Source organism: Anomaloglossus baeobatrachus, chromosome 1 (assembly GCF_048569485.1).
Source record: "Anomaloglossus baeobatrachus isolate aAnoBae1 chromosome 1, aAnoBae1.hap1, whole genome shotgun sequence".
Lineage (NCBI taxonomy): Eukaryota > Metazoa > Chordata > Amphibia > Anura > Aromobatidae > Anomaloglossus > Anomaloglossus baeobatrachus.
Window position 1 is genome coordinate 899070869 of NC_134353.1, and position 144179 is coordinate 899215047.

At 48.7% G+C, this 144179-nt stretch overlaps 2 protein-coding genes across 10 annotated transcripts in view; both read left to right on the forward strand.

Annotated features, from left to right (window-relative positions):
* The first annotated feature begins 14444 nt into the window (after nucleotides 1-14444).
* DCAF12 (DDB1 and CUL4 associated factor 12) lies at nucleotides 14445-77050 on the forward strand. 2 transcript variants are annotated; one of them, XM_075327149.1, is made up of 9 exons: nucleotides 14445-14711; nucleotides 29010-29264; nucleotides 52049-52255; nucleotides 53391-53451; nucleotides 66638-66831; nucleotides 70553-70618; nucleotides 72187-72352; nucleotides 73580-73752; nucleotides 76043-77050. In XM_075327149.1, exons 1-9 carry the CDS (start codon nucleotides 14652-14654, stop codon nucleotides 76199-76201), a joined length of 1341 nt encoding a protein of 446 aa, XP_075183264.1. In that variant the 5' UTR covers nucleotides 14445-14651; the 3' UTR covers nucleotides 76202-77050. The 2 variants fall into 2 exon arrangements, with proteins under 2 accessions (XP_075183264.1, XP_075183272.1); XM_075327157.1 differs by having other exon boundaries at nucleotides 72190-72352.
* A 56503-nt stretch (nucleotides 77051-133553) lies between these two features.
* UBAP2 (ubiquitin associated protein 2) overlaps nucleotides 133554-144179 on the forward strand; it is a 230400-nt gene continuing 219774 nt past the window's right edge. For 6 of the 8 annotated variants that reach the window (XM_075327077.1, XM_075327108.1, XM_075327097.1 and 3 more), the window contains exon 1: nucleotides 133734-133811. The gene's annotated coding sequence lies outside the window, so the exon portion shown is untranslated. Of the gene's footprint in view, nucleotides 133641-133733; nucleotides 133812-144179 lie in introns of those variants that run through there. The other 2 variants (XM_075327133.1, XM_075327139.1) reach the window with 1 other exon arrangement.

The window sequence follows — 144179 nt, forward strand, 5'->3', positions numbered from 1 at the left end:
GGACCCCCAGTGTCAGTGTCATTATCCTGTACCCCCAGTGTCAGTGTCATTATCTTAGGCTATATGTAATTACTTTTCAGGGGGCCTCTATATGTGATGATAGTACAGGAGGAGCTTCAGTATAAATACTGTATATGTAAAAAAAAAAGCCTGATCTGTCTATAGAGCAGTATTATCAGAATACACAGGACTAGTGAAGGGTTTATCCAGTGTATTGGGTGGTAATGCTTCACACCTCCACATACTGACTCTTAGGCTATGTGCCCACGCTGCGGATTTTGCGCGGATTTTGCCGCGGATTTACCGCGGATTTTCCAAAAATCTGCAGCAGCGGCACTTCCAAGCCATTTGAATGGCATTTTGGAAATGCTGTGTCCATGCTGCGGATTTTTCCGCCGCGGATTTGCCGCGGATTTTGATCCGGAAAAATCTGCAGCATGTCAATTATTGGTGCGGATTTTGGTGCGGATTTTGGGTATAGAATGGGGGGAAAAAAAAAATCCGCATCAAAATCCGCGGCAAATTCGCGGTAATCCGCGGTAAATCCGCGGCAAAAATAAGGTGCGGATTTGCCGCGAAAGTCGCGGATTTTCATGCAGAAAAATCCGCAGGTACATTCTACCGTGGACACATAGTCTTAGGGTATGTGCCCACGATCAGGACTCACTGTGTTCTGCACGGAGCGGGTCCTGACCTGTGGTGACGCCCGTCTCCTCCGCGGAAGACCGCAGCTGTCAGTACCCACAATCAGGCTTCAGTGCGCTGCGGTCTTTCACTTGTGTTCTCCATATGGAGGAGCATGCGATTACGCAGTAAACAATTGACATGCTGCGGTCTAGAAAGAAGATCCGCAGGGCAGTGTTTGCTGCGGAAACAAGAATCACATTGGGCACGGGATTTCTAGAAATCCATCCACTGTGCTTGTACTTACAACGCAGCGTTTTGGATGCAGCTGAACCATGCTACAGCCAACATGCTGCAAACACTGATCGTGGACGGCTGGGCACGCACCCTTACAGGGGATTTCCCAGATAGATGGCGGCAGAGGGGGATTAATGTTAGTAGATGTTTCCATATGAAGATGCTGGATAACGTTCTGCTTCTCTTTGAATATTGTTTGGCTGATGGACTCGGTGGTTTTCCTAGCACAAGGAATGTCCGTGTGTAAGAAAAACTGCGACTGACTGTAAATAACAGATTCCATTATTAACTACAATAAATAAGAGGCTACAAGAAATCCTGTGCTATCTGCAGGCACAGGACAGGGCTCTATGCGCACTGTAGAAATGCTAAAAGGCGCACGTTATACTGAGAGAAGCCGAAAATGTACAAGTAATAAAAAAGGTTATGGTAGCCATAGTGTGGGCCCCTAGAGGCAATTTCCCTGGTAGGCCCCTCACACCCCAGTCCGACCCAGGTGGCATTGATGGGGGTTCCGGGCTAAGTCACTTATGTAATATACTTTTCCTGGTAGCCGAGGCCCATATAGTAAGAGCTGCTTTAGTATGTCATGGTATTTTTAGTTGGTCCTCCTCCAGAATGTTAAAGATAGCCCATTGTGCTGTCAATGGGAATTTGATGTTATGTGTGGTTTGTAGGGCTGAATGGACACTCTTCCAAACCCCCTGAATCCGTGCACACCCCCAGAGATGATGGAATAGGTCTGCCCTCTCCATGCCACACTTAGAGCATGTATGGTTTGTTGATAGGTTCCTTATTGACTAAATTTAGAGGGTAATGTAGGCCCTATGAAAAATCATTAACACTAGAACTATTGGACTCGTGACACCTATATAGAAATACATGGTGCAAAGTAGTCAAAATTACTACCTCAGTAGTTCTAGTGTTAATGCCATGTCAGTATAACTGCTAGCTGATATAAATTTCCTTTGGAACAGTATGGCTTTCAAGAAATCTCCGGTTTTGTAATCTGGCATGTCCTCCCCCCACTTCAAAGGACCTCCAACTCCTGCCCCCCACGATGAATGTGATTTTAATCTTGAGTAAATATGACTTGTTGAGAAGACCTGTGTTCTAGCTTGTCTCAAAAATGTATCAATGTCTCTGCCCCCCCCCCCCCTTCGAGCTTGGAGAAATAAAAATGGGTTTCCAGCAAAGTCTTGGAAACGTCGTGATACCACTTCATATGGAAGTATTGAGTACCCAGGGTCTAATAAGTTCGCTGCAAAGACACAGCCCTGCGCCGCCAATGTCATATTATAAAGGGGGTCCGCCTTTAAGGAACCTCGTGTTCCCTACAAAAGGCTGGAATGGTGGAGTTGGAAATTCCCTGTTCTCACTCGGAATCTCATCACCATTCAAATGCATCAAAGCTCTCAACGAAGTGCCAGGATGAATCTGTTGTCCCAACTGAACATTAGCAGAGAGAGATTTCCCCCTAATCCTCCAATCCAGAATGTAATGGAAATTTGCTGCCAGGTTGTACCTCCCTAGATCCGACATGTTGATGCCCCCCTCCTCTTTGGGTAGTTGTAGCTTTGCTAAGCTTATGTGTGACGCCCTGGCAAAAGCAGGTAGTCACAGATAGGCCCCTACACAACACCCTTCCCTCACTCAGGAAACACACAGCCGACCTGAAACCCTAGTCACCCCCCCTTAGGGACAGATAGACACACCAGTGGGCGTGACCAGGCGGTTGGACACGCCCACCCAGGGGTCTAGACAGCCCGGGGTGGGAAAACAAGCAGTCTGAGTCAGATCAGTTTGGAGTTCAAGTTGAGAGGAGTGTGGGCTGGAGCTAGGTGTAGCTCCAGCAGAGAAAGATCAAGTTGAACGGTGCCAGGGTAGGAGCCCTGGTGCTTTTGGCTAGGTGGCAGACGGTGATCTCCGTCAGCAGGAGACGGGAAGATGGCTCAGCAAAACCGAGGTGGACCGGGAGAGGGTTGTAGCCCGCCGGTACCGACATGGGGAACCGACCTGGAAACCGGAGCACAAAAGGGGGGTACTCGGACAGTGTAGCCAGCACCAGAAACCAGCGGCCTGGTTAATTAACTGATTGAGGCCAGGATTATAGGTCCTGTCCCACCCAAAGTCCCTCATAGAAGACAACAGCCCACCAAAAGGGATAAGAGGTCACCGCCAGGGCCCATAGATCCCACAGGCCAGCGTCTGCGGGCACGGCTCCTTAGGCCACATCCAGCTGGGAGCGGACTCCTGAGTTCCAGACCAGGAAGTCCATCTTACACAAAGTCAGTGCAGAGGAAAAGGATAGAGACCACCAGCCCGGGTGGGGGATCCGAATGCAACCGGCCGCGGCGCCGGCCACCAGCACCTTGGTTTACCAAAGACTCGTGTGATTTATTGACTGTGAGTAATCAAGCATCCCCTTGCCGTCGCTATACCCTGCACCAGACACTGGGTCCCAGGGCAACCATCCCTACCCACGGAGGGGTTAATATCTAGCTGCCACCTCTTTTTCCCCCCCTGTGCCCCATAACAGCAGCGGTGGTGTCCCAACTCACCACACACCGTGGGTGGCGTCACGAACTTAATACGGCCTAGCCCGTACATCTACGTCCCCCCATTTATTCGGCATGTCCGCGAGACCCCCGGGTCCGGAGACCCTCGAGCCACCACCCCAGAAGGCCTGGATCCGAGCAGCGCCGGCTCCTGGCACAGGGGCGGTACACCCTGAAACTTGGCGTCACGAACAGGATACTTACCCATCCACTTACCTTGTGGAAGTGCGCCTTATATTGAACAGTCAGCGGTGATCCGTTGAGAAATTTTCAGAAGTCACCATTTTTGCCGCCATTTTTAGGCGCGAAAACTTCAGCCCAGCGTCTTCTTCCCCGAGAAAAGGGCGCAAAAGCCAAAGCCCCGCCCCCTGGGAACACGGCCGGAAGGTGAACCCCGAGGTCGTAAAACGAAACTAACAAGCCGCATGAAGGAGTGGCGGGAAAAGACCGAGGGAGAGAAGTGAGATGTCTGGCCCTAACCCTGATGCTGGCGCCACGCCGACCGCCGGTGCGGCAGCGCCCCGAGGCGGAGCAGAGAACCCCGCCGAGGAACGCGAATCAAATCGCTTACCGATGGGGACCGCTGCCTGGCTGGAGTGGGAGCTGGCGAGATTCTGTGTCCGGGTGCGGTCACAATCACTGCAACAGGTGCTGGAGTGTAAAGCGGAGGTCCGGAGAATGGTGGCCGTGGTGTGGGCCCGTGAGAGCCGAGCTACCCGCACAGTGTTGCGACGGCAGAAAGGTGCCCAAACCGTTTTGTCCTCGCTGACCTGCCCGGAGCTGGAGCCTGTTTCCTATGTGATGGGAGAGTACCGGTCGGCACTGCTCCCAGGGGCAGCGGCATCACCTGCTATACCACCTCCGTTCCCGATGGAGGTTCAAAGCTCCGGGATGCATTGCAGCTGGTCCAGAATGCTGACCCCCGGGGGCCAAGTGAGCCATACGGCCCCATGCAGCAGTGGTAGTGGTTCCCGGCTACCCAAAGTTTAAAGTCCCCGATGGGACCGTCTGTTGTTCCCGTTTTTCAGTTAAAAGACAATGGCCGTGAACTTGCAGGCCAACCCATAAACTATTGGGTCTTGTAAATAGTCCCTGACCAACCTTCTCACACAGCCGCAGTCTCTGGAGAGGCTGATTGGAGGGTGGGCCTGCGGTAGAGTCGGCCGAGGCCCTGTCCCCACCGAAACTGGTGACTACCCTCCGGGTCAGGGGTCCCCTGGACGTGGGGCCCTTGAAAAAGGACTGCCGGGTAAGGAACTTTTTACCCGGCCCGTTTGGGCAACACCCGGACCTACCCTGGACTTGGGCAAGGGGTGCCAACCTGTGTTTTAGAGGTGGCTTCAGGGCTAGGTTGTTTTGGGTGGGTGAGGTGAGAAGGACTCGGTCCGTCCCATCCCGGTTTTAAATGTGCAACGTTTAAGAAAAATGCCTCCCGTAAGGGAAGAAACCAAATATGCTTGAATCTAAATATGTTAGTATACTTGTATTGTGTTTTACCCCTTTTTCATCTTTTCCAGTTCCTGTTCAATAAATGTTGGTGGTCGGACAGCCCACGGATGGTCTGTATTAAACCAAGGGGGAATGTGACGCCCTGGCAAAACCAGGTAGTCACAGATAGGCCCCTACACAACACCCTTCCCTCACTCAGGAAACACACAGCTGACCTGAAACCCTAGTCACCCCCCCTTAGGGACAGATAGACACACCAGTGGGCATGACCAGGCGGTTGGACACGCCCACCCAGGGGTCTAGACAGCACGGGTCTACGACCTCACAAATCTCAAACGACACAAAGCTAAATAGGCAAAAAATACTACCTCATACATCTCAAATGACACAAAGCTAAAAACGCAAAAAAAGACTCTACACATCTTAACACAAAGCTAAAAACGCAAAAAAATACGACCTCACAAATAAACGACACAAAGCTAAAAACAAAAAATACGTCTTCACACATCTCAAACGACACAAAACGAACAAAGTAAAAAAATATGACCTCATGCATTTCAAATGACGCAAAGCTAAAAACAAACAAAAAACTACTTCACACATCTCGAACAACACAAAGCTAAAAACACAAAAAATACGACTTCACACATCTCAAACGACACAAAACGAACAAAGTAAAAAAATCCGACTTAACACATCTCAAATGACACAAAGCTAAAAACACAAAAAAATCCGACCTCACACATTTCTAATGACACAAAGCTAAAAAGGCAAAAAAGTACGATCTCACACATTTCTAATGACACAAAGCTAAAAAGGCAAAAAAAGACATGACATATCTCAGCAACACAAAGCTAAAAAAGCAAAAAAACTACAACTTTACACAGGTCAAATGACACGAAGCAAAAAATGCAAAAAATACGACTTCACACATCTCAAGCGTCACGAAACTAAAAACGCAAAAAAATCTTACATATCTCAAAAATACAAAGCTAAAAACTCAAAAAATACGCCTTCACACAGCTTAAACAACACAAAGCTAAAACCACAAACAAATACGACCTCACACATCTCAAGCGACACAAAACGAAAAATGTTACTTTTTAAAACATTTTTTTCAACATTTAAGTAAAAAAAAACCAAAAACATAAAAGTTTGGTGTGAGGTAAATCCGGAGATATGACGATAAATCATGATATTCAAGTTATGTCAGGAAGCCCTCTCCTGGTGTCACCCCCCCTTTCCTTCACACAACTTGTTTAGCAACCCATCCCATGGCCATCTCCTGTGATATGGAAATTAGGTGATGTGGGAACAAAGGACACAGGATGACTCCCTGCCGTCACCCTGTAACAAGAGTTGTATCTCATTATAAGGCTCTGGAACTAGCCAGACAGAACGACTCCAGTAAAAAATGGTTCATATCTCGCAAGCCATATTTCCGATAAATACGGCAACCATAAAAATGGTGTTTTCGCATGCGGACGATGCTGGCACACCTTTTTTATGGGAGCGGGAGCTTGGGAAATACCCCAGGCGTGATATCAGCCAATGTGGAACTAGTAGACAAGTCATGAAACCTCTCATTCTGTAGCTAAATTCATAACTGTCACAATGAGAGCATTGGCGTCCGCCTACGACGCTCCCAGGCCAAGTTATGGCCATATTCCATGTTGTGGATTTTGTCCATAACTCCAGCCAGGGGTGGAGCAGTGCTCCCTCTGAGGTCACGAAGGTAGGAGGGGACCTGGATTTGCCCAGGTTGATAACCCTACTTCGGCCATTTTCCAGTGTTCTTTCGCTGGGGGTCACGTGCAGGAAACATCTGTGGGAGTTCCTGGAAACCTGGTCTACAGCGCCCCCCTGTGGCCAGACGCACAAGGTAACTGATTGAATTGCATACCTGTTTGTAAACCATGCTTTATCTGTAACTGTACTCTGACATATGTATATTCTGTAGATTCCCTATTGTATATATTGTAGTTTCTAGTGTGCTTTAGGCTGATTAAATTATATAATTAATCTTGGGCTGTTCTGTTATCTCGATCTTGAATCCCACGTCTGTGTGTTCGGCTAATAGTTACCGTGAAGCGGTTGGTGGCAGCGAGTTGTGCCAAGGATTATTGTGGGGAGGCCAGTGAGATCCGGGGAGGTTTTATATATTCCGCCCGCGGAGGTCGGGAATATATACCCTACTCTCACTGGGGACCCTTCAATAATCGGCATAAGTAGTATAGCGGCCTCCTTGCTTATTGTCGGGCAATTCCATAATTGGCCTGACTATAAGAGGGGCGCTAGAGAGCGCGTCACGTGCTCTGTCTGTCGGTCGGGAGGTATAAAGGAGGGGTGACCCCCACTTGTTACCCCCCGATTGTGACGTACTGGTAGCCAGCGCGGGGGATTTCTGAGTGACCCCCCCGGTGGTTTGTGACATATTGGTGGCATAGCGGTGGGATCGAGATAATAGTGTGTGTGAGTGTGAGACCCATACTCCCAGACACTAAAGACTGCCTGCAGCAGCTGTGGCTGCTGGGGTCTTCAGACTAGCTCAACACTAGAGTGTCAGAGTGCAGATACTGTAAGGTGTGTGGAGGCATCAGGTGTCAGTTCTGTGTCAGTGACCAAAGTCTGCAAGAATGGCTGAGAGCACCAGGAGCAAAGCCAAAGGAATGGCCGATGCTCAGGCCAGAGACGATGAGGAGGTTGTCCACGAGCCCTCCAAGAGCCCGACGCCAGAGAACAGCTCTGCAGAGGACATCGCACAACCTGGCACTGCTGGACAAAATGAGGAGGAGCTCGCCCAAGGGTCCTCAACGAGCCAGATGCCAGCCCTCCGCTCTGCAATGGACAGTGAATCACCAGGCTCCGCAGCGGGCCGCAGATCACCACGTGCCATTCCACCGAGCCTGGGAGGCTCGGATAGCCTTCTTCAAATGGCTATGGCCCTTCTCCAGGCTGGAGACCAGGAGGGCTACAAGGAACTCCTGGCAGAGCGCAGGGCAGAGCGGCAGGCGGCGCGTGACGCTGAGGCTGCGGAGCGGCAAGCAGCGCGTGAGGCTGCGGAGCGGCAAGCAGCACGTGAAGAGCGACGGCAACAGGCAGACCGTGACCACCAGCTGCAGCTAGCTCAGCTCCGGCCCTCATCAGCCACACGTGACCTTCAAGACACCAAACTTCCAAAGGTCCGTGTTGAGGACTTCCCAGTGCTGGAGAAGGATGGAGACTTGGACTCTTTCCTGACTGCTTTTGAACGGACTTGCTTGCAGCACCATCTGGACAAGGATCAGTGGGCCAAATACCTGACCCCCCGTCTAAGGGGTAAGGCCCTGGATATCCTTGGGGACTTGCCTGCTGAGGCAGATCAGGGCTACGACACCATCAAGCGGGCCCTGATCCAACAGTACAACCTCACTCCGGAGTCCTACCGCAAGAAGTTCCGGACCCTGCAAAAGGGACCAAAGGACTCCTGGGCTGACCACAGGCGGGCACTTGCCCGAGCTGCCGACCACTGGACCCAAGGCCTGCAGCTTTCCACCGGACCGGAGATCCTGGACTTGTTCATCACGGAGCAACTCTTGTGGAACTGCCCTGAGGATCTCCGCCAGTTCATCCGAGACCAGAAGCCAAAGGGGTCCACGGCTACAGCTGCCCTGGCCGATGACTACACCAACAATCGGGCTCCTGAAGCCAGGAGAGCAGCCACCAGCAGCACCTGGAGAGGGGGTAAGATGAATTCTGCGACTGCCCCACCTGCCCCTAGACTGCAGGGGGTGTCCCCCTCAACTCCCCTCTCCAGGCCCGTGGCAGAACCAAGACGGTGCCACCAGTGCAACCTACCTGGACACTTCAAGGCCATGTGCCCTCAGCGTCCCAAGGCCCCGGCTCCGTCCCCGTCCCAAGGGCCGCCCAAGGTGTATTGTGTGGGTGGGGGTGGTGGTAGGTCCCTGGACAGCTTCCAACCTGTCACCGTCGGCCGGTCTGTGACCATAGGACTGCGAGACAGCGCCTCGGAGGTGACTCTGGTGCGGCCTGAGATGGTGTCCCCCCAAGACTTGATCCCTGGAAAAACCCTCGCTGTCTCCGGGATTGGAGGCATTGACCCGGCGCTGCCTGTTGCTGACATTTATGTGGACTGGGGCGCAGGGCGAGGGGTGAGGGAGGTGGGGGTAACTGATCGGATCCCCGCAAACGTGCTACTTGGGACAGATTTGGGGCAGATAACCTCCCAGTTTGGGCCCCAACCAAGGGCTGAACCTTCAGCCAGTACTGACATGCCTCCGGACAATGTTAATGTGTTATCTATGAATGATGTAAGGGAGGAGGGAGTGAACTCTGATATTTCTGCTTGCATAGACACCATAGACACACACACAGCTGCAGCTGTGACAGGGGAGGGGGTCAGAGAAAGGTGTGACAATGCCTCTACAAGTAATCAGCCTGTGAGCTGGGATCTGTTGCCCTCTGCAGGGATAAGCAGAGAGCAGGGTGCTGCAGGGGGGGGACCAGTGTGTGGGGTGGGGGCTACCACAGCAAATGTGGGGTCCCCAGAGATTTCACAGCGGGGTTCTGTTGCTGCAGGAGGGGAACAGGCAGGTGAGATTGGGGCCGGTCCAGGAGCGGAAGTGCTCCCAGGTAAGATCTCGGTGCATGGTTCCCCCACAACCGGGGTGTCAGGAAGCCAGGTCGGTCTGCCTGAACCGGCGACTTGGTCAGGAACGGAGGAGGAGCAGGCACGACCCACGGTCGCAGCGGCTGTGGCCGCTGTCACCCGCAGTGGGAGTGCTGGAAGCCAAGGGGCCTCCCGGAGGTCCGATAGCTCTTCCCCTTCTGACCAAGTGGCAGCCGAGTCAGGTGGAGGCCAGGACACAGGTCCCGGGGTACTGACCGAAGATGTGACAGTCTCGTCGATTCTGGCCACATCTAGTCAGGGGTTTCAGGCAGCGTTAGAAGCTGACGACAGCCTGAAAGCTCTTAAGGAGCAGGCGGCCCAGCCTCCCTCGGACTCGGACCCGGAGCGAGTGGTCTGGGACCAAGGACGGCTGTACCGGGCCACGGTCCAGCAGGGTTCACCGGAGGCGTGGCCCAGGGACCGACAGTTGGTGGTACCCTATCCGTTCCGGACGGAGTTGTTGCGGATCGCACATGAGATTCCGATGGCCGGACACCTAGGGATCGCTAAGACCAAGGCCAGGTTAAACCAGCATTTCTACTGGCCAAAAATGGGGGCCGATGTGGCTGCCTACTGCCGTTCGTGTGAAACCTGTCAGAGAGTGGGGAAGGCGGGGCCACACCCCAAAACCCCACTAGTATCTCTGCCAATCATCGATGAGCCTTTCAGGAGGGTGGCTGTGGATCTGGTCGGCCCGCTGGCCATCCCCAGCAGCTCCGGGAAACGCTTCATACTGACGGTAGTGGACTATGCCACCCGGTACCCAGAAGCAGTGGCCTTGTCGTCCATTCGGGCTGACAAGGTGGCCACCGCATTGCTGGAGATTTTCTCCCGAGTGGGTTTTCCCCAGGAAATGCTCACTGACCGGGGGACCCAATTCATGTCCCAGCTGATGGAGGCCCTCTGTAAGCAGGTCCAGGTGCGACATCTGGTGGCCAGCCCGTACCATCCACAGACTAATGGCCTGTGCGAGCGGTTCAATGGCACCTTAAAGCAGATGCTTAAGATGTTGGTCGACTCCCATGGGCGTGACTGGGAGCGGTATCTCCCACACCTGTTATTTGCTTACCGGGAGGTTCCACAGGCCTCAACAGGATTCTCACCGTTTGAGCTCCTGTACGGGCGACGTGTGCGGGGCCCCCTGGCTCTAGTGAAAGAGGCTTGGGAAGGGGATTTGGCCACCCCTGGAGTGTCGGTTATCGAGTATGTCATGCGCTTCCGGGACAAAATGCAGGCCTTGACGCAACTGGTACACGACAATATGGCTCAAGCCCAGGCCGATCAGAAGCGTTGGTACGACCAGAACGCTTGTGAGAGGACCTACCAAGTGGGTCAAAAGGTGTGGGTACTGGTCCCCGTACCACAGGACAAGCTTCAGGCAGCCTGGGAAGGCCCATACCTCGTGTACCAGCAGCTCAACCCTGTGACGTACCTGGTCACCCTGGACCCTGCCCGTGGAAGGCGGAAGCCCTTCCATGTGAACATGATGAAGGCACATCATGAGCGGGAGGCATGTGCGCTCCCCGTGTGCAACCTGCCCGAGGAGGGAGAAGCGGAAACCCTCTTGGATATGCTAGCCCAGGTTAGGGCAGGCGGATCCATTGAGGATGTGGAGGTTGGCCACCAGCTCTTGGAGGACCAACGGTCCCAGCTGTGGGCCACCCTACACCCCTTCCGGGGGTTGTTTACCAACCAGCCCGGAAGGACTGACTTGGCTGTCCATCACGTGGACACTGGGGATCATCCCCCGATCCGGCGTTCAGCATATCGGGTCTCCCTGGAGGTGCAGCAACACATGCGCCAGGAGATTGACGAGATGCTGAAGCTGGGGGTGATCCAGGCATCCAACAGCGCTTGGGCCTCGCCTGTAGTCCTCGTCCCTAAGAAGGACCGAACCACTCGGTTCTGCGTGGACTACAGGGGGCTCAATGCTGTCACGGTCGCCGATGCGTACCCAATGCCACGCATCGATGACCTGCTCGATCAGTTGGCCGGGGCTCAGTACCTGACCATCATGGACCTGAGCCGGGGATATTGGCAGATCCCCCTGACTCGCAAGGCCAGGGAACGCTCTGCCTTTATTACCCCATTTGGACTATACGAGTCCACGGTGATGCCATTCGGGATGAGGAATGCCCCTGCCACTTTCCAGCGGATGGTCAACACCCTGCTCAAGGGACTTGAAGGGTACGCGGCTGCGTACCTAGATGACATTGCCGTCTTCAGTCCCACCTGGGAGGACCACCTAGAGCATCTAGCACAGGTGCTCAGGCGGATCCACCGGGCAGGTTTGACCATCAAGCCGGGAAAGTGTCAGCTGGCCATGAGCGAGGTCCAGTACCTCGGTCACCGGGTAGGCGGGGGAACACTGAAGCCCGAGCCTGAGAAAGTGGAGGCCATCGCATCCTGGCCCACCCCCAGGACCAAGAAGCAGGTGATGTCCTTCGTGGGGACCGCTGGGTACTATAGGAGGTTTGTTCCATGCTATAGTAGCCTGGCAAAGCCCCTGACGGACCTCACCAAGAAGAAGCTGCCCTCTGCAGTCGATTGGACAATGGACTGCGAGACAGCCTTCCGGGCCCTAAAGGACGCCCTGTCCAGCCCGCCCGTGCTACAGGCAGCCGACTTCACGCGGCCGTTTGTAGTACAGACCGACGCCAGTGACTTCGGCCTCGGTGCGGTGCTCAGCCAGGTGGACTCTGCGAGCCAAGAGCACCCAGTCTTGTACCTGAGCAGGAAGCTGTTACCGAGGGAAGTGGCCTATTCCACAATGGAGAAGGAGTGCCTGGCCATAGTGTGGGCCCTGCAGCGTCTGCAACCCTATCTATACGGGCGCCACTTCATCGTGGAGACGGACCACAACCCCCTCAGCTGGTTGCACACCGTCTCTGGGACGAATGGGCGACTGTTGCGATGGAGCCTTGCGCTCCAGCAATACAACTTCACCATTCGCCACAAAAGGGGCCGTGACCACGGTAACGCAGACGGGCTGTCCCGACAAGGAGAGGTCGCGGACGGGCGCACGGGGGAACACCGGAGTGTGCTGCCCCCTAGCGCCCTCAAAAGGGGGGAGGTGTGAGGTAAATCCGGAGATATGACGATAAATCATGATATTCAAGTTATGTCAGGAAGCCCTCTCCTGGTGTCACCCCCCCTTTCCTTCACACAACTTGTTTAGCAACCCATCCCATGGCCATCTCCTGTGATATGGAAATTAGGTGATGTGGGAACAAAGGACACAGGATGACTCCCTGCCGTCACCCTGTAACAAGAGTTGTATCTCATTATAAGGCTCTGGAACTAGCCAGACAGAACGACTCCAGTAAAAAATGGTTCATATCTCGCAAGCCATATTTCCGATAAATACGGCAACCATAAAAATGGTGTTTTCGCATGCGGACGATGCTGGCACACCTTTTTTATGGGAGCGGGAGCTTGGGAAATACCCCAGGCGTGATATCAGCCAATGTGGAACTAGTAGACAAGTCATGAAACCTCTCATTCTGTAGCTAAATTCATAACTGTCACAATGAGAGCATTGGCGTCCGCCTACGACGCTCCCAGGCCAAGTTATGGCCATATTCCATGTTGTGGATTTTGTCCATAACTCCAGCCAGGGGTGGAGCAGTGCTCCCTCTGAGGTCACGAAGGTAGGAGGGGACCTGGATTTGCCCAGGTTGATAACCCTACTTCGGCCATTTTCCAGTGTTCTTTCGCTGGGGGTCACGTGCAGGAAACATCTGTGGGAGTTCCTGGAAACCTGGTCTACAGCGCCCCCCTGTGGCCAGACGCACAAGGTAACTGATTGAATTGCATACCTGTTTGTAAACCATGCTTTATCTGTAACTGTACTCTGACATATGTATATTCTGTAGATTCCCTATTGTATATATTGTAGTTTCTAGTGTGCTTTAGGCTGATTAAATTATATAATTAATCTTGGGCTGTTCTGTTATCTCGATCTTGAATCCCACGTCTGTGTGTTCGGCTAATAGTTACCGTGAAGCGGTTGGTGGCAGCGAATTGTGCCAAGGATTATTGTGGGGAGGCCAGTGAGATCCGGGGAGGTTTTATATATTCCGCCCGCGGAGGTCGGGGGAATATATACCCTACTCTCACTGGGGACCCTTCAATAATCGGCATAAGTAGTATAGCGGCCTCCTTGCTTATTGTCGGGTAATTCCATAATTGGCCTGACTATAAGAGGGGCGCTAGAGAGCGCGTCACGTGCTCTGTCTGTCGGTCGGGAGGTATAAAGGAGGGGTGACCCCCACTTGTTACCCCCCGATTGTGACGTACTGGTAGCCAGCGCGGGGGATTTCTGAGTGACCCCCCCGGTGGTTTGTGACATTTGGTATTGTTGGAATCGTAGTGACGCGGAGAACACGCTTTAGGGTCATTTTTACAGCAAAATGAAAGTAGTAAAAATAAAGCTCAAAACACAATGGCAGAATTGCATTTTTCTCACCATTTCATTCTACTTAGAGGTTTTTTTAAAAAAAAAAATTCCGTAAAATGAACTGTTACTCAAAACCATATGTCCCACTAAAATAAGCCCGTGTACGGCTGTGTCGACGGGAAAAAAAAATTATCGCTCGTCGATGAAAAAATAGACATGAGTATTAAATGTAGCCACGTGACGTCTTTCAGGGGATAAATTCCTGGTTTTATCGCGATAACTGCTGAACACTCAAGTTTTCTCCTCATAACAACGGAGACGAGCACAGAAAAGCGCCGGTTACCTCAGAACAGCCCGCCCCCTACAGGAGGACACGCCCACCTATACAGGCACCAAACATTACCATAGCTCCCGCCTTCTCTACGTTGCTAGGAGACGCAGGCGTGGCCAGGTTGTTGCGTGTTATGACGTAAAGCGCGTCGCTCGGGGTGAGAGGTCACGTGGCCTCCGTCGTTGTGGTTGTTATTTTTTATTTTTTTTTATTTTATTTTTTCCGGCTGGTCGCTCTGCGTTCGGTTCCTCGCCCGTTATATGCGATCTCTTCCGGCGGCCCAGGCTTCCTCCATGCGGGCGCGGGAGCTGCGCGGGCGAGAGCATGACCCGAAGAGCAGCTAGCAGGAAGAGGAGAGCGCCGGGAGCAGGCCCCGGAGAACAGGTGGGTGAGAGGGCTCCGTGTGGAGGGGAACACCGGGGAGACGGAGGAGCGGAGACCAGGCGGACTGACCGGCCGGGGTATATTATACAGGAGAGGCGGGGGACTGCTCAGTACAGAGGAGACACCGCTGTCACCACTGTGCACTTAGCACTGACCCAGCCACAGCCGGCGGTGTACCCCAGAGCTGCACTCACTATTCTGCTGGTGCAGTCACTGTGCACATGCATTACATTACTTATCCTGTACTGATCCTGAGTTACCTCCTGTATTATACCCCAGAGCTGCACTCACTATTCTGCTGGTGCAGTCACTGTGCACATACATTACATTACTTATCCTGTACTGATCCTGAGCTACATCCTGTATTATACTCCAGAGCTGCACTCACTATTCTGCTGCTACAGTCACTGTGCACATACATTACATTACGTATCCTGTACTGATCCTGAGTTACCTCCTGTATTATACCCCAGAGCTGCACTCACTATTCTGCTGGTGCTGTCACTGTGTACATACATTACATTACTTATCCTGTACTGATCCTGAGTTACATCCTGTATTATACCCCAGAGTTGCACTCACTATTCTGCTGGTACAGTCACTGTGTACATACATTACATTACTTATCCTGTACTGATCCTGAGTTACATCCTGTATTATACCCCAGAGCTGCACTCACTATTCTGCTGGTACAGTCACTGTGTACATACATTACATTACTTATCCTGTACTGATCCTGAGTTACATCCTGTATTATACCCCAGAGCTGCACTCACTATTCTGCTGGTACAGTCACTGTGCACATACATTACATTACTTATCCTGTACTGATCCTGAGTTACATCCTGTATTATACCCCAGAGCTGCACTCACTATTCTGCTGGTACAGTCACTGTGCACATACATTACATTACTTATCCTGTACTGATCCTGAGTTACATCCTGTATTATACCCCAGAGCTGCACTCACTATTCTGCTGGTACAGTCACTGTGCACATACATTACATTACTTATCCTGTACTGATCCTGAGTTACATCCTGTATTATACCCCAGAGCTGCACTCACTATTCTGCTGGTACAGTCACTGTGCACATACATTACATTACTTATCCTGTACTGATCCTGAGTTACATCCTGTATTATACCCCAGAGCTGCACTCACTATTCTGCTGGTACAGTCACTGTGCACATATATTACATTACTGATCCTGTACTGATCCTGAGTTACATCCTGTATTATACCCCAGAGCTGCACTCACTATTCTGCTGGTACAGTCACTGTGTACATACATTACATTACTTATCCTGTACTGATCCTGAGTTACATCCTGTATTATACCCCAGAGCTGCACTCACTATTCTGCTGGTACAGTCACTGTGCACATACATTACATTACTTATCCTGTACTGATCCTGAGTTACATCCTGTATTATACCCCAGAGCTGCACTCACTATTCTGCTGGTACAGTCACTGTGTACATACATTACATTACTTATCCTGTACTGATCCTGAGTTACATCCTGTATTATACTCCAGAGCTGCACTCACTATTCTGCTGGTGCAGTCACTGTGTACATACATTACATTACTGATCCTGTACTGATCCTGAGTTACATCCTGTATTATACTCCAGAGCTGCACTCACTATTCTGCTGATGCAGTCACTGTGTACATACATTACATTACTTATCCTGTACTGATCCTGAGTTACATCCTGTATTATACTCCAGAGCTGTACTCACTATTCTGCTGGTACAGTCACTGTGTACATTACATTACTTATCCTGTACTGATCCTGAGCAACATCCTGTATTATACTCCAGAGCTGCACTCACTATTCTGCTGGTGCAGTCACTGTGTACATATATTACATTACTTATCCTTTCCTGATCCTGAGTTACATCCTGTATTGCACTCCAGAGCTGCACTCACTATTCTGTTGGTAGAGTCACTGTGTACATAATTACTTGTCGTGTACTGATCCTGAGTTCTATTCTGTATTATACTCCAGAGCTGCACTCACTATTCTGCTGGTGCAGTCACTGTGTACATACATTACTTTCCACTGCCCTCTTGCCGTCTTTGTTGATGCAGTGGAGGTGATACAGAGTTATGCTGCTTTCACACTACGTCTTTTTAACATGCGTCCTGAACGTTTTTTTTAACGCAGAAACGGATCCAGTGCAAATGCGTTTTCATTTCAATGCATTTGCAATGGACTCGCGTTAACATGCGTTCACATGCGTTTGCGTGCGTTATAGTGAGGATCCAGCGACTTGCAGTTTTTTAACATCTTTCAAAAACGCTACTTGTAGCGTTTTTGAGCTGTGTCCAACTTCTGCAAATTGCTGGATCCTGACTAAACAGCACGCAAACGCATGTGAACGCTGGCGTGCTGATAGACAGGATCCTGCTTGCTCTACTGAGCATGCACAGAAGCCAGCCTCCGTGATCAGTCTATCTCTCTCCTCCCTCTGTCTCTCTCCCCCTCTCTCTCTGTCTCTCCCTCTCTGTCTCGCCCCCTCCCTCTCCCCCACCTGAGAGCTGCGGACACTCGTAACCAAGGTAAATATCGGGTAACCACTTATCTTAGTTACCCGATGTTTACGTTGGTAACGTGTGCAGGGAGCCCGGCTCCTAGCAGCTGCAGACGCTTGTAACCAAAGTAAATATCGGGTATCCAAGCAAGTATACCCGATGTTTACCTTGGTTACGAGCCTCGCAGCTGTCAGATGCCGGCTCCCAGTCTGGCACGTTTAGTTCCCCTCACTCCCGATCACATGACTCCAATGCCCGCCCCTAAACATCCAGTGACAGGATCCTGCAAAGTAACACATGCGTAAGGCTGGTTTCACACTACGTTTATTTAACATCCGTCCTTAACGTTATTTTAGCGGAAATACGGATCCTGCTTTTACAGCAAAAAACGTATGCAAACGCATCTGTTATTTTGCAGGATCCTGTCACTGGATGTTTAGGGGCGGGCATTGGAGTCATGTGATCGGGAGTGAGGGGAACTAGACTGGGAGCCGGCTTCTGACAGCTGCAGACGCTGGTAACCAAGGTAAACATCGGGCTTGGATACCCGATATTTATCTTGGTTACGAGTGTCTGCAGCTGCTAGGAGCCGGCTGCCTGCACACGTTACCAACATAAACATCGGGTAACTAAGAGAAGTGGTTACCCGATATTTACCTTGGTTACGAGTGTCCGCAGCTCTCAGGTGGGAGAGAGGGAGGGGAGGAAGGGGGAAAGACAGAGATAGAGAGAGAGCGACAGATCACGCGAGACTGGTTCTGGGCATGCTCAGTACTTTCTGGGCATGCTCAGTACAAAAGCAGGATCCTGTCTATCAGCATGCCAGCGTTCACCTGCGTTTGCGTGCTGTTTAGTCAGGATCCGGTGACATGCAGTATTTGGACGCAGCTCAAAAACGCTACAAGTAGCGTTTTTGAAACATGTTAAAAAACTGCAAGTCGCTGGATCCTCACTATAACGCACGCAAACGCAGGTGAACGGATGTTAACGCGAGTCCATTGCAAATGCATTGAAATGAAAACGCATTTGCACTGGATCCGCTTTTCCGCTAAAAAAACGTTATGGACGGATGTTAAATAAACGTAGTGTGAAACCAGCCTTAGCATGCGTTTTTTGCTGTAAAAGCAGGATCCGCTTTTGCAGCAAAAAAACGTTCAGGACGCATGTTAAAAAGACGTAGTGTGAAAGCAGCCTTACTTAGTTACTAAGGTTGAAAAAATGCCCTCGCTCCATCTAGTTCATCCTTCCTCCACCAGTTCTACATTTAGTCACTAAGTCACTTATAACCAACAATGTTGTGTACTGAGGAAATCATCCAGCCCTGATATAAAAGCTGTTTTAGTATCTGTCATTACTACCTCTTGTGGTCGGCATTCCACAGTCTGACCGCTCTAACTGTAAAGAACCCTTTCCTATTTAGCTGGCAGAGTCACTTTTCTTCCACTCGCAGTGAGTGCCCCTGGTCCTTAGTATTGTCTTTGGAAGGAATAAGTCATGTGCCAGTCCTTTACATTGACCACACATGTATTTATACATATAAATGAGATCTCCTCTGAGACGTCTTTTTTCTAAGCTAAACATATCTAACTTTTCCAACCTCTCCTCATACGGGCGCCTCCATTCCTTGTAGTAGTCTTGTTGCTGCCTTTGAACTGACTCTAACTTCTGAATGTCCTTTTTAAAATGTGGAGCTCAAAACTGGATCCCGTATTCCAGATGTGGCCTTACAAGTGATTTATAGAGGGGTAACAATACGTTGGGATCACGGGATCTAATCTCTCTTTTTATACACCCTAGAATCTTGTTTGCTTTTGCAGCTGCTGCCTGACATTGAGTGCTGCTGCTCAGCTTATTTGTAATGAGAATACCCAAGTCCTTCTCCTGTTCTGTAGTCCCGAGTTTACTTCCATTTAATGTATACGCAGTTATAGGATTACTCTGTCCTAGGTGCATTACTTTACATTTATCAACATTAAATCTCATTTGCCAAGTATCTGCCCATTCTGACATCTTATCCAGATCTTTTTGTAATATTGTACTATCAAGGTCCGTTTTTAATATCCTCAATACAGTGATTGGATTGAAGTACTAATGACTGCACTGAGCGGTCTTGCACATGACTGCTGAGCCCAGTGATTGGCTGCAGTAGCCACGCTCTGTATTTGTGATGTTACAGCTGCAGGTGCATTACTAATATAAGTCATAGCAGTAGAAAGGCTCCTCTGCTCGGGCAGTGGGTGAGTAAAGATCGTTTGGTTGTTCTCCTTGGGTTTAAAGGGGGCTTTACATGCAGCGACATCGCTAGCGATATCACTGGTGAAATTACATGCCCCCGTCGGTTGTGCGTCACGGGCAAATCGCTGCCCGTGGCGCACAACATCGCTCAGATCTGTCACACTACTTACCTGCTGAGCAACGTCGCTGTGGCCGGCGAACCGCCTTCTTTCTAAGGGGGCGCGTGCGGCGTCACTAAGCAGCCGCCCAATAGAAGCGGAGGGGCGGAGATGAGCGGCCGTAACATCCCGTCCACCTCCTTCCTTCCTCATTGCCGGCGGCCGCAGGTAAGCTGTAGTTCATCGTTCCCGAGGTGTCACATGTAGCGATGTGTGCTGCCGCAGGAACGACGAACAACCTCCGTCCTGCAACAATCAACGATTTTCTGAAAATGAACGACGTATCAACGATAAGGTGAGTATTTTTGATCGTTAACGGCCGTTCGTTGCTGTCACACGCAACAACGTCGCTAACGATGCCGGATGTGCGTCACGGAATTCGTGACCCAGCGATATTTCGTGAGATACGTCGTTGCGTGTAACGGGGCCTTTAGCCTGTGTGATGGGTGAAAACAGAGCATTTCTTGGGGAATATGCAGTAAGCTTCGCCCGGCGCATTTACTGCCAAACTTGCAGCTTTATCAGAGATGACACTGCAGCGCAGATAACGCACTCCACCTTCGCACTATAAAAGCCCAATTGAAAAGCAGAACCTGATACTGAACCTGATGGATGATAACCCCCAGGTGCAGACTTTGGCCAGTAATTAGATACTTTAAAGGTCATCAATAAGTGATTCATTTTAATTTTAAGTCATTGGATGAACACTATGGTTCAGTTTTTAAAGGGATAGTCCACTCAAGTAATATGGTCTTTATTGTAGAGCGGGGGGGGGGGGGGGCTACCTTATCAACAGGGATCCCCTGTCCTGCAGTGTGGGAGCTGCTGCAAAGATCAGCCTCTGTTCTGTCACCGTCACTGTGTATAAGAGGCAATGGACACCACCGAATTTTATCTGATAAAAACAGTCCGATTATGCTTATTAGACTGATCAGAGTGGGATCCGTTGTTGTCAGAGGCAGACAAAGGGAAACAATTACCGTATTTTTCGCTTTATAAGACGCACCGGAATATAAGACGCACCCCAAACTTAGACATAAAAAAAGGTAAAAAAAAGAAAAATGGGGTCCGTCTTATACTCCGATGTTCTCTTACCGGAGGGGGGCAGCAGTGGTGGTGAAGCGGGGTCACAGGAGGCACAGGTTGTGCTGGCAGGCGCGGCAGGTCAGTGGCAGCGGGGTCCGTGGTTGCAGGTGCCGTGGCGTCCGTGGTTGCAGGCGCGGTGGTGTCCGCGGTGGCAGGATCCGTGGGGTCCGTGGTGGCGGCAGCAGCCGTGGCATGAGAGCCGTGCAGCAGGCCGGTGCAGTGAGTGTCCGCGGTCCCGGTTCAGTGGTGGCAGCGGCGGCGGCTCAGTGGTGGGAGCGGCGGCAACTGCTCAGTGGTGGCAGCGGCAGGGACTGCTCAGTGGTGGCGTGTGTCCGCGGTCCCGGTTCAGTGGTGGCAGCGGCGGCGGCTCAGTGGTGGGAGCGGCGGCGACGGCTCAGTGGTGGAGTGTGTCCGCGGTCCCGATTCAAGTAATGGCGCCCGGAGCGACGCATGCGCAGATGGAGCTCTCATCCAAGGGCTCCATCTGCGCACGCGCTGACTCCCGGAGCAGCGCGTGCGCAGATGGAGCTCTCATCCAAGAGCTCCACCGGCGCCATCATTTGAAAGTGGGACCGCGGACAACTGGTAAGCTGCACAGCCGCCCGCCCCGCATGCACAGAGTGGCAGCCAGCAGGCTGCCCGCCCACTCTGCGTACAAGCCGCCGGGTACCTGTGCTTGCGTGCGGTGGCAGCCGGGTACCCATGGCTGTGTGCGGGCGGCAGATGGGTGACTGTGTGAGGGCGGCAGCCGGGTACCTGCACGGTCACCCGACTGCCGCTCGCACACAGCACCCGGCTGCCGCCCGCACACAGCCATGGGTACCCGTCTGCCACCGCATGCAAGCACAGGTACCTGGCTGCCGACCCCACACAGCACCCGCTGCCGCCCGCACACAGCCACGGGTACCCGGCTGCCGCTGCATGCAAGTACAGGTACCCGGCCGCTTGCATGCAGCCACAGGCACCCGCCCGATCGCTTCAGACAGGACCCCCCCCCCCCCGCTACCGCTTTATAAGACGCACCCCCCATTTTCCTCCCAAAATTTGGGGAGGAAAAGTGCGTCTTATAAAGCGAAAAATACGGTATATTTTCCTCTCACTCATGATAGCACCACACTGATAGAAGGGTGCAGTCATGGGTTCTGGAAAAGGCAGAGCTGAATCTTTCTTGAATTCCTAATTGTGACCATGAGTGATGAGCGGGCACTACTATGCTCAGGTGCTCAGTACTCGTAACTAGTGATGAGCGGGCACTACCATGCTCGGGTGCTCGGTAATTGGAACTAGTGATTAGCGGGCACTACCATGCTCGGGTGCCTAGTACTCGTAACTAGTGATGAGCGAGCACTGCCATGCTCGGGTACTCAGTACTCGTAACTAGTGATGAGCGGGCACTACCATGCTCGGGTGCTTGGTAATTGGAACTAGTGATGAGCGGGCACTACCATGCTCGGGTGCTCAGTACTCGTAACTAATGATGAGCGAGCACTACCATGCTTGGGTGCTCAGTACTTGTAGCTAGTGATGAGCGGGCACTACCATGCTCGGGTGCTCCGTAATCGTAACTAGTGATGAGTGAGCACTACCATTCTCAGTTGATTGGTACTCGTAACTAGTGATGAGCGGACACTACAATGCTCAGGTGCTTGTAACTAGTGATGAGCGAGCAGTACCATGTCTGGGGGTTCCGTAGTCGTAACTAGTGATGAGCGGGCACTACCATGCTCTGGTGCTCGGTAATCGTAACTAGTGATGAGCGGGCACTACCATGCTGTGGTGCTCGGTACTTGTAACTAGTGATGAGCGGGCACTACCATGTCTGGGGGTTCCGTAGTTGTAACTAGTGATGAGTGAGCACTACCATGCTCGGGTGCTCAGTACTCGTAACTAGTGATGAGCGGGCACTACCATGCTCGGGTGCTCAGTACTCGTAACTAGTGATGAGCGGGCACTACCATGCTCTGGTGCTCAGTACTCGTAACTAGTGATGAGCGGGCACTACCATGCTCTGGTGCTCAGTACTCGTAACTATTGATGAGCGGGCACTACCATGCTCAGGTGCTCAGTACTCGTAACTAGTGATGAGTGAGCACTACCATGCTCGGGTGCTCAGTACTCGTAACTAGTGATGAGCGGGCACTACCATGCTCGGGTGCTCAGTACTCGTAACTAGTGATGAGCGGGCACTACCATGCTCGGGTGCTCTGTACTTATAACTAGTGATGAGCGGGCACTACCATGCTCGGGTGCTCTGTACTTATAACTAGTGATGAGCGGGCACTACCATGCTCGGGTGCTCTGTACTCGTAACTAGTGATGAGTGAACACTACCATGCTCTGGTGCTTGGAACTCGAAACGAGCAGGTTGGACACTCACATGGGCGTGATTCGAGTAACCAGTATAATGGAAGTCAATAGGATCTTCTGGAAAAGTGCTTGTGTTCCCCATTGACTTTCATTATACTCAGGTACTCGAGTTGCGTCCAACCTGCTCGTTTCGGGTACCGCGCACCCGAGCATGGTGGTGCTCGCTCATCAGTAGTGACTTCAGCTTCCCTTCATGATAACAGCTATTCTTTAGGGTTACTTTATGCAGTAATAACTTTGCAACCCTTCAACATTTCCCAGGGATGCTGACGTTATTTTTTCGCCACACTTCGTTAGTGTGTGGTGACTGTTTTACGTTTATTCGTGAAGATATAAAAAAATTGACAACGTGAAAATTTGGGAATTTTGAAAGTCGTATGTCCTTAACCCCTTCACGACCGGCTGATTTTTCGCTTTCCGTTTTTTTTTTTCGCCATTCTTTTTCTGAGAGACGTAACTTTTTTATTTTTCAGTCAACATGGTCATGTGAGGGCTCATTTTTTGCGGAACGAGCTGTACTTTTAAATGAAACCATCAGTTTTACCATATTGTGTACTAGAAAATGGCAAAAAAATTCCAAATGCTGAAAAATTGCAAAAAAAGTGCGATAGCACTATGGTTTTTGAGATATTTTATTCACTGTGTTCACTATATGGTAAAACTGATGTGTGGGTGTGATGCCTCAGGTCAGTGCGAGTTCGTAGACACCAAACATGTATAGGTTTACTTTTATATAAGGGGTTAAAAAAAAATCGGAAGTTTGTCCGAAAAAAGTGGCGCACGTTTTACGCCATATTCCGTGACCCGTAGCGTTCTCATTTTTCGGGATCTTAGGCTCAATGACGGCTTATTTTTTGCGTCTCGAGCTGACGTTTTTAACGGTACCATTTTTGCGCAGATGCTACGTTTTGATCGCCTCTTATTGCATTTTGCGCAAAAGTTGTGGCGACAAAAAAACGTCGTTTTGGCGTTTGGAATTTTTTTGCCGCTACGCCGTTTACTGATCAGATTAATTGATTTTATATTTTGATAGATCGGGCGTTTCTGAACGCGGCGATACCAAATGTGTGTATATTTTTTATTTTTTTAACCCTTTAATTTTCAATGGGGCGAATGGGGGGTGATTTGAACTTTTAGGTTTTTTTGTTTTTTTTTAATTTTTTAAAACTTATTTTTTAACTTTTTTTTTTTTTTATTTTACTAGTCCCCCTAGGGGGCTATTGCGATCAGCATTCCGATCGCTCTGCAGTATCTGCTGATCACAGCTGGAAGGCTGTAAACAGCAGATACGCTGTCTTTCTCTTTTGCTGTGCCCCGGGCACAGCGAAAGTGAAACCAAGTCAGGTGTAGTACAGGAGTCATCACATGACCCTGTGCTACCATGACAACTATCGGGAGTCACGTGATTGCGTCACGTGACTTCCGGTATCGGGCGGTAAGGTAAATATTACCGCAATCGCGCTTATAATGGCGCTGTCATGTATTGACAGTGCCATATAAGGGTTTAATCGGCACGAGCAGATAACGATTCTGCTCGTGCCTAGCAGGCACACATCTCAGCTGTGAAAATCAGCTGAGATGTGTGCCGATCGCGGCATGCTGCCGCCGGAGGACCGCGGGCAGTAACATTATGTCATTTAGGACGTAATTTTACGGCCCGCGGTCGTTAAGGGGTTAAACCAGGGAGTCATGTCACACACAATAGTTCATACATAACATTTCCCACATGTCTACTTTACATCAGTGCAATTTTTAAAACATTAATTTTTTTTTTTTTTTGTGAGGAACTTAGAGGGGTTAAAAATATCAACAATTTTCTCATTTGCCAACATAATTTACAGAACCAATTTTTTTTTTTTTTTTTTTAGCGACCACATCAAATTTGAAGTGAGTTTGAGAGGCCTATGTGTCAGAAAATACCCCATAGTGACCCCATTTTGGAAACTAGACACCTCTAGGAATTTATCTAGAGGTGTGGTGCTTATTTTGAACCCACAAGGGCTTAAATGGAGCCTGTCAGATCCAATATGCACCCAGAACCACGAGCAGTTCTGGGTGTATATTGCTAATCCCTGCCTAATAGCCCCTGTATACACTAGCATAGATAAAGAGATCTTTAGAGAAAGTATTTCTAAAGATCTTTTATCTTATGCTAATGAGTGAGGGGCCTAGTCCCCTGGGTGTTAGTTCCCTGACCAGTCTCCCCCATTAGCATGTGAGTACGGCCCTGTGGGTGTGCTATCATGCTAATGAATGGGCAGCGTCACAGGATGATCTCCCTCACCTCTCTGTTGCATCGCGTCTGACGGGGGATTGCGGATCAGTGCGCATGACCCCGGAGTTTGGGTCATGCGCATTATGAAGCCGGGTGTACACGTCCTGGCTTCAAACTGAAGTAGTGCGCATGACCGAAAGTCTGGGGTCATGTGCACTGAGCCGAAATCCAGTGTCGGACACGATGGCAGTGGAGAGGTGAGTGAGATCATCCTGTGATGCTGCATATTCATTAGCATGATAGCACACCCACAGGGGACCACAGGGGCGTACTAACATGCTAATGGGACTGACTAACCAGGGGAACTAATGCCCTTGGGTCTAGCCCACATGCTCATTAGCATACGATCAAAGATCCTTTATAAATACTTTTTCTAAATATGTTTATCTATGCTAGTGTATACAGGGACAGTTTATGCAGGGATTAGCAATATACACCCAGAACTGCTCATGGGTCTGGGTGCATATTGGACCTGACAGGGTCCCTTTAAGAGCTTTACAGAATTTTATAACATTGAGCTGTGAAAATGAATAAAAAAACAAAACTTTTTTTTTCCTTACAAAAATGTAACAGGAAAAAATAGACCAGGAGAAAATGGACCATGCAATTTTTGCCCAAAAGGGCAAGATACCCCATATGGGGTGAGAAACTACAGTTTGTGTGCACGGCAGGACTGTGTACCACCACATTGTAGTTCAGATTTTGCTTTAATTGTTTGAGGGTGTCATATCAAGTTGGCAGAGAGCCTGATATGCCAGAAAAGCAGACCCCCCCCCCCCTTCCTCCTTAGGATATGCCATTTTAGAAACTGCACCCCTCAATGAATTCATCTGGGGTGCAGTGAGCAAATTAAGGCTATGTGCGCACGTTGCGCACAGTCACTGCAGAAATTTCTGCAGCGATCTGAAGAGCACATGTGCGCTTTAAATCGCTGCAGAAATGTCCGTAGTGAAAGCCGATTCCATGCGCTCTGCCTGCAGCTCCTCCCATAGACAGAGCAGGAGCTGCCGGCAAAGCGCAGGAAAGAAGTGACATGTCACTTCTTAGAACGCAGCGCTTCGGCAGTAGCCGAAGCGCTGCGCTCTAAAACGCCACGTGCGCACGGCCCCTGCACAATCTCCATAGACTGTGCAGGGGACGCAGGACGCATGCAGTTACGCTGCGCTACAAAGCGCAGCGTAACTGCATGTATTTACGCAACGTGCGCACATAGCCTAACACCACATGTGCTTCACAGAATTTTACACTATTGGGCAGTGAAAAAAAAAATTACAGTAGTTTTCAGTTTATAAGATGCGCTGGATTATAAGACGCACCCCAAATTTAGAGCGGTGAAAAAACAATTTGGTCCATTTTATAATCTGGTGGTGTCCTACCGGGAGACGGGTGGAAGCGGTGGTGGAGCCGGATCACAGGAGGAAGGAGCGGTGGAAGAGCAGGGCGATGCTGCGGACAGTGCGGCGGGTGTCCCAGATGCTCGCCGCAGGTGCTGAGGCAAGCAACATCCACAAACTGTCGGGGGTGCAGCTTCAAAAAAATGGCGCCTGCAGGCGGCACGTGCGCAGGTGAGATCTTGAAGCAATAGCTCCATTTGTGCACGCGCCGACTGCGGGTACCATTATTCGAAGCCCGCATACACGACATTTTCAGGATGGCCCCTGCCGCAGCCCAGACGCCCACAGCCCTCAGCACAGGTGCTTTCAGCATCGCTCTGCCTCCTGCTACCCCTCTCCAACACCTCCCGGTAAGCTACGTTCGGATTGTAATGCACCCCTTATTTTTCTCCCAAATTTTTGTGTTAGGAAAAGTGTCTAATAATCCTACAAATACGGTACATTTTGGGTTTTTTTTCATTAAAATTTTGTTTTAGTCACTAGTTTTTAATTATTAAAATGGCTAATAGGAAAAAAAAAATTACCACAATACCACAATTTGTTGTGCAATTTCTTCTGAGTTTCTAGTACTCCAAAGTCATAAACTACATTTCAGGCACAGTATAACATATTATAGTGCAGATTAGCTGTTATGGTTTACCGGTACCATGTCACATTGCCAGAACCGCAGAAACTCCCCCATAACTGACCCTATTTTACAAACTACACCTCTCAATGATTTGATATAGGGGTGCTGGGAGCATACTGTCATCACAGGTACTTCACAACATTTTTTAACATTGGATGGTAGAGAAAACCTAAGTACATATTTACCACTAACATGTCGATTTAGTCTAGATTTTACATTTTCACAACAGGCAAAAGGTAAAAATGGCACCAAAATTTGTCGCAGAATTTATGCTAAACGTGGCAATACACCATACGTGGCTTTATAGTACTGCTTGGCTACATGACGCTATTGCAGACCGCTGTTCCCCGCTCTGGTGACGTCACGTTCCGCACAAGTCACATCCCTGCGGCCGGCTGCAGTCTTCCTGACTCACTGAGCTGTGAGCGGTGTTTCACCGCTCGTCACAGCCCATTTCCTCCCTCACAGCAGAACGCTGCAAGCAGGAGACACGCTGTGCTGTGACAGCGGTGAAACACAGCCCAGTGAGTCAGGAAGATTGCAGCCGGCCGCAGGGATGTGACGTTTGCGGCACTTGTCGTGACGTCACCGGAGCGGGGAACAGCGGTCTGCAATAGCGCCTCTCACAGGCACTATTGTCAACACGAGGTATTTGAAAGAAACATTGTTTCTCAATATAATATCAAACTAGACAATAAAAAATATGGGTGAACCACCCTTTTAAGTGATTTCGCCTTGCTACTTTACTTAGAAACGTGTTGACTCTAACTGCACTTTAGGCACACTGTGGGGCTCAGAAAGGTGGGGGCACTTTGTATTTTGTAGCACATATTAAGTTGTATTTCTTTTTGAGTTTGGCGAAAGAGGAGCCGTGGCGCTCATCTAGGGCCTTTGTGCTACCATTTCCAATGTACTTTTTGTTACCAGATGACTGAGTGGAGACTAGTTTTAGTTTTGTGCAATGAATTGAAGCTTTTATTGGGAATATTTTACATAACATAACATTTTGGATCATTTTTATGCTGCATTTTGTGCTGAGCACCTACATTGGCGTTTATCTAAATCTCCAAATTATGTAATTTAGATTAAATCCCCCAAGGAATCCATTCAGTATAATGAGGCAGCAGAGATACTTTGGACTCTGTCTGACCTCTGTTTGGCGATGTCCTTCTTTCCAAAGGTGCACAAGCGAACACTGAGCATCACCAAAAGAACACCATACCCACAGTGAAGCATGGTGGAGGCAGTATTATTGGGGCTTTTATTCAGCAGCTGGAACTGGGTGGAAGGAATTATGAATAGTTTCAAATATCAGTCAATTTTGCAACAAAACAGTCAGGCCTAGATTAAGGGTGTGCATATTTATGCAACCACATCATTTTTAGTTATGTTTATTTTTAATTTAGCACCTTTAAAAGATTTCAGTTTTTCAATTGAATTGTATATATTATGGTTGAAAGTGAAGGTGCAAAAAGTTCTGAAATTATTCTTCAATGTGTGTTTTTTTTCTTTTTTTTTTTCTGTATATCCATTGTAGAGACAGCTCAAACAATCTTATAGTTTTGACAAATGTCCCCCATATCTTAGATTCTTGTTCTTTAATTATTTTGCAGGCTGATTGGGATCATGTCGCTCAGAAGCGTAGGCGCCTTCCTCCAGAGAAGAAGTCTATGGTGTTTTATCTCAAATCTAGGGAGTTGAAAGCACAGGATGACCCCAGTTACCACCGCCTGTTACGTGGCTGCGCGGCTCAAGCACTACCTGGTATCCTGAAGGAGAGGGAGTTCCAGCTTGGAACCCTCAATAAAGTGTTTGCGTCACAGTGGCTGAACCATCGCCAAGTCGTTTGCGGTACCAAATGCAATACGGTAAGTTTTTGGGGTTTTTTTAAAAAATGTTTTCTTCTCATCGGTGTATGTGTTTAGCGGAGGCTGTGGAATAAGGCGCTTGTATGAAAATGCAATGGCGCATGTACCGTGTTTGCCAAAAAGTAAGTCAGGGTCTTATATTTCTTGGTCTGAAAGATGCGCCAGGGCTTATTTTCAGGGGATGTTTTATATTTTCCCGTAAACAATAATCCACGTTTATTCTTGAACAAAAAAATCAACATTTATTCAAATATAATTAGTCCTCACATTCTGGAACATCAACATTTTGTGTTCCTCCTATTACTGGCTCAGATGCACATTTTCTTATCTGATCTGCTATTCTCATGGTGCAGAACCCGTCCTATAGTGGTGGGTACAATCCATGTTTACAAAGGTTTAAATTACCCGCTTAAATGTATTATTCTCTATGTACTGCTAAGTTTACCCCCAAAAGAAAGTAGACACCCTCTAAAAGAATCGCATTTACCAGACCCCAAGCAATTAGTGTTGGAAAATGAATGGGCTCTCACATCCAAATCTGCATGTATGTCAGGTTCCCCTGCATTCTACAGCGGTTGGCTCCCTTGGTGCCTGGAAGCAGTATCACTCTTGCGGCAGTGATATTGGTACCTGATCTGTGCATGATAGCTGCAGTGCGATATAGCTGGAACGGCGAGGAACCTAACAGCGATGTAGATGTCTGTGTGAGAGCCCATCCATCATTGGCACTCGTGAGTGTGATTTTTTTTTTTTTTTTTTTTCTTTTTTTTTTTCTTTTTTATTTTAAGGGGTTGAGGGGCAGTGGGTGTCTGCTGTTAAGCATACTCAAAAAAAAGTCTCAGAAATCCTGCCAGGGATTATTTTTGGGGAAACGGGGTAAGGCTATGTGCCCACGTTGTGTATTTGCATGCAGTTACGCTGCGTATTGCACTGCAGCGTAACTGCATGCGTCCTGCGTCCCCTGCACAGTCTATGAAGATTGTGCATAATTCACGCCCACGTGGCGTTTTAGAGCGCGGCAATTTGCATGCTGCCAAATTACTGCGTTCTAAAAAGCAACATGTCACTTCTTTCGTGCGCTTTGGATGCTGTCTCCATCCTGTCTATAGGGAGAGGCAGCATCCAGAGCGCACGAATTCTGCCGTCACCAAAGTTTCAGAACGGAGCTTTTTAGCTGCGCTCTGAAGCGGACATGCAGTGACATTACGCTTCGTGCAGAGCGCACACACGTGGGCACATAGCCTAATAAGTAAATGGTCACTTTATTGGGGGAAGGGGGGTGCAAGATGGAGCAGTTCCAAGCATCACTTACCCAGACAGAGAAAAGATTTCTATTTAAGCCAAATAAAAGGTACTGCATAACACTAGCCCATTATCATCATACATAACTGTAATGGCCATCTATAGAAAAAACACCAATGATATAGTGAGTGCCTGACGTGTGCGCATGTGTATATGTATATATATAATATATACTAGAAGGTGGCCCGATTCTACGCATCGGGTATTCTAGAATTTACGTATTGTGTAGTTAATGTATGATTTTTGTTATATATATATATATATATATATATATATGTGTTGTTGTGTGTAGTTACCAAGTGTTTGTGTAGGGCGCTGTACATGTTCTGGGTGTTGTCTGGGTGTGGGGGGGGGGTGAGAGCGGTGTTGTTTGTGTGTTGCGTTGTTTGTAGAGCGCTGTGTGTCTGTAGCGTTGTGTGTTGCGCGGTTTGTGTGGGTGTGGGGTGCGTGTGTGTGTTTTGGGGGAGGTATGTTTTGTGCAATGTGTGTGTGTTGCGCGGTATGTGCGTATATTTGTGTATGCTGCGGTGTTTGTGTGTTGTGTGTGTGCGGCGTTGTCTGTGTTTGTGGGTGTCTGTGTAGGGCGGTGTTTGTGGTTCCCAGTGTGTGGTGTGTTGTGCGGTGCGCGTGTGGCGGTGTGTGTGTGTGTGTGTGTGTGTGTGTGTGTTTTGGTGGGAGGTGTGCACCCCCATCGTGCTCCATCCCCCATGCTGCGCACTCCCCATCGTGCTCCATCCCCCATGCTGCGCACTCCCCATCGTGCTCCATCCCCTATGCTGCTCATCCCCCATAGTGCTCTATCCCCTATGCTGCTCACCCCCCATCGTGCTCCATCCCCCATGCTGCGCACCCACCATCGTGCTCCATCTTCCATGCTGCGCACCCCCCATCGTGCTCCATCACCCATGCTGCGCGCACCCCAATCGTGCTCCATCCCCATGCTGCGCACTCCCCATCGTGCTCCATCCCCCATGCTGCGCACTCCCCATTGTGCTACATCCCCCATGCTGCGCACTCCCCATCGTGCTACATCCCCCATGCTGCGCACTCCCCATCGTGCTACATCCCCCATGCTGCGCACTCCCCATCGTGCTACATCCCCCATGCTGCGCACTCCCCATCGTGCTACATCCCCCATGCTGCGCACTCCCCATCGTGCTACATCCCCCATGCTGCGCACTCCCCATCGTGCTACATCCCCCATGCTGCGCACTCCCCATCGTGCTACATCCCCCATGCTGCGCACTCCCCATCGTGCTACATCCCCCATGCTGCGCACTCCCCATCGTGCTACATCCCCCATGCTGCGCACTCCCCATCGTGCTACATCCCCCATGCTGCGCACTCCCCATCGTGCTACATCCCCCCATGCTGCGCACTCCCCATCGTGCTACATCCCCCCATGCTGCGCACTCCCCATCGTGCTACATCCCCCATGCTGCGCACTCCCCATCGTGCTACATCCCCCATGCTGCGCACTCCCCATCGTGCTACATCCCCCATGCTGCGCACTCCCCATCGTGCTACATCCCCCATGCTGCGCACTCCCCATCGTGCTACATCCCCCATGCTGCGCACTCCCCATCGTGCTACATCCCCCATGCTGCGCACTCCCCATCGTGCTACATCCCCCATGCTGCGCACTCCCCATCGTGCTACATCCCCCATGCTGCGCACTCCCCATCGTGCTACATCCCCCATGCTGCGCACTCCCCATTGTGCTACATCCCCCATGCTGCGCACTCCCCATTGTGCTACATCCCCATGCTGCGCACTCCCCATTGTGCTACATCCCCCATGCTGCGCACTCCCCATCGTGCTACATCCCCCATGCTGCGCACTCCCCATCGTGCTACATCCCCCATGCTGCGCACCCCCCATAGTGCTACATCCCCCACCGTGCTACATCCCCCATCGTGCTCCATCCCCCATGCTATAATAGTTCTCCTATTATACTCAGAGAGGAGTATAATAGGAGGACTATAATAGGAGGAGTAGTCCTGGGGGGAGAGGAGTATAATGCCGCCTCCCTGCACATGTGTACCGGGAGCCGGTGTACGCTGGTAACTATGATACACATCGGGTAACTAAGGGACCTTAGTTTCCCGATGTGTATAATGGTTACCAGCGTTCACCGGCTCCGTCACGATCCCAGCAGCGCAAGGTTATGTCTGGCGATGCGTGCGGAGGGCCGGGGCGAGCAGCCAATCCATGCGGAGGGCGGGGCCAGGCCGAGGCGAGCGACCAATCCGTGGGGGGCGGAGCCGAGGCGAGCGGCCAATCCGTGCGGGGGGCGGGGCCATGGCGAGCCCAGCGGCCAATCAGCTTTGTGTCACCGTAAGGACACAATTTTGGAGCAAGACAGACAGACAGAGGCAATATTATATACTAGAAGGTGGCCCGATTCTACGCATCGGGTATTCTAGAATTTACGTATTGTGTAGTTCATGTATGATTTTTGTTATATATATATATATAGATGTTGTTGTGTGTAGTTACCAAGTGTTTGTGTAGGGCGCTGTACATGTTCTGGGTGTTGTCTGGGTGTGGCAGGGGGTGAGAGCGGTGTTGTTTGTGTGTTGCGTTGTTTGTGGAGCGCTGTGTGTCTGTAGCGTTGTGTGTGTGTGGTGTGTTTTGGGGGAGGTATATTTTGTGCAATGTGTGTGTTGTGCGGTATGTGCGTATATTTGTGTGTGCAGCGTCTGTGTGTGGGTGTCTGTGTAGGGCAGTTGTTTGTGCTTCCCAGTGTGTGTGTGTGGTGTGTTGTGCAGTGCGCGCGCGCGTGTGTGTGTGTTGGGGGGAGGTGTGCACTCCCCATCGTGCTCCATCCCCTATGCTGCGCACCCCCCATCGTGCTACATCTCCCATCCTGCGCACTCCCAAACGTGCTCCATCCGCCATGCTGCGCACTCCCAAACGTGCGCCATCCGCCATGCTGCGCACTCCCCATCGTGCTCCATCCCCCATGCTGCGCACTCCCAAACGTGCTCCATTCGCCACGCTGCGCACTTCCCATCGTGCTCCATCTCCCATGCTGCGCACTCCCAAACGTGCTCCATCCGCCATGCTGCGCACTCCCAAACGTGCTCCATCCGCCATGCTGCGCACTCCCCATCGTGCTCCATCCACCATGCTGCGCACTCCCCATCGTGCTCCATCCCCCATGCAGCGCACTCCCCATCGTGCTCTATCCCCTATGCTGCGCACCCCCCATCGTGCTCCATCTCCCATGCTGCGCACTCCCAAACGTGCTCCATCCGCCATGCTGCGCACTCCCAAACGTGGTCCATCCGCCATACTCCGCACTCCCCATCGTGCTGCATCCCCCATGCTGCGCACTCCCAAACGTGCTCCATCCGCCATGCTGCGCACTCCCAAACGTGCTGCATCCGCCATGCTGCGCACTCCCAAACGTGCTCCATCCTCCATGCTGCGCACTCCCAAACATGCTCCATCCGCCATGCTGCGCACTCCCCATCGTGCTCCATCCCCCATGCTGCGCACTCCCAAACGTGCTCCATCCGCCATGCTGCGCACTCCCCATCGTGCTCCATCTCCCATGCTGCGCACTCCCAAACGTGCTCCATCCGCCATGCTGCGCACTCCCAAACGTGCTCCATCCGCCATGCTGCGCACTCCCAAACGTGCTCCATCCGCCATACTTCGCACTCCCCATCGTGCTCCATCCCCCATGCAGCGCACTCCCCATCGTGCTCCATCCCCTATGCTGCGCACCCCCCATCGTGCTCCATCTCCCATGCTGCGCACTCCCAAACGTGCTCCATCCGCCATGCTGTGCACTCCCAAACGTGGTCCATCCGCCATGCTGCGCACTCCCAAACATGCTCCATCCGCCATACTCCGCACTCCCCATCGTGCTGCATCCGCCATGCTGCGCACTCCCAAACGTGCTCCATCCGCCATGCTGCGCACTCCCAAACGTGCTCCATCCAAACGTGCTCCATCCGCCATGCTGCGCACTCCCAAACGTGCTCCATCCGCCATGCTGCGCACTCCCAAACGTGCTCCATCCGCCATGCTGCGCACTCCCAAACGTGCTCCATCCGCCATGCTGCGCACTCCCAAACGTGCTCCATCCCCTATGCTGCTCATCCCCCATAGTGCTCTATCCCCTATGCTGCTCACCCCCCATCGTGCTCCATCCCCCATGCTGCGCACCCACCATCGTGCTCCATCTTCCATGCTGCGCACCCCCCATCGTGCTCCATCACCCATGCTGCGCGCACCCCAATCGTGCTCCATCCCCATGCTGCGCACTCCCCATCGTGCTCCATCCCCCATGCTGCGCACTCCCCATTGTGCTACATCCCCCATGCTGCGCACTCCCCATTGTGCTACATCCCCCATGCTGCGCACTCCCCATCGTGCTACATCCCCCATGCTGCGCACTCCCCATCGTGCTACATCCCCCATGCTGCGCACTCCCCATCGTGCTACATCCCCCATGCTGCGCACTCCCCATCGTGCTACATCCCCCATGCTGCGCACTCTCCATCGTGCTACATCCCCCATGCTGCGCACTCCCCATCGTGCTACATCCCCCATGCTGCGCACTCCCCATCGTGCTACATCCCCCATGCTGCGCACTCCCCATCGTGCTACATCCCCCATGCTGCGCACTCCCCATCGTGCTACATCCCCCCATGCTGCGCACTCCCCATCGTGCTACATCCCCCATGCTGCGCACTCCCCATCGTGCTACATCCCCCATGCTGCGCACTCCCCATCGTGCTACATCCCCCATGCTGCGCACTCCCCATCGTGCTACATCCCCCATGCTGCGCACTCCCCATCGTGCTACATCCCCCATGCTGCGCACTCCCCATCGTGCTACATCCCCCATGCTGCGCACTCCCCATCGTGCTACATCCCCCATGCTGCGCACTCCCCATCGTGCTACATCCCCCATGCTACGCACTCCCCATTGTGCTACATCCCCCATGCTGCGCACTCCCCATTGTGCTACATCCCCCATGCTGCGCACTCCCCATTGTGCTACATCCCCCATGCTGCGCACTCCCCATTGTGCTACATCCCCCATGCTGCGCACTCCCCATTGTGCTACATCCCCCATGCTGCGCACTCCCCATTGTGCTACATCCCCCATGCTGCGCACTCCCAATCGTGCTACATCCCCCATGCTGCGCACCCCCCATAGTGCTACATCCCCCACCGTGCTACATCCCCCATCGTGCTCCATCCCCCATGCTATAATAGTTCTCCTATTATACTCAGAGAGGAGTATAATAGGAGGACTATAATAGGAGGAGTAGTCCTGGGGGGAGAGGAGTATAATGCCGCCTCCCTGCACATGTGTACCGGGAGCCGGTGTACGCTGGTAACTATGATACACATCGGGTAACTAAGGGACCTTAGTTTCCCGATGTGTATAATGGTTACCAGCGTTCACCGGCTCCGTCACGATCCCAGCAGCGCAAGGTTATGTCTGGCGATGCGTGCGGAGGGCCGGGGCGAGCAGCCAATCCATGCGGAGGGCGGGGCCAGGCCGAGGCGAGCGACCAATACGTGGGGGGCGGAGCCGAGGCGAGCGGCCAATCCGTGCGGGGGGCGGGGCCATGGCGAGCCCAGCGGCCAATCAACTTTGTGTCACCGTAAGGACACAATTTTGGAGCAAGACAGACAGACAGAGGCAATATTATATACTAGAAGGTGGCCTGATTCTACGCATCGGGTATTCTAGAATTTACGTATTGTGTAGTTCATGTATGATTTTTGTTATATATATATATATAGATGTTGTTGTGTGTAGTTACCAAGTGTTTGTGTAGGGCGCTGTACATGTTCTGGGTGTTGTCTGGGTGTGGCAGGGGGTGAGAGCGGTGTTGTTTGTGTGTTGCGTTGTTTGTGGAGCGCTGTGTGTCTGTAGCGTTGTGTGTGTGTGTGTGTGTGGTGTGTTTTGGGGGAGGTATATTTTGTGCAATGTGTGTGTTGTGCGGTATGTGCGTATATTTGTGTGTGCAGCGTCTGTGTGTGGGTGTCTGTGTAGGGCAGTTGTTTGTGCTTCCCAGTGTGTGTGTGTGGTGTGTTGTGCAGTGCGCGCGCGCGTGTGTGTGTGTTGGGGGGAGGTGTGCACTCCCCATCGTGCTCCATCCCCTATGCTGCGCACCCCCCATCGTGCTACATCTCCCATCCTGCGCACTCCCAAACGTGCTCCATCCGCCATGCTGCGCACTCCCAAACGTGCGCCATCCGCCATGCTGCGCACTCCCCATCGTGCTCCATCCCCCATGCTGCGCACTCCCAAACGTGCTCCATTCGCCACGCTGCGCACTTCCCATCGTGCTCCATCTCCCATGCTGCGCACTCCCAAACGTGCTCCATCCGCCATGCTGCGCACTCCCAAACGTGCTCCATCCACCATGCTGCGCACTCCCAAACGTGCTCCATCCGCCATACTCCGCACTCCCCATCGTGCTCCATCCCCCATGCAGCGCACTCCCCATCGTGCTCCATCCCCTATGCTGCGCACCCCCCATCGTGCTCCATCTCCCATGCTGCGCACTCCCAAACGTGCTCCATCCGCCATGCTGCGCACTCCCAAACGTGGTCCATCCGCCATGCTGCGCACTCCCAAACATGCTCCATCCGCCATACTCCGCACTCCCCATCGTGCTGCATCCCCCATGCTGCGCACTCCCAAACGTGCTCCATCCGCCATGCTGCGCACTCCCAAACGTGCTCCATCCAAACGTGCTCCATCCGCCATGCTGCGCACTCCCAAACGTGCTCCATCCGCCATGCTGCGCACTCCCAAACGTGCTCCATCCGCCATGCTGCGCACTCCCAAACGTGCTCCATCCGCCATGCTGCGCACTCCCAAACGTGCTCCATCCGCCATGCTGCGCACTCCCAAACGTGCTCCATCCGCCATGCTGCGCACTCCCAAACGTGCTCCATCCGCCATGCTGCGCACTCCCAAACGTGCTCCATCCGCCATGCTGCGCACTCCCAAACGTGCTCCATCCGCCATGCTGCGCACTCCCAAACGTGCTCCATCCGCCATGCTGCGCCAGCATCAGCCTCTCTACCCGCAGCATCAGCCTCTCTACCCGCAGCATCAGCCTCTCTACCCGCAGCATCAGCCTCTCTGCCCGCAGCATCAGCCTCTCTGCCCGCAGCATCAGCCTCTCTGCCCGCAGCATCAGCCTCTCTGCCCGCAGCATCAGCCTCTCTGCCCGCAGCATCAGCCTCTCTGCCCGCAGCATCAGCCTCTCTGCCCGCAGCATCAGCCTCTCTGCCCGCAGCATCAGCCTCTCTGCCCGCAGCATCAGCCTCTCTGCCCGCAGCATCAGCCTCTCTGCCCGCAGCATCAGCCTCTCTGCCCGCAGCATCAGCCTCTCTGCCCGCAGCATCAGCCTCTCTGCCCGCAGCATCAGCCTCTCTGCCCGCAGCATCAGCCTCTCTGCCCGCAGCATCAGCCTCTCTGTCCCCAGCATCAGCCTCTCTGTCCCCAGCATCAGCCTCTCTGTCCCCAGCATCAGCCTCTCTGTCCCCAGCATCAGCCTCTCTGTCCCCAGCATCAGCCTCTCTGTCCCCAGCATCAGCCTCTCTGTCCCCAGCATCAGCCTCTCTGTCCCCAGCATCAGCCTCTCTGTCCCCAGCATCAGCCTCTCTGTCCCCAGCATCAGCCTCTCTGTCGCCAGCATCAGCCTCTCTGTCGCCAGCATCAGCCTCTCTGTCGCCAGCATCAGCCTCTCTGTCGCCAGCATCAGCCTCTCTGTCGCCAGCATCAGCCTCTCTGTCGCCAGCATCAGCCTCTCTGTCGCCAGCATCAGCCTCTCTGTCGCCAGCATCAGCCTCTCTGTCCCCAGCATCAGCCTCTCTGTCCCCAGCATCAGCCTCTCTGTCCCCAGCACCAGCCTCTCTGTCCCCAGCACCAGCCTCTCTGTCCCCAGCACCAGCCTCTCTGTCCCCAGCACCAGCCTCTCTGTCCCCAGCACCAGCCTCTCTGTCCCCAGCACCAGCCTCTCTGTCCCCAGCACCAGCCTCTCTGTCCCCAGCACCAGCCTCTCTGTCCCCAGCACGAGCCTCTCTGTCCCCAGCATGAGCCTCTCTGTCCCCAGCATGAGCCTCTCTGTCCCCAGCATGAGCCTCTCTGTCCCCAGCATGAGCCTCTCTGTCCCCAGCATGAGCCTCTCTGTCCCCAGCATGAGCCTCTCTGTCCCCAGCATGAGCCTCTCTGTCCCCAGCATGAGCCTCTCTGTCCCCAGCATGAGCCTCTCTGTCCCCAGCATGAGCCTCTCTGTCCCCAGCATGAGCCTCTCTGTCCCCAGCATGAGCCTCTCTGTCCCCAGCATGAGCCTCTCTGTCCCCAGCATGAGCCTCTCTGTCCCCAGCATGAGCCTCTCTGTCCCCAGCATGAGCCTCTCTGTCCCCAGCATGAGCCTCTCTGTCCCCAGCATGAGCCTCTCTGTCCCCAGCATCAGCCTCTCCATCCCAGCCTTCCCCAGGATCAGCCTCTCTCCTCCCAGCCTCCTCCAGCACGCCATGCTCCTCTGCCGACACTCACACACCCGATCGCATACACTCACACACACCCACACACAACCGATCGCATACACTCACGCACACACACATTGACGATATTGCACATACGCGCTCATACTCACAACATCCGGAGATACCACATGCTTCTGGCCATGTGATCCTCCGACAGGTCCTGGAAGGTCACAACAGCACAGTATCGAGGCCGAGAAGCAAGCGATATCGCCGGATGCTGTGAGTGTGTGGATGCGATGTGATGTATGTGTGAGGTGTGTGTGAGAGTGAGTGTGAGCCGGTGTACACTGTTAACTATGATACACATCGGGTAACCAAGGGACCTTAGTTACCCGATGTGTATAATGGTTAACAGCGTTCACGGGCTCCGTGAAGATCCCAGCATCGCAAGGTTATGTCTGGCGCTGCTGGGATCGTGACGGAGCCGGTGTAGAAGCGATATCCCAGGATGTTGTGAGTGTGTGGATGTGATGTGTGAGGTGTGTGTGAGAGTGAGTGTGATCTGATGTGTGTGTGTGTGTGTACTCACCTGGGAGTCGGAGCTACGTGTCAGTTGGGCAAGAGCGAGCGTGCATTGCGTGAGGGGGCGGGGCCTGCAGAGAGCCGGGGCGAGAGGCCAATCCGTGGGGGGGCGGGGCCATGGCGAGCCCAGCGGCCAATCAGCTTTGCGTCACCGTAAGGACACAATTTTGGAGCATGACAGACAGACAGACAGAATAAGGCAATTATATATATATATATATATATATATATATATATATATATATATATATATATATATATATATATATATATATATATATATATATATATATATATATATATATATATATATATATATATATATATATATATATATATATATATATATATATATATAGATATATATATATATATAGATATACAGACAGAGGCAATATTATATACTAGAAGGTGGCCCGATTCTACGCATCGGGTATTCTAGAATTTACGTATTGTGTAGTTCATGTATGATTTTTGTTATATATATATATATATATATATATATATATATATATATAGATAGATAGATAGATAGATAGATAGATATAGATGTTGTGTGTAGTTACCAAGTGTTTGTGTAGGGGCTGTACATGTTCTGGGTGTTGTCTGGGTGTGACGGGGGGTGAGAGCGGTGTTGCGTGTGTTGCGTTGTTTGTGGAGCGCTGTGTGTCTGTAGCGTTGTGTGTGTGTTGCGCGGTTTGTGTGTGTGGTGTGTTTTGGGGGGAGGTATGTTTTGTGCAATGTGTGTGTTGTGCGGTATGTGCGTATATTTGTGTGTGCCGCGGTGTTTGTGTGTTGGGTGTTGTGTGTGTGTGCAGCGTTGTCTGTGTGTGTGTGGGTGTCTGTGTAGGGCAGTTGTTTGTGGTTCCCAGTGAGTGTGTGTGTGTGTGTGGTGTGTTGTGCAGTGCGCGTGTGTGTGTGTGTGTGTGTTGGGGGGAGGTGCGCACTCCCAAACGTGCTCCATTCCCCATGCAGCGCACTCCCCATCGTGCTCCATCCCCCATGCAGCGCACTCCCCATCGTGCTCCATCCGCCATGCTGCGCACTCCCAAACGTGCTCCATCCGCCATGCTGCGCACTCCCAAACGTGCTCCATCCGCCATGCTGCACACTCCCAAACGTGCTCCATCCGCCATACTCCGCACTCCCCATCGTGCTCCATCCCCGATGCTGCGCACCCCCCCATCATGCTCCATCCCCGATGCTGCGCACCCCCCCATCGTGCTCCGTCCCCCATGCTGCACCAGCATCAGCCTCTCTGCCCCCAGCATCAGCTTCTCTGCCCCCAGCATCAGCCTCTCTCCTCCCAGCATCAGCCTCTCTCCTCCCAGCATCAGCCTCTCTCCTCCCAGCATCAGCCTCTCTCCTCCCAGCATCAGCCTCTCTCCTCCCAGCATCAGCCTCTCTCCTCCCAGCATCAGCCTCTCTCATCCTAGCATCAGCCTCTCTCCTCCCAGCATCAGCCTCTCCTCTCTGTCCCCAGCATCAGCCTCTCTCCTCCCAGCCTTCCCTAGCATCAGCCTCTCTCCTCCCAGCCTCCCTCCTCCCACCCTCCCCCAGCATCAGCCTCCCTCTCCCAGCCTCCCCCAGCATCAGCCTCCCCCAGCATCAGCCTCTCTTCTCTCAGCCTACCTCTCCCAGCCTCCCTCCTCCCAGCCTCCCTTAGCATCAGCATCCCTCTCCCAGCCTCCCCAAGCATCAGCCTCCACCAGCATCAGCCTCTCTCCTTCCAGCCTCCCCCAGCATCAGCCTCCGCCAGCATCAGCCTCTCTCCTTCCAGCCTCCTCCAGCATCAGCCTCCCTCTCCCAGCCTTCCCCAGGATCAGCCTCTCTCCTCCCAGCCTCCGTCCTCCCAGCCTTCCCCAGCATCAGCTTTCCCCTCCCAGCCTCCCTCAGCATCAGCCTTCCCCAGCATCAGCCTCTCTCCTCCCAGCCTCAGCCTCTCTCCTTCCAGCCTCCCCCAGCATCAGCCTCTCTCCTTCCAGCCTCCCTCAGCATCAGCCTCCCCTTCCCAGCCTTCCCCAGGATCAGCCTCTCTCCTCCCAGCCTCCTTCCTCCCAGCCTCCCCCTCCCAGCCTCCCTCAGCATCAGCCTTCCGCTCCCAGTCTCCCCCAGCATCAGCCTCCCCAAGCATCAGCCTCCACCAGCATCAGCCTCTCTCCTTCCAGCCTCCCCCAGCATCAGCCTCTCTCCTTCCAGCCTCCCTCAGCATCAGCCTCCCGCTCCCAGCCTTCCCCAGGATCAGCCTCTCTCCTCCCAGCCTCTCTCCTCCCAGCCTCTCTCCTCCCAGCCTCCTTCCTCCCAGCCTCCTTCCTCCCAGCCTCCTTCCTCCCAGCCTCCCCCTCCCAGCCTCCCTCAGCATCAGCCTTCCCCTCCCAGTCTCCTCCAGCATCAGCCTCCCCAAGCATCAGCCTCCACCAGCATCAGCCTCCCTCGTCCCAGCCTCCCCCAGCATCAGCCTCCCCCTCCCAGCCTCCCCCAGCATCAGCCTCTCTCCTCCCAGCATCAGCCTCTCTCCTCCCAGCATCAGCCTCTCTCCTCCCAGCATCAGCCTCTCTCCTCCCAGCATCAGCCTCTCTCCTCCCAGCATCAGCCTCTCTCCTCCCAGCATCAGCCTCTCTCCTCCCAGCATCAGCCTCTCTCCTCCCAGCATCAGCCTCTCTCCTCCCAGCATCAGCCTCTCTCCTCCCAGCATCAGCCTCTCTCCTCCCAGCATCAGCCTCTCTCCTCCCAGCATCAGCCTCTCTCCTCCCAGCATCAGCCTCTCTCCTCCCAGCATCAGCCTCTCTCCTCCCAGCATCAGCCTCTCTCCTCCCAGCATCAGCCTCTCTCCTCCCAGCATCAGCCTCTCTCCTCCCAGCATCAGCCTCTCTCCTCCCAGCATCAGCCTCTCTCCTCCCAGCATCAGCCTCTCTCCTCCCAGCATCAGCCTCTCTCATCCCAGCATCAGCCTCTCCTCTCTGTCCCCAGCATCAGCCTCTCTCCTCCCAGCCTTCCCCAGCATCAGCCTCTCTCCTCCCAGCCTCCCCCAGCATCAGCCTCTCTCCTCCCAGCATCAGCCTCTCTCCTCCCAGCATCAGCCTCTCTCCTCCCAGCATCAGCCTCTCTCCTCCCAGCATCAGCCTCTCTCCTCCCAGCATCAGCCTCTCTCCTCCCAGCATCAGCCTCTCTCCTCCCAGCATCAGCCTCTCTCCTCCCAGCATCAGCCTCTCTCCTCCCAGCATCAGCCTCTCTCCTCCCAGCATCAGCCTCTCTCCTCCCAGCATCAGCCTCTCTCCTCCCAGCATCAGCCTCTCTCCTCCCAGCATCAGCCTCTCTCCTCCCAGCATCAGCCTCTCTCCTCCCAGCATCAGCCTCTCTCCTCCCAGCATCAGCCTCTCTCCTCCCAGCATCAGCCTCTCTCCTCCCAGCATCAGCCTCTCTCCTCCCAGCATCAGCCTCTCTCCTCCCAGCATCAGCCTCTCTCCTCCCAGCATCAGCCTCTCTCCTCCCAGCATCAGCCTCTCTCCTCCCAGCATCAGCCTCTCTCCTCCCAGCATCAGCCTCTCTCCTCCCAGCATCAGCCTCTCTCCTCCCAGCATCAGCCTCTCTCCTCCCAGCATCAGCCTCTCTCCTCCCAGCATCAGCCTCTCTCCTCCCAGCATCAGCCTCTCTCCTCCCAGCATCAGCCTCTCTCCTCCCAGCATCAGCCTCTCTCCTCCCAGCATCAGCCTCTCTCCTCCCAGCATCAGCCTCTCTCCTCCCAGCCTCAGCCTCTCTCCTCCCAGCCTCAGCCTCTCTCCTCCCAGCCTCAGCCTCTCTCCTCCCAGCCTCAGCCTCTCTCCTTCCAGCCTCAGCCTCTCTCCTTCCAGCCTCCCCCAGCCTCAGCCTCTCTCCTTCCAGCCTCCCCCAGCATCAGCCTCTCTCCTTCCAGCCTCCCCCAGCATCAGCCTCTCTCCTTCCAGCCTCCCCCAGCATCAGCCTCTCTCCTTCCAGCCTCCCCCAGCATCAGCCTCTCTCCTTCCAGCCTCCCTCAGCATCAGCCTCCCCTTCCCAGCCTTCCCCAGGATCAGCCTCTCTCCTCCCAGCCTCCTTCCTCCCAGCCTCCCCCTCCCAGCCTCCTTCAGCATTAGCCTTCCCCTCCCAGTCTCCCCCAGCATCAGCCTCCCCCTCCCAGCCTTCCCCATGATCAGCCTCTCTGCTCCCAGCCTCCTCCAGCACGCCGTGCTCCTCTGCCGACACTCACACACCCGATCGCATCCACTCACACACACCCGATCGCATCCACTCACACACACCCGATCGCATCCACTCACACACACCCGATCGCATCCACTCACACACACCCGATCGCATCCACTCACACACACCCGATCGCATCCACTCACACACACCCGATCGCATCCACTCACACACACAGACACTGACGATATCGCACATACGCGCTCACACTCACAACATCCGGAGATACCACATGCCTCTGGCCATGTGATCCTCCGTCAGGTCCTGGAAGGTCACAACAGCACAGTATCGAGGCCGAGAAGCAAGCGATATCGCCGGATGCTGTGAGGTGTGTGTGAGGTGTGTGTGAGGTGTGTGTGAGGTGTGTGTGAGGTGTGTGTGAGGTGTGTGTGAGGTGTGTGTGAGGTGTGTGTGAGGTGTGTGTGAGGTGTGTGTGAGGTGTGTGTGAGGTGTGTGTGAGGTGTGTGTGAGGTGTGTGTGAGGTGGGTGTGAGGTGTGTGTGAGGTGGGTGTGAGGTGTGTGTGAGGTGGGTGTGAGGTGTGTGTGAGGTGGGTGTGAGGTGTGTGTGAGGTGTGTGTGAGGTGTGTGTGAGGTGTGTGTGAGGTGTGTGTGAGGTGTGTGTGAGGTGTGTGTGAGGTGTGTGTGAGAGTGAGTGTGATCTGATGTGTGTGTATGTTTGTGTGTGTGCTGTTATGTGTGTGCGTGTGGATCTTCCGCCGCAGCAGGACCTTGATGCGTTTGTAACCATGCGAGCATGGTTACCAACGTATCCACACCACTCCCGTGCGAGCGGGGGCCGGGGGTGGGGGGATGAGTACAGTACTCACCTCCGTGACAGCCGTGTCAGTTCGGGGAATGCGCGGGGGTGGGGGGGGGATGGGAGGGGGGGGGGGGGGGAGTACAGTACTCACCTCCGTGACAGCCGTGTCAGTTCGGGGAATGTGCGGGGGGAGGGAGGGGGCGGGGCCAGAGCTAGCGTGCATTGCGTGAGGGGGGCGGGGCGTGGCCGAATTGCCAATGCCTGCAGGGTGCCGGGGCGAGAGGCCAATCTGTGTGGGGGCGGAGCCTGGGCGAGCGGCTGGCCAATCCATGTGGGGGCGCAGCCTGGGCGAGCGGCCAATCCGTGTGGGGGGGCGGGGCCATGGCGAGCCCAGCGGCCAATCAGCTTTGTGTCACCGTAAGGACACAATTTTGGAGCATGACAGACAGACAGACAGACAGAATAAGGCAATTATATATATACTAGAAGGTGGCCCGATTCTACGCATCGGGTATTCTAGAATTTACGTATTGTGTAGTTCATGTATGATTTTTGTTATATATATAGATGTTGTTGTGTGTAGTTACCAAGTGTTTGTGTAGGGCGCTGTACATGTTCTGAGTGTCGCGGGGGGTGAGAGCGGTGTTGTATGTGTGTTGCGTGTGTTGCGTTGTTTGTGGAGCGCTGTGTGTCTGTAGCGTTGTGTGTGTGTGTGTGTGTTGTGCGGTTTGTGTGTGTGTGGTGTGTTTTGGGGGGAGGTATGTTTTGAGCAATGTGTGTGTTGTGCAGTATGTGCGTATATTTGTGTGTGCAGCGTTGTCTGTGTGTGTGGGTGTCTGTGTAGGGCGTTGTTTGTGATTCCTAGTGTGTGTGTGTTGTGCAGTGCGCGTATGTGTGTGTGTTGGGGGGAGGTGTGCACCTCCCATCGTGCTCCATCCCCCATGCTGCGCACCCCCCATCGTGCTGCATCCCCCATGCTGCGCACTCCCAAACGTGCTCCATCCGCCATGCTGCGCACTCCCAAACGTGGTCCATCCGCCATGCTGCGCACTCCCAAACGTGCTCCATCCGCCATACTGCGCACTCCCCATCGTGCTGCATCCCCCATGCTGCGCACTCCCAAACGTGCTCCATCCGCCATGCTGCGCACTCCCCATCGTGCTCTATCCGCCATGCTGCACACTCCCAAACGTGCTCCATCCGCCATGCTGCGCACTCCCAAACGTGCTCCATCCGCCATGCTGCGCACCCCCTATCATGCTCCATCCGCCATGCTGCGCACTCCCAAACGTGCTCCACCCGCCATGCTGCGCACTCCCAAACGTGGTCCATCCGCCATGCTGCGCACTCCCAAACGTGGTCCATCCGCCATGCTGCGCACTCCCAAACGTGGTCCATCCGCCATGCTGCGCACTCCCAAACGTGGTCCATCCGCCATGCTGCGCACTCCCAAACGTGGTCCATCCGCCATGCTGCGCACTCCCAAACGTGCTCCATCCGCCATGCTGCGCACTCCCAAACGTGCTCCATCCGCCATGCTGCGCACTCCCCATCGTGCTCCATCCGCCATACTGCGCACTCCCCATCGTGCACCATCCGGCATGCTGCGCACTCCCAAACGTGCTCCATCCGCCATGCTGCGCACTCCCAAACGTGCTCCATCCGCCATGCTGCGCACTCCCAAACGTGCTCCATCCGCCATGCTGCGCACTCCCAAACGTGCTCCATCCGCCATGCTGCGCACTCCCAAATGTGGTCCATCCGCCATGCTGCGCACTCCCAAACGTGCTCCATCCGCCATGCTGCGCACTCCCAAACGTGCTTTATCCGCCATACTGCGCACTCCCCATCGTGCACCATCCGGCATGCTGCGCACTCCCAAACGTGCTCCATCCGTCATGCTGCGCACTCCCAAACGTGCTCCATCCGTCATGCTGCGCAGTCCCAAACGTGCTCCATCCGCCATGCTGCGCACTCCCAAACGTGCTCCATCCGCCATGCTGCGCACCCCCCATCATGCTCCATCCGCTTGGAAGTGCGCAGCACGCCGGATGGTGCACGATGGGGAGTGCGCAGTATGGCGGATGGAGCACGTTTGGGAGTGCGCAGTATGGCGGATGGAGCACGTTTGGGAGTGCGCAGCATGGCGGATGGACCACGTTTGGGAGTGCGCAGCATGGCGGATGGACCACGTTTGGGAGTGCGCAGCATGGGGGATGCAGCACGATGGGGAGTGCGCAGTATGGCGGATGGAGCACGTTTGCTCAGCCTCTCTCCTTCCAGCCTCCCTCAGCATCAGCCTCCCCTCCCAGCCTTCCCCAAGATCAGCCTCTCTGCTCCCAGCCTCCTCCAGCACGCCGTGCTCCTCTGCCGACACTCACCCACACCCGATCGCATCCACTCACCCACACAACCGATCGCATCCACTCACCCACACAACCGATCGCATCCACTCACCCACACAACCGATCGCATCCACTCACCCACACAACCGATCGCATCCACTCACACACACAACCGATCGCATCCACTCACACACACAACCGATCGCATCCACTCACACACACCCGATCGCATCCACTCACACACACAGACACTGACGATATTGCACATACGCGCTGATACTCACAACATCCGGGGATATCACATGCTTCTGGCCATGTGATCCTCCGTCAGGTCCTGGAAGCTCACCGCACAATATCGCCGCCGAGAAGCAAGCGATATCCCAGGATGTTGTGAGTATTTGGATGCGATGTGATGTGTGTGTGTGAGTGAGTGTGATCTGATTTGTGTGTGTGTGCTGTTATGTTATGTATGTTCCGCAGCTGCAGGACCTTGATGTGTGGATGCGATGTGATGTGTGTGTGTGAGGTGTGTATGAGAGTGAGTGTGAGCCGGTGTACACTGGTAACTATGATACACATCGGGTAACTAAGGGACCTTAGTTACCCGATGTGTATAATGGTTACCAGCTTTCACGGCCTCCGTTAAGATCCCAGCATCGCAAGGTTATGTCTGGCGCTGCCGGGATCCTGACGGAGCCGGTGTAGAAGCAAGCGATATCCCAGCATGTTGTGATGTGTGGATGTGATGTGTGGATGTGATGTGTGGATGTGATGTGTGGATGTGATGTGTGGATGTGATGTGTGGATGTGATGTGTGGATGTGATGTGTGGATGTGATGTGTGGATGTGATGTGTGGATGTGATGTGTGGATGTGATGTGTGGATGTGATGTGTGGATGTGATGTGTGGATGTGATGTGTGGATGTGATGTGTGGATGTGATGTGTGGATGTGATGTGTGGATGTGATGTGTGGATGTGATGTGTGGATGTGATGTGTGGATGTGATGTGTGGATGTGATGTGTGGATGTGATGTGTGGATGTGATGTGTGGATGTGATGTGTGGATGTGATGTGTGGATGTGATGTGTGGATGTGATGTGTGGATGTGATGTGTGAGGTGTGTGTGAGAGTGAGTGTGATCTGATGTGTGTGTACTCACCTGGGAATCGGAGCCCCGTGTCAGTTGGGCCACAGCGAGCGTGCATTGCGTGAGGGGGGCGGGGCCTGCAGAGAGCCGGGGCGAGAGGCCAATCCGTGTGGGGGGGCGGGGCCATGGCGAGCCCAGCGGCCAATCAGCTTTGTGTCCCCGTAAGGACACAATTTCGGAGCATGACAGACAGACAGACAGACAGACAGACAGACAGACAGACAGACAGACAGACAGACAGACAGAATAAGGCAATTATATATATATATATATATATATATATATATATATATATATATATATATATATAATCTCTCGGAAATCGGCTATGGTGAGATGCCCCAGTGTTACGCTACACGATCAAGAAACCGCAGAAGCTGTGTTAGATGAATCCTTCTAAACACCGCAGCCAAAGAATAGACATTACACTTCTCGTATTGCCCATCAAAAAGATGAAGAAGTCCACAACCACATTGTAATGACGACTCTTGTAGACCAATAATAAACTTGACTGTGCTTATAAAACAGGAATGTTCTTTTACCAGCTCTCCTGTTCTCAAAAATGAACCAAGCTCTGGTTACAGACGAGCTTACCGTACCATCAGGGGCAAATTCTGGCCCCAGGAACCCAAAAACATCTATAATTTCTAGGCCTTTACTTGAGGAGCAGTGAGACCATGGATTTTTTTTTTTTTTTTTTTTTTTTAAAGAGTAGTGAGCCTATTAGCGAGACTATAAATCTCTCCACAAGATGTTGCAGTGTTTGATTAATGGCAAAAAACCCCACGGGACATCTGCACTAGATTCCGTTATTGGGGGCATTGGTTCAGGGAACTAGTCTGCATCAATAGTTTTTCATGTTATAGGATGAATTCAATAAACATACATCTCTTTTTAACTATAAACGAAAGGACAGATCTTAGAAAATTGGCATAGAGTCTGAATACTCCCAACTAGAAAGAGCACGGACCGTAACTGATTTCAGACTTTTGTTCTGAAGCAGTAGTGAGAAGAATTAGTAGGCTGCCTATTAGGTGCAAAAAAAAGCCAGACCCAGGGCACAAGGCCAGAGGCATGAGCCCGGAGGCACGACGCAGGCCAGGAGACAAAGGGCATGAAGCAGAGTGGCGCAAAACTGGAGCTTTCAGGCGCCAAGCCAAGAGGTCGGGAAGCACAATTACTTCCACTTAAGAGTAACCCATCTGTGGATTCAAGATAAACCTACTCTGATTGGTACATCTCAGTTGTCAGACTAGTCCCACCTTAATCAATTCGTTCACCCTGAGACTAAGGGGTACTTCTCACATAGCGAGATCGCTGCTGAGTCACGGTTTTTGTGACGCACCAGTGACCTCATTAGCGATCTCGCTGTGTGTGACACTGAGCAGCGATCTGGCCCCTGCTGTGAAATCGCTGCTCGTTACACACTGCTCTGGTTCATTTTTTTGGATGTTGCTCTGGCAGCCTGCGGTAAGCTGTAACCAAGGTAAATATCAGGTAACCAAGCGAAGTGCTTTGCTTGGTTACCCGATATTTACCTTGGTTACTAGCGTCCGCCGCTCTCAGGCTGCCAGTGCCGGCTCCCTGCACACGTAGCCGGAGTACACATCGGGTAAATAAGCAAAGCGCTTTGCTTATTAACACGATGTGTACTCTGGCTACGAGTGCAGGGAGCCAGCAGTAAGCGGCTTGCGCTGGTAATCAAGGTAAATATCGGGTAATCAAGCGCTTGGTTACCCGATATTTACCTTCATTACCAAGCGCAGCATCGCTTCCACGCGTCCTTGGGGGCTGGTCAATAGTTGCTGGTGAGATCTGCCTGATTGACATCTCACCAGCGACCATGTAGCAACGCACCAGCGATCCTGAGCTGGTGGGATCGCTGGAGCGTCGCTAAAGTGTGACGGTACCCTTAGCTGGAGGGCAATTTCCTTATACAAGATAATGTGATACATCCACATTATACACCCTTTTATAGATGGAGAAGTTAGACAAAACTTGGTCTGGTGAGACAATAGTGGAAACGTCTTTGTGTTATTCTACCACCATCATGACGTTCCAGCAAAAGTTAAACTCTAAAGCTCAATTATGAGGCTCTGCTGGCCCCAGCCATAAAATTAGGCAGCAGACATGGCCATGCGGCCTAATCCTAGATCAAAGGTCCAAGCCCTAGCTTCCGAACCTGAAGCAAAACTTTAGTGCATGAGTTCCAGGTTCTCTATAAAGGTGTGCAGCTAATATCAGCTCAGAAGCCTAGCACATTGAGACGCCTACACGGTGCACTTACCTGTGCTGCCTCCTCTCCGTGCCGAAGCTTCACTTGCAGGATCGTTTTGTCGGCCTTAACAGAATGCATTGGCAATCTCAGCAGTGCATATTCCCAGAGTGGCCATTCCTGGAGGGTCTTGCCGTGGGCAAACGGTTCCTGAATACAACAGTTTTCTACCAGATCTCCCTCTGATGGGGGACTTCCAATGTCAATCTGATAATGTGCAGATTAAACCACAAGGTCCCCCAGTTTGTGTCTTGGTTTTGCGATCGACTCTGCCAACACTGATGATTGACCCCAGTTCTCTTTTCCATACCTGTTTCTTCCTCAAGTACTGATCCCTGGGCTGGTCAAGAAGATCAAAGTGGAGGGAGTGCCCGTCATTCTCATGGCTACAGACTGGTCCAGATGTCCTTTCACAGGCTCCTCACTTCCACCAAAATTCTCACTCGCTCAATTTAATTGGCTGTTGAAGCTGTGATATTAAGACCAGCTAGTCTTTCCCATCAAGTCATCCAGACCATGATCAAGGCAGGAAGGTCTTTCTCTCTCATATACCATTGCACATGGAAGGCCTTCTTTCATTCGTGCGACGCCAGCCAGAGTGCCCCCATGGCCTTCTCCTTACCTTCCCTGCAGCCCTTCCTACAGTCGGGTTTTGACTCTGGCCTGTCCCTCACCTCTCTCAAGAACAGGTCTCGGCGCTTTCCATACTCTTCCAAACAAACCTGGCGCATTGCCCCCAGGACAGAACCATCCTTCAGGGGGTCTCGCATTCTGCGCCATCTTAACTACCCTGGTAGAGCCTTGGGACCTCAATGTTGTTTTGGACGTCTTTCAGATGTTCCCATTCTCTATTGTTCCTCTTCTGGAAGGTTGCCTTCCTGTTAGCCATCACCTCGTTCAGATGACTGTCCGAGCTTGCGGCTCTCTGCTGCCCCCCCCCACCTGGTTTTTCAACAGGGCAAGCTGGTCTTGCATTCGGTTTCATCCCTCCTCCCTAAGGTGGTTTCATCTCAAGAAAGATATTGTGTTCCCTTTTTTCTGCCTGTCTCTTTTCTCACCCTCGGAAAAGATTGCTTCATAAGCTGGACCTGTTAATAGCACTATGCCTCTACATCACAAGGATGGCGGACTTTTTTTTTTTTTTTCCTCCACAATTCTGGACGGTCAACGTAGAGGAATTCCAGATCCATCATTGCCTGCTGGATCCGGTCTGCCATCCCGGAAGCCCACTGGATAAAGGTCAGAGTGCGCCCACTCCAGGTCATGCCACTCTCCACTCGTTCAATGGAGTCCTCTTGGGCCGTTCACCATCGTCTCGCAGTTGTGCAAAACCGCTATCTGACCTTCCATGCATATGTTCACAAAATTCTGGATATCTTTATTTGGTTTTGTGGTTGCTATCCATTGTGTGTAGGGTATAATGTGCACTGGTTCTTTTTTGGTGCTCTTGACATATTTCTGTTATTGTCTAGGTTTTGGTTCCAGTGGAAAATCTTTACTCTGATCCTGGATAGTACAATTCCAAGGTCCTGGTCAGATTTGTGGGTGGGAGGGCGCGCTGCATTGTCTGTGTATTGAGATTTTTCTAAAATAAGTGACCTCTTATATCTGTGTTTGTGTATTGTTTTCTAAACTTATTTTCTTCTGCTTTTTGTTATTTTTTCCTTTAGTTATTTGTGGTGGATGTACAGACGGGACAGATTACAAAGATCCCCATCTTAAAAGATCGTGAACCGGTCAATACGACTCCTCAGAGCTGTGGAATCCATGCCATAGAGATCAACCCTTCCCGGACGTTGCTGGCTACCGGTGGAGATAACCCTAACAGTCTGGCAGTGTATCGCCTGCCAACATTGGATCCAGTCTGTGTGGGAGATGTGAGCTTTTGTTTTTACTTTAATAATCACTCTATTTTTCGATCATTCCTTAATTTTTTGGTTTTATAGATTAACTGATTCCAAGTGTTTTTTTTTATGTATAGTGTGAACTCTGTTGTTAACAAAGTCTGTGACCTTCTCACGTTACCACCTTAGAGTACCGTATTTTTCGGATTATAAGACACAATTTTCCTCCCAAAAATTTGGGAGGAAAATGAGGGGTGAGTCTTAGAATCCAAAGACAGCTTACCGGGGTGCTGTTTGTGCGGCGACCGGGTGCGTTCTGGCGGCCGGGTGCCTGTGGCTGCGTGGAGGCAGCCGGGTGCCTGTCGGTGCAGGCTGCCTCTCTGTACGTGCGTGCGGGCAGCCGGGTGCCTGTCGGTGCAGGCTGCCTCTCTGTACGTGCGTGCGGGCAGCCGGGTGCCAGTCGGTGCCGGCTGCCTCTCTGTGCGTGCGGCGGGCGGGCAGCTGGGTGCCTGTCGGTGCCGCCTGCCTCTTTGTGCGTGCGGGCGGCCTGCTCGCTGTCACTCTGTGCGTGTGTGCTTCAGGCGGACAGCTGTGCGGCAGGTTTCCCAGTGTGTCCGCGGTCCCAGTTTCAGTTGATGGTGAGGGGAGTCGGCGCATGCGCAGATGGAGCTCTTGGATGAGAGCTCCCTCTGCGCAAGCGCCGCTCTGGGAGTCAGCGTGTGCGCAAATGGAGCCCTTGGATGAGCGCTCATTCTGCGCATGCGCTGCTCCAGGCACCATCATTTGAAACGGGACCGCGGATACACTGAGACACTTACTTCACCGGCCTGCTCTACCTGTCACCCACCGCAACGGACCCGCCGCGGTTCCCACCACGGACACAGTCACGCCTGCCGCCACTAACCCGTTGCGGCTGCCAGCACAACCCCTGCCTCCTGTGACCCCGCTTCACCACCACTGCTGCCCCCCTCCAGTAAGACACCGGATTATAAGACTGACCCCATTTTTTTTTTTTTAACTTTTTTTTTTTTTTAGCTCTAAATTTGGGGTGCGTCTTATAATCCGGTGCGCCTTTATAGAACGAAAAATATGGTACTTTTCAGAAATAGTCTGTGCTCTTTAAACACATCTGGTCTTTATTGCCTCATATTTTCTTTTTACTTTAAAGGAGGGTCACAATGACTGGATCTTCTCTATTGCATGGATTAGTGACACCATGGTTGTGTCAGGTAAGTTGTTTTGAGGACAAGCTTTTCCTTTTAGTTTTGTACATTTATGCCATGTATTTACTAAGATTGATGTTTTGTACACCAATCCTAAAGCACCACTCCAGATTTTTTTTTTCTTGTGTGTTTTTGCCACTGGAGCAGTACTATTAATATAAGTTCTTTGCACTTAGTCTTATACTCACCTATCGCCGTCTCCGCTTCTATCAAAACCACCCCCCCACCCCCTCCCCTTTGGTCTCCGGCAGCTTGTGACCTGCTGACAGCTCCAGTGTTTCATGGAGTGAGCCAAAGATCACTCCTTTAATACAAGTCTATGATAGCCTCGCTCTGGCTCTAATAGACTTCTGTCCCATGCTCAATATGAGTCCAGAAAGGCAAAACAGATCCAGACCCGAGGGCCATGAGGATGACTTTTCCGATCACAAAGAATTTTTGTGACTAAGGAAGCTGTCCTAGCCAAAAAAGGGTGTGGAGACACCTCCTGACCAGGTACAATCTCTCGGAGGTCGGTCAGGAGGACGAGATTGAGAAGAACAGAGCAAGAGAAGTCTATCTCACCCAAGGGAGATGAGATCAATGAAAAATCACCTTAGGAGAAGAGGAAGCTGTTCACATGACCACTTGGTACAGGTGAAGGTAAGGAATGACAAGAAATGGGCTGTAAGTTCTGAGACTCGCATATGGAAGTGATTTTCGCCGGGACATCTTTCTGTGGAGCAAGAAAAAGAAAACTAGAATAAAAGGCAAGCGCTCAACACAAGAGGAGGTCTCCGCGATCCACAGGAGGCCTAGAGCATCAAGACAACCACTGAGGGTCCCGGGACCTAGATATCGACCAAAGGACACTGAAATCCACTTTGGCTGCTGTTGGATCAATGTCTGGGTATCTCTGCCGTAAACGAATATGGCTAAGGACCTTCTGACGAAGCAACCACTTCTCCTGCAAGGTCTCTCACAGGTGTGAGGCAGCAGAATAAAGTTCCCCACCTGGTGTCCAAAAAAACACGATTGGAATGGGGACAGGCTTTACACAAACAAACAAATACGTTTGTACAAAGTGAAACACAAAGTCCTAAAGAGAGGAGAAGCGAACCTTTCTGCAGGGGGAGGGGGTCTCTTGATTGTGTACATTGATAGAGCATGCTCAAGACTAGACACTGGGTTGGCATAGAAGACTACTTCAATCTGCAAAAGGTCGCTCCCTAATGAGAATAGTGCTCTGAGACGTATGGAAAAGTCAGAGTGTGCTGAAGAAAGAGTCTTGAACCAAATGAGATTTGGAAAAGAAGACTATAATCCCTCTGGTGCAGAAAAAAATAAAGGTACACCGGTGACGTGATCCTCGTAAGGACACTAGAAAAGAGGCTAGGCCGAAGGGTAACGCCTTGAGCTAGCACAGAGGCTCTTAGACTCCTTGACAATCCAGATAAGAAGATGAACAGGCTCTTCAAGTGTGCTGAGCAGAAAAAGTCCTGTAAGTTCCATGGAGGTTATGCCCAGTAATGTAGATTCCATCTTGGAGGTCAAAGAGGGACACACAAGTATCTGAGCCTGAGATCTAGAGCGATACTGTCCTACTATTGGACTGAGGTCCAAAGAAAACCCCAGAGGAACTGGAGTAAAGCCATGGAACCATGGGAAAAAAATGTACAACTACCTGTGGAATTGACCATGGTGGGATGTGAAAAGGGATGACCGACGTCTGGGGTAGCTCTTGTCCACTGCTCCTCAAGAGGCGACAGTCCTGAAAAGGAGAAGGCAACGGATCCTCTGCATCCAAAACAGCTGGTCTTGAAATGAGTCACAACAATGATACTGAGAACTGTTCATCAGCTGTAAGGAGAAAAACACAAATCTACTTATTCATATGGCCAATCTGCTCTGCGAGGTGAAGGGACCCAGGAAGGAAGCTGGCGAAGGAGACTTGACAGGCAGGAGCAGACTTACCAACGCAGTCAGCAGTGAACCACAGGAGCCAGGGAATCTTAATATTATGGCTGACTGTGTGAAACAGCGCGGGGCATCAGGCTCGTCATTGGGACGGACAGACCAAAACACGACTAAGGATACTGAATAAGAAAAAAAAAAAACTCTTGCAAGAGGAGAAGCCCTGCTTCCATGAAGTTCAGGAGCTTTTTACAGTGCCGAAGAGTTTTTTTGAATGTGTATAGTTTGTGAAGGATGCTGCTGTGAAGTGCCAAGAAACAGACAGGTAGATTGAAACAATGACCACGACCGAGGCCACTTGGACTGTGCTGCGATCAGCAATGTGGTTTGTGGTAGATAGTGGATCTGACTCACTGGATAGAGAACAGAACACTTGGATCCCTGCTGCGATCAGCCATGTGGTACATGGTGGATGGTGTGTCTGGCTGACTAGGTAGTGGACAGATCATTTGGTCCATTGCTGCGGTAAGCAATGTGGTTCATGGTGGATGGTGGGTCTGACTCGCTAGATAGTAGACAGAGCGCTTGGAACGCTGCGATCAGGAGTGTCATTTGTGTCTGCCTTGCTGGAAAGTGGACAGAGTACCAGGTGGTGGTCTGAAAAGGTAAACGCTCCATAGCTGCGGTTGAGGTCTAGACTTCATGGTTTTATCACTCACATGTCTTCCATGAGTAGCAGCCAAAGAGGAATGTGACCTGCGCAAGAAACCGTCTGTAAGGGCTCCCTGGCGAGGATGCAAAGAAGCGGAGAAGTGCAGTTGTAAAGGATATATAAGGAAGGCCCATGGATATCCTATGTGTAGAATAAAGTTCCGACAAGAAATCTGTCCTGGACCAACTAGCATGAGTTATCCTCCCATACTCTTATTGCAAGCAGTGGAGGGGCGTCTGGGGGAATTGGATAGAGCACTCTTTTCTGTAATCAGTGCGCTGAAGCTGCTGAGCCTGGCCCTGAGATTCATGATTGTGGATTAAAGACGCCCTCCACTACCGGCCCAATGGAGGTGTAAAATTACATTTGTGGCCGCCTGGGATACAGTGCTTTGGTGCTGAAAGTGCCTAATCTTTCCAGCACAAGAATGTTGAGATGAGAGCCGCGCACCTTGGAAGGTTCTGGCTGCTCCTCTGCTGCCATCCAGGTACTATAGCACCGACAAGCAGGAAAAATGGCATCGGAAAGAAATTGAAGAGGCGGTGACACTGAAAAGAGCGCATTGTTCCGGCATGGCTGTCTAAAACAAGTGGCCTGAGAGCAGTGAGTGGAGGGACGTGCGAGGCTAGAGCCAGCAAGTGTGATCGGGTGGGCTGCCGGGGGCATGTTCTGGCTGCAGCAATAAGCCGGGTAAAAGCCAGGGACTAAATTTAGGACCATGGTGGCCGTGGAGAATCGGGGGCACGGAGGCCGTGGTGGAAGTAATAAAAATAAATAAATAAATAATTAAATAAAAAAATATAATAATAATTAAAGAAACCTGTCAGATGCAATATGCACCCAGAACCATGAGCAGTTCTGTGAGCATATTGCTAATCCCTGCCTCAAGGCCACTTCACACATAACGAGATCGCGAACAAGATCGTTGCTACGTCACAGTTTCTGTGACGCAACAACGACTTTACTAGCGATCTCGTCACGTTTGACACGTACCAACGATCCGCCCCCTGCTGTGAAATTGTTGGTCGATGCTGAACAGCCTGGGCCATTTTTGGCTCGTTGGAGTCCTGCTGGGCAGGATGGATCTGTATGTTTGATACCTACCTGCGATTTCGTTAACGACCTAGGTTAGAACTTTAGTGTGGCACGTAGGTGTGTAGTTGCGTCCCCGTTTCCGCGCCCCCTCTGCACCGATTGGTTGGCGCCGATAAACACTCGGGAACGAAGGAGGGATGAATCCAGGTGCAGATGCAGCTTCGATCCAAAAAGCAAGCCATCAACCAGGTACAAAGTACGAATTAATGAGGGTGGAGTCGCAGGTTCTATTCTCAAAGCAAAGCTCAAAAGAAGTGACAAAGCATGACGCGATACAAAAGTTACCTTTTAGGCCCGCCCAATCAGAATGCAGTATTGGCCACCAGTCGGAGCGGAGGGGTGTGGAAAAGGCGATGCAAATGCACGCCTACGTGGCTCACTGCGTTTCACTACGCCCCTTAGCGAGATCGGAATCGTTACCACAGCTGTTGTGTGACAGGGTCCCGACGATTTACAAGATCGTTATACGGGTCGCATGCTCGTTCCTAAAGTCGGTGTGTGTGACACCTCACATACGATTTCACCAACGACTCAGCAACGATCCAGGAACTGTGATGTAGTAGCGATCTCGTTCACGATCTCGTTATGTGTGACTGGATCTTAACTGTCCCTGTATACACTAGCATAGATTATAAAGAGATCTTTAGAGCGTATTTCTAAAGATCTATTATCTTATGCTAATGAGCGTGAGGACTAGTCCCAAGGGCGTTTCTCCCCTTAGCTAGACGGCCCATATAGCATGCTAGTACGCCCCTGTGGGCGTACTAAAATACTAATGAATACGCAGCGACGCCGCACATTCCTCACTGTTCATGGTGGCCGGTGGAGGATGGATGCGCTCTGCACATGATCCGGTGTCCTCAGCACTTCTGCTTATTCGCACTGTGCCTCACTGAAGCCGGGAAGCTTACACCCGGCATCAGTTTAGTGCGCATGATCTGAAGTCCCGGGTCATGCGCACTGCGCATCCATCCTTTGCCAGCCGCCAAGAGCAGTGAGGTATGTGCGGCGTCGCTGCGTATTCATTAGCATGTTAGTACCCTCACAGGGGCGTTCTAGCATGCTATGTGGGCTGAATAGCTAAGGGGAGAAACGCCCTTGGGACTAGTACCTTCGCTTATTAGCATTCGATAAGAGATCTTTAGAAATACTTTCTCTAAATATCTCTTTATCTATGCTAGTGTATACAGGGACTGTTAGGCAGGGATTAGAAATCTACACCCAGAACGGCCCGTGGTTCTGGCTGCATATTGGACCTGACAGGTTCCCTTTGAGGAATAGAAAGGCCAGAACTGTTTTTGTTTTTTCAAAAAAAAAAAAAAACAAACCACAGGAGCCTCGTTAACTGCCTGGAACTGTCATCAGGCAGAAAGTACAGGTTCAGTCTTCCCTCTCTCCACCTTCTGGCTCTGGAGGACAAGAGGGCAGGGGAATAGGGGAATGGTGGCAAGGACTGGCCGCCCAAAGACTCTCCTGATGTCTTAGAGGAATACAGCCCTGCCGTACGGACTAGAGGAGGTACGATGTGGATCAGACCACACTGTTTTTTCCGTCTCTATGTGGAATGACAGTGAGTGGTTACACCCTGTTGCCCAATCACAAGTCGTAGCTGAAAGAAAAAGGAAAATGGTTCAAAAAACAAGTTTAAGGTAGAAATTACTGAGTGCAGCCCCATGTCTGCCTCCTACCGACACTAAGCTAAAATTGATCGGCTTTGCTCCAGTTGGTGGGTGTATCCTACTAAGGAGGAGCTAACTAATTAATGAACCTACAGTATGTCACAAAAGTGAGTACACCCCCTCACATTTATGTAAATATTTAATTATATTTTTAAATGTGATAACAATGATGATCTGACACTGATACAATGTACAGTAGTCAGTGTAAATGTGGGGTCCTCTAACTCCACTCACAGCCATTAGTGGATGTTAGAGACCTTGCACTTCTCCACCTACTAGTTGAGGAAGCCCCACAGATACTCAATTTGGTTTAGTTCTGGAGACTGTTGGCCAGTCCAGCACCTTTTACCTTCAGATTCTTTAGCAAGGCAGTGGTCGTCTTGGAGGTGTATTGGAAGTCATCATGTTGGAGTGCTACCCTGTGGCCCAGTTCTCGGAAGCAGGGGATCCTACTCTGCTTCAGTATGTCACAGTACATGCTGGCATTTGATTTGTAGCTCCCTACAGCACTCATGCAACCCCAAACAATGACCCTCCCACAACCATGGCTGACTGTAAGCAGGACACACTTGCCTTTAGACTCCTCACCTGGTTGCCGCCACACACACACACACACACACTTAAGACCATCTGAACCAAATACTTGGTCTTGGTCTCATCAGACCACGGGACACTGTTCCATTAATCCATGTCCTTACTCTGCTTGTCTTCAGTAAACTGTTTTGTGGGCTTTCTTGTGAATCATCTTTAGAAGAGACTTCCTTCTGGGACAATAGCCATGCAGACTAATATAATGCAGTGTGCGGCGTATGGTCTGAGCACTGACAGGCAGACCCCACCCCTGTAACCTCTGCAGCAATGCTGACAGCTCTCATACTTCTATTTTGAAAATGCAACCTGGATATGACGCTGAACACGTGCACTCAACTTCTTTGATTTACCACGGCGAGGCCTGTTCTAAGTGCATCATGTCTTGTAAAACTGCTGTATGGTTTTGGCCACTGTGCAGTAGCTCAGTGTCAGAATGCTGGCAATCCTCTTAGCCTCGGCCATCTTTATGTAGAGCAACAATTCTTTTTTTCATTTCCTCAGAGAACTCTTTGCCATGAGAAGCCATGATGAACTTCCAGTGACCAGTATGAGAGAGTGTGTGAGAGAGAACACCGAATGTAACACCCCTGCTCCCCATTCACACCTGAGACCTTGTAACACTGAGTCACATGACGTTGGGGAGCGAAAATAGGGGCACACTTGGGGATCTACTCCCTTTTGTTGCCTGCAGTTTATACATTTATGGCTGTGTTGAGTTATTTAGACTGTTATACAAGCTGCACACTGACACTGTACATTGATTGTAGCAAAGTGTCATCTATCCAGTGTTGTACCATGAAAAGATAATAAATATTTACAAAACTGTGAGAGGTGTACTCACTTTTCTGATATTTTGTGAATGCTTCCATCATTATAGACGGAAATGTATATCCAGAAGCTTAATGACTGGTTTCAATAGTGATCAGCAGAATAGGGACTGAATCTGTGGATTGTTATACAGACTGTAAAGGCTGCTTTACACACGATGATATCGCTAGCGATCTCGTTAGCGATGTGACACGCCAGATCGCAGATTCGATTTGCCGAGATCGCACATGTGACCGGCGCTGCAAAAAAAACCCGACCTATGTGCCATCTCGGCAAATCGTATCTGCGATCTGGCGTGTAACATCGCTAACGAGATCGCTAGCAATATCGTTGTGTGTAAAGCAGCCTTAACTCGAGATCACACTGTAAAAATGTAAAAGGAGCTGTCCTCTTTCAGAAAACTTTACTCTACATGCACACATTATTGTATGTAAAACAACAAACTGCTTTACTGATCCTCCCCGTGTCCAGAGCTATGCCTCCGCCACCGCCCCGGGCTCAGCCAAATCGTCATCGCTGCAGTCAGTCGTAAATTCAACGGCTTTTGTCATCTACACAGGAAAAGCCACTGAGACCACTATTGACTGCAGTGATGTTGAGGTGACGTCTCTGGGGCCGCGGAGGAGACTTGGCGCTGAACACGAGGATGATTAGGGTAAAGTTGTCTGAAAGGGGACCGCTCCTTTTAACATATTAACAAAATGACCTTTCTTCATCGTTCCTTATGGGAGACCCAGACCATGGGTGTTTAGCTTCTGCCTCCGGAGGACACACAAAGTACTACACAAAGTGTAGCTCCTCCCTCCGAGCATATACACTCCCCGGATGACAAATCCAACCAGTTCAATGCTTTGTGTTCAGGAGGTCACACACACACACACACATGCATCCTCTGATTTTTGATTTCAAAGATTTGGAAGAAAAGCGGGTCCAATCTGGACTCCCGGCATGTCCCTTCTCACCCCACTGTGTCGGCGGTGCTGTTAAGGTTGATTTTACAAGGCTGGAGCCTTCACATGCCGCGCTCCTTCACCATCCCCTGAGGCTCTGGCTTGAAGTGGGAGCCATCACGGTTCTCACTGCTTTGCAGGAGACCGGTCTCCATCCGCAGCCCTTTTCAGGATCCTGCCGGACGGAGCGCTCACCTCCCAGGGACCTGGCACCTGCGTCTCACAAGCTAAGTACTGAGACGTTATTACCACAGACAGTGGTCTTTCCAGGGGTCCCTTGTACTTTATATTTTGGGGAGAGTGTGTTTTATGACTGTGTTCACATTTCCGGCCGGTTCTCCAGTTTTCACTGGAGAACCGCGCCGATGGTGCCTGCTCGCTGCCCGCATGTTTAAATCTAGGCCCCGGCTTCGCCTGAGGCCTAGTTTCGGTTTCACTCCCCCTGCATGTCAGTCATGCAGAGGGACAGTGTGGCTCCGCCCAGCGGCTGTTCAGCACAGGGGAGAGACACTCCTCACTGAGGAAAGATTCCCTCCCCTGTATACCTCATTTGTCCTCCGGATCCAGCTCTCAGAGTAGGCCCCGCCCCCTCTCCTCGCTCCGGCTCCATTTTCTCAGCGTTCTCAATGTCTGCATAACACATTGTGACAAATGGGGGCCTTGGGCTGGGGGATCTGGAGGGCACAGAGATGTCCCTATGTTAAACGGTCTGGCAAGCCACAACCTCTGGTTGTGCAGCATGCTTATATACTCTGTTTATATACTCTGCTGGGGGTCATTCTGGACAGGAGCCCCCACTTCTGCAGCTTGTCTCACATCAGAGCAAGGCTGCAAGGCTGTTCTTATTATGCACTGCATGTAGACTCGTACTGTCTGTACCGAGCACATAACCACATTGTGATGCTTGCTCTAACATAGTGGTCCCTCAGCCTGGAAGCTCATCAGTGGTCCCTCCAGCTGCTCCGGCTCCGGTGGCTGATGCCCCGGTTTGGGCAGAATCCCTCTCTCCAGGGGACAGCTGTCCCGGACACTGCTGAGCATGCATCAGCCCCCTTCTCAGGGCGCTTCTGCTGCTACGGCTCGCTCAGCAAAGCTCACAGAGGATTCTTCATCTGGTCTCAGTCCCCGTCCTCCTAAAATGGAGTCGCAGGGTCCCCTTTCCTTCCTCGTCCCGCAGCCCTGATTCACGAGCCGACTCGCAGGACGAGGAGGATGTCTTTACTAGGGGCTTGGACGGATCTGTCCGAAGGTGACGCAGATGCTAATGATTTGATTGCGTCCATTATATTTGAACTGGACCTCAATCCGCCTGTATCAGGGGTGCATTCCCCTCTGGCAGAAAGGCATCAGTATACCTTAAGAGAACAAGGAGTGTGTTCCTTAACCACTCCAGTTTTCAGGCCACTGTGACCAAGCCCAGAGCCTGTCCTGACAGACGCTTCCCAAAGCGTGGTTCTGATGACTGTTTCCCCCTTCCACCAGTGATGGTCAAGGAGTGGGCTCATTCACCAAGGGTGGATCCTCCGGTGTCTAGACTTTCAGCCCGGACAGTTGTATCAGTGGCTGACGGCACCTCTCTAAGGATCCCACTGTCCGCCAGGTTGTCCTTCTGGCCAAATCTATATATGAGGCGGCGGGGGCCTCGTTTTCCCCATCTTTTGCAGCAGTAGGAGATGCGTTCCCTCACCAGGGACTTTATGCCCGAAATGGTTGCCCTAACTTCCAGGCTTCAGTCTTTTCATCCTATGCCATGTATGCCATGCTGGAGACTGTCACCGCACTGCGGTGGCCTCGGCTAATTCCCTCGCTATCCGCAGGCTCCTGTGGCTTCGAGAGTGGAAGGCAGATGCTTCTTAAGAAGTTCCTTGCTGGGCTCCCTTTTGCTGGGACCAGTCTATTCGGTGGACAACTGGATGAAATTATTAAGGAAGTTTTTGGCAGGAAGAGTACTTCCATGCCACAAACCCAGGAAACCTGTCCAGGGCAGGAACCAGTCGAGGTTTCGTTCCTTTCGTTCCTCTAACTGGTCGTCCTCTAAGCCCTCGGCCTCGTCCACTAACTCAGCCAAGGTCCGTAAACCAACTGGCGCATGAAGCCGCGTCCTCAGAAGTCCGCAGGAGCTGCGGCCCCAAGGCAGCCTCCTCTTGATTATCTGGCCGCGCCAATAACGTCCTTGGTCGGTGGCAGGCTCTCCCTCTTGGGCGACGTGTGGTTTCAACACGTCTTCGATCAGTGGGTGTGGGTTACCATCTCCCACGGCTACAGAATAGAATTCTATCCAGCCCGCCAAACAGATTTTTTCTGTCAACTCCCCCCTGCTCCAAGGCCGCCGCCTTCTCACAGGCCGTGGCACTCTTGCAGGCCAATGGAGTAATTGTACCAGTTCCCGACTGGGAACGGTTCTGAGATTTTTATTCAAATCTCTTCCTAGTCCCCGAAAAGGACGGTGCTTTCCGACCTGGATCTCAAGCTTCTCAACAAGCTTGTCAGGTGCGGCATTTTTGCATGGAATCTCTGCGATCAGTCAATGACCCAAGGAGATTTCTTAGCAGCCATCGACATCAGAGATGTCTTTCTGCTTGTGCCAATCGCAGTTTCACACCAGCGTTGGCTACGTTTTGTAATCGGAGAGGAACATTTCCAATTCGTGGCTCTCCCCTTCGGGTTAGCCACGGCCCCTCGTGTACTCACAAGGTCACGGCAGCAGTGGTTGCGGTTCTGCACCTCCAGGGGTTGGTAGTGATCCCTTACCTGGACGACCTTCTAGTCAAGGCTTCATCCAGTGCAGACTGTCAGCGGAGTGTCTCGCTCACTCTCGCCACGCTTGCAAGTCCACTCTGACCCCGACCTAGGACCTTACGTACCTAGGGATGCAATTCGAGACTCTGCTGGCGCTTGTGAAGCTGCCCTTAGTCAAACAGCAGTCCCTTCATCTGGCGGTTCGCTCTCTGCTGAGGCTCCGCCGTCATTCCATCAGGCACCTCATGCAGGTGCTGGGTCAGATGGTGGCGTCAATGGAAGCGGTTCCCTTTGCCAGTTCCATCTGCGTCCCCTGCAGCTGGACATTCTCCGCTGTTGGGACAAGCGGACCTCTTCCTTGCACAGGCTGGTGGCTCTGTCGCCACAGACCAGGAGCTCTCTTTAGTGGTGGCTTCGGCCCCTCTCTCTGTCCCAGGGACGCTCCTTTCTGGCCCCGTCCTGGGTGATTCTCACCACGGATGCCAGTCTATCCGGCTGGGGAGCAGTGTTTCTCCACCACCGAGCACAGGGCACTTGGACTCCGTCCGAATCAGCCCTCTCGATCAAGGTGCTGGAAATCAGGGCTGTACTCCTAGCTCTCGTAGTTTTTCACCACCTGTTGGCGGGCAGGCACATTCGAGTCCAGTCAGACAACGCGACAGCAGTTGCCTACCTCAATCAGGCGGGACTCGCAGCCGCCTAGCAATGTCGGAAGTTCAACGTATCCTACAGTGGACGGAGGACTCCAAGTCCACCATATCCGCAGTCCACATCCCAGGCGTAGAAAACTGGGAGGCAGATTATCTCAGCCGTCAAACCGTGGACAGCGGCGAGTGGGCCCTGCATCCGGCAGTGTTCCGACGTGGCTTGCTCCCACGATCCTCAGGCCTTGGCAGCGGACGCGCTGGTTCAAGATTGGTCCCAGTTCCGTCTGGCCTACGTGTTTCCCCCTCTAGCTCTCTTGCCCAGAGTCCTGCGCAAGATCAGAATGGAGGGCCGTCGGGTCGTACTCATCGCCCCAGACGGGCCCAGGCGAGCTTGGTTCCCAGACCTGCTCCGTCTGTCCGTAGAGGTGCCGTGGCATCTCCCGGACCGCCCAGACCCTCACAGGGTCCGTTTTCCGCCAGAATTCTGCGGCTCTCAGATTGACGGCGTGGCTCTTGAGCCCTGGATCCTTACGGCTTCAGGCATTCCTTCCGAGGTCATCTTCACTATGACTCAGTCTCGGAAGTCTTCCTCGGCCAGGATTTACCACAGGACTTGGAGAATTTTCCTGTCCTGGTGTCGTTCTTCCGGCCATGATCCTTGGCCGTTTTTCCTTGCCGACCATCCTGTCCTTTCTACAGTCCGGTCTGCAGCTAGGACTGTCCCTCAATTCCCTCAAGGGACAGGTCTCGGCTCTGTCAGCGTTGTTCCAGCGGCGTATCGCCCGGCTGGCCCAGATGCGCACCTTTATACAGGGCGCATCTCACATCATTCCGCCTTACCGGCGGCCTCTGGATCCCTGAGACCTTAATCTGGTCCTCACGGCCTTACAGAAACCCCCCTTTGAGCCTCTTAGGGAGGTTTCGTTGTTTCGTCTTTCACAGAAAGTGGTCTTTCTGGTGGCCATAATTTCTCTCAGGAGAGTCTTTGATTTGACTGTGCTCTCTTCGGAGTCACCCTTTTTGGTCTTTCACCAAGACAAGGTGGTTCTCCGTCCGACTCCGGGCCTTCTCCCTAAGGTGGTGTCTCCTTTCCACCTTAACCAGGACATTTCATTGTCTTCCCTTTGTTCGGCCCCTGTGCATCGCTTTGAGAAAGCGTTGCATGCTTTAGATTTGGTGCGGACGCTCCGGATCTATGTGTCACGCACCGCTGTTCTTAGGCGGTGCACCTCTCTTTTTGTGCTGACCACAGGTCAGCGCAAGGGTCTCTCGGCTTCTAAACCGACCCTAGCTCGTTGGATTAGGTCGGCCATATCCGATGCCTACCAATGTTCTCAGGTGCCTCCCCCGCCGGGGATTAAGGCGCACTCGACCAGAGTTGTCGGTGCCTCTTGGGCTACGGCTCAGCAGGTCTGTCAGGCTGCCACTTGGTCTAGTCTGCACAACCTTTCAAAGCACTACCAAGTGCATGCTCATGCTTCGGCAGATGCGAGCTTGGGCAGACGCATCCTTCGGACGGCTGTCACCCATTTGTGAAGTTAGGTTTTGCCTACTTCTCAGTTTCTGTTTATTTCCCACCCATGGACTGCTTTGAGACGTCCCATGGTCTGGGTCTCCCATAAGGAACGATGAAGAAAAAGAGAATTTTGTTTACTTACCGTAAATTCTTTTTCTTATAGTTCCGACATGGGAGACCCAGCACCCTCCCTGTTGCCTGTTGGCAGCTTTCTTGTTCCGTGTGTTTTCACCGGCTGTTGTTGTAGACAGAGGTTCCGGTTATTCCGGGTTTTACTCTATCTCTACTTATGGGTGGATGTCCTCCTTCAGCTTTTGCACTAAACTGGCTGGATTTGTCATCCGGGGAGTGTATATGCTCGGAGGGAGGAGCTACACTTTTAGTGTAGTACTTTGTGTGTCCTCCGGAGGCAGAAGCTATACACCCATGGTCTGGGTCTCCCATGTCGGAACTATAAGAAAAAGAATTTACGGTAAGTAAACAAAATTCTCTTTTTTGTCCAGATTGAAATGGTTTTCTTATGAACTGCCTACCTGTTTCAGGCTCCCGTGATGGATCGATGGCTCTCTGGGAGATTAATGACGAGGTGATGAATAAATGCAACTTCCAGCATAACCTCTCCCGGGTACCAGTCTACGCTCATATTTACCACAAAGCATTGAAGGACATCCCAAAAGAGAGCAGCAACTCCTCAAACTGCAAGGTCCGCGCCCTGGCGTTCAACAGCAGGAGGAAGGTAACGTGCACCATACCGTGTCTGCTCCACCACTGCCACTGATACCTATCTTGTGCAGAAAATTCCAGTATACCTTCCCCTCAACACTGCGCAGTCTGACGGCCAAACCTCCGGTCTGATGGCAATCGGTGGAATTTCTGCCCTTCTGTTGGGACTCCTCATACCTATGACCTTACAAAGGAAACACTAGAGATGCCATAGACTGGGGTTTCCTTTTAACATCTTGTAACACTAGTGCTATCAGATACGGCTGTGCAAAATGTCATCAAAACGGTCAATATAATCTATTCATGGAGTGGAGATATATAATTAATATATATATATATATATATATATATATATATATATATATATATATATATATATATATATGTATATGTATATGTATATATATATATATATATATATATATGTATGTGTATGTGTATGTGTATATGTATATATGTATGTGTATATGTATATATGTATGTGTATATATATATATGTATGTGTATATATATATATATATATATATATATATATATACATCTATACATACATACTATATATATATATATATATATATATATATATATATAATATATATATATAGTGATATTTTATATTACATAAATACAGTGGAGCCTTGATTAACGAGAAAAAATCTGTTCTCGTCTAGCAAAGCAAGATTTCCCATAGGAAATCATTGCAATGCAGACAATTCGTACCACAACTTGTTTAACCCCTTCTGCCCCGGGGCACTTTCCGTTTTTGTTTTTTGCTCCCCTTCTTCCGAGAGCCGTATCTTTTTTTATTTTTCCATCAATCTTGCCATATGAGGGCTTGTTTTTTGCGGGACAAGTTGTACTTTTTAAATGAAACCATAAGTTTTACCATATGGTGTACTGGAAAACAGCAAAAAAATTCCAAATGCAGAAAAATTGCAAAAAAAAGTGTGATGGCACAATAGTTTTTGGGATGTTTTATTCATGGTGTTCACTATATGGTAAAACTGATGTGTGGGTATGATGCCTGAGGTCGGTGTGAGTTTGTAGACACCAAACATGTATAGGTTTACTTGCATCTAAGGGGTTAAAAAAATTTCACAAGTTTGTCCAATAAAAGTGGCGCACGTTTTGCGCCATTTTCCGAAACGCGTAGCGTTTTTTTTTTTGGGATCTATGGCTCAGTGACTGCATATTTTTACGTCTCGAGCTGACGTTTTTAATGGTACCATTTTTGCGCAGATGCTACGTTTTGATCGCCTGTTATTGCATTTTGCGTAAAACTTGCAGCGACCAAAAAAAGTAATTTTGGCGTTTGGAATTTTTTTACCACTACGCCGTTTACTGATCAGATTAATTGATTTTATATTTTGATCGGGCATTTCTGAACGCGGCGATACCAAATACGTGTATATTTATTTTTTAACCCTTTAATTTTCAATGGGGGGAAAGGGGGGTGATTTGAACTTTTTAGGTTTTTTTTTTTTTTTTTTAATTTACTAGTCCCCCTAGGGGGCTATAGCGATCAGCAATCCGATCGCTATTATCTATCTGCTGATCACAGCTATACAGCTGTAAACAGCAGATTCAGTCACTTTCTGTTTCTCTCTGCTCGCGGCCGAGGGAAAACGAAAGTGAAACTTCATAGCTGCAGGCCTCATCACATGACCCTGTGCTACGATGGCAACCACCGATAGTCACGTGATCACGCACGTGACTTCCGGTGGAGGCGGCGGTAAGAAAAAAACATGGCTGCTCGCATTTAGATCTTGCTGCCAGACTTTGGCAGCAAGATTTAAGGGGTTAATGGCCGCGGGTGGAAGCGATTCCACCTGCGGCTAGCAGGCACACATGTCAGCTGTTGAAAACAGCTGATATGTGTGCCGACCGCCGCCGCCTGCCCGTGGCAGGGGAGGGGCTTAAAGGGACACGCTCCATGACGGATATATCCGTTCATGGTCGTGAAGGGGTTAATGTCCCATCCTGGTCCACTATTGTGCCATTTCACACATGCACAAACACATATTATTATGCTCTCCTTACCTTCCGTTCCATCGCCGTCCTCCTGGTTCTTGCGGTTCGCCGGTACAGGATATGTATCGGATAACCATCGCGACCAATGCCGGAACTTCCGCTGCCAGAGCACTGACATCAAAGGCAGGAGCCGCTTGCCTCTGTTCAGCGCGCTGCCTTTGAGTAGCGGCTGACAGCGGACAGTCCTCCATCATCGCGATGGTTATCCGATACACATCCTGCAGCGGCGTACTACAAGAACCAGGAGGACTGCGATGGAATGGAAGGTGAGGTGAGCATAATATGTGTGCATGTTTGTGTGGACTGCAAGAGTGGGTTAGAGCGCGGTGGAAGTACGGAACCGGAAGTGTGTGCAGTGAGTGTTTGCTCGTACAGCAAAGTTTGCTCGTAAACAGTTACAAATTTACAGCAAGCTTTGCTCGTTAAGCGAAATACTCGCAAACTGGGTTACTCGTTAACCGAGGTACCACTGTATTACATTTCCAACGTTTCTACCCAAACTACAGAGGGTATTGAAATCAATCTTACAATATCTCCGAAAATAAGACACTCTTATATTATTTATTGCCCTGAAAAATGCACTAGGGCTTATTCTCAAGGGAAACCAGGTTGGGGGAAAGTTTACCCCCCCCCCCCTCCCAAAAAAAAAAAAAAAAAAAAAGCAGACAAACACACCTTCACAGTTACCAGACCCCGGACATCTGCGTGGCTCCCTGGTCTTCCTGCGATCTTTGGCGGGCGCTCTCAGCAGGTATGCTCCATGCCGTCCTCCCCCTGCTTCTGGCCGAAACACTCACATACATATACATTAGATCGCACTCATACTCATATGCGCACACACACACATCAGATTGTGTGTCACCACATCCGCAATACTGATTGCTCTCCACGGTACTGTGTCCCATCTTCCCTTGCCGGCCGGAAGCAAGGACCTGCGGTGGAACACATCGGTGCGTTCCACCACATGTCCTCGCACTCCACTGCACTGCGTCCCAGTGTGGGTGTGCGCTCCACTGCAGGTCCTAGCGTTCGGTGTCTGATTAGTATGATTGCATAGTCTTCTGTCTTTCTTCTCTCTTTTGGGGGTTTCTGATTTCTATAATGAAGAGTCCTGCTGTATTCTTTAAATTTTTTTAGCTGCATGGACACTTCATTATTGATCCGCAACTAGGGCTTATTTTCGGGGTAAAGCTTATATTCAAGCCTTACCCTGAAAATACTCAAAATTGCTGCTAGGGATTATTGTCGAGGTGGGGCTTATTTTTGGAAAAAACAGGGTAGATCGAGGCTGGGCATGGTTTTAACAGAGGGCGTGATGCTCCCCTGAACCCTGGTACTTGTTAACCATGCCCTCTCCTCATTGTCTTGCTATCTTTGGCAACCTTTCTGCAGTTTGTCTAAATCCTGACCACTGAAGTTCTTCCCAGGATTTCCAGAGGATCATTTTATTTTTAACATGCAAGATATCTTTCAGATTCCCAGTCCCCCTCTGTCTCGGTCAGTCCCGTGCATGCTCCTTTTTACTTGTTGTGTAGCAAGATGGATCCGGTATTCCAGTCTCCGTTGTCCTGATCAAATCGGCCATCAGCGATCACACAGATGTTCCTGGGGTTATTCCAAAACCGATAAGATATTGCTGATAAATTCTGGCAAAACATGCCTGTGTTTAGATAAAAAAAAAAATAAAAAATCTTTCTTTGCAGGAGCTGGGAGCCGTGTCTCTGGACGGTTACTTCCATTTGTGGACCGCAGAATACACTTTAGCCAAGGTATCTGAATTATTGTGCTCAAGGTATTTAGGGAAACTTAGCCACATAGTTGGAGGTCTAACACCTTTCGAGAAATAGAAATAATAGAAATATAATAATAGCAAATATATATTTATATTATTACTATTTTATTTTGATTTGTGAAAACATTTTCAGCCCAGGATGCACATATTTATTTATTTTTTTTTTTTTTATCAGAAACTTTACAACATTGGCTTGTACAGGCTCTCTATTTCCTTGCACATTACTGTACGCAGAATGAGTTACCGTATTTTTCGGATTATATGACTTTTGTTATTGACCAAATACTTTCCACCATAATTTGCAAACCAAATCTTGCCGAATTAGAGAAAGTGATTTTGTGGATTTGTTTTCTCATTTTGCGTCTCATAGTTGTGGTCACCTGTGATCTCAATTACAGGTCTCTCTCATCTTTTTAAGCGGGAGAACTTGCACAATTGGTGGCTGACTAAATACTTTTTTCCCCCCCACTGTATCACTCCAGTCCTGGCCCCCTCCTGGGGTGGGGGGGTGGATTATAAGACCAGGGCTTCTCAGGAGTTAGTTACGCTGGGGGTCCAGAGCTCGCCACCATCAGGCGTATCCCTGGGATAAGGGACAGTTAGGAGCTTCCCTAGCCTGAGGTCCAGGTTAGGAGTCCCAATTCCTAGTCACTTCAACACTATGGAGACAGTGCAGGAGGGGCTAATTTAGAAGCAGACTGGATCCTATTCCTATAAAGATATATTATTACATTAATCATCAGATCCTTTTAAATCCATGCTTATGAAAACTCAAGTGGTCAATAAATTTATACCATGGAGGTCCCTGCCTAGATAGACTTCGGGCATTACTGTTTTACGGCTTTGTAGATTTCTTTTTCTCCAAAGACCGGAACAACTTAAAGGGGTAGTTCACCATATTCATTATTGGCCACAACGATGTTATGTTGAGAAACGAAGTTTCTCTCAAATACCTTGTGTTGCCAATAGTGCCTGTGAGTGGCGCTATTGTGGACCACTGTTCCCCATCGCCTGACCCCTGAGCTCCGTGAAATCGGGGATCCGGTGATGTCACGTCAACGTCCTGTACACCTGACCGCACCGGTACCGGCCCCAGTATCCGTGAGTCACTGGACTGTGGGCGGAGTTTCACTGCTCATCACAACCCATCATCTCCCTGCTCCCTCCTTCACTGCAGAGCGCACAAGCAGGCGCGACGCTGGGCTATGACGAGCGGTCAAAATCCGCCCACAAGCCAGTGACTCATGGAGATTGGGGCCGGCTGTGGTGATGTCAGGTGAATAGGAAGTTGATGTGATGTCACCAGATCCCCGAGGTCACGGAGCCTGGGGGTCAGGCGATGGGGAAGTGCGGTCCGCAATAGCTCCGGTCACAGGCACTATTGGCAACACAAGGTGTGTGAGGAATCCTTGTTTCTCAAAATATCGTTGTGGCTAATAATAAATATGGGTGAACCACTTCTTTTAATGAGGAGAACATGACATCTGGATTAATGACAATTTCCTTTTTTTTTCTTTTCTCTCCTCCTTTCTTTCTGGTCTTAAGCAGCTCCTGTCTACAAAGTTACCCTATTGCAGAGAGAACGTCTGTCTTGCCTATGGCCTGGAGTGGTCAGTCTATGCTGTGGGATCACAGGCACACGTGTCTTTCCTTGATCCTCGGCAGCCTCCAGAGAGCGCCAAGTCCGTGTACTGCAAAGAACAAGGCAGTGGTGAGTCTGTGGGCCTGCGAAGTTGAACAGCGTATTTTTTTCTTTTGTTTGTTGTTTTTTTTCTTTTTTTAAAAAAAGAAAGTTACAAGTGAGCGCTATCATGTTCAGGTGCTCGGTACTCATAACAACTAGTGATGAGTGGGCACTACCATGCTCGGTACTTGTAACTAGTGATGAGCGAGCACTACCATGCTCGGGTGCTCGGTACTCGTAACTAGTGAGGAGTGAGCACTACCATGCTCAGGTGCCCGGTACTCGTAACTAGTGATGAGCGAGCGCTACCATGCTCGGGTGCTCGGTACTCGTAACTAGTGATGAGGGAGCACTACCATGCTCGGGTGCTCGGTACTCGTAACTAGTGATGAGCGAGCACTACCATGCTCGGGTGCTCGGTACTCGTAACTAGTGAGGAGTGAGCACTACCATGCTCGGGTGCTCGGTACTCGTAACTAGTGAGGAGTGAGCACTACCATGCTCAGGTGCCCGGTACTCGTAACTAGTGATGAGCGAGCGCTACCATGCTCGGGTGCTCGGTACTCGTAACTAGTGATGAGGGAGCACTACCATGCTCGGGTGCTCGGTACTCGTAACTAGTGATGAGCGAGCACTACCATGCTCGGGTGCTCGGTACTCGTAACTAGTGAGGAGTGAGCACTACCATGCTCGGGTGCTCGGTACTCGTAACTAGTGAGGAGTGAGCACTACCATGCTCGGGTGCTCGGTACTCGTAACTAGTGATGAGCGAGCACTACCATGCTCGGGTGCTCGGTACTCGTAACTAGTGAGGAGTGAGCACTACCATGCTCGGGTGCTCGGTACTCGTAACTAGTGAGGAGTGAGCACTACCATGCTCGGGTGCTCGGTACTCGTAACTAGTGATGAGGGAGCACTACCATGCTCGGGTGCCCGGTACTCGTAACTAGTGATGAGCGGGCACTACCATGCTCGGGGGGCTCTGTACTTGTAACTAGTAATGAGCGAGCACTACCATGCTTGGGGCTCAGTATTCTTAACAAGCAGTTGGATGCTTGGATGGGCACGACTCGAGTACCCGAGTATAATGGAAGTCACTGGGGAACTCCAACTTTCAGCTGATTTCCTGGAGAAATGCTGGAGGTTCCCATAGACTACCAGAAGAGGGCTAATAACAATGTACATACTGTATGGCTTCTGCAGAGGGAGAGGAGACTCTTGGTGTGATCACTTATGGTGTGTATTTGTGCACAGGTATCCGCTCTGTGAGCTTTTACGAGCATATTATCACTGTGGGGACCGGACAGGGCTCCCTCTTGTTTTATGACATCCGAGCGCAGAGGTTTTTGGATGATTCCAACAGTTATTTCAATGGCTCAAAGTCCAAGGGCGATATCCTCAAGCTGACGACCGGGAAAGGCTGGCTGGTGAGTACACGGGAACAAGACAAAGGGATTCTCCTGGATTTAATAAGATGAATGGACACTGTCGGCTTGTATTGATAAACCTTTTTTATAGGGGTTCATGTAATGCAGTCTTCTGTATTGTTTAATGGGTTTCCTATGTATAGGTAGTAATTTTGCAGATTATTATAAATAATCTTTATTTTTATATAGTGCTAACATATTCCGCAGCGCTTTACATACTTCAGCAACACTGTCCCTATTGGGACTCACAGTCTAAATTCCTTATCTGTATGTCTTTGGCTTGTGCGAGGAAACCGGAGACCCCGGAGGAAACTCACGCAAACACGGGGAGAACATACAAACTCCTTGCAGATGGTGTCCTTGGTGGGATTGAACTCAGGACCCCAGCGCTGCAAGACTGCAGTGCTAACCACTGAGCCACTATGCCGTGCCATCAGTGTTACACATCATTTTACATTTTGATAGTTTCTTTACAGTTTAAGGGTTATTTACAGTGATCAGCACAATCTTCAATTGTTGCTGTTGGACGTGGATGATGGCTGTATAACACAGCCAGCATCTGCCATGTGTGGAGCGGGTTCAGCTCCTGAGCCTGCTCCCCAAACCTGCGCCCAGCATGTGACACTAAATATTTATAGCACCTGGGGAATCTTGTCTATTTTTCTGTATCAGGTTGTTTACTCCATACGCTTTCCCCCTCCACTCTCCTTAGACTTTTATAAGCAGCTGATATCGTGTGGACCCTCACTGTAAACAGATTGTGGTAGGTTTTGAGAGTGAATCATCAGAGAGACATGAGGGAAGAGTTGTCGTTAATGATCGTGTAGCTCCCTACAATCTGTTTTATCACATCCTGTCCTGGCTTCAGCATAGGCAGAACACAGGCTATCATAACCAATGCCTATATTATGCAGTAATGGCCATCATAAACAATGCCTGTATTTTGCAGTAATGGCCTTCATAAACAGCGCCTATATTCTGCAGGAATGACCATCATAAACAGCACCTATATTTTACAGTAATGGCCATCCATAAACCGTACCTATATTCTGCAGTAATGGCCATCCATAAACCGCACCTATATTCTGCAGTAATGGCCATCATAAACCGCTCCTATATTCTGCAGTAATGGCCATCATAAACAACGCCTATATTCTGCAGTAATGGCCATCCAAAAACCGCACCTATATTCTTCAGTAATGGCCATCCATAAACCACTCCTATGTTCTGCAGTAATGGCCATCCATAAACCACTCCTATATTTCGCAGTAATGGCCATCCATAAACCACTCCTATATTCTGCAGTAATGGCCATCACAAACAGTTCTCTTCTGCAGTAATAGCCATCATAAACAGCTATATTCTACAGCAATGGGCATCCATAAATCGCACCTATATTTTGCAGTAATGTCCACCAACAAACTGCACCTATATTCTGCAGTAATGGCCATCTGCTCCTATATTCTGCCATAATGGCCATCATAAAGCGTGCCTATATTCTGCAGTAATGGCCATCATAAACCGCTCCTATATTCTGCAGTAATGGCCATCCATAAATCGCACCTATATTTTGCTGGAATGGCCATCATAAACAGCTCCTATATTCTACAGTAATGCCCATCATAAACCGCTCCTATATTCTGCAGTAATGGCCATCATAAACAGCTCCTATATTCTGCAGTAATGGCCATCATAAACCGCTCCTATATTCTACAGTAATGGCCATCATAAACAGCTCCTATATTCTACAGTAATGCCCATCATAAACCACTCCTATATTCTGCAGTAATGGCCATCATAAACCGCTCCTATATTCTGCAGTAATGGCCATCTTAAACGGCTCCTATATTCTGCAGTAATGGCCATCATAAACAGCTCCTATATTCTGCAGTAATGGCCATCATAAACCGCTCCTATATTCTACAGTAATGGCCATCATAAACAGCTCCTATATTCTACAGTAATGCCCATCATAAACCACTCCTATATTCTGCAGTAATGGCCATCATAAACCGCTCCTATATTCTGCAGTAATGGCCATCTTAAACGGCTCCTATATTCTGCAGTAATGGCCATCTTAAATGGCTCCTATGTTTTGCAGTAAGTTATCTGCCCTATTCTGATTGTATAGGGACCCATTGATAATAATACCTTTGCTATATATGCATTACAACAATATACTCATGCACCAACTGAAGGTTTCGCTATGGGAAGTTGCCGCTTTTTCTCAAACATTGCAATGGTTTCTATGTCAGCAAAATTAACGTTTGATTATTCCCTATCTCCTTAGAATCACAATGACATGTGGAGGAATTACTTCTCGGATATCGACTGCTGCCCCAACGCCGTTTACACCCACTGCTACGACACGTCCGGAACAAAACTCTTTGTGGCCGGCGGTCCTTTGCCAACCGGCCTCCATGGAAACTATGCCGGCCTATGGAGCTAGGAAAGAGGCCCAAGAGGAGGTGGCGAAGTGTGTCCTTAACCCATTCTCCAAATGTGCAATGTATCAAAAAAGAAAAAAACCCTTTGGCAGCCACTACATTGTCTGCTGTTCCTTTTTTATTTTTATTTTTTTTCCTTTTTTTGCCCATTTTTTGTTTTTATTTAGTGAAATTAGGCGCTTTCTTCTATGACCATTACCAGCCGCTCCATCAAATATAACTCTTGATTCTACACTTTTGCTTCTTATAAAGAAGGTTTTTTTATATATATACCTACCGTCTATTGTTTTCCCTCCAGAAATCACAAAATAATATGGAGAAAATAATCGAGATTCGAAGTGATTGCTCTAAGTGGGGTCTGAGATCTCGGCCCATGTAGTTGTTTGACCCCTCTTGAATGCTCTATATTTTTTTTTTTTTTTTTATAGCACTTGGTTTGTGTTTGCACCTCCTCCAGACCTTGTGGATATTTTCGTGCACATTCCAACAGGGAGACACATTTGGTGGCCACTTGGGTTCTGCGGGACTTCAGCTGTAATTAGCTCTGGACAGATACATGTAATATTTTGGTGGACGGTTCTAGGTTTTCTGTGAAAATCTGGGAAACTATTATAATCTATGTGCGTGCGTGTGTGCGTGAAGGGTACTTTTTTGTGTCAAGTACAAACCATTTAAGCCGCTTGGAGCGAAAAAACAAAAACCTACGTCATTAACATTCTTTATACAAGAGAGGCTTCACCCGTTAGGGCCGGCTTGTGACACTTATTTTATCATCCTTTTTATTTTAAGTGTAAAAGACTCTAACATCTGTATATTGAGAAAATCAAGACAATAAATTGTAACTAAACAGGTTACCGGGTGTTCATTTAGGTAATCGGCCATATAACCTGGAGAAATAAAATGTAATATCTAAAGGCTGATCTTAAAGGGAACCTGTCATCAGAAATTTAGCTATAAAGCTAAAAGTTCCCCCCTCTGCAGCTCCTGGGCTGCATTCTAGGAAGCTTCCTATAGTTTTTGTGGCCCCTTTTATTCCAAAATAAATACTTTACAAACTTGTACCTTTTTCATATGCAAATTTCTTAAATCTTCCATGGGGGCGGGCTGCCTGATATACGTTGCTGTCCTCCTGCCGATTTACGCCGCCCCCGAACGCTGAATTTCAAACCTCAGGACGCCGCCCGTGGTCCCGCGCATGCGCTGTGCTACTGTGTGCACGTGTGACCGCTAGTGACTTTGCGCGGGCACGAGGTTATGGGCGGCGCTGTGAGTGTCATCAGCAAGTGCCGCCCATAACCTCGTGACCGCACTTTCCCCTCTTCCTCCAGCGTTCTGTGCAAACGCTCGCTGGCCAGATGACCGGACGTCACCTCCTTCCCATCCTGCTCAGCAGCAGGAAATAGATGGGAGGAGCAATCGGTGCCCGCGCAAAAGTGTCACCAGCGGTCACACGTGCACGCAGTGCACGGCACCGCTACAGTAGCATAGCGCATGCGCGGGACCACGGGCGCCCAGGGGCGGCGTCCTGAGGTTTGAAATTCAGCGTTCGGGGGCGGCGTAAATCGGCAGGAGGACAGCAACGTACATCAGGCAGCCCGCCCCCATGGAAGATTTAAGAAATTTGCATAAGAAAAGGTACAAGTTTGTAAAGTATTTATTTTGGAATAAAAGGGGCCACAAAAACTATAGGAAGCTTCCTAGAATGCAGCCCAGGAGCTGCAGAGGGGGGAACTTTTAGCTTTATAGCTAAATTTCTGATGACAGGTTCACTTTAATGGGTTATCCCAGGAAATGGAAAAAATAAATTTCTTTGTCGCTCCATTGGGAGACCCAGACAATTGGGTGTATAGCTCATGCCTCCGGAGGCCACACAAAGTATTACACTAAAAGTGTAAAGCCCCTCCCCTTCTGCCTATACACCCCCCGTGCATCACGGGTTCCTCAGTTTTCAAGCTTTGTGCGAAGGAGGTCAGACATCCACGCATAGCTCCACTGTTTAGTCAGCAGTAGCTGCTGACTATGTCGGATGGAAGAAAAGAGGGCCCATACTAGGGCCCCCAGCATGCTCCCTTCTCACCCCACTCTTGGCGGTGTTTGTTAAGGTTGAGGTATCCATTGCGGGTACGGAGGCTGGAGCCCACATGCTGCTTTCCTTCCCCATCCCCCTTAGGGCTCTGGGTGAAGTGGGATCCTACCGGTCTCCAGGCACAGGAGACCGTGCTCCATCCACTGCCACTGGGGTATCTGCTGGATATGGAGCTGAGTATCGTCAGGGACATGGCCCTACTACGTCAAGGTACTCTGTGTCCCCGTACAGACCGCGCACAGACACACCGCAGCATTGCTGGGTGTGTTAGTGCGCTGGGGACAACGGCGCTGCGCGCTTGTGCCACTACTCACTACAGCTTTGCTGAGTTAGTTAATGTATTGGGGACTGCCGCGCCGGCCGCTGCTGTCAGTTTTACACTGCGGCGCGGCTGGGACTTGTAGTGCGCCGGGGACTTCCGCGCTGGCCGTGCCTCTGGACGGCCGCGCTTATTACTCGAGTCCCCGGCTTTTGCGGCCTAGTCTCGTGGCTTTCCCGCCCCCAGGCCTGCCAGTCAGGGGAGGGGCGGGACGCTGTGCCGGACGTCAGCGCCGAGGGCTGGAGTCTGCTTGCGGTCCCAGCAGGAAGACTCTCTGTATGATGAAGCGGAGGTAGCTGATCAGGATTCGGATCCTGAGACCGCTCTCAATCTGGATACACCTGAGGGTGACGCCATAGTGAATGATCTTATAGCGTCCATCAATCGAATGTTGGATATTTCTCCCTCAGCTCCTCCAGTGGAGGAGTCAGCTTCACAGCAGGAGAAATTCCATTTCAGGTATCCCAAGCGTAAATTGAGTACTTTTCTGGACCACTCTGACTTTAGAGAGGCAGTCCAGAAACACCACGCTTATCCAGATAAGCGTTTCTCCAAACGCCTTAAGGATACACGTTATCCCTTCCCTCCTGACGTGGTCAAGGGCTGGACTCAGTGTCCCAAGGTGGATCCTCCATTCTCCAGACTTGCGGCTAGATCCATAGTTGCAGTGGAAGATGGAGCTTCACTCAAGGATGCCACTGACAGACAGATGGCGCTCTGGTTGAAATCCATCTATGAAGCTATCGGCGCGTCTTTTGCTCCAGCATTCGCAGCCGTATGGGCACTCCAAGCTATCTCAGCTGGTCAGGCGCAAATTGACGCACTCACACGTACGTCTGCGCCGCAGGTGGCATCCATAACCTCTCAAACGACGGCATTTGCGTCCTACGCTATTAATGCCATCCTGGACTCTGTGAGCCGTACGGCGGTTGCAGCCGACAATTCGGTGGCAATACGCAGGGCATTGTGGCTACGGGAATGGAAGGCAGATTCGGCTTCCAAAAAGTGTTTAACCAGTTTGCCATTTTCTGGTGACCGTTTGTTTGGTGAGCGATTGGATGAAATAATCAAGCAATCCAAGGGAAAGGATACATCCTTACCCCAGGCCAAACCAAACATACCCCAACAGAGGAGGGGACAGTCGAGGTTTCGGTCCTTTCGGGGGGCGGGCAGGTCCCAATTCTCCTCGTCCAAAAGGCCTCAGAAGGATCAGACAAAATCCGATTCATGGCGGTCTAAGTCACGTCCTAAAAAGACCGCTGGAGGTGCCGCTACCAAAGCGGCCTCCTCATGACTTTCAGTCTCCTCACACCGCATCCTCGGTCGGTGGCAGGCTCTCCCGCTTTTGCGACACCTGGCTGCCACAGGTAAAAGACCGTTGGGTGAGAGACATTCTGTCTCACGGTTACAGGATAGAGTTCAGCTCTCGTCCTCCGACTCGATTCTTCAGAACATCTCCGCCTCCCGAGCGAGCCGATGCTCTTCTGCAGGCGGTGGACACTCTAAAGGCGGAAGGAGTGGTGATCCCGGTTCCTCTTCAGCAACAGGGTCACGGTTTTTACTCAAACCTGTTTGTGGTTCCAAAGAAAGACGGGTCCTTCCGTCCTGTCCTGGACCTAAAACTGCTCAACAAACACGTAAAGACCAGGCGGTTCCGGATGGAATCCCTTCGCTCCGTCATCGCCTCAATGTCCCAGGGAGACTTCCTTGCATCGGTCGATATCAAAGATGCGTATCTTCACGTACCGATTGCTCCAGAGCATCAGCGCTTCCTGCGTTTCGCCATAGCAGACGAACACCTTCAGTTCGTGGCACTGCCGTTCGGCCTGGCGACAGCCCCACGGGTTTTCACCAAGGTCATGGCTACAGTAGTGGCGGTCCTTCACTCTCAGGGACACTCGGTGATTCCTTACTTAGACGATCTCCTAGTCAAGGCACCCTCTCAAGAGGCATGCCAACACAGCCTCAATGCTACTCTAGAGGCTCTCCAGAGTTTCGGTTGGATCATCAATTTTCCAAAGTCAAATCTGACTCCGGCCCAATCACTGACATATCTTGGCATGGAGTTTCATACTCTCTCAGCGATAGTGAAGCTTCCGCTGAACAAACAGCGTTCACTGCAGACTGGGGTGCAATCTCTCCTTCTAGGTCAGTCACACCCCCTGAGACGCCTCATGCACTTCCTAGGGAAGATGGTAGCAGCAATGGAGGCAGTTCCTTTTGCGCAGTTTCATCTGCGCCCACTTCAATGGGACATTCTCCGCAAATGGGACAGGAAGTCGACGTCCCTCGACAGGAACGTCTCCCTCTCCCAAGCAGCCAAAGCTTCCCTTTGGTGGTGGCTTCTTCCCACTTCATTGTCGAAGGGGAAATCCTTCCTACCCCCATCCTGGGCGGTGGTCACGACGGACGCGAGTCTGTCAGGGTGGGGAGCAGTCTTTCTCCACCACAGGGCTCAGGGTACGTGGACTCAGCAGGAGTCCTCCCTTCAGATCAATGTTCTGGAGATCAGGGCAGTGTATCTTGCCCTAAAAGCGTTCCCGCAGTGGCTGGAAGGCAAGCAGATCCGAATTCAGTCGGACAACTCCACAGCGGTGGCTTACATCAACCACCAAGGCGGCACACGCAGTCGTCAGGCTTTCCAGGAAGTTCAGCGGATTCTGATGTGGGTGGAAGCCACGGCCCCCACCATATCCGCAGTTCACATCCCGGGCGTAGAAAACTGGGAAGCAGATTTTCTCAGTCGCCAGGGCATGGACGCAGGGGAATGGTCTCTTCACCCGGACATGTTTCAGGAGATCTGTTGCCGCTGGGGGATGCCGGACGTCGACCTAATGGCGTCCCGGCACAACAACAAGGTCACGGCATTCATGGCACGATCTCACGATCACAGAGCTCTGGCGGCAGACGCCTTAGTTCAGGATTGGTCGCAGTTTCGACTGCCTTATGTATTCCCACCTCTGGCACTGTTGCCCAGAGTGATACGCAAGATCAGGTCAGACTGCCGCCACGCCATTCTCGTCGCTCCAGACTGGCCGAGGAGGTCGTGGTACCCGGATCTGTGGCATCTCACGGTGGGCCAACCGTGGGCACTGCCAGACCGTCCAGACTTGCTGTCTCAAGGGCCGTTTTTCCATCTGAATTCTGCGGCCCTCAACCTGACTGTGTGGCCATTGAGTCCTGGATCCTAGCGTCTTCAGGGTTGTCTCAAGAGGTCATTGCCACTATGAGACAGGCCAGGAAACCAACGTCTGCCAAGATCTACCACAGGACGTGGAAGATATTCCTTTCTTGGTGCTCTGATCAGGGATTTTCTCCCTGGCCATTTGCATTGCCCACGTTTCTTTCCTTTCTTCAATCAGGATTGGAAAAAGGTTTGTCGCTCGGCTCCCTTAAGGGACAAGTCTCAGCGCTCTCTGTGTTCTTTCAGAAGCGTCTTGCCAGGCTTTATCAGGTACGCACGTTCCTGCAAGGGGTTTGTCACATTGTTCCTCCTTACAGGCGGCCGTTAGAACCCTGGGATCTGAACAGGGTTCTGCTGGCCCTTCAGAAGGCACCCTTTGAACCTTTGAAAGATATTTCTCTTTCTCGCCTTTCGCAGAAAGTGGTCTTCCTAGTAGCAGTCACCTCACTTCGGAGAGTGTCTGAGCTAGCAGCGCTGTCATGCAAAGCCCCTTTCCTGGTGTTTCACCAGGACAAGGTGGTGCTGCGCCCGGTTCCGGAATTCCTTCCTAAGGTGGTATCCACCTTTCATCTCAATCAGGATATCTCCTTGCCTTCTTTTTGTCCTCATCCAGTTCATCAATGTGAAAGGGATTTGCATTTGTTAGATCTGGTGAGAGCACTCAGAATCTACATTTCCCGTACGGCGCCTCTGCGCCGCTCGGATGCACTCTTTGTCCTTGTCGCTGGTCAGCGTAAGGGGTTACAGGCTTCCAAATCCACCCTGGCTCGGTGGATCAAGGAACCAATTCTTGAAGCCTACCGTTCTTCTGGGCTTCCGGTTCCCTCAGGGCTAAAGGCCCATTCTACCAGAGCCGTCGGTGCGTCCTGGGCTTTACGACACCAGGCGACGGCTCAGCAGGTGTGCCAGGCGGCTACCTGGTCGAGCCTGCACATTTTCACCAAACACTATCAGGTGCATGCCTATGCTTCGGCGGATGCCAGCCTAGGTAGACGAGTCCTTCAGGCGGCGGTTGCCCACCTGTAGGAACGGGCCGTTTTACGGCTCTATTATGAGGTAGTATTTTACCCACCCAGGGACTGCTTTGGGACGTCCCAATTGTCTGGGTCTCCCAATGGAGCGACAAAGAAGAAGGGAATTTTGTTTACTTACCGTAAATTCCTTTTCTTCTAGCTCCAATTGGGAGACCCAGCACCCGCCCTGTTGTTTTTTCGTGTACACATGTTGTTCATGTTGAATGGTTTCAGTTCTCCGAGATTCTTCGGATTGAAGTTACTTAAACCAATTTATTTGCTTTCCCCCTTCTTGCTTTTGCACTAAAACTGAGGAACCCGTGATGCACGGGGGGTGTATAGGCAGAAGGGGAGGGGCTTTACACTTTTAGTGTAATACTTTGTGTGGCCTCCGGAGGCATGAGCTATACACCCAATTGTCTGGGTCTCCCAATTGGAGCTAGAAGAAAAGGAATTTACGGTAAGTAAACAAAATTCCCTTCTTCTGGCGTAATATTATTTTATTTTATTTTTTTTAACATCCTGACATTTGCTATTTACAGGGGGCAGATGCTGGCTGTGTAAAACAGCAAACGCCTGCTCTAAAAGCAGCTACTACAGTGAGCTCTGATTGCTGCTGTTGAACCTCTTCTGTTTAAATACATGTATCAACAAATGACGACAACATTAAAGGGAATCTGTCAACAGGTTTTTGCTATGTAAGCTGAAGCTTAGGACACGGGTCTCAAACTGCTTGGTATATGGGCCACACATAGTAAAAATATAATTTCTCTGACGCCTCATTGGGGGACACAGGACCATGGGTGTTATGCTGCCTATCCATAGGAGGACACTAAATAGATGCAAAAGCATAGCTCCTCCTCTGCAGTATACACCCCCTGGCCGGGCCAGGCAGCCTCAGTTTTAGCTTAGTGTCTGTAGGAGGCAATTCCTATCAAGGTTTGTTATTTTTTGAGGGCGACGGTTTCCTTTTGGGACCGATCTCCCAATACCATAAACGGGTGGGAACGTGGAGTGTCGCCTCCACGTACCTCCTCCTGCGACGCTGGATCCTGGGCTGGACGACGGGTTCCACAGACACAGATTTTCCAGAGCCCAGGGCAGAGGCACAATTCCTCAGCCCCTCTTTGCAGGCTCTGAGTTGAACATGGCACCTGTGTGACCGGACACAGCAAGCTGACTCTGCTATTTCCACTGCCTGGACTGAAGCAGTGTTTAAGGTGAGATCCCCCCTGACTGGTTTCCCAGACAAAGGGAGAAAAGACGGTGCAGGGAAGGCTCTCAGGACTGCTGAATTTACAGTATTTATTATGAGAAAGTCCCTTGCTGATTGCAAGGAGGAGAGCCCCAGGGATCCTGAACACACAGTGTTAATTTTTTCTCTAGTTGCGTGCTGGCTGGAGGTGGGGGAAGTCCCTCGCTGTTTTCAGAAAGTCCTGCACAGATCATTTACCGGTGGCAGGGGGAGGGCCCAGATCTCAGGAACTCGTACTGTTTATTTGCTCTGTTTATTTGCTCTAGCAGAAAAGCCGGCAGAGATAACCACCAGTAACAAGCTGTGTGCTGGCTGGAGGGAGAGGGAGGAAAACTGTCAGAAGCTCCCTTCCCGCCGGTTTTTACTACCCACAGTAGGGGGGGCACACAGACGTCTTCGCGCTCTTTTAGCGCTAAGCCCCCCCCTTCCCCCAGGAAAGCGTGCGAAGATCTCCACAGAGCTTTCTCCTTCCTGAGGACAGGGCCATCGGCTGATTCTGGTGAGGTGCTTGCTTCACTTGTAGCTCTGCTGACCATTGCTCCCCCCTCCTGGCATACTCCAATTAGGAACATGCAGAATTCTAAGGGCACTAAGAGTACTAAGGCCCACATAGTCTATTATTCAGTCTGCACTGCCTGCCATGCTAGGCTACCACGAAAACACACCTCTTTTCTCTGTGAGTCCTGTGCCCCTATAGCCCCCCAAGACCCCCCTGCCACCACCGCCGCAACAGTCAGCCCAGAGCCTAGGGCTCCCAGCCCACCGGAATGGGCACAGTTTCTGTCTCAATCCATGGAAAAACTGTCACAGAACCTGGTTCTGGCTATGCAATGTCGTCCTCCACACCCTTCTGGGCCCCTGGACGGAACGCAGCCTGAGGATACCCCTATGGAGGATCCTTCTGAGGTAATCCGGGCACATGCTTCACCGGTTGCAGGAATCAGGAAAAGAGCACACGGCCGGGTGTCTCCAGCACTCTCTCATGGCCCCCATGACTCTCCCTCGGGAGCACACAGGGCAGGCTCTCCCACACGCTCCACGGCTTCTGAAGAGCTGGAGGAGGGAGAATGCGGTTTGTACCAGGAGGATTCCTTGGTTTCATCCTCCCCAGATGATCAATCAACCAAACTCTGCATGTGGAGTATCCCCCATCCACTACCACTGACCATGCGGTCTCCTTTAAGAGGGCAAGGAAACCCCAAAAGGTTTTCGCTGATCACCCAGAGATTCAGGATATCCTCACAAAGCAAAGGGAGAAGCCTGACAGGCGCTTCGGTAACCGAATAACCGAAAACTCATGGAGTCCCGGTACCCTTTTGCCTCACCTGCCCCTAAGGGCTGGGCCGATCCGTCCTCGGTCGACCCCCCCCCCCCCCCCCGGTCTCCCGCCTTACCACGAAGACGCTCCTGTCTTTACCCGACGGTTCCTCCATCAAGGACCCGACAGACAGACAGGTGGAGCACCTCGCTCGCTCTGCTTTTGAGGCTGCGGGTTCCTCCCTCTCACCCTCCTTTGCCTCTGTGTGGGTCGCAAAGGCGATCTCGGTCTGGGCAGAATCCCTTAACACTTCGCTTGAGGAATCACAGTTCACTCATACCTTCACAGAGGTAACAGCTCAAATTGCCGCTGCGGCGGAGTACCTCATGCAGGCCTCCATGGACGCTGCTACCTGCTCAGCGTTTGCCGCCTCAAATACCATAGCCATCCGTAAAGCTCTCTGGCTCCGACAATGGCGAGCGGACTCTGCCTCCAAAAAGTCTCTCACGGGCCTTCCCTTTTTTCCAGACCGATTGTTTGGCGACTGTCTGGACAAGCTCATTTCTGACGCCACGGGAGGAAAGAGTACCTCCCTCCCCCAGCTGAAGTCCAGGACGTCCTTCACCAGACGTCCACAGTCCTCGTTCCGCTCCTTTCGGAACTCATTTGGGTGGTCGACATCCCGTGCTGTCCCCGCCACCAGCCGCGGTCTACGCAGGGACCGACCTCAGCTCTCCCCGAAACCCACTTCGTCATGGCAGGCTAGACCGAAACAGTCCAGGACTAGGGAGACTCGGCCACGACGTTTTCCCCCCTCATGACTCCTTCGGCGCCCCGGAAGACACACTCATTGTAGGAGGTCGACTGCGGCTCTTTCAACACATCTGGGCTGCCGCCTCAGACAACAAATGGGTGCGAGACCTTGTGTCTTCCGGTTACCACAGAATTTCGGACCCGACCCCCGAGTCAGTTCTTTCTCTCAAACCCCCCAAAGACTCAAACGACGCAAAGCTTTTTTTTCTCAGCAATCCACTCGCTCCAAACAGCAGGAGTGATAATACCTGTCCCAGACGACGAGAAGTTCGGGGGGTTTTATTCCAACCTCTTTGTGGTCCCCAAAGACCTCAAACACTAAACAAACGTGCACGTACGGAGATTCAGAATAGAGTCCCTAAGGTCCATTATTGCATCCATGGTCGAAGGGGAATTCCTCGCCTCCATAGACATCAAGGGCGCGTACCTGCACATACCCATCGACCCAGATCACCAAAAGTTCCTCCGCTTCGCAGTTCAGGACTCTCACTTTCAATTCGTAGCTCTACTCTTCGGCCTTGCCACCGCACCAAGGGTCTTCACCAAAGTCATGGCGGCCGCCATGAGCGTCCTTCATGCCAGGGGAGTAGTCGTTCTCCCTTACTTGGACGACCTCTTCATCAAGGCCCCCTTTTTCCGCTACTGCTCAACCAGCGTACAGATCACTGTGGACACCCTATCCCGCTTAGGGTGGCTAGTGAATCTAGACAAATCATCCCCGATCTCATCACGATCCATCACCTTCCTGGGCATGTCCCTGGACACCCGTCGGGGCTTGATCTTTCTCCCTCAGGACAAGGCGATCGCTCTACAACGAGCGGTACGCTGCCTTCTACGTCCTCCGTCTCGCTCCATTCGATTCAGCATGAAAGTGCTCGGCAGGATGGTGGCGGCTATGGAAGCAGTACCTTTTGCTCAACTGCACCTCCGCCCACTGCAGCTAGCCCTTCTAGCGGCCTGGGACCAGAGCCCCTTCTCCCTGGACAGACATCTTCACCTGACTCCTTCAGTCACGTACGCACTCCGCTGGTGGCTTCGATCCTCATCCCTATCGAAGGGGAGATCTTTTCTCCCAGTGCACTGGCTGGTCCTGACCACGGACGCCAGCCTTCTAGGCTGGATAGCAGTGTACCGGCACCACACTGCTCAAGGACGTTGGACGCCCCAGGAGTCTTCCCTACCCATAAACCTCCTGGAACTCCGCGCGATCTTCCTCGCGCTCAGAGCGTTCTGCCCTCTGCTAGCGGGTCGTCAGATTCGAGTCCAATCGGACAATGCGACAGCTGTAGCCTATATCAATCGGCAGGGGGGCACCCGCAGCAAAGCGGCTTATCTCGAGGCCCACAAGATCCTCAGCTGGGCCGAATCGACGGGATCAGTGATATCAGCGGTACACATACCGGGGGTAGAGAACTGGGCAGCAGACTTTCTAAGTCGCCAAGGCCTGGCCGCCGGAGAATGGTCTCTCCACCCAGATGTGTTTCTACACATCTGCACTCGCTGGGGCACACCAGATGTGGACCTATTGGCCTCAAGGTTGAATGCAAAGGTACACACGTTCATAGCCAGGTCACGCGACCCGCAGTCCATCGGCGCGGATGCTCTAGTCTTCTCTTGGCACCACTTCCGCCTGCCTTACATATTTCCACCTCTACTCCTGCTGCCGCAGGTAATCAGGAAGATCAAGGCAGAGGGAGTCCCAGTGATACTGATAGCACCGGACTGGCCCAGGTGCGCCTGGTACACCGAATTAGTACAAATGCTCACAGACGCACCGTGGCGCCTTCCAGACATCCCAGACTTGCTAATAGGAATAATGTTTGGAACACCATTCTAAGTCCAAACTGGGTGCAAAAACCTAAAAAAACATCACTATGGGGAGATAAGGTATTCACACCAGTGACTATGTAAGGGGAATACATGAAATAGCAGAAACTGCTGTGTGAATACTGACTTGAAAAATCCAATAGCTATATGCAAGAGTGAAAATGTGAAAAATGGAATCTGCATTACTGCCATGAACATATGAATCAAGAGAAATTTAGCTACTGAATTGATCAATGCAATAGAGCCCCAACACTACGCCAAAGTATTTCTCTACGTTGGGGTCCCTAGCTTGTGTGTGTCCTCTCATGCAGTTAAAAAACTTACCGTGTATGGGAAGCTGAGACCCAGGCTATTTATGCGTATGATATGGATTGGCAATAGGTGTGGTTGGGGAGGGTTCACAAACGAAAAAATACTAACAAATAGAATGGTGTTCCAAACGTTATTCCTATTTGTTAGTATTTTTTCGTTTGTGAACCCTCCCCAACCACACCTATTGCCAATCCATATCATACGCATAAATAGCCTGGGTCTCCGCTTCCCATACACGGTAAGTTTTTTAACTGCATGAGAGGACACACACAAGCTAGGGACCCCAACGTAGAGAAATACTTTGGCGTAGTGTTGGGGCTCTATTGCATTGATCAATTCAGTAGCTAAATTTCTCTTGATTCATATGTTCATGGCAGTAATGCAGATTCCATTTTTCACATTTTCACTCTTGCATATAGCTATTGGATTTTTCAAGTCAGTATTCACACAGCAGTTTCTGCTATTTCATGTATTCCTCTTACATAGTCACTGGTGTGCATACCTTATCTCCCCATCCCAGACTTGCTGACCCAAGGGCCCATTTCCCATCAGAACTCCAGAGCCCTGAAGCTGACGGCATGGCCATTGAGACCTGGATATTAACAAGAGCGGGATTCTTCCCCGCGGTTATTTCCACCATGATCAGCGCCCGAAAGCCTGCTTCAACCCGCGTTTACCACCGTACGTGGAAAATCTTCCTCTCACGGTGCAGGGAAAACGAACGTCCAGCCTATGCCTCTGGCCATCCCCAGAATTCTCAACTTTCTACAGTCTGGCTTGCAAGCGGGGTTGGCTCTCAGTTCCCTTAAAGGGCAGGTCTCAGCGCTCTCAATCTTCTACCAATGCCGCCTGGCTGGCTCAAAACCGCAAGTCAAGACCTTCCTCCAGGGCGTTTCCCATCTAGTTCCCCCGTACAAACGGCCGCTGGACCCATGGGACCTCAACCTCGTTCTGGACGGTCTCCAGAGGTCTCCCTTTGAACCTCTCAAGGAATCCTCCCTTGCTCTTCTGTCCTGGAAGGTAACATTCCTGGTGGCAATTACGTCCATCAGACGGGTTTCGGAGCTAGCAGCACTCTCTTGCCGCGAGCCTTTTCTGATCTTTCACCAGGACAAGGTGGTTCTGCGCCCCCTTCCGGATTTCCTTCCAAAGGTTCTTACCCCGTTTCATTTGAACGAGGACATTGTTCTGCCTTCCTTTTGTCCACACCCAGTTCATAGGGTGGAAAGGTCTCTGCATTCATTAGACCTCGTCAGAGCTCTCAGATATTACATATCCAGGACAGCCCCCTTTACGAAAACGGACTCTTTGTTTGTCATTCCTGAGGGGCCTAAGAAGGGACAGGCAGCTTCAAAGGCGACTGGCTCGCTGGATTCGCTCTGCGATCCAGGAAGTCTACTGCTTGCAACTCAAGCCCATTCCTAGTGGGCTGCGGGCTCATTCCACGCGAGCAGTTGGCGCTTCGTGGGCCATTCGGCATCAGGCTTCAGTGGAACAGGTGTGTAAGGCTATGACCTGGTCTAGCCTACATACGTTTTCAAAGCATTACAGAGTCCATACCCAGGTTTCAACTGAGACAAATCTGGGTAGGAAAATTCTGCAAACGGCAGTAGAGCACCTCTCTCAGTAGGCGCTCCAGGCTGTCTGGGACTGGTTCCTCGTCCTTGGGTTGTGTTGTCTTCTTTTATGTTTCCCACCCATGGACTGCTTTAGGACGTCCCATGGTCCTGTGTCCTCCCCCCCCCCCCCCCCCAATGAGGCGTCAGAGAAAACGGATTTTTGTGTACTCACCGTAAAATCGTTTTCTCTTAGCCATCATTGGGGGACACAGCACCCACCCTGTTGCCCTGTTGGGCCTTGGTTCTCTCAGTGCCTTATTTGGTTATGACTCTTCTTTTCTCATATTCCTCTGTTGAGAAGTTTTTACTGTTTTTTCTCCTACTGCTTGTGTACTAAAACTGAGGTTGCCTGGCCCGGCCAGGGGGTGTATACTGCAGAGGAGGAGCTGTTGAGGAGGACCTTTACATCAAATACTTAATTAACCTTTTGACAAGGGATTGTGGGAAATATATCGATTTGCCTTACATAATTCAGGTTTCAGATCATATACATGACACAGATATAAAGATGGCAACCATTTCCTGTTATCCACACCTTGCTTGGAATGCAAGGAATGTCCAGATGAAAGAAGACCACCATATAAGGGAAGATCCCTGGTCAAGCTAGAAGACATCCCAGACCAAACCATCAGCATGGATGCACCAGATGACGTCCCTCCCATCGTCATGGTTTCATCCACTGGAGTCAGACCTGCCCATCAACAGCAACACGGATCTCCCCATTCGCTAGCCCATGAACTGTCCCACTAAATGGGCATATCTGAACTTGTGTACGCCCCTAGCCTATATCAAGAGGATGCATGAGTCTCCTCTGTCTGTTTTGGTGCCATTTTCTACTGTGACCAAGAAGAGACTTCATATACGACTGTGTCTGGTGTGAATTCTTTTATGCATGCACTTGGCCCATATCAATTCGGCCAGGCAGTAGGCAATTAGTGATCTCTGGTTAAGAGTTCACCTTAACATTATTGGTGCCCAATGTGGGGCCAGTATAGGAGAAACTCTACAATCTTGAGGACCGGCGATAGGAATGGCAGGACGTGCTAGATACCCTGATCCAAGAGTCTGATCAGCTCTTTATACGAGAACATGGTAAGTCTGCTGATTTTTATAATGTGAAGTCTTACTCGTGTGTCTCAGGGTATGTGGCACTGATTGCCTGACCGTGTCCGGTTTTTGCGATCTCTGTGACGGCAGAAGAGTTTCTCCGCTGCTGGCCATATTAATCTCGGAAGATCCGTCACATATTCAGTTGCCTGCTGCCTGTTGTGTATTTGTGAAGAGAGCATGTGGGTTTGTGAGTGGTGTCTGTAAAACGTGTAAAGTATATGGTTTGTGGTTGCCTGTGATACGGTTTGTGGTTTTTGTAGTGCCAAGCTCAAACTGAGTGCAGAGCCAGATGTAAGTGCCAAGCTCAGATGAGTGCAGAGCAAGATGTAAGGGCCCAGCTCAGATGAGTGCAGAGCCAGATGTAAGTGCCAAGATCAGCTAGACTTAAGTGCAGAGCCATATGTAAGGGCCCAGCTTTAGCTAGACTGAGTGCAGAGCCTTACGTTATACATAAATCTAACCTTTTTAAAGTGTTTTCCTGCAGTGAATCGGTCGGTATAGACACCTTGTAGTCAGGGGTGATACTAGGTGGTTTTTTATTAGGCTAGTTATAAGTCCTCCAAGAGAGGCGAATCGGCCGGTATAGACACCTTGTAGTCAGTGGTGATACTAGGTATTTTTTGTATATTACGGAACACAGAAATCAGACAGGGACCACGTGGCAGTATAAGGAAGGATTTGGAAGTGTGTGCTGCAAACTGCAGGTTTTCTTTAGTGTTTCAGTTATTTGTCATCTCCCCCGTCTTTTTGTTTGTCTGTTTTTATCTGGTATGCATAGAGAAAGATTGCTTGTTTGGTGTTGTTTATCTTGAGAGAAAGATGGAAAAATTGATGAAGCGGTGTCTAGTTGTGCCGGAAAGATCCGGATGAAAGTGGACTTTGTTGGGATGTGGGGACTCTAGGCCGCAATCCTGTGATAAACCATGTGCTAATCATGGAAGCAGACATTTTAGGTAAGATTTTAAAATGGTGGATGAAGCACATGGCTACAGCATGATTGAGACAAAGAAAACAAAGTGAGTCGGGGTTTGTGTGAAGAAGACCATGTGCTCTGTAAATGTTTGAGCAATGGATTGGATGGAGTACTATATACTTAGACCGAAAAATAAGTGTTTTTATCTATAATTAGACTTAGATCTGGGACATATGTGTGTGTATAAATATATATATGTATAAGTACAGACTATAGAAAATGGGGAGACAGAGTTTGAGCAGATGTGAGGTCAGTTTTCCCTTTTCTCTGCCACATGTTCCCACAGATTTTAAAATGGTGGATGAAGCACATGGCTGAATGGAGTAGTACATACTTAGACAGAAAAATTAGTGTTTTTAACTGTAGTTGGACCAGGACTGTGGATATGTAAATCTGTGTGTATATGTATAGAGTATGGAATATAGGCAGGAAGGATAATTGGTTAAACTTGTAAGTTTAGCAGAAGTAAAATCAGTTTCTCCCTTCCCCCTCTCATGTGGTTCAACCGCCCTTACATAAAGAAGCCATGTGCTATTCTGGCAGTGGCCATTTTGTTAGTAAATCTGTATGGAGCCCTCCAGTGAAGTTGACAAAACTGCTCTCACTAAATAACCTATGAAGTGTTAGTAAATGTTTATAGTACTAAAAGATGGAATATTGAATGATTGGGTAGTTGTGGAAGACACTTAATATAGATCCAGTGTGCAGGTTGGATTGAGTCAGGACAGTCACAAGGAGCAATATCTTATTGATTAGTAAGCAATAAAATTAGAAAAAAAAACCCTTTTAAATAACGTACCTTTGCAGTAGAGGTCATGATAAAGAAGTAAATAATAAATATTTCTGTTATGGATCTGATAGATTTATCCTGAGAGTTGCATGTTTTAAAAAATAAAAATAAACAAATAAATCAACAGAAGAAGGGAAATTTGACTTTCCTGCAGCTGAAGAAGCCTCTTTCCATCTGGTTTTGGGGGGAGGAGCAATCTTAAAAACTTGTGGAACAGGGTTGTTTTTTTTGTCTCCCCTTGGAACCTATTGTGGGCCTGCTGTGAAAAGAGAGAGCAGCCCAAACTTGGTCATGTTTCTTTAAAAAAAAAAAAAAAAAAGAGGGCTTTCTACATTTAATTCATTGTAAAGTGTATCAGAAAACATTATTGAAACTAGTTTTTTTTTATTTTACTAATTTTATCCCAAAGAAATAAAAGTTAACTGTGAATATGTTTAGATTCATTGATAGCTTTTCAAGCATAGAGGTCTGTTGGATAATTTTTCTATGGCAAATCAACATTTTGTTTTCCCACATGGCCAGTTTATTTGTTCTAGATTCCTTTATCCCTTCAAGTTATAGGACAGTATCACAGAGATGCTGATAATGTCCTCAATGATTCAAAAATGAACGCCCCTACATCCAATATCCAAAGGTGTGCTACGTTATTATAGTTAATAATAATAATAATAATAATATAATAATAATAATTTATTAATATATTTATTAATAATTACAATAATTTGTTTTAAGGAATGTGGATGATTTATGGAATTCTGTGTTTTATATTTAATGTATTGAATAATCTGCTTTCTTTTTATAGAAAGAATGATTGCAATGCAGATTTCTGTGGTTCAAGCAAAGGTTATAAAAGCCATTGAAAGGGTTTTCCATTATTACGTTACAGATAAAAACAATATTTCTGGTGTTCCCGATTAGGTACAATCTTTACAATGTGACTTTCATGCCTAAATGTAGAGCTCCGGGGCCACACACTTTTTGAATCTAATTATGTTTTGGATAATAGATTCATAAAGGGGGGGAAAGATGATGTGGAAAATCACACATATTATTTAAGGTTTTAATTTGTTCATCGATTGAGTTTTTCTATTAAGTTGTCTTTATATTTTTATCTGTAAGGAGGATACAGCAGACAGACATATATCTCATGATTGCTCTGATGTAACAAGAATTGTCAGGTTTTGAACATGTCTCAGATGAGCCCATTGCTAATGCAGATTTTGAGTTTTTCCATAGATGGATCCAGATACCAAGATGCTGGTTGATTCTGCACTGGATATGCTGAGGTTACGCAACATGAGGTAATAAAAATCAAACCACTCCTCTCTCATCGGAATAGGAGAATGAGATGAAGATTTGCGATCACTGTGGTTCGTAGAGCGGAAAGGGGTAAGATAGTCAAAATGTGGATATAGGCAGCAGCCGGAGGAGATGCTCGCACAGGTGCACAACAAAGAAGCAGTGAATGGGCATAGAGTTGAGAGTCCTTATACAAAGCAGACCAGTACCTCGGTGGCTCCTGTCACGTCGTCCGTGACATTGGTCACTCCTTGTGTTCTTAAATCCTTACAGGAACAAGCGATTCAGCAAGGAACGGAGTGTGAGACGCAGGGAGCCAGTGACTGAGGAAGGTCTGTGGATAAAGGGCGGTAAGCTTTCTCTGCCATGAGAGCTCTACTCAATAATGGCCCAGGTAACCCATGTGACAAAGGTGTTGGGATGGACAAGATATGGGCGACACCACTGCTTAGTACCCAGGTGGCCAGACACCTCCAGTCTTGTAAGACGTGTGTCTATTAAGGTAGAAAAACTGTAAAGACCTCGTAGAAACACCCCCTCATCCGCTCTACTGCTCCGGTGATTGCAGATTAGTCATATACATCTACCATGAGTAGGTTTATATGAGTTTTGTGCGTGTTGTGTGAATTTCTTTTCAGGCCTGCTCTGAAACATATCCAGTGTGGAAAACGTTACTGCTGAAAAACTCATGATGCTGGTGGTATGTAAAGATGGAGTTCCTAAAAAAAGTGGTAAAAAGTACATATTCTATAGCACAGGTCATTATAAAGATCTTACAGTACCTGGCGATGCCCCTGATGAACCCTGTCTGCCACTGCGAAGAGGGGAGAAATGCGTTGCGCTTCTTTCATGCTAAGTGTCTGATAAATATGCGTTTATTTTATTAGCCTGAGTGTGAATTGGACAGTGGAGGGTCTGTGATTGGACGACATCTTCTCATGACTTTTCCTGGCTTTATTATTATTATATTTATGCAGTGGGTACATGTTATACATGTGAGATATTTAATTTCTTTTAGGGTTTGGTCCTTCAATTTTGCTGTATCATATTGATTTAAGCTACCAAACAGCTATGTAAATACAGAGTGTGAATATTTAATCTTTTGGAAGGAATTGGATATATATAATTGCATATTGACGCCTCTTTATCCCCTGTATCTCACGGTTTCTATATTCCCTCACTGACATTAGCAGCACATATTAGCTTAGCAGTGTAGGGATAGAGAGGGTGAGCCGTCGGTGAGCGGGGGCGCCAATTCGCCTTATAGGGTGCCGACCTCCGCTGCGAGGTAGGGAGAGTTTAGGGCTATTGCCCCAATCCCTGCCCCCTCCTTTATTGGAATATTTAATTGTGTCTATAGTCAAATGGGTGTATGTTGTTTGGAATTTTAATGATTATAACATAAACATGTAACGATCCACAAGATAATGGTGATCGCTGCAAATCATGTAACAAATGTTCGTTTTCCTTTAATAATTAGATCTTTATATAAGATATTTTTGGTTTAGTACCTAGAGCGTGATTATATTTCTCACAGATACTGCAGATACAGTGTGATATCCTGACCAATGATGTGTGAGCCGTATACAACTGCCTACATAGTGTGTTAAACATGTGTATCCTCCAATTCCAGATGCTAAATCAGTGTCAGGAGCACGTGGTCTCCAGCCCGGAGACTAGGTGATCCTAAAAAGACAAGTCAGAATGACCCATGAGCCATGAGTCAGAATCAGCTTATCCCAACCACAGCGACTTCCATGAAGCTTGAGGGAAAACCCGTCTGGAGACAACAACCACTGTAAAGAGTCCATCGTACCAGCAGAATGAGGGTCACAACACACATAGTGCTGGATTATCTCACATAGAACTTTATGGAGAATTTCTAGATTGGGGATGATACATGGGAAATAACCATAAGGGAACAATGGGTACAGGAACATTACACAAATAAGGGCTCATGGTGGGAAAGACATTATCTGACCTGAACCAATCAATTATTTTAAGGGTTTAAGTGACTTAAGGATAACATACACTTATAGGTAACTGGTATTGTTTTATTTGTTGGTATTTGAAGCCGTAAAAGTGCTACTCTGTGTTACTGAAGGTAATCGGATCCATGTGTAAGGGAAATCTTGTTAAAAGTCTCCTGGTGGTAGATTATAGACCCGAGACAAGAAGAGATCCATTAGTGTTGTGATACAATTAGGTGTATTAAGGTAGAAAAGTCTCCAAGACGCGGACAGCACTTGGATATTGACTGAGAATCAGTCTTTCAGAAACAGTAATGCTAAAAGCTGCAGCATAACGGTAAGAAGCTTATTCTTACAATTGCCTTACTCTTTCTAATCGATTAATCTCAAAATCTGAGTGAGCTCGTCAGCATTAAATAGTCTGTTCTAGTTACCTATACCTCTGTGAACTGTGTGTGTGGGATGTGATCAACTCTCTGATCAGCAGTCTGTACCAGCAGGGGCAAAGGCTTAGCATTGCTCGTATAGCGGGCAGCAAAAAGAAAAGAGTTGCAGCCAGGTATTGGAGACTGATGGGTTAGCAGTAGGGTCAGAAGGTTAATAAAGTATTTAGGGGGGACTGTTGAGGAGGACCTTTACATCAAATACTTAATTAACCTTTTGACAAGGGATTGTGGGAAATATATCGATTTGCCTTACGTAATTCAGGTTTCAGATCATATACATGACACAGATATAAAGATGGCAACCATTTCCTGTTATCCACACCTTGCTTGGAATGCAAGGAATGTCCAGATGAAAGAAGACCACCATATAAGGGAAGATCCCTGGTCAAGCTAGAAGACATCCCAGACCAAACCATCAGCATGGATGCACCAGATGACGTCCCTCCCATCGTCATGGTTTCATCCACTGGAGTCAGACCTGCCCATCAACAGCAACACGGATCTCCCCATTCGCTAGCCCATGAACTGTCCCACTAAATGGGCATATCTGAACTTGTGTACGCCCCTAGCCTATATCAAGAGGATGCATGAGTCTCCTCTGTCTGTTTTGGTGCCATTTTCTACTGTGACCAAGAAGAGACTTCATATCCGACTGTGTCTGGTGTGAATTCTTTTATGCATGCACTTGGCCCATATCAATAGGCAATTAGTGATCTCTGGTTAAGAGTTCACCTTAACAGAGCTATGCTTTTTGCATCTACTTAGTGTCCTCCTATGGATAGGCAGCATAACACCCATGGTCCTGTGCCCCCCAATGATGGCTAAGCGAAAACAATTTTACGGTGAATACACAAAAATCCGTTTTTGGGGGGGGCCGCAATTTTTTATTTTTTTTCTCTGTACACCTTCTGGATCACGTTTTGAACATTTTTTGTTCATTTATTATAACATACATTCATTTGTTTAAATGTAAAAAAAACCTCAGGTTTTTTTATGGTAAAGAAAAAAAATTAATTCTTTATTGATTTGATTTTTTTTTTTTTTTTTTTTTTTTTTTTACATTTTATCCCCTTTTTACAAATAAAATAGTTTTACAATTAGCACCAACATCTTGTAGTAATGTGCCTATCCTTGTCCCCATTCTGTAGTGATGTGGCCCATCTTTGTCACCATCCTGTATTAACATGCCCATCCTTGTCCCCATCCTGTAGTAATGTGCCCATCCTTGTCCCCATCCTTGTCCCCATTCTGTAGTAATGTGCCCATCCATTTGCCCATCCTGTAGTAATGTGCCCATCATGTAATAATTTGGCCATCCTTGTCCCTATCCTGTAGTAATGTCTCTTTGTAGTAATGTGCCCATCCTTGTCCCCTTTTTGTAGTAATGTGCCCATCCTGAACTAATGTCCCCATGGGTACCATGCTGCAGATTTATTTATTTTTTTCTGCAATGATAGGAACTTCTCCTGTTCTCCAGGAATTTTCAGAGGATTGGAGAAGGACAAGTGTTCACCCTATCTTCAAAAAAGAATTGAAGATGGAGCCAGGAAAGTACAGGCCAGTGAGCATTATGTCTATACCAGGAAAGACAAGTCATGTCAGACTAATCATATTTTTTTTTTCTTTGATGGAAACACTGACTGACTGGATCAGGGAAATGTAGTGGATATACTATATCTCGATTTCAGGAAAGCATATGATAAAGTATTTAATACTCTCCTTATTTAAAAAAATGAGTAAGTGTGGGATTGATAATGCTACAGTTATGTGGATTAGCCCCTTCAGCCCCCAGTGATTTTCAGTTTTTGTTTTTTTTCCTCCCCTTCTACCAAGGGCCATATCATCATTTTTTTTTTTTTTTTAATTTTTCCATCAATCTTGCCATATGAGGGCTTGTTTTTTGCTGGACAAGTTGTACTTTTGAATGAAACCATTAATTTTACCATATAGTGTCCTGAAAAATGGGGAGAAAAATTCCAACTGCAGTGAAATTGCATAAAAAGTGCAATTGAACAATTGTTTTTGCTTATTTACAATGTTTACTATATTGTAAAACTGACCTGGTATTATAATTCCTCAGGTCAGTGTGAGTTCGTAGATACCAAACCTGTGTAGTTTTTCTTTTCTCTAAGAAGTGGGAAAAAAAAAATCAGAAATTTGTACAAAAAAAGAATTGCTCTTCTGTTGCCGTTTTCTGAGACGAGGCCTGTAGCGTTCCAATTTTTCGGGATCTGGAGCTCGGTGACGACTGATTTTTTTGCATCTTGAGCTGATGTTTTTAATTATACCATTCTTGCATAGATGCGATGTTTTGATCACCTGTTATTGCATTTCAATGCCATGTTGCAGTGACTAAAAAAACCAATCTTGACGTTTTTAATTTTTTTTTTCTCGCTACACAGTGTACTGATCAGATTAATTGATTTTATACAGTGGAACCTCGCTTAACGAGTAGCCCAGTTAACGAGAATTTCGCTTAACAAGCAAAGCTTTCTGTAAATTTGTAACTCTATTTACGAGAAAGCTTTGCTGTACGAGCAAAATACTCACTGCACACACTACCGGTTCCGTACATCCACCGCGCTCTGACCCGCACTTGCAGTCCACACAAGCACACATAAACACACACGCACGCACATATAGTATTATATATATATAGGGAAGGAGTCTTGCGAGGATAATTTGCATATTCCCAGTGCCTTCTGGGATAAGTGAAGAGTCACCGCGAGCTCAAGGAGAACCGGGTTTTGGCCGTTACAGCCGGAAGGAAGACTTCTGAAAACCGCGCGCCTAGCGGCGCGCAAATTTTAGCCTGTCTTCTTCATTGTGAGCGTGGGTGAGCAAAGTGTGAGCAAAAGTAAGTGTGAGTAGAATTGTTTGTATTTAGTTGTTTAATTACTTAACATTTGTTTAGTGCTATCCCCATTAGAAAATGTGCTCCACTATTGCTAATGCGATCCAGTGTACATCTTGTCTCATGTATGCAGTCCTTGAAAAGCCGTTCAAGGGTGCATACTGTTGTTCGAGATGTGCGCAAGTTGCACATTTGGAAGCCCAGATACTGGATCTAAATGAGCAGCTGGCAACTCTGAGATGCGTTAGCAATATGGAAAGGAGTTTGCTGCTCACTGAGCAACAGCTTGCTGGGTCAGATGTGGGGGAGGATCGTAGTAGGGAGCGGCAGGACGGTGAGGTAGGTAGCTGGGTGACAGTTAGAAAGGGGGGTAAAGGGAAAAGTGCTAGGAAGGCTAGTCCTGAACTGACACACCCCAATAGGTTTGCAAACTTGGCAGATGAGGGGGATGTCATTACAGGGGTAGCATTGCTGCAGCAAGGCATGACCTCTGAACGCCAGAGGAGTGTCTGCTCCAGTAAGGGGGGGATTAGGAGTGCAGGGCAGGCAAGACAGGTACTGGTAGTGGGGGACTCAATTATTAGGGGGACAGATAGGGCAATCTGTCACAAAGACAGGGATCGCCGAACAGTGTGTTGTCTTCCTGGCGCTCGAGTTCGGCACATCGCTGATCGGGTTGACAGATTACTGGGAGGGGCTGGGGAGGACCCAGCGGTCATTGTACACATTGGCACAAATGACAAAGTTAGAGGTAGGTGGAAGGTCCTTAAAGATGATTTCAGGGAATTAGGTTGTAAGCTTAAAGCATGGACCTCAAAGGTGGTATTTTCGGAAATACTTCCTGTGCCACGAGCCACACCAGAGAGGCAAAGAGAGATCAGGGAGGTTAACAGGTGGCTCAGGAATTCGTGTAGGAAAGAGGGTTTTGGGTTCCTGGAGAATTGGGCCGACTTTTCAGTTGGCTACAGATTCTATGCTAGGGATGGGCTGCATCTTAATGGGGAAGGTGCAGCTCTGCTGGGGCAGAAAATGGCTAGAAGGTTGGAGGAGTGTTTAAACTAGGAATGGGGGGCAAGGGTATTCACTTTATAGAAGGGGAATGTAGTGCAGATAGTGACCAGGGCACAAGTAATGAAATTGGGGGTGGTACGGGGGGAAGGGTTAGGACAGTCAATACAGTAAGCAGGAATACAGGTACAGAGTCATACGTAACGTGCATGTACACTAATGCCCGAAGCCTCACAAATAAGGTGGAGGAATTAGAATTAATATTGTTGGAAGAAAATTATGATATAGTGGGGATATCAGAGACATGGCTGGATGAGAGCTATGACTGGGCTGTTAATTTACAGGGTTATAGCCTATTCAGGAATGACCGTACAAATAAGGGAGGTGTGTGTCTATATGTAAAATCATCCTTAAAACCCATCCTGCGTGACAACATATGTGAGGGTACTGAGAATGTAGAGTCCCTATGGGTGGAGATAAGGGGGGGGAGAATGAATAATAAATTACTGATAGGGGTGTGTTATAAGACGCCGAATATTATGGAAGAGGTAGAGAATCTCCTCATAAAGCAAATTGATAAAGCAGCGAGTCTCGGAGAGGTAATTATTATGGGGGACTTTAACTATCCTGATATAAATTGGGGAACAGAAACTTGCAGTTCCAGCAAAGGAAATAGATTTTTGATAACAATGAAAGATAATTACCTTTCACAAATGGTACAGGACCCCACAAGAGGGGGAGAACTACTAGACCTTGTACTAACCAATAGGCCAGACCGCATATCAAATATACAAGTTGGGGGTTACTTGGGGAATAGTGATCACAAAATAATAAGTTTTCATGTATTCTTTAGTAAGATGTCTAGTAGAGGGGCTACAAGGACACTAAACTTCAGGAAAGCAAATTTTAAACGGTTGAGAGATGATCTTAGTGCAATAAGCTGGGATGATGTACTAAGTAATAAAAGTACACAAAGCAAATGGGAGACTTTTATGAGCATCCTGAATAGGGCTTGTGCAGAAAATATACCCTATGGGAACAAACATGCTAGAAATAGGAGGAAACCCCTATGGCTAAATAGAGCTGTAAGGGAAGCAATAAAAGAAAAACAGAAAGCCTTAAAAGAATTAAAGAGGGTAGGTAGTGATGAGGCATTATATAATTATAGAAAATTAAATAAAATATGTAAAAAGCAAATTAAGTTAGCTAAGTTTGAGACAGAGAGACTCATTGCGAGAGAAAGTAAAAATAATCCTAAAATATTCTTTAACTACATAAACAGTAAAAAACTGAAAAGCGATAGTGTTGGCCCCCTTAAAAATAGTCTTGGTGAAATGGTGGAAGGGGATGAGGGTAAAGCCAACCTGCTGAATGACTTTTTTTTCTACGGTTTTTATACAAGAAAATGCCATGGCAGATGACATGACCAGTGATACCATAAATTCACCCTTGAATATTACCTGCTTAACCCAGCAGGAAGTACGCCGCCGCCTCGAAATCACTAAGGTTGACAAATCTCCGGGCCCGGATGGCATACACCCCAGAGTACTACAGGAATTGAGTTCTGTGATAGATAGACCATTTTTAATCTTCTCAGATTCCTTAATAACAGGGTCGGTACCGCAGGACTGGCGCATAGCAAATGTGGTGCCAATATTCAAAAAGGGGACAAAAACTGAGCCGGGAAATTATAGGCCGGTAAGTTTAACCTCTACGGTTGGTAAAATCCTTGAGGGTTTCTTGAGAGATGCTATACTGGAGTATCTCAAGAAAAATAACCTTATGACAGAGTATCAACATGGGTTTATGAGGGATCGATCCTGTCAAACTAATTTGATCAGCTTCTATGAAGAGGTAAGTTCAAGCCTGGACCAGGGAAATGCAGTGGATGTTGTGTATATTGACTTTTCAAAAGCTTTTGATACGGTGCCACACAAAAGGTTGGTACATAAAATGAGAATAATGGGGATAGGGGAAAATATGTGTAACTGGGTTATAAACTGGCTCAGTGATAGGAAACAAAGGGTGGTTATTAATGGTACGTACTCGGACTGGGTCTCAGTTCATAGTGGGGTACCACAGGGGTCAGTATTGGGCCCGCTTCTTTTCAACATATTTATAAATGACCTTGTTGGGGGCATGCGGAGTAAAATTTCAATATTTGCAGATGATACTAAACTCTGCAGAGTAATCAATACAGAGGAGGATAATTTTATATTACAGGGAGATTTATGTAAATTGGAGGATTGGGCTGAGAAGTGGCAATTGAAGTTTAATGTAGATAAATGTAAGGTCATGCACTTGGGTAGAGGAAATAACAGTTATGATTATGTACTTAATTGTAGAACACTGGGTAAAACAGACACAGAAAAAGACTTGGGTGGATGGTAAACTTCACTTTAGTGGACAGTGTCAGGCAGCTGCTGCCAGGGCTAATAAAATAATGGGATGTATTAAAAGAGGTATAAGTGTTCATGAAAAAAATATAGTTCTACCTCTGTACAAGTCACTAGTGCGACCGCACTTAGAATACTGTGTACAATTCTGGTCACCGATATATAAGAAGGACATAGCTGAACTGGAGAGGGTGCAGAGAAGAGCGACCAAGATTATTAGAGGAATGGGTGGGCTGCAATACCAAGACAGGTTATTAAACTTGGGGTTATTTAGTTTGGAAAAACGAAGGCTTAGGGGGGATCTAATCACAATGTATAAATATATGAGGAGACAGTACAGAGACCTTTCCAAAGGTCTTTTTACACCTAGGCCTGTGACTGGAACACGGGGGCATCCGCTACGTCTTGAGGAAAGAAGGTTTAATCATAATCACAGACGAGGATTCTTTACTGTACGAGCAGTGAGACTATGGAACTCTCTGCCGCATGATGTTGTAATGAGTGATTCACTACTAACATTTAAGCAGAGCCTGGATGCCTTTCTTGAAAAATTTAATATTACCAGTTATGTATATTAGATTTTATGACAGGGTATTGATCCAGGGAACTAGTCTGATTGCCGGATGTGGAGTCAGGAAGGAAATTTTTTCCCCATTGGAACTTGTTTGCCACATTGTTTTTTTTTTTGCCTTCCTCTGGATCAACATGTTAGGCTACGGGTTGAACTAGATGGACTTAGAGTCTCCCTTCAACCTTAAAAACTATGATACTATGATTATGCTCACCTTCCGTTCCACCGCCGGCCTCATGGTTCTTGTAGTTCCTGGATACATCGCGCCGTCCTCGCGGCAAACTATAAGACCCAGGAGGCCGGCGATGGAACGGAAGGTAAGGTGAGCATAATATGTGTACCTTCAGTTTCATCGACGGCCTCCAGGGTCCTGTAGTTCGCCGCTCCACTCCCGGCTGTGCATCGGCAACCATAGCGACGAAGCAGGAACTTCCTGTCACTGCTACTCAAAGGTAACGCGCTGGCCAATCAGAGGCAAGCGTCTCCAGCCTTTGACGTCAGCGCTCTGGCAACGGAAGTTCCTCCCTCGTCGTTTTGGTTACCCGATACACCGCCTGTACTGGAGAACAGCAAGTCCCAGGAGACCGGCGATGGAACGGAAGGTAAGGTGAGCATAATATGTGTACCTTCCGTTCCATCGCCGGCCTGGGTCCTGTAGTTCGCCGCTCCAGGATGTGTATCGGTAACCATCGGCGATGAGGCAGGAACTTCTGTTAGACGCTATTCAAAGGCAGCGCGCTGACTAATCAGAGGCTCCTGCCTTTGACGTCAGCGCTTTGGGTGCGGAAGTTCCTCCCTCATCGTCATGGTTACCCGATACACAGCCCATGCTACTGAACAGCAAGTCCCAGCAGGCCGGCGATGGAACGGAAGGTAAGGTGAGCATATAATATGTGCGTGTGAGTTTGTGCGATTTTGTGCTGGCACAACAGGGGACCAGGATGGGACATTTAACAAGTTGGGGAACGAATTGTCTGCATTGCAATGATTTCCTATGGGAAATCTTGCTTTGCCTAACGAGTAACTTGGTTAACAAGCACAGTCCCAGAACGGATGGTTCTCGTTAACCAAGGTTCCACTGTATTTTGATATCGGACATTTCTGAACGTGATCATACATATACATCCTAGGTCGTGAAGGGTTTAATAACTGGTCAGTGATAATACTCAGTGGTAAATGGTTGCACATCCAATTGGAAGCGTTTCAAGTGCGGTACAACAAGGCTCTGTCTTGGCCCCAGTGTTGTTCAACCTATTTATAAAATATCTAGATAAGGGAACTGTAGGTAAACTAATTTAAATTTGCAGACAACTTAAAGCTAGAAGGGATATCTAAGGCTGCTTTCACACTATGTTTTTTTAACATGCGTCATGATCGTTTTTTTGCTGTAAAAGTGGATCCTGTTTTTACAAAGAAAAACGTATGCAATCGCATGTGTTATTTTGCAGGATCCTGTCACTTTAAGTTTATGGGCGGGCATTGGAGTCATGTGATCGGGAGTCAGTGGAACTGAACTTGAGAGACTGGGAGCCGGCTCGTAACCAAGGTAAACATCGGGTAACTTGCTTGGATACCCGATATTTATCTTTGTTACCAGCGTCTGCAGATGCTAGGAGCCGGGCTCCCTGCTTACATAACCAACGTAAACATCGGGTAACTAAGAGAAGCGCTTTCCTTGGTTACCTGATATTTATCTTGGTTACGAGTGTCTGCAGCTCTCAGGCGGGGGAGAGGGAGGTGAGGAGAAACAGAGAGGGAGGGGGGGAGAGAGACTGATCACGCAAGGCTGGTTTCTGGGCATGCTCAGTAGAGCAAGCAGGATCTTGTCTATCAGCATGCCAGCGTTCACATGCGTTTGCGTGCAGTATAGTCAGGATCCAGCAATTTGCAGTATTTGGACGCAGCTCAAAAACGCTACAAGTAGCGTTTTTGAAAAATGTTAAAAAACTGCAACTCACTGGATCCTCACTATAATGCACGCAAACGCCTGTGAACGCAAGTTGACGCGAATCCATTGCAAATACATTGAAATGAAAACGCATTTGCACTAGATCCGCTTTTGCGTTAAAAAAAGTTCATGACGGATGTTAAAAAAAAACGTAGGCTGCTTTCACACTAAAGGTCCAGTCACACTAAGCAACTTACCAGCGATCCCAACAACGATAGGGATCGCTGGTAAGTTGCTAGGAGGTTGCTGGTGAGATGTCACACTGCGACGCTCCAGCGATCCCACCAGCAACCTGACCTGGCAGGGATCGCTGGAGCGTCGCTACACGAGTTGCTGGTGAGCTCACCAGCAACCAGTGACCAGCCCCCAGCGCCGCGTGGAAGATGCTGCGCTTGGTAACTAAGGTAAATATCGGGTAACCAACCCGATATTTACCTTGGTTACCAGTGCACGCAGCTACACGTGCAGAGAGCAGGGAGCAGCGCACACTGAGCGCTGGCTCCCTGCTCTCCTAGTTACAGCACACATCGGGTTAATTACCCGATGTGTGCTGCAGCTACATGTGCACAGAGCAGGGAGCAGCGCACACTGCTTAGCGCTGGCTCCCTGCTCTCCTAGCTACAGCACACATCGGGTTAATTAACCCGATGTGTCCTGCAGCTACATGTGCACAGAGCAGGAGCCGGCACTGACAGTGAGAGCGGCGGAGGCTGGTAACAAAGGTAAATATCGGGTAACCAAGGACAGGGCTTCTTGGTTACCCGATGTTTACATTGGTTACCAGCCTCCGCAGAAGCCGGTTCCTGCTGCCTGCACATTTAGTTGTTGCTGTCTCGCTGTCACACACAGCGATCTGTGCTTCACAGCGGGAAAGCAACAACTAAAAAATGGCCCAGGACATTCAGCAACAACTAACGACCTCACAGCAGGGGCCGGGTTGTTGCTGGATGTCACACACAGCAACATCGCTAGCAACGTCACAAACGTTGTTCGTTAGCAGCGATGTTGCTAGCGATGTTGCTTAGTGTGACGGGGCCTTAAAGGTCCAGTCACACTAAGCAACTTACCAGCGATCCCAACGACGATAGGGATCGCTGGTAAGTTGCTAGGAGGTTGCTGGTGAGATGTCACACTGCAACGCTCCAGCGATCCCACCAGCAACCTGACCTGGCAGGGATCGCTGGAGCGTGGCTACACAAGTTGCTGGTGAGCTCACCAGCAACCAGTGACAAGCCCCCAGCGCAGCGTGGAAGATGCTGCGCTTGGTAACTAAGGTAAATATCGGGTAACCAACCCGATATTTACCTTGGTTACCACCGCACGGAGCTACACGTGCAGAGAGCAGGGAGCAGCGCACACTGAGCGCTGGCTCCCTGCTCTCCTAGTTACAGCACACATCGGGTTAATTACAGGATGTGTGCTGCAGCTAAATGTGCACAGAGCAGGGAGCAGCGCACACTGTGCTTAGCGCTGGCTCCTTGCTCTCCTAGTTACAGCACACATGGGGTTAATTTCCCGATGTGTGCTGTAGCTACATGTGCACAGAGCAGGGAGCAGCGCACACTGCTTAGCGCTGGCTCCTTGCTCTCCTAGTTACAGCACACATGGGGTTAATTTCCCGATGTGTGCTGTAGCTACATGTGCACACAGCAGGAGCCGGCACTGACAGTGAGAGCGGCGGAGGCTGGTATCAAAGGTAAATATCGGGTAACCAAGGACAGGGCTTCTTGGTTACCCGATGTTTACATTGGTTACCAGCCTCCGCAGAAGCCGGCTCCTGCTGCCTGCACATTTAGTTGTTGCTGTCTCGCTGTCACACACAGCGATCTGTGCTGCACAGCAGGACAGCAACAACTAAAAAATGGCCCAGGACATTCAGCAACAACCAACAACCTCACAGCAGGGGCCAGGTTGTTGTTGGATGTCACACACAGCAACATCGCTAGCAACTTAACAAAAGTTGTTCGTTAGCAGCGATGTTGCTAGCGATGTTGCTTAGTGTGACGGGGCCTTAACACTTAAAAAGACAGATAAAGGATTCAGAAAGATCTAGATAAGCTGGAACAATGGGCCATGACTAATAGAATGTTATTTAACAGGGAGAAATGCAAAATTCTACATCTGGACAAAAAACCCTAAAATATCTACAGAATGGGAGGAATAGAACTAAACAACTGCACATGTGAAAAAGACTTGGGTATACTAATAGATCCACAGGCTGCACAGGAGTCAACAGGGTGATGCAGCAGCTAAAAAGGCAAACACAGTTCTGGGATGTGGTAAGAGTAGTGATGGGTGAACCCGAACTATAAATTGTGGGGTCCGTATCGCACACTTAGGTTGGTTTGGCGTAGGCCAGTACAGTGTATACCAGACCTGGGCAAGGGGCGGCCCGCGGGCCACATACGGCCCGCCTGCTCTCTGTGACCGGCCCGCCCGTCTTCAGCCGGTGCAGTGGAGCCGGGCTGCAGCGTGCCGAGCAGGGAGAGATCCTGTGCAGGTCCGCACAGTCCGTGCAGGCAGCGGAACGCAGGAGTCTTTCCTCTGTTCCCTGCCGGCACTAATTGTCAGTGACACACGCGCGCGCTCTGATGTTGTCAGTACTGCGCTGCGTGTGTCATTTCAAAAGTTCCCGCCCGCCCTGCAGGAGAAGGAGCAGCACAGCAGACGGAATAATTCATCTTGCAGGACCTGCGATGATGTCACGCCCATGTGACTGTGTGGGAGGAGACACAGGAGGCCGGGCAGAAAGCAAAGATACTGAATCCTGAAGGAGATGTGGACACAGGATGACTGGTAATAAGAAAAGAGGGGACATGAGGGTGAGGGGGGCTGCAGGGTGAGTGCATATGAGGGAAGATGGAGCTGCAGGGTGAGTGCATATGAGGGAAGATGGAGCTGCAGGGTGAGTGGCATATGAGGGAAGATGGAGTTGCAGGGTGAGTGCATATGAGGGAAGATGGAGTTGCAGGGTGAGTGGCATATGTGGGAAGATGGAGTTGCAGGGTGAGTGGCATGAGGGCTGTAGACTAACAGAAGGATGTGAAGGGGTGCAGAGTGTTTGAGAGGGGTAAATTGGGGTACATGCAGGGTGAGATATGTGGGCATGGTGTGTGACATATGGGGGTGTAGTGTGTGTGATATGGGGGTGCAGGCTGTATGGGGTGTAGTGTGTGATATGGGGGTGCGACATATGGGGGTGTAGTATATTACAGGTGTGCTATATGGAGGTGTATATAGTGGTGTAGTATATGGGGGTATAGTGATGTAGTATATTACAGGTGTGCTATATGGAGGTGTAGTATATTACAGGTGTGCTATATAGTGGTGTAGTGATGTAGTATATTACAGGTGTGCTATATGGAGGTGTAGTATATTACAGGTGTAGTATATGAGGTGTAGTGATGTAGTATATTACAGGTGTGCTATATGGAGGTGTAGTATATTACAGGTGTGCTATATAGTAGTATAGTGATGTAGTATATTACAGGTGTGCTATATGGAGGTGTATATTACAGGTGTGCTATATGGAGGTGTATATTACAGGTGTGCTCTATGGAGGTGTAGTATATTACAGGTGTGCTATATAGGGGTGTAGTGATGTAGTATATTACAGGTGTGCTATATGGAGGTGTATATTACAGGTGTGCTATATGGAGGTGTATATTACAGGTGTGCTATATGGAGGTGTATATTACAGGTGTGCTCTATGGAGGTGTAGTATATTACAGGTGTGCTATATAGTGGTGTAGTGATGTAGTATATTACAGGTGTGCTATATGGAGGTGTAGTATATTACAGGTGTAGTATATGGGGTGTAGTGATGTAGTATATTACAGGTGTGCTATATGGAGGTGTAGTATATTACAGGTATGCTATATAGTGGTGTAGTGATGTAGTATATTACAGGTGTGCTATATGGAGGTGTAGTATATTACAGGTGTAGTATATGGGGTGTAGTGATGTTGTATATTACAGGTGTACTATATGGAGTTGTAGTATATTACAGGTGTGCTATATGGAGGTGTAGTATATTACAGGTATGCTATATAGTGGTGTAGTGATGTAGTATATTACAGGTGTGCTATATGGAGGTGTAGTATATTACAGGTGTAGTATATGGGGTGTAGTGATGTTGTATATTACAGGTGTACTATATGGAGGTGTAGTATATTACAGGTGTGCTATATGGAGGTGTAGTATATTACAGGTATGCTATATAGTGGTGTAGTGATGTAGTATATTACAGGTGTGCTATATGGAGGTGTAGTATATTACAGGTGTAGTATATGGGGTGTAGTGATGTTGTATATTACAGGTGTACTATATGGAGTTGTAGTATATTACAGGTGTGCTATATAGTGGTGTAGTGATGTAGTATATTACAGGTGTGCTATATGGAGGTGTACTATATTACAGGTGTAGTATATGGGGTGTAGTGATGTAGTATATTACAGGTGTGCTATATGGAGGTGTAGTATATTACAGGTATGCTATATAGTGGTGTAGTGATGTAGTATATTACAGGTGTGCTATATGGAGGTGTAGTATATTACAGGTGTAGTATATGGGGTGTAGTGATGTTGTATATTACAGGTGTACTATATGGAGTTGTAGTATATTACAGGTGTGCTATATGGAGGTGTAGTATATTACAGGTATGCTATATAGTGGTGTAGTGATGTAGTATATTACAGGTGTGCTATATGGAGGTGTAGTATATTACAGGTGTAGTATATGGGGTGTAGTGATGTTGTATATTACAGGTGTACTATATGGAGTTGTAGTATATTACAGGTGTGCTATATAGTGGTGTAGTGATGTAGTATATTACAGGTGTGCTATATGGAGGTGTACTATATTACAGGTGTAGTATATGGGGTGTAGTGATGTAGTATATTACAGGTGTAGTATATAGGGGTGTAATGATGTAGTATATCGGAGGTGTATTATATAGTGGTGTAGTATAATACAGGTGTATATGGGGGTGTAGTATATTACAGGTATATGGAGGGAGTGTAGTATAATACAGGTGTAGTATATAGGGGTGTAGTTTATTACAGGTGTAGTATATGGAGGGGGTGTAGTAATGTAGTATATTGGGTAGAACTGAGGTAATTATATTAGTCCGGCCCTCTAAACCAATCCCAATTTCTCATGCGGCCCCATGGGAAAATTAATTGCCCACCCCTGGTGTATACAGTACAGTTGCAGCACTGTAACTTCCGGGTCACATCCTCCGATCACATGAAAGCATGTGACCAGAGCTTGTTGCACTGCCACTGTACTGTATACACTGTACTGGCGTGCGCCGGAAGCGGAAAACCGGCAAAAAGCCGGATGTGTGAAACTAGCCTTAGTGTCCATGCATAGACTTCTCAGGGATGTTTGTCTTCTGGTTCTGCCACCCAGGTAATGATAGAAAAAGAAAGAAAATAGGGAATAAAGCAGGACAGTTCTACAGTCCTACTCGTGCTTTTTGGCACCTATGAAGTACATAATGTGGAAATTCTCATTAAAAAAAAAAAATGGATCAAGTGAAAGCGCTTTTTTTTTTTTGCATAGAGCACTTGTGTTAAATACAGCAGAGCAAATAATAAACTATTTAAAACAAAAAAAACAATGGGCGAGAAAAATAGAAAAACCTAAAGCTGCTGTGATACGGATATTGGCACGCTTTACATTAAATTAGTATGTAAATCATGAATGAGAAACACCTGTGATAAATTGTCGGTGTCCATGGGACATGAATGATGACTTCAGAGTTTTAAAAAAAAAAAAAAAGCCACCCGTTAGGCCCTCTTCCTTTGTTACAATGGTGAAGACAAAGGAGCTGTCTGAGAACATCAGAACTGCTATTAGTAAACACAACAATTCCAAAGGGTATAAGGCCATCTCCAAAGTCCTGAGTGTCCCACTTTCAACAGTGCGCAATATTAAGAAGTTTGCTAAGCATAGAATCGTCAAGAACCTCCGTGGCGGTGGAGAAAGGAAAGTTGACAAGAAATGTCTTCAAACATTGGGGAAAAAAAAAAAAACGTCAAACATCTAAAGACTTGAGGGCCAATTTGGAATTGTCTGGGGGTCATGATTTCAACAAGTACCATACACTGCACACTAAACCAAGCAGAGCTTTAAGGGGCGAAGGTCAAGGAAAAAACTATTGCTGAAAAAAAGACATGAAAAGGAACAACTGATCTTTGCCAAAGAGTACCTTGACAAACCAAACCACAAATCTTTCTGGGAAAATGTTCTGTGGACAGATCAGGCCGGCTTCACATTTGCGTTGTTTTGACGGAAACTAAATCTAGCACCGATGCTGTACAGTTCATTTATTTACAGTGGAAGTGTGACACCATGTGGACACATGCGCTTGTGTATGAAGCACACAACCGCATGATGTCGCGCTTCCACTGTAAATAAATGAACTGTACTGCGTCTGTGCTGGATTCCGTTTCCATCAAAATGACGCAAATGTGAAACCGGCCTAAGACAAAAATAAGCACTTTTTTTTTTTTCAATGAAGCTAACAAATTAAACAGAAATACACTGTATACATTGTTAATGCGGTAAATGACTATTCTAGTTTCAAACGTCTGTTTTTTAATGCAATATATACATAGGTGTATAGAGGCCCATTTCCAACAACCACCACTCCAGTGCTCTAATGGTACATTGTGCTTGCTAACTATGTTAGAAGGCTAATGGAGGTTTAGAAATCCCTTGAAAGCCCTTGTTCAAGTATGTCAGCACAGCTGCAAATAGTTTTGCTGATTAGAGAAGCTATAAAACTGACCTTCATTTTAGCTAGTTGAGAATCTGGAGCATTACATTTGTTGGTTCCATAAAACTCAAAATGGCCAGAAAAGAGAACTTTCATGTGAAACTCGACAGTCTATTCTTGTTGTTATTCTATGCGAGAAATTGCCAATAAACTGAAGATTTCCTACAATGGTGTGTACTACCTTCAGAGGAGATCACAAACTGGCTCTAACCAGAGTAGAAAGAAGTGGGAGGCCGCGCTGCACAACTGAGCAACAAGTACATTAGAGTCTCTAGTTTGAGAAATTGACGCCTCACAGGTCCTCAACTGGCAGCTTCATTAAATAGTACCCGCAAAATGCCAGTGTCAACATCTACAGAGAAGAGGCGACTCCGGGATGCTGGCCTTCAGGGCAGAGTGGCAAAGAAAAGGCCATATCTGAGACTGGCTAATTAAAAGGAAAAGATTAATATGGGGCAAACTTGAACTGTAGTGTATTTAGAGCTTTCCCTGTCCATCGTCAGTACTGGCATCTGTGATTGGTTGCAGTCAGACCGCGCCTCCACCCTGTGTGACAGCGTCTGTGATGGGTCGGAATTATACATGTGGTCTGCGTCCCTATAGTAGTGTAAAAATAATTTAAAAAAATGCCATAGGGTCCTCATATATTTTGATACCCAGTGCACATAAAGCAGACAGCTGCAGCTCCCAGCTGTGAGCTTATCTTTGCTGTTTATCAAAATAAGAGGGACCCTATGCGGCTTTTAAAAAAATATTTAAAAAACTGGTGTGTGGTCACCCCCAATTTTGATACCCAGGCATGATAAAGTCGACAGTTGCGGGCTTGAATTCTCAGGCTGGATAGGCCCATGGTTATTGAGCCCCTCAGCCTAAAAATAGGCCGTAGCTGCCCAGAATTGTCGCATCCATTAGATGCAACAATTACAGCTCTTTACCCGGCTCATTCCCTGTGCCCTGGTGTGGTGGCAATCGGGGAAATATAAAGGGTCAATGACTGCTAACAGCTGCCATTAAACCCTAGATCAGTAATGGATAGTGGTCTATGAGACTCACCATTACTAATCCTATAAGTGAAAAGAAATAAACACAAACACTGTAAAATCCTTTATTTGAAATAAAATACAAAAAAACTCTCCAATTTATTACCCCCCCAAACAACCTCCTCCCGAAACACCCAGGTCCAACGTAATCCACACAAGGTCCCACGACGATCCCGGCTCTGCTATATACTGGAGTGGCAGCGTGTTGGCACATTGGGGAACATGACTGCCCGCCACAGCTATGAGCGGTAACATCACTGAGTTTACCCGCGGTCACAGTTGGAGGTTCCCACGGTATTCCACCTGTGACCGCAGGTAAACTCCCCTCACATCAGCTCATTGAACTCTGTGATCTTACCATGTGTGAACTCATTGAGTTCAATAAGACCTGCATCTCCTTGCAGAAAACCACATTTTTTTCCCCCAAGAGATGCAGATTTGCTGCTGGAATTTATACACCAAATTCCTGCTCGAAATCTGCGTTCTTCTGGCAAAAAAAAAAAAAACACGCATCAAAACGCGATTCAGACTTGCCTGCACAGTCCAATATCTTGTGCTGATTAGAGCGATGTTTCTAACCTCTTGTAATCTAATCTTCATTCTTAAAAACTAAACTACCAATGTTTTAGACCGTGATTAGATCAATTAAAATCATTCCCTCCCCTTCGGTATCCTTATGATATTTGATAATCCATCCAATCGGCTTCAGGTAATATATGAGTGGTTGCAGTGTTCACCTTCATCCCGTGGATTGCGTCCTTGCAATTGAGAAAAGCCTTGACATGGAAGGTCTGAGATCTGATGACCTCTGTCTGGTGTTAATGACCAAGGCATCCACTCCAAGGTCAGGTGCCCTTTGGATGTATTTGCCAAAAAGCCAGATGACGTCTGCCTATAACAATGGCCAAGCAGCTAATCCTGTTACTGTTATCCATCTGACACCACAGGAGTTGTGTATGACAAGGCCTGGCAGCAATGGCCAGTCCTGTCTGTTATCCATAGTCCCTTTCATGTACTTTGCAATAATCAAGATCAAATTGTATGTCCAGTGAAATAAATTGCATATGTTGGCTTCCAACAAGTTCTATCATGTTTAAAGTTAGGTCTTTTACAAGATAAATTTGTGGAGAGCACAGTATAGAGGAGAAGCCGAGCCGAATATGTAGGTTTGTTGGAAAAGACTCCGTATGAGACCTCGGTTCCACTTGCGTTTTGCACTGATGAGTGTAATCCGAGATAACCTCGGATTGCTCTCACTCTTGGACACTGCCCCATAGTTTTGCACATCTGCGATTGATTTCTCATACCATAGCAGGATTCCGGTATGAATTGCTGCATGCTGTGTTTGGCAGTGAGTGTTGGCTCACGCACTTCCATACAAGTCTATGGGAGCGTGTGAAATATCGCAATGCACATGTAATCCGAGACAGGCAGCAGAGGAGATGGGGAGAAAGTGCTCCCTCCCTCTTCTCCGCAGCTGTGACCCGATTACAAGGTCGCATCAGTCGCATGACCCTAGGCTGACGCTCGCAGTAGAGGGTCATTAGCATTATCACTTTTTATGCTCTCGTATCGGAAGCTATGCGCAAGAGGAATCGTACCCTAACTTAGATTTTATTCTTTCAAATCTGGTGTTTCTATATGTAGGAGTCCAGTGGGAGGTTCTATTACTGATTGACAGTTATGTTTGAAGGCGCAGTCATACAGGGAAGACTGTCAGTCACTGGATAGAACCACCCACTGGACTTGTATGCATAGAAACATTACACATTTCAATGAATAAAATGCAAGTTTTAGGCAAGTTTTATTGATTAAAAAAAGCAAGGGTAAACGCCTAAAAAACTAAACAAGAAGAAAAAAAAAGCATGGTAGGCACAACTACAATGCTTTTTTTTTTTTCGTTTTTTAGTCATTTACCCTTGCTTTTTTAATCAATAAAATTAAGGAAAAATCTTCCCAGAGAATCCTGATAGCTGTGCACACTGCTTTTTTCTTGCAGATTTTGTTTCTGAAAAAAGAAACAGCATGTCAATTGTTTCTGTATTTATTGTCTGCGTTTCAATAATCTCCTGCAATGCTTTATCACTACAGGGGAATAGAGCGCAACAGTTCACTTCACACATTATGCATACAGCATGGTGTGTGAGGCTCTCTGTTGCTCAGTAACCCGGGGTCATCATGGTGAAGACCCATGATTACTATGGCAGCGATCAGGTCCCTGTGATTACATTCCAGTGACCCAGTCACCAGGGAGATATAAGAGATCCCTCTCCCTGCTTTCTGAATGCTGCGATAGCACTGGTCGCAGAATTTAGTGGGGTTAAACTGCCGGGAGCGGCGCAGGCACCACTCCAAGCATAGAGAGCCGGGTCCGGCAGCGATCGCAAGGGTACAGCGCCTGAACCTGCTGCGTTCGTCATGATTGAAAACCTCAAAAAAAGAAGCATGAAAAAAGCATGTTAAAAAACATGCAAACGCAATAAAAAAAATGCACATTTTTTCAGCTGCATTTTTCCTGCTAAAACATGCATTTTTATGTGCAGATTTTCTGCACATAAAAACTTAACATGGGCACATAGCCTTACTTAAACTTTTCGCCCGCATGACCAGCTCCTGATCTATTGCATCCTTCCTACAGATCCAATAGAATCTTTCTAAAGGCTGCTTTACACGCTACGACATCACTAAAGTGATCTCGTTGGGGTCACGGATTTTGTGACGCACATCCGGCCGCGTTAGCGATGTCGTTGCGTGTGATACCTATGAGCGATTTTGAATTGTTGCAAAAACGGTCAAAATCGCTAATCGGTGACATCCCCCCTAATCTCGATTATCGTTGCTGCTGCAGTAATGATGTAGTTCGTCGCTCCGGCGACAGCACACATCGCTACGTGTGACACCGCAGGAACGAGGAACCTCTCCTTACCTGCGTCCCGCCAGCAATGCGGAAGGAAGGAGGTGGGCGGGATGTTACGTCCCGCTCATCTCCGCCCCTCCGCTTCTATTGGGCGGCTGCTTTGTGACGTCGCTGTGACGCCGAACGACCCGCCCCCTTATAAGGGAGGAGGTTTGCCGGTCACAGCGATGTCACTAGGCAGGTAAGTAGTGTGACAGGTCCGCGCGATGTTGTGCGCCACGGGCAGCGATTTGCCTGTGTCGCACAACCGTTGGGGGCGGATACGCACGCTAGCGATATTGGTAACGATATCACAGCGTGTAAAGCGACCTTTACTAAGCACTTCACTAGTGGAGCTTATTTTCTTAGAACTTTAGGCCCAAATCATTATGGCATTTGTTACTTTTAATTCTATTTTTTAGTTCATGCCAGATTATTATTTTAATTTGTACCATTTTTTAACTCCCCTTGGATGTATAAGTAACTAACAGGAAGTGAGCGTCAGGTCATGGCCGGAAGTGTTGGCACCCTTGAAATTGTTCCAGAAAATGAAGAATTTCTCCCAGAAAATTATTGCAATTACACCTATTATTTTTTACATATTTTTTTTGCTTTGTGTCTATTGGAACAATAAAAAAAACAAAACAAAACAAAAGCAAATTGGACGTAATTTCAAACAAAACTACAAAAATAGACCGGACAAAATTGTTGTCACCCTCAACTTAATTTTTGGTTGCACACCCTTTGGAATAAATACCTGCAATAAATTGCTTCCTAATAACTCTCCAGCACTTCGTTCCATCCATTTCTGGGGGCTTCTTGAAGTGTTTAGGGTCATTGTCCTGCTGGAAGACCCATGACCTAGGGCACAAACCCAGCTTTCTGACACTGGGCACTACATTGTAACTCAATGTAGTCTTCAGATTTCATGATGCTTTGCACACAGTCAAGGCCCACAGTTCCAATGGCAGCAAAATAACAGCAAAACATCTTTGAGCTTCCACCCTATTGGACTGTAGGTACTGTGTTCTTTTCTTTTTAGGCCTCATTCTGTTTTTAGTAAACAGTACCATGATGTGCTTTACCAAAAAGCTCTATTTTGGTCTCATCAATCCACAAGAGGCTTTTCCAGAAGGATTTTGACTTGCTCAAATACATTTGGTAAACTGCAGTCTAGCATTTTTTTATGTCTGTGTCAGTAGTAGGGTCCTCCTGGTTCTCCTGCCATTACGCTTCATTTCATTCAAATGTCGACTGATAGTTTGCGCTGACATGATGCCCCCTGAGTCTACAGGACAGCTTGAATTTCTTTGGAACTTTATTGTGGCTGCTTATCCACCATCCAATCTATCCTGCGTTGCAACCTTTGATCAATTTTTCTCTGCAGTCTACATCCAGGGAGATTATTTACAGTTCCATGTATTATAAACTATTTGATTATGTTGTGCACCATGGACAAAGGAACATCAAGATCTCTGGAGATGGACATTTAACCTTGGGACTGTTGATAGTTTTCAATCAATTTTGATTCTCAAATCCTCAACCAGTTCTCTTGTATTTTTGTTTTCCATATTCAGTGTGATGCACACAGCCAGAAAATGCAAAGATTGAGTTGTCTCCCCTTTTTATCTGGTTTCAGGTGTGATTTTTATATTGCCCACACCTGTTACTTGACACAAGTGAGTTTGAATGAGCACCACGCACTTTAAATAAAGTTAAGTCACATTTTTTGGAAAAGTGCCAACAATTGTGTCTGGCCCATTTTTGGGGTTTTGTGTAAAATTATGTCTAATTGGCTTTTTTTTGTGTATGTGTGTGTGTGTTCCAATATACACAAAGGAAATAAATGTGTATAACAAAACATGTGTAATTTCAATAATTTCCTGGGAGAAATCCTTCTTTTTCTGCTTTGCCTCACGCTGATTGGGGGAAGACTGCTGAGTCAGCGGCACCGTCCTCTACCAATGTGTTCACCTCTGTTTGCATCCTGTGGATGCAAATAGCAGTGACATTGGGCGGTGAGCAGCAGCAACAGCATGCGATAGCAGGGGAGGGCACAGTGCGGCCCGCTGTCCATTGTTTTCAGCCCTTCACCTGTCTCCATTCATGGGATGGACTGGAACAGCCAGAGAGCCGAATGTGTGCCATGAGCTGCACTTTGACAAGCCCTGTCCTAGAATAAGGGTACCGTCACACTTTAGCGACGCTCCAGGGATCCCACCAGCGATCTGACCTGGTCAGGATCGCTGGTGCGTCGCTACATAGTCGCTGGTGAGCTGTCAATCAGGCAGATCTCACCAGCGACCAATGACCAGCCCCCAGCCAGCAGAGATGCGTGGAAGCGATGCTTCGCTTGTTAACTAAGGTAAATATCGGGTAACCAAGCAAAGCACTTCGCATGGTTACCCGATATTTACCTTGGTTACCAGCGCACACCGCTTAGCGCTGGCTCCCTGCACTCCTAGCCAGAGTACACATCGGGTTAATAAGCAAACCGCTTTGCTTATTTACCCGATGTGTACTCTGGCTACATGTGCAGGGAGCCGGCACTGGCAGCCTGAGAGCGGCGGACGCTAGTAACCAAGGTAAATATCGGGTAACCAAGCAAAGGGCTTCGCTTGGTTACCCGATATTTACCTTGGTTGCAGCTTACCGCAGGCTGCCAGAAGCCGGCTCCCTGCTCCCTGAACATTCAGATCGTTGCTCTCTCGCTGTCACAGAGATGTGTGCTTCACAGCGGGAGAGCAACGTCCAAAAAATGAACCAGCACTGTGTGTAACGAGCAGTGATCTCACAGCAGGGGCCAGATCGCTGCTCAGTGTCACCCACTGCGCTAATGAGGTCACTGGTGCGTCACAAAAAATGTGACTCAGCAGCGATCTCACTAGCGATCTCGCTATGTGAGAAGTACCCCTAACTTATTGTGAAGACTTTGGGCCACGTGATCACGTCTTCCTCCTGCTTTTAGGAAAGTCGCAGACCTGGTGTAAAAATGAAAAGTAGCAAGTTTGGATCTGGTTTGCCAACTAAATGGCAACCGGGGTGCCTCATTTAGAGATTCCTTATTTTTAACAATGCGCCAGTTACTGTTTTCCGTAGTCTTGGTGTGACATTAGACTGTGACCCTTCACCTAAAAAAAAAAAAGACCTGTCATTTGCTGTAAATATAGATTTTTTTGTAAACTGGTATAAATGCTGCTGTTCTCTCGAAGCTAGCAATCTTTATTTTTTGTCAGAAAATAAAAAAAAAACTGACCAGTACCTCCAAGAATAAGACAAGTGTGAACAGGTACAAGCCGAGACAACTAGTCAACTGTTCCTGTAGCCCAGCATGCCTAAGATATGTCTCTACTCTTCCCTCTATATAAATCTAGTCTTTTTACCAACTGGGCAAGCTCTTTAAGAAGATCCCCTGCAGAGAAGAGTTGATGACCACTCCTAGTTGGCTAAAAAGACTACATTTATATTCAGGATAGAGGGGGTTATATCTCAGGAATGGAGAGGCACAGGGACAAAAGTAAAACAATATTAGATGCAGACCAATGGACGTTATAACATAGGGAAAAAAATACATACAGTATTTATGGTACGTTTCAGATCCTCTTTAAGGCATATTTACACAAGCTAATAATTGAATCGTAAAAACATTCATTCGCAATTATCAGCCCATGCAGACAAGATGGTGATCAAGCGAAACTTCCTTGGGTGATCAGAAGTTTTTGCTGGAATAAAAATCGTCGTTATTGGTAGGAGAATGTGCTCTCAACAACATGATTCTGTATGGGGTCGCAATGTACATAATAATTGCTCTGTTCTTTTAGCCCATGTAAACAAGGCCGTAAACGAGCAAAGAATGACTTGTATATAGTTGATCAGTGCTTGTTAACCGAATTGGCCGGTCTGAATGGGCCAATATGCTTACGTAGTGTCACAGGTGACAGACAGTCATGTGGTTTCTGGCAACAGAAGGTCACAGCGTTTGGCTGCGCAAAATGCTCCCTGACTTTCTATTGTTCCTGCTCTTAGTATTTATTGTACTAGGTAGCTTTCCTGCTGGATTTTCATCTCTTCACCTTTAGGACCCAGCGGAGCTCGCCTTCCACCCAGCTGCTGATTATCAGTATTCCACTTGTGCTTAAATGCTCACTTCTTCCCTGGACTGGTGCTGGGGATATTATTCAGTTCATACAAGCTCTGAAGGCAGGTGGCTTGTACTCCTCTGTAGTATTGTTGCTGAACTCATCTGAGTCATCTGTAGATAAGTAGTTCATGCATTTTCCCCCTGTGTGTCCTCCTTATATCTTCCTTTAGTGTTTAGTGGGGTTGATGAAGAGCTCATCCCACCCGTTCCAGATTTAGGTTCCAGCACTAGGGATACGTAGCGTCAGGTATCTGGCTCGGCGCATAGGTGCAGAACCTATTTAGGGTGGTGAGAGACCACAGGGACGAGCGGTAGGTTTGGTCAGGGGTCACAATCTCCTCTTCCCGTCTTACATTTCACCCCTCGCTTTGTACTTTCCCATACCTAGCATAACACATAGCCTATGTTTACATAGCGTTTACCCCTACATTCGTGGCTCAGGCAAAGCTTATATCCAAAGACCCTAAAATCAGGATTAGGGCGTGTATGCTGAAGGGGCCATTCACTATAATAATGGGGCATAGTGTGCTCTGTCGCACATATTTTTGGGCCATAAATGCCTATTGGAAGCAGGCACCAAGACAGTCAACTACATCTTCCTGCCTGTCTCCACCAGGTGTATAAGGCTAAAAACGATGTTCGACAGAGCAAACTATGACTCCGTCGGCATCATTATAGTCGATTGTTTATGGGGGTCCGGACGTCAGCCTCAACGGAGCCATTGAACGTTTGCTAGTGCGCTATGTGGACATTGCCTTAGGATACTGATCACTCTGATAAATCATTTGGACTGTCCTAATAATTGGAAGGAGGATACTTTGCCTCGGGAATGCGAGAAGCTGGGTGACCATAACAATAAGATATTACCTTGGGTGGCAGAACAAACAATAAGAAAACCCATAATTCTTTATTTTAAATCCTGTTGCTTAGCAACCAAGGGAGCCTTTTCTCATTGTGTCAAATGATTTAATAAAAGATGTACATTTTTCTTGATAAATATTGTAGAGACGAGGTACTGACCCTATCTGACGGAATAAGACTCTGTCTGCCACCTTACAGTATCTTATGTGGGATCCTGGAAGGATGAGAGATCGGCTCTTTGTAATGTCATGTGTGCGGCTTCTTGTGTCGGTCTACGGGTGATTTATCATCAACTTATCAGATAATACATCTGAACGGAGCCGTTTCTTCAGTATCTCGATGGCCTTCTGCAACCGCCATTTAGATGAATGGGACAGAAGCAGAAATTTCTGAAAAAAATCTGCTGCATATCAATTCACCTGATGATTAGCTTACAATGCAGATCATAATAACTAATGAGTAATATAATGTGGGCCTCAATAACATAATGCACATAACCCATATACAATATACACTACAATATGTGATCCGTCAGTATCTGACCTCAGGGACACCCCCCGAACAGCTCAATATTGAGGCCGTTGCGATCACATCCTTCACTGTCGACAGACGCACCCCATTCATATTGGTGATTGGTGCTGTAGGTTGGAAAGGTCGGATCCCGACTGATCTAAGAGTGATGTTGACGTCTCAGAAAACCTCTTTAAAGAACTCGCCTTTTCTGTGTCCATTTTCAGCAACCCTCTCTTCACAAGCATAGGTGTTTTTTTTTTCTTTTAAAAGGCAAACTTGCGCTTTTCTCACCCTCTCTCACAGCTCCCGGTGTCTGTTATGGTCTGTGGCGACTGAGTGACTTGTGCCATTTGGGCAAAATAACTATTTGATACGCTGCTGCTTTTGCATGTTTTCCCACCTACAAAGAATGGAGAGGTCTGTAATTTTTATCATAGGTAACTTCAACTGTGACAGACAGAATCCCCAGCCCAAAAAAATCCAGAAAATCACTTTGTATGATTTCTAAATAAATAATTTGCATTTTATTGCATGAAACAAGTATTTGATCACCTACCAACCAGCAGGAATTATGGCTCTCACAGACCTGTTATTATTTCTTTAAGAAGCTCCTTCTCTACACTCATTACCTGTATTAATTGCACCTATTTGAGCCTGTTAACTGTATAACAGACACCTCTCCACATAATCAATCACTCTCGAGCTTCCCCCCACCATAGCCAAGACCAACAAGCTGTCTAAGGACACCAGAGACAAAACTGTAGACCTGCACAAGGCTGGAATGGGATATAGGAAAATAGGCAAGCAGCTTGGTGAGAAGGCAACAACTGTTGGCACAATTAAAAGAAAATGAAAGAAACACCAGATGACTGGCAATCTTACTCTATCTGGGACTCCATTCAAGTTCTCACCTCGTAAGGTAAGGATGATTCTGTGAAAGGGTAGCAATCAGCCTAGAACTACACAGGAGGACCTGGTCAATGACCTGAAGAGAGTTGGGTCTCAAAGATTACAGTTGGGCCTCTGTCACACGTCAGTATTTTGCATCAGTGTGTCATCAGTGTTTGGATGTTAAAACCGGGATTGTCTCCTAAACACAAAACAGGTGTCAGTCTTTCAATTCTAGTTCTTCTCTGTAAGTTCCACTCCTGGTTTTAGCATCTAAATACTGATGAGACACAGATGAAACACTGATGCAAAATACTGACGTGAAAGAGGCCTTAGTAACACACTATGCTGTCATGGATTAAAATCCTGCACGGCACACAAGGTCCTCCTGCTCACACCATAATTTGTCCAGGTCCGTTTGAAGCTCATCATAGACCATCTGGATGCTCTAGAGGAGACATGGGAGAAAATTTTGTGGTCAGATGAGACCAAAATAGAACTTTTTGGTATCAACTGAACTTGCCATGTTGGAAAGAAGTAGAAGACAGTACAACCCCAAAAACATTGTCCCAGCCGTGAAGCTTGGAGGTCAAAACATCATACTTTGGGAGTGCTTTTCTGCAAAGGGGACAGAACGACTGCACCATATTGAAGGAAGGATGGATGGGTTCATGTACGGCAACATTTTGGCAAACAACCTCCTTCCCCCAGTAAGAGCATTGAAGATGCGTCGTAGCTGGAACGTCCAACATGACAATGACATGAAACATACAGCCAGGGCAACTAAGGAGTGGCTCCGTAAGAAGCATTTCAAGGTCCTATAGTTACATAGCCAGTCTCCAGACCTAAACCCAATTGAAAATCTTTGGAGATGCTGAAACTCAATGTTGCCTAATGACAACCCCGAAACCTGAAAGATCTGGAGAAGATTTCTATGGAGGAGTCGCCAAATTCCCTGTTGCAGTGTGTGCAAAACTGGTCAAGAACTACAGGAAACGTCTAATCTCTGTAACTGCAAATAAGGGTTTTTACCAAATATTAAGTTCTGTTTTTCTATTGTATCAAATACTTATTTAATGCAGTAAAATGCTAATTAATCATTTAAAAATCATACAATGTGATTTCCTGGATTGTTTTTTTTTAATTCTGTCTGTCACAGTTGAAGTTACCTACAATAAAAATTATAGCCCTCTCCATTCTTTGGAGGGAAAACTTGCAAAATCGGCAGAGAATCAAATACTTATTTTCCCCACTGTACTTGGGCAAAGTCACTTAGCTCGCTTACTTGCGGCACCATCAATCTGACAATAAGGGCTCATTCAAACATCTGTCATTTTTAATGTTCGCAAAAAAACTTTCCGAATTTTAGCTGTTTTTTTGATCCAAGTGTCATCAAAGTTTGTTCAGCATCAGTTTTTGCAATCAGAATTTCATCAGTTTTTCTGAAAAAGTCAGTGAAAAACAGACCGCACACAGATGGCATCTGAGTGCTGTCCAATTTTTTTTTACAAACCAATAGACATGCATTGGAGAGCGTGATCCAACCTTCGAGAGTCTGGTGCTGCAGCCAAGATAGATAGCAAGAAAAGACAGCGCCAATCAACAATATATGGCTACGGACGTTCTATAGACATGCATTTTAAGGGAACCTGTCATAATGGTGCACCCCTTAAAAAACTTTATATGGTCATATCTCTCTGAAAAATAATACCATCTACACCACAGGTCTCAACCACGCGGCCCGCGGGCCACATGCGGCCCCTGGGGCTGCTTCTTGCGACCTAGACTACGTGGCGATTGTGGCCCGGTACCTACACAGGGCCTCCGCCATCAGCACCTTTTTTGCGGCGAGTATAATCTGCACACCGCGCAGAGCAGCATGTCTCTACACAGCTTTACTAATGGCAGCTGCCAATCAGAGGCCAGCAGCTAATGTGGGTGTATTCTGATTGGCTGGCGCGGCTGCCATTAGTAAAGATGTGAGGAGAGCAGCAGTGCCGCAAATCGTTCCCCAGTAGGAACTCGCTGATGGTGGCGGCCCCGTGTATGTACCGGGCCGCAATTCTCACGGGCTCTAAGTGCCTGCGGCTTCAAGAAGCAGGTAAGGAGGACAACGAGGGAACGGAGGAAAGATGAGAAAAATAAATATATATTTTTTTATTTTTTTTTGTATGTAAACAACATCACAATGAGGTATTACTGCAGCATGGCACAATACTACCAGGAGGCAATATGGCCACATTGCTACCAGGGGACAATATGGGCACATTAACACAGGAGACAATATGGGCACATTCCTACCAGGGGGCAATATGGGCACATTCCTACCAGAGCACAATATGGGCACATTACTACAAGGGGACAATATGGGCACATTACTACTAGAACACAATATGGCCACATTACTACCAGAGCACAATATGGGCACATTACCACATGGGACAATATGAGCACATTACTACAGGATGGAGACATTACTAAAAGATGAGGACCAGGATGGCAATATAACTACAAAATGTTGGCCAAAATTACTATATGGTGGTAAATGTAAAATGATATTACTTACAAAAAGGCGATAAAATGTAAAAAAAAAAAAAAATAAAGAATGATTTTTTTTTCCTGATAAAAAGTATTTTTAATATATAAACTGAAATAAAAAAAGTGCACATTTATAATAATAAACAAGCAAAAAATGTTCAAAAAATGTGATCCAAAGGTACCGTATATAGAAAAAAATGTGATCACTAAAAATGTCACTGGGTTCAGGAAAGAATGCGGCCCCCCAAATATTTTGTTTTTCTATGTGCGGCCCTTACACGCAGCCGAGTTTGAGACCTGTGATCTTACTTATGCACACTATTGCTCCCCAACTGAAAAATCAATGTTGTAATTCACAAGCAAATGAAGCTTAAGGGGTTATCCTTCAACCTGATGTCAAAGTGAAGCAGTGCTATGATATCATAACAATGTTACGCAAGCCCTGGGAGATGCGCTGTCAATGTGGGAGATGAGAATGTTATTTTTATTTTACACCAGGCAATATACTGTAATTAAGAATGGAATAGTAGACAACCTTTTTAAGTGCTCTGGGAGTGTCAAAGCACTTCCCAAGCCTCTGCCTCTTTTGATCTATTTCCTGCCCATCTCCACCTTCCTCTGCGTTACTGACAGCTCACTGGCTAATCATCTCATTCCTTCATTGCTGAGTCACTGTCTGGCTGGAGCGAGAGAACGCTTGGCATGTGGAACAAGAGGAGAGGTATACCAGGGAAGATGTAATGTAATGGAAAGCTTTGATGATAGGGAGAGGGATAACCCCCTAACTCACCTGTGCTCCTAATCGCCCTTAGATGAGTCCTTTCCCCTGGCGGACCCTGGTTTGCCCTTACTAGTGCGCAGGCTAGCAAGACACTAGTCTTACTACTAACATGAAGACAAGATGAGGAAAGGGAGACAAACAAGGGAGACAGATTTAACAAAAATTCCAACTCTTCTCCAGAGAGGGACTACACTGCATCCACTGGAAAGATCACCACAGCTTTATCCAGAGACAACTCCTTCACAGGTCAGCATAGAATAAACTATAGCCGGTATAGGAGAGAGTAAGGAGTGGGTTTATAAACCAGAAGGGCGTGGCTGCAGCTGAGATTAACAGCTACAAGTCAGTCTCAGCAGGATAGAAAACAAGCCTTAACCCCCTCGGCACCAAATGGAATTAAATACGCTCCTACTCAAGATAAACGATGAGACCTCTTGCTCGCAATCTATTACACACATTACCGCTTTCTAAAAGCAATTGATCAGACTCACTGCAATTTTCTCTTAGTTCTAATCAATTCCCCTGTGGGAATGTTTTAATTATATTTGGTGGATGACATGATTTTGCTTGCAAGAGGGAATTACTATCCGTGGGTTTCCTATACGGGGCAATAGTAACTAGACCAGCCAGCAACTTTAGTAATAACCTTTTTGTGGCTTACCCTCCTTGAGGAGTGTGTCAATGACTGCCTTCTGGACATCTGTCAAGTCAGCAGTCTTCCCCATGCTTGTGTAGCCTACTGAACCAGACTAAGGGACTATTTTAAACGCTTAGAAAGCCTTTGCAGGTGTTTTGTAGTAATTATTCTAATTTTCTGAGATAACTTTTGAGTTTTCATTGGCTGTATGCCATAATCGTCAACATTAACAGAAATAAACACTTGAAATAGATCACTCTGTCTGTAGTGACTCTATATAATAGATATTTTCCTTTTTGTATTCAATTACTGAAATAAATTAACTTTTTGATGATATTCTAGTTGTAAATATACAATACACTGTGCGGTAAGTGGGGGAAAAACAGTTTTCAACAAAAATGTAAGTAATAACATTTGTTCAGTCTATAAATTTGTTCTTAGAAATAGTATCGCCTCCATCAGATCCTCCTTCATAGATGACCTCAAATCTGATTTATTTTCAGGCCTGTGAACAACCTCTCTATACTAACTTGGGTTGGTGGCAAAGCGGTGACCACATGAGCCACATCTCTACCAATTTCAGGGTGAAAAATTTTGCTGAAATATGGTCAATCTGTTTGCTACGGGAAGGGAATCTTGTTCCCTGCAGCAATGCTTCGCCTGCTCCATGTTCCATTTTGAAAATACTATTCAAAATTAAATTCCTCATCTGATGAGGCTGAAGATACGGCAACAGTAGCACTGGCAGGACCCAAGTCTTCTTGCTCTCAGCTGTCCTGTAGCCGCTCATCCTAACTGCTTCCTCAGTCAGAGCGTATTTTCCTTTAGTAAGCTGGTGATCATCCAGCAATGCACGATGACTTGAGTCCACAGAAACAGCTTCCAGAAGAATTTTATTTTCTAATAGCAGTGCAGTGCCATTTGCTATTAAACCTCCTCTTTGGGACAGGAAAAACAGCAAGTTATTCCACTCTTTTATGAAAATGCCAGGAGTTAAATCCTCAGCTTGTAATTTCTTAGTCACTGTAAATGAGTGATAAAGCAATTCCTTCAATTCAGTCACCTTTATTTAGTGTTACCTGATGTTTAAGGTGAGGAGCTGGCTGTGGGCTAAAGACTATTAGACCAATGGACGTAGAGCGCAGTCCACAGCTGTAAGGGATTAAGACTTTTTACTGCACGCAGCGCCAATTACCTCAATCTTATTGTTGTATTTTATTAAAGAAAACTTGCTTGTCAGTTTAAAGTACACAATTTGAAAGGGAAGGAGTTGTAAATGTGTGTATCCCAGTTGGCCTACAAAGACTCTACTGTAATCAGGCCTGCAGTAGGATTCATTATCCTGCATCTAGTGGGGGTGGGGGAGGGGGGGTAGTTGTGAGTCTATTTTTCCCCTCTGCAGGAGGCCTTCCTGATACACAATTCTGCAGACTGGAGGGAGATAGCACTTCATTGCCCACATTAATACTTGGATTACATGAAACAAGGAGGCAGGATGTGATCACCTCACCACATCCAGGGTGGCTGATCCCAAAGAGGTAGAAAAGTGAGGAGGCACATGTTTGGAAGTGGTTGGTGTTGTGACGTGGAAGGGCGAGGATCTGTTGCTGTGGCAAGGTCCTGGTGCCATCGAATGGACTATAGAGATTGGAGCTTTATACACACACTATGGTCGTGATATCATTCATCTGCATTGAAGAACTCTCCTGAGGACTGTTGTTGCTGGCTGTAGCTGGATACGGTCATGATATCATTCGTCTGGAGGAGCATAAGGACTATGGTTGCTGTAAGACCGTGTAAAGAGGAAATAAAAATTGTTATGTCGTTAAACTGCGTAGGTGATTAATACAACCCACAACCTCAGATCTTCACAGTTGGCAAAGTCTACAAGAACGGGTTTCAGATCAAGCAATGGCTCAATCATTAAAAAGGTACAAGAAAATGAGTGGCTTGATCTACAATTGCCTCTTTCTCAGCCTGTGTCTTGAATTTAAGGCTTCTGGCAGCCATACTAGCAGTTCTGAGATGAGTGCAGGCGTTCCTTCCTTCCCGATGCCTTTTTCCTCTGATTTGTAGAGGAGGAGCCTCACTACTGAGCATGTACATAAAGTGCAGCAAAGATTCATCTAAACTAAAAGCCTAGATCCTTAGATCAGGAATAGAACAGATATTTATAGGACATTTCATGCCTTTCCCGAATTAGTATGGAAAAAATATTCCGAACATTCTTCACTGAACTACTGTAAATAATTTATTATATATTTTAGGAGTCTGTCCTTTTTAGACCGACCTTGTCTCCACCAAAATGCACTCCAACTCTATGACTCTGACTCCACAGCACTGATTGTGACGCCATTAAAATAGTAGCATAGGCATAGAAATATATCTGACATGTTTCATGTCTGTGTGACTGTTAGGCCCTGTGCGCACACTGCGTTTTTACCTGCGGTTTTACCCGCGGATTTGCTGCAGAAATTTCTTGAGAAATGTTTGTAATCTTTCTGCAGACATTTCCCAGCAAAACCTATGGGGGAAAAATAGCTGTGCGCACGCTGCGTTTTTTTCTCAAGAAAATTCTTTTTGCAGAATTTCTTGAGAAAATTTCTTGAGAGAATGTGCATGTCACTTCTTTTCCTCAGGTACCTGCGGTATTTCACTCCATTCACTGTAATGTAATCACGAAATACTGCGGGTATACCGCAGGTAGCAAATGATGTGCGGTATACCCCCGGCATAGCCGCGATTTACCTGTGGTAATGTTCATCGCTGCCTACGTTTTGTAGGAAGTGATGTCATTATGACAGGAAGAGGAAGCGGAGCAGAGTAAACACACACATCACACTCCCTGGACGCCACACAGAAGCACTTCCGTGTGACCTCTGTCGGGTACCCGTGCAGTCTGTGTCCCGCTCCAGCCCCGCGGCTGCCCGCACTGCAGTGTGTCAGTGTCTGCCCGCAGTATCAGCAGCTTCTCACACTGCTGTGCTGGCAGCTGCAGGGATGACGAGCGCTGCTGTCAGGAGGTTAGATGAGATCATTACCTGCTGTGACGATCTCCTGTCCTCCTGACGTCAGCGCTGTCACTGCCTTCTATGCCCGTCTCGCGGGCGGCCCAAGACAGTCACTAGCGGTGACGTCACGGGCTCCCGCGATTCTTCGCTGTGAACGCGGCAGGCATAGAAGTCAGTGACAGCGCTGACGTCAGGAGAGCAGGAGATTGTCACTGCAGGTAATGATCTCATCTAATCTCCTGAAGTCAGCACTAATCCCCTGCAGTGACCTGGGCTGACGTATTGATGTTAGCTCAGGTCACTGCACGGCTCTCCCAGCCAATGGGGAACATTTTGTTCTTCATTGACTGGGACAGTGACTATGGTATGGATCGTCGTGGGACCCCCTTATTGGATTATGCCGGACCTGGAATTGATTGTTCTTTTCAATAAATTGGTGAAAGAGGGAATGTGGGGAGTGTTTTTTCAAAATAAAACTTTTTTTGTTGTCTATTTTTTATTTCTTACTCACTGGGTTACTGATGTCGCCTGACATTACTAACCACAGGGACTGATGCCAGGTGATATTGCACATCTGGCATCAACCCCATATATTACCTCGTTTGCCACTGCACCAGGGCAACGGGATGAATTGGGGAAAAGCGCCAGGATTGGCACATCTAATGGATGCGCCACTTCTGGGGCGGCTGTGGCCTGCTATTTTTAGGCTGGAGAGTGTCCAATAACGATGGACCTCCCTAGTCTGAGAATACCAGACCACAGCTGACCGCTTTACCTTGGCTGGTGATCCAATTTGGGGGGGACCCCACGTTTTTTGTTTTAAATTCTTTATTTAATGTAAAATAACAGCGTGGGGTGCCTCTCTGTTTTGGATTACCAGCCAAGGTAAAGCTGCCAGCTGTGGTTTGCAGGATGCAGCCATCTGCTTTACCCTAGCTGGCTACAAAAAATAGGGGGGACCTCACGTCGTTTTTTTTTTAAAATTATATATTTATTTTTTGGCTAAATACAAGGCTAGGCATCCTTTAGTGCCACATGACAGTCACTAAAGGGTGCCAACTTAGAATATGCAGGGAGGTAGGATACTATAATATGTCTTTCTCATCTATTATCTATCTATCTATTCATCTATCCATCTTTCCCTCTATCCATTATCTGTCTATCTATCGATTATCTATCTATTATCTATATTATTTATTGCAGTTACAGCATAAAAAACGCAGGGACCAACCTGCAGAAAAACCACGGCAAAAACGCGGCAAAACCAGATGCGTTTTTCCCGCGGTTTTGGTGCGTTTTTTTACCGCAGGTGCGGTAATCCTCAACTCTCAGAAGTTTCTCAAGAAATTTTCTTGAGAAAAATCACTTTTCTAGTGCACACATAGCCTTAAAGTATATGGGAACCTGTCAACAGGGTTTCCCAATATAAGCTGATGCCACCTTCTTTAAAGAGGCTATGCTGAGGCGGGCTTTGCACACTACGACATCGCAGGTGCGATGTCGGTGGGGTCAAATCGAAAGTAACGCACATCCGGTGTCGCAGTCGATATCGTAGTGTGCAAATCCTTTTTGATACGATTAACGAGCGCAAAAGCGTCGTTATCGTATCATCGGTGTAGGGTCCGACATTTCCATAATGCCGGGGCAGCGACAGGTACGATGTAGTTCCTCGTTCCTGCGGCAGCACACATCGCTGTGTGTGAAGCCGCAGGAACGAGGAACATCTCCTACCTGTGTCCCGGCCGGCAATGCAGAAGGAAGGAGGAGGGCGGGATGTTTACATCCTTCTCATCTCCGCCCCTCCGCTGCTATTGGCCGCCTGCCGTGTGACGTCGCTGTGACACCGCACGACCCGCCCGCTTAATAAGGAGGCGGATCGCCGGCCAGAGCGACGTCGCAGGACAGGTGAGTGCATGTGAAGCTGCCGTAGCGATAATGTTCGCTACACCAGCTATCACCATGATATCGCATCTGCGACGGGGGCGGGGACTATCGCACTCGGCATCGCAGCATCGGCTTGCGATGTCGCAGCGTGCAAAGTACCCCTGAGGCTCAGGGTCAGATGAGCGTATAGCATCCAATGCGATATGCTAATGATATTTGGCTCTTCTGCCACTCACCGCATGTTGTGATTTTTCTCTCATGCTGATTTGTCATGAGAAAAAAAATTGCAGATCTGACCTGCATCATTGAATAACATTGGTCAGAGTGCAATGCGACATTTTTTTGCATTGCACTTGTCCGATTCATACACTTGTGTGACCCCAGCCTAAGTAAATACGTCTGTAGTCATTTCATATATCTAATAACTGATGGACTCAGTAATATTTCTGGATTGAAATGAGGTTTATTGTACTAACAGAAAATGTGCAATCCGCATTTAAACAAAATTTGACCGATGCAAAAGTATGGGCACCTCAACATAAAAGTGACATTAATATTTTGTAGATCCTCCTTTTGCAAAAATAACAGCCTCTAGTCGCTTCCTGTAGCTTTTAATGAGTTCCTGGATCCTGGATGAAGGTATATTTGACCATTCCTGTTTACAAAACAATTCCAGTTCAGTTAAGTTTGATGGTCGCCGAGCATGGACAGCCCGCTTCAAATCATCCCACAGATTTTCAATGATATTCAGGTCTGGGGACTGGGATGGCCATTCCAGAACATTGTAATTGTTCCTCTGCATGAATGCCTGAGTAGATTTGGAGCGGTGTTTTGGATCATTGTCTTGCTGAAATATCCATCCCCTGCGTAACTTCAACTTCGTCACTGATTCTTGCACATTATTGTCAAGAATCTGCTGATGCTGAGTTGAATCCATGCGACCCTCAACTTTAACAAGATTCCTGATGCTGGCATTGGCCACACAGCCCCAAAGCATGATGGAACCTCCACCAAATTTTACTGTGGGTAGCAAGTGCTTTTCTTGGAATGCTGTGTGTTTTTGCCTCCATACATAACGCCTTTTTGTATGACCAAACAACTCAATCTTTGTTTCATCAGTCCACAGGACCTTCTTCCAAAATGTAACTGGCTTGTCCAAATGTGCTTTTGCATACCTCAGGCGACTCTGTTTGTGGCGTGCTTGCAGAAACGGCTTCTTTCGCATCACTCTCCCATACAGCTTCTCCTTGTGCAACGTGCGCTGTATTGTTGACTGATGCACATTGACACCATCTGCAGCAAGATGATGCTGCAGGTCTTTGGAGGTGGTCTGTGGATTGTCCTTGACTGTTCTCACCATTCTTCTTCTCTGCCTTTCTGATATTTTTCTTGACCTGCCACTTCTGGGCTTAACAAGAACTGTACCTGTGTTCTTCCATTTCCTTACTATGTTCCTCACAGTGGAAACTGACAGTTTAAATCTCTGAGACAACTTTTTGTATCCTTCCCCTGAACAACTATGTTGAATAATCTTTGTTTTCAGATCATTTGAGAGTTGTTTTGAGGAGCCCATGATGCCACTCTTCATAGGAGATTCAAATAGGAGAACTACTTGCAAGTGGCCACCTTAAATACCTTTTCTCATGATTGGATACACCTGCCTATGAAGTTCAAAGCTCAATGAGGTTACAAAACCAATTTAGTGCTTTAGTAAGTCAGTAAAAAGTAGTTAGGAGTGTTCAAATCAAGAAATTGATAAGGGTGCCCATCAATTCAATCCAGAAATATTACTCAGTCCATCCGTTATTAGATATATGAAACTGAAATAGCTGTTGCAAAAACCCAAATTGTTATAAAGAAAAAAGGTTAACATTAATAGGGGTGCCCAAACTGTTTCATATGACTGTATATATACATGTATTTAAAATTACATATATATAGTGAATATATATATATATATGGTATATAGTGTGTATATGTAGATATATACAGTATATATACATAGTGTCTGTGTGTGTGTATATATATATATATATATATATATATATATTGTACACACAATTACATGACTATTAGTAGTTGTAAAATAAGAAAACCCCTTTAAATAGTCTTGTGGAACTATAAGTCCCAGCACAAGGTACTAGTCAGCCAGGACGCAGCACATGCTGTGACTTGCAGTCCCCGCAGGAGGAGGAGCACGTTATTGTGTTGTGCAGGGACACAAAGGGAGGAGGCAGACACTTCCTTTCTCTCTCGCAGGCAGGCTCCCTGCATTGTCACCCCTAGCAACCAGCGCAGCGCAGTTGCTGACGTCATCAGGACGCGCCTACCCTCAGACGAGACAGAGACAGGAAGGAAAGGCGAGCGTCTTTTCCTGTTGGAGAGAGGAAGGTGAGGACGCGGAGGACCGGGCTCGGTGAGTAATAACCAGGAAACGACAGAGTTCTCCGGTTATACGGCGGTTGTCGCATACGGGTGACGTCACGGCCGGGAAAGATGTCGGCGCAGCCGGGTGACGCTGGGGGAGGAGTCAGTTGACGGCGCCCGTTGCTGCTGCTGCTGCTTTGTGAGGCGCATTGTGCTGCAGGTAAGAGGCGGCGACGGCGGAGGAGGACGGCAAGTAACCGGGGGCGTCGTGTACGGGGTTAACTGTCTGTTATATAATCACCGGGCACCGAGGTTACCGAGTTCTCGCTTTCCCGGAATTTCTCCGGTAATACCGGACACGGGGCTGGATTGGTGGCGGGGCCCAATATGTGAGGCCCGCAGTGGGGTGGGTGGTCTGCGGCCTAGTGATGGCGGCGGCTCCTCCCTCCCCGGTCACTGGACAAAGGGAGCGGGCCAGGCCGGCGCCGTGTGGTCTCCGGAGGGTGGGGAGCCCCGCATTGTGCCGCAGTCCTGCCCGCCGGCTCCACGGCTCTGCCCGGAGGGAGGAGACCCCTGTGCAGGACGCGGGATGTGAGACGGCCCCTAGTAATGCACAGGGCCCCACTGTGGGCGGGCAGGGGCCCCACTGCACCAGAGGTGGCCGAGCAGGGTCCCCACTGTGGCAGAGGTCTCAGAGCAGGGTGCCCACTGTGGCATAGGTCTCAGAGCAGGGTGCCCACTGTGGCAGAGGTCTCAGAGCAGGGTGCCCACTGTGGCAGAGGTCTCAGAGCAGGGTGCCCACTGTGGCAGAGGTCTCGGAGCAGGGTCCCCACTGTGGCAGAGGTCTCAGAGCAGGGTCCCCACTGTGGCAGAGGTCTCAGAGCAGGGTCCCCACTGTGGCAGAGGTCTCAGAGCAGGGTGCCCACTGTGGCAGAGGTCTCGGAGCAGGGTGCCCACTGTGGCAGAGGTCTCGGAGCAGGGTGCCCACTGTGGCAGAGGTCTCGGAGCAGGGTGCCCACTGTGGCAGAGGTCTCAGAGCAGGGTGCCCACTGTGGCATAGGTCTCAGAGCAGGGTGCCCACTGTGGCAGAGGTCTCAGAGCAGGGTGCCCACTGTGGCAGAGGTCTCGGAGCAGGGTGCCCACTGTGGCAGAGGTCTCGGAGCAGGGTCCCCACTGTGGCAGAGGTCTCGGAGCAGGGTCCCCACTGTGGCAGAGGTCTCAGAGCAGGGTCCCCACTGTGGCAGAGGTCTCAGAGCAGGGTGCCCACTGTGGCAGAGGTCTCTGAGCAGGGTGCCCACTGTGGCAGAGGTCTCTGAGCAGGGTGCCCACTGTGGCAGAGGTCTCGGAGCAGGGTGCCCACTGTGGCAGAGGTCTCGGAGCAGGGTGCCCACTGTGGCAGAGGTCTCGGAGCAGGGTGCCCACTGTGGCAGCGGTCTCGGAGCAGGGTGCCCACTGTGGCAGCGGTCCCGGAGCAGGGTGCCCACTGTGGCAGCGGTCCCGGAGCAGGGTGCCCACTGTGGCAGCGGTCCCAGAGCAGGGTGCCCACTGTGGCAGCGGTCCCAGAGCAGGGTGCCCCGCTGTGGCAGAGGTCCCAGAGCAGGGTGCCCCGCTGTGGCAGAGGTCCCAGAGCAGGGTGCCCCGCTGTGGCAGAGGTCCCAGAGCAGGGTGCGCACTGTGGCAGAGGTCCCAGAGCAGGGTGCGCACTGTGGCAGAGGTCCCAGAGCAGGGTGCCCACTGTGGCAGAGGTCTCAGAGCTGGGTCCCCACTGTGCCCAGGGTCGCCGCGCAGGGGTAAATTGCGTCTGGGGACTTCTTTGCTTAGTGTACACAGCCCTTCATATACTAACCCTATAAAAGTCTTGCAGCTTTCATGTAGGGGCCCATGATTGTTTCACCCAAGGAATATAAGGCCGTTGTTTTAACAGCGTCTGTATTTAGTCATTATAGGGGCTCTATATTTATTCGCCCCCCGTAGTACGACAGTACCACTGATATAACAGACTCTCCGATGGGGTTTCTGTAATAATGGACTCCATATAGGAGTCCACATGGGCCCTGTAAAGGCTTTTTATAGATGCCCCTTGGGGTAATTATATCTCACACAGTCTTAATTTAATCATCGCAGAAGGCCACTCCGTATCTTTGTACCCAGGTACAAGGACCCCCGGAGAGGAGAACCATGTATTTTTTTTTTCTTTTTCCACACAGCTTGGCCTTAAAGGGCATATCTGGTAGTGTCCAGAGCATATTCTACATCAGATGGAAACAGTGCTGATGACTTTACAATCTGCGCACACTGTCATCTGGAATAGAGATGAGCGAACCTTAGGCTTGAGGCTCGGGGTTTGGGCTTGGAAAATGACGTGAAAATCCCCGTGGTGACTATCGCGCTGTACTTCTGTCTGATGCCCGCTTTGTCCGCAATGCGAGATGCTTGTTTGTCTCAAATATGACTTGGTCAGTATTCTAAGCTGTATTGTTCACGGAGAATTTAAAAAAAAAAACAAAAACTAACACTGCCCATCCACCTCCGAAAATGTTTTGCTTTTGGTCCATAGCAAAACATTTCTGGAGGTGGGTGGTGTTGTTTTTTTATTTTAAAAAATTCTGTGTGAACAATACAGCTTAGAATGCTGACTGTAAGTCAAATTTGAGACAAACACATCCCGCAGCATGGACAAAGCGGGGCATCAGATGGACCGAAGCACAGTGAGATGCTCACCGTAGAGCTCGAGCCTTTGCTAATCTCTAGTCTGGAATCATGCACAAGTCCTGTTAAAGAGAACCTGATAGCAGATACATGCAGCCCGATCCACAGACAGTATGTTTATGGCACTGGCTGTATAATCTCAGCCAAATGTGTCTAACTCCGCATCATCTCATAGAAGACGAGCTGCTTCTCCCTGTCCGCTGCCCTGGAGTGACATGTCTTCCCTGTGTGCGTGTATAAGCACAAACGTGTCTCTCCAGGTCAATGGACGGGGAGAAGATGAGGATCCACCTATTAGACTATCCTCCCGTGCGGCTCGGCCCTCGGTGGATTTTAAAGTATGTTCCTCTATGAGATGAGATGCTGCAGAGTAAAGGTCCAGTCACACTAAGCAACTTACCAGCGATCCCAACAACGATAGGGATCGCTGGTAAGTTGCTAGGAGGTTGCTGGTGAGCTGTCACACTGCGACGCTCCAGCGATCCCACCAGCAACCTGACCTGGCAGGGATCGCTGGAGCGTGGCTACACGAGTTGCTGGTGAGCTCACCAGCAACCAGTGACCAGCCCCCAGTCTCCTAGTTACAGCACACATCAGGTTAATTAACCCGATGTGTGCTGCAGCTAAATGTGCACAGAGCAGGGAGCAGCGCACACTGAGCGCTGGCTCCTTGCTCTCCTAGTTACAGCACACATCGGGTTAATTGCCTGATGTGTGCTGCAGCTAAATGTGCACAGAGCAGGGAGCAGCGCACACTGCTTAGTGCTGGCTCCTTGCTCTCCTAGTTACAGCACACATCGGGTTAATTACCTGATGTGTGCTGCAGCTACATGTGCACAGAGCAGGAGCCGGCAGCACAGGCAGTGAGAGCGGAGGAGGCTGGTATCAAAGGTAAATATCGGGTAACCAAGGACAGGGCTTCTTGGTTACCCGATGTTTACATTAGTTACCAGCCTCAGCAGAAGCTGGCTCCCTGCTCACTGCACATTAGTTGTTGCTGTCTCGCTGTCACACACAGCGATCTGTGCTTCACAGCAGGACAGCAACAACTAAAAAATGGCCCAGGACATTCAGCAACAACCAACGACCTCACAGCAGGGGCCAGGTTGTTGCTGGATGTCACACACAGCAACATCGCTAGCAACGTCACAAAAGTTGTTCGTTACCAGCGATGTTGCTAGCGATGTTGCTTAGTGTGACGGGGCCTTAAGACATACCTGGCCGAGATAATACAGACAGTGCCTGATAGATGCTGCCCGGTCCATAGACCTCATGTATCATCTGTCAGCTTCACTTTAACTAGAATAGCTCAGGTGTGCAGATCAAAGCGAGCAGCCCTAAAGGGTTGTTTGCAAGATAGGCTTTCATAGGGGGGTAATGTACTGATCACCTGGGACCCTCATTACATTTAAAGGGGTTTTCCACTATTTGGACAATGCATTGTCAGTCACTGTCTCCCCCCCCCCCCTTATATAATAACAGCTATTTTCACCTCTGTTGTGAATGCTGCTCCATAGGTGTCGAAGCAGGCTCTCCTGGGGCTCACATGACATTGGCTGCAGGGCTCTTGTAACATAACAATCAACGTCCACTTTACTCTCCCTTCCTTCGGACATCTCAGTCATCTGGAAGACATCTCTGCTCTCTCTTCCTCTGGATGTCTGATTTTGTCCGAAAGAGCGGAGAGTGAAGCTGACTAGTTGGCCCTGTTTTCATGTTACCGTATCACTCCCGGGTGGGCGTGATTATCACGATCCGGCGTCCCCGCCTGCTCCTGGAAGTATCGTGGATGTGCGTGGCTCATTTTGGCTGAGTCAGTGCGTCTCAGAAGCAGGGTGGACGCTTTCCGGCTTCGTTTGGCGCACTGTGCATGACCTGAAGTTCAGACGGCTCACATACACGACTTCTGAACTCCCGGTCATGCGCAGTGCACCTATATAAGCTGGGTAGCGTCCACCCTGCTTCTGAGGAGCACTGACTCTGCCAAAATGAGCCACGCACATGCGCAAGATTTCCAGGAGCTGGCAGTGACACCGTATCGTGGAAATCATGTTATCGTGGCCATGGGCATGATATAATAGAAAAGGGCCCCTTGGTACTAGTCACAGGATAATTGGCATAAGGAAAGCGAGGTGTGTGTGTGTGTGTGGTTTGTTTTGTTTTTTTTTAAATAATTTTAGTGAATAACCTTATATAGTGCTGGTTAGGTAAGGAATTTGGTCAAACAGATTGCAATGCTGCTACGTCCTCTGCCCTTGGTCTTATACTCACTACCTCGAGTTTTCATCCGTATTTAGTGCTGCATCAGTGTCACAGCGTCATCTTGAGCTCATAACTTATGACCGGCTGGAAATCGTAAGTTATGTTATAAGCTCTCAATACAAGTCTATGAGAGCCAGAACGATGCCCAAACGAGGCTCTCGTAGACTTACATTACGTTGCGACCTCCGGCACGCCCCATGAAACACTGTAGCAGCCGGGAGGTCACAAAGCGCTGGAGACCATTGGGAATGGCGGAGATAGAAGGTGAAGTCTCTGGAGAGTAAGTACAAGACACCGGACTTAAATTTAAAGAGAACCTGTCAGCAGAATTTAGCCCTATAAAGTAAAACCATGGTCTTAATGGTGCTGTGATACTGATTAAATGGATTTCTGCAATGAAGGAATCCATTCTATGGTCGTTGAAAAAATCTTCCTCTAAAGTTTCATTTATTGGTATCTTCTGTGCATCGTGGCAAGACTTGGGGGTAAGATCTTCCCAGTCTTCCTCCTCTGTTCTACAGTTCACGGATTATTCAATGACCTGCCTCCCTTTTGAAATTCTGTGCTGCCATCATTACAGTAGGAGGTGCGTGTGCAGTGTGATTCTGCGGCCACTCTTCAGGTCTTCAATAAAAATGGCGCCGGAGGTGGCACAGGCGCAGATGGAGACTTCAGATCATTGACCTCTTCATTGAGCTAAAATCTTGATCTGCACATGCGCCGCCATCGGCGCCATTTTATTGAAGACCTTGTACAGTGTGATTCTACAGACTGTCTTCAATAAAATGAAGGTGGCGCATGCACAGATCAAGATTCCAGCTTAATGAAGAGGTCCTTGAGCTGAAATCTCAATCTGTGCAGATGTGTCCTTCATTGAGGACTTGCAGATTGGATGCAGAATCACACTGCGCACGCACCGCATACCACAATGATGGCAGCGTAGAATTTCAAAAAGGAGGCAGGTCAATAAATAATCGGAGACCTGTAAAAGAAACGAAGGAGGCACACAGTGGGTTGGAGAAGATGACTCTACCCCAAAGTCCTTTCTTGATTCACAACTGTGCTCATTAAATTAAACTTTAGATGAAGAATATTAAACTACTACAGATCGGATTCTTTGGCTGAAGGTCTCCATTTAATGAGCATCATAGCACTATTATGGCTCCACTTTTTAGTGCTAAATCCTGCTAACAGGTTTCACTCCAGCAGTGTATTAAAAAAATCTCAAAATTGCTCAAAAGAATTACCCTATACACTACAATGTCCAAACTACGTTCTATGCACATGTTCAGTCTTTTTGACCTTTTATAGCTTTGAAAACAATTAAACTGCTTAAAAAAGGGACCTGACTAGTCTTCAGGCGACTTCCATTTGGAAACCATGCAGTTAAAAAAAATATATAAATAAAAATATGTAGGGAAGCAGATGCCTCAAAAACTACCAAACAAGCCCAAGCACACAAACTGCAACCAAAACTGCACCTTGTCAGAGAGAGCCTGGAAATGTAAAAAATGGTTGTAATGTAGGTGCGTTTTTGATGCATTTTTGTTATTGCGGTTTTTAAAGGAGAAACAAAATATAGGATAATGGATAAATGATAGGAAAAAAATAGATAAGAACATATAGATTAGATAATAAGAAATAACAGAATAGCTTGATGGAGGGATTGCCAAATTGGCTAGCTTTTTCTTTTTTGGGGGGTAAAAGAAGACTTGGGGTCCCCCCCCCTTTTTCATATCTAGCACAGGAACAGCAGCAGCTTCAGGCCACGACCCTCAGCTGTCTGCTGTACCTTGGCTGGTTATGAAAAATAGAGGGGATCCCAGGCTTTTAATGATTTGATTTATTTAAAAAAAAAACAAAAGGTGGGTCCCCCCATTTTTCTAATACCAGCCGAGGTACAGCAGACAACTGGGGGCTGATATTATTAGGGTGGGAAAGACCATCATTATTTGGCCCTTTCCAGCCTAACAATAGCAGCCCACAGCCGCCCCAGAAGTGAGGCATCCATAAGATGCGCCAATTCTGGCTGTGGACCCAGCTCTTCCCGATTTTGCCCTGGTGCAGTGGCATTCGGGGTAATAAGTGGTCAATGGCAGCCCATAGCTAGGTAAGTGATGTCAGGCGTCTGAGACCCCCCACGATTAATCTGTAAGTGAAAGTAAATAACCAAAAACAGCCAAAAAATCCTTTATTTGAAATAAAATAAAAAGCCACCCTCTATCAACACTTTATTAACCCCTAAACACCCCTCCAGGTCCGAAGTAATCCACACTAGGTCCCACGGCGATTCAGCTTTGCTTCATCCCTGTCCTGTCACAGCTAGCGGCCATACTGCATGACTGCCAGCTGTGAGTACAGACAGTCGCAGCGATCAGAATGAACTGGGGTGAACCCCTGACATCACAGCTACGGGTCCCGCAGTATGGCGTGTGCCGCAGCAATGACGTCACATGTTCACTGCTGTGAGGTTCAGGACGCTACTGAAGTGTACTGTACGATGTAGACATGTCCACGGGCGGCTGTGATTGGTTGCAGACATCTGTCACTCAGCATGGGGGCACGTCTGACTGCAACCAATCACAGACGGAGGGAGGAGTGAATATGTATGAGGCTAATGAGCAAGTCCGGAAGAAGATGAGTGGCCGCGGGAGCAGTGTGACAGCCGGAGATCGGTGAGTATGTAGTGCTTTTAGAGAGAGCGAGACACAGACACCGACATTACAAAATCACTCCAGCATTGATTTTATCATTCTGGAACTAAGTTGTTGAGACGTGTTTTTGTTGACAAAACCGCGGGTAAAACGTATGCAAAATGCACCAATTTGATAGCATGTGTTTTTGATACCCTCATTGATTTCAATGGGTGACATGCTTCTTTTTTGTCGCAGACTTTTGTAAAAAAAAATGCTGACAAACTGCAACATGAGCATAGCAACTCTGACTTGTCATAGACTTTGCTTGGAAGTCAGATGTCAGAAAGGTCTGACAACAAAACTGCACCAAAAACGCGACAAAAAAAATGCAGCGTGCGTATGTAGCCTAAAGGAAAAAACACAGCTGGCAGTTTCCTGCAGTGTCTTCTGCTCCAAATACTCATCAGGTACACCCGCATCTGCATTTTTGTAGTGCGTGTATAGTAATGCAGATTAGTTTTTTTTTTTTAAAGTGTGCAACATGCACAGTGTCAGGATTCTGCTCTGTTGGTAGCTTCAGAAGAAAGAAAAGAAGAGGAAACAGGTTGCAACTATTTAAATCGCATACTTGCAGTCATGTGATGACAGCTCGAGCCTACAGCAGCTGAATTATGACAGTGTGCATAGTACACACTGGAGTGCGATAGATTGTGATGAGCGAGTTTGTTCGTTACTCGATTGAGCACTGGGGTGCTCGGGTACTTGAGGAGCTCGGCTGATTATCGCGGGTGGGTGCTTGGATGGTTCGTCTGTGTGCAGACACCCCAGGGAGAGCCATTCGCATACTGTGAATAGCTTTCTCGGAGGATAAAACAACATTCTCTGACGTAGCATGGCCGGACCAAAACAAACCCCCTCCCTCCAGAATTGCTTTATTTATGGCTGGCTGTATGTTTGTGGAGACTTGAATGGGCCAGTCACTGACTTTTTTATTATTATAGCGCCATCAATTCCATGGCGCTTTACATGTGAAAGGGGTGTACATAATAGGGACAAGTACAATAATCATAAACAATACAAGGCACAGACAGGTACAGGAGGAGAGCGGTCCCTGCCCGCGAGGGCTCACAGTCTACAGGGGATGGGTGAGGATACAGTAGGTGAGGACTTTCAATAATGCTCGTTGCTCGCGTCAAGCCCATCTGACCAGCTCCAATCGAGTAATGAGCATTCAAGCGTTTTAGTGCTCAACCATATTATATAGATATTTAGGTTTAGCTGCAAAAATTCCTTCAATTACTGTTATTGGCTCTTGGTGGCTTCTTGACTCTTTGCCTTGTTCCCTGCTCTTTCCCCCACCATGAATGGAGAGGGGCTGCCTTCATTTCTTTGGAAACTCTGAAAATAGCCCTTGTGCTGGGCTGGGCTATTTATGGAACTCCCACAGAGATATCCATGCCTTCGCGACCACTCACTGTGGCATAAGACAAAGCCCCGTTCTTAAGATTGATGCTGGCCTGAGACCATCATGGCATAAAACTGTGACCATGGAATACCCCTTTAACTGTCACAGGTCCCTCTGACGTTACCTGTAACCCGGAGTGCACAAACCTTTCCAATTTCAATGGCCACTCTGTTAGATCTTGCCACTCCAAGGGCCACAATGTACTGTAAATGGAGGTACTCTCATCTGAGACACGCACAGCAAACCAAGGGAATAAAAAATGTACCGTAACTTACCTGCTTGAGTAATGGGGTGATTGTGCAGGTACTCCGTCAGTACGGCATCAGAATTCCTTTTATAAAGGGCCAGAAGGGGTGGTATAAAGAGCATAATTACAGCACTCCATGCACGCTGCTGGTAAGGGCTGGTCATGCTGTGCTGACACTGCCAGCCTGATGGTTGGGGGCTGCGCAGCATGGTATTGTGGGCTGCAGGATGTGCACCATTGCTATTACAGTATATATTTAACTTTGAGGAATACTTAAAGAGAACCTGTTAGGTCCAATATGCACCAAGAACCACAAACAGTTCTGGGTTCATATCTATAATCCCTAACTGCCCCAGCATATAGAAGCATACATAAACAGATCTAGAAAATGTATTTATAAAGACTGTTTATGAGATGCTAATGAGCCCAGGGACTAGTTTGCCCACTTAGCATGTTATCATGCCTCTGTGGGTGTGATACCATGCTTTACAATGCCCAGGGTCCCCTGCATCTCATGTCAATGCCCAGCGTCCCCTGCATCTCATGTCAATACCCAGCGTCCCCTGCATCTCATGTCAATACCCAGCGTCCCCTGCATCTCATGTCAATACCCAGGGTCCCCTGCATCTCATGTCAATACCCAGCGTCCCCTGCATCTCATGTCAATGCCCAGCGTCCCCTGCATGTCATGTCAATACCCAGCGTCCCCTGCATGTCATGTCAATACCCAGCGTCCCCTGCATGTCATGTCAATACCCAGCGTCCCCTGCATCTCATGTCAATGCCCAGCGTCCCCTGCATCTCATGTCAATGCCCAGCGTCCCCTGCATCTCATGTCAATGCCCAGCGTCCCCTGCATCTCATGTCAATGCCCAGCGTCCCCTGCATCTCATGTCAATGCCCAGCGTCCCCTGCATCTCATGTCAATGCCCAGCGTCCCCTGCATCTCATGTCAATGCCCAGCGTCCCCTGCATCTCATGTCAATGCCCAGCGTCCCCTGCATCTCATGTCAATGCCCAGCGTCCCCTGCATCTCATGTCAATGCCCAGCGTCCCCTGCATCTCATGTCAATGCCCAGCGTCCCCTGCATCTCATGTCAATGCCCAGCGTCCCCTGCATCTCATGTCAATGCCCAGCGTCCCCTGCATCTCATGTCAATGCCCAGCGTCCCCTGCATCTCATGTCAATGCCCAGCGTCCCCTGCATCTCATGTCAATGCCCAGCGTCCCCTGCATCTCATGTCAATGCCCAGCGTCCCCTGCATCTCA

Bases quoted from the DNA above. Each gene is read 5' to 3' on its own strand.
- DCAF12 (XM_075327149.1), top strand. From the start codon at position 14,652: ATGACCCGAAGAGCAGCTAGCAGGAAGAGGAGAGCGCCGGGAGCAGGC. The intron at 14,712-29,009 runs GTGGGTGAGAGG...ATTATTTTGCAG, and splicing joins GAGCAGGCCCCGGAGAACAG to GCTGATTGGGATCATGTCGC. The intron at 53,452-66,637 runs GTAAGTTGTTTT...TACCTGTTTCAG, and splicing joins TGACACCATGGTTGTGTCAG to GCTCCCGTGATGGATCGATG.